General features: G+C 42.9%; 6 protein-coding genes across 7 annotated transcripts; 3 read left to right on the plus strand and 3 right to left on the minus strand.

The window, feature by feature from the left end:
- Positions 1-1,053: 1,053 nt before the first annotated feature.
- Positions 1,054-20,938, minus strand: LOC117432556 (uncharacterized). The gene is made up of 6 exons (XM_059016098.1): positions 20,855-20,938; positions 17,704-18,985; positions 12,813-12,880; positions 10,335-11,125; positions 4,666-4,768; positions 1,054-2,293 (listed from the first exon to the last, which is right to left on the minus strand). The coding sequence occupies exons 2-6, from the start codon at positions 18,972-18,974 to the stop codon at positions 1,368-1,370; spliced, it is 3,159 nt and encodes a 1,052-aa protein (XP_058872081.1). The 5' UTR covers positions 18,975-18,985; positions 20,855-20,938; the 3' UTR covers positions 1,054-1,367.
- A 2,114-nt stretch (positions 20,939-23,052) lies between these two features.
- LOC117965695 (trichohyalin-like) lies at positions 23,053-29,271 on the plus strand. 2 transcript variants are annotated; one of them, XM_059016196.1, is made up of 4 exons: positions 23,053-23,164; positions 23,582-24,414; positions 25,045-25,135; positions 27,781-29,271. In XM_059016196.1, exons 1-4 carry the CDS (start codon positions 23,161-23,163, stop codon positions 28,755-28,757), a joined length of 1,905 nt encoding a protein of 634 aa, XP_058872179.1. In that variant the 5' UTR covers positions 23,053-23,160; the 3' UTR covers positions 28,758-29,271. The 2 variants fall into 2 exon arrangements, with proteins under 2 accessions (XP_058872179.1, XP_058872180.1); XM_059016197.1 differs by having other exon boundaries at positions 27,790-29,271.
- A 901-nt stretch (positions 29,272-30,172) lies between these two features.
- LOC117965676 (UPF0193 protein EVG1 homolog) lies at positions 30,173-41,301 on the plus strand. The gene is made up of 7 exons (XM_059016234.1): positions 30,173-30,216; positions 30,572-30,683; positions 32,442-32,504; positions 32,942-33,121; positions 34,545-34,673; positions 35,128-35,228; positions 40,467-41,301. The coding sequence occupies exons 2-7, from the start codon at positions 30,581-30,583 to the stop codon at positions 40,563-40,565; spliced, it is 675 nt and encodes a 224-aa protein (XP_058872217.1). The 5' UTR covers positions 30,173-30,216; positions 30,572-30,580; the 3' UTR covers positions 40,566-41,301.
- An 833-nt stretch (positions 41,302-42,134) lies between these two features.
- On the minus strand, positions 42,135-64,776 carry LOC117433187 (MICAL-like protein 1). The gene is made up of 16 exons (XM_059016191.1): positions 63,723-64,776; positions 59,268-59,316; positions 54,975-55,116; positions 53,232-53,332; positions 52,706-52,839; positions 51,729-52,537; positions 51,064-51,127; positions 50,348-50,673; positions 48,829-49,247; positions 48,412-48,552; positions 48,065-48,191; positions 47,709-47,799; positions 47,306-47,379; positions 46,813-46,927; positions 46,448-46,494; positions 42,135-45,966 (listed from the first exon to the last, which is right to left on the minus strand). The coding sequence occupies exons 1-16, from the start codon at positions 63,863-63,865 to the stop codon at positions 45,821-45,823; spliced, it is 2,928 nt and encodes a 975-aa protein (XP_058872174.1). The 5' UTR covers positions 63,866-64,776; the 3' UTR covers positions 42,135-45,820.
- A 2,524-nt stretch (positions 64,777-67,300) lies between these two features.
- On the plus strand, positions 67,301-81,271 carry LOC117971417 (ADP-ribosylation factor-binding protein GGA1-like). Its single transcript, XM_059016194.1, is given in 18 exon segments — positions 67,301-67,404; positions 68,246-68,330; positions 69,462-69,537; positions 71,031-71,129; positions 72,361-72,484; positions 74,115-74,215; positions 74,412-74,492; positions 74,778-74,810; positions 74,812-74,916; positions 75,160-75,241; positions 75,830-75,940; positions 76,556-76,705; positions 76,797-76,870; positions 76,988-77,190; positions 77,408-77,622; positions 77,866-78,035; positions 78,491-78,601; positions 80,011-81,271. Coding segments are annotated over 18 exon segments (1,974 nt in total). The 5' UTR covers positions 67,301-67,361; the 3' UTR covers positions 80,122-81,271.
- Positions 81,272-82,127: 856 nt separating this feature from the next.
- LOC117433200 (probable ATP-dependent RNA helicase DDX17) lies at positions 82,128-100,929 on the minus strand. The gene is made up of 13 exons (XM_059016202.1): positions 100,475-100,929; positions 99,222-99,375; positions 98,523-98,619; positions 97,703-97,836; positions 97,264-97,329; positions 95,236-95,377; positions 94,852-95,012; positions 94,168-94,340; positions 93,949-94,059; positions 93,182-93,243; positions 92,214-92,273; positions 86,153-86,389; positions 82,128-85,478 (listed from the first exon to the last, which is right to left on the minus strand). Exons 1-13 carry the CDS (start codon positions 100,522-100,524, stop codon positions 85,138-85,140), a joined length of 1,788 nt encoding a protein of 595 aa, XP_058872185.1. The 5' UTR covers positions 100,525-100,929; the 3' UTR covers positions 82,128-85,137.
- Between the last annotated feature and the right edge of the window lie 1,477 nt (positions 100,930-102,406).

A 102,406-nucleotide genomic window follows, 5' to 3' on the forward strand; every position in this document is an offset into this window, starting at 1 on the left:
TTGAAGAAGGAATCTATGAAAAAGACCTAGGAGTTTATGTTGACTCAGAAATGTCTTCATCTAGAAAATGTGTGGAAGCTATAAAAAAAGGCCAACAAGATGCTCGCATATATTGTGAGAAGTGTTGAATTTAAATCAAGGGAAATAATAGTAAAACTTTACAATGCATTAGTAAGACTTCATCTAGAATATTGTGTTCAGTTCTGGTCACCTCGTTACAAAAAGGATATTGCTGCTCTAGAAAGAGTGCAGAGAAGAGCGACCAGAATTATCCCGGGTTTAAAAGGCATGACGTATGCTGACAGGCTAAAAGAATTGAATGTATTCAGTCTTGAACAAAGAAGACTATGTGGTGATCTGATTCAAACATTCAAAATCCTAAAAGGTATTGACAATGTCGACCCAGGGGACTTTTTCGACCTGAAAAAAGAAAGGGCCAGGGGTCACAAATGGAGTTTAGATAAAGGGGCATTCAGAACAGAAAATAGGAGGCACTTTTTTACAAAGAGAATTGTGAGTGTCTGGAACCAATTCCCCAGTAATGTTGTTGAAGCTGACACCCTGGGATCCTTCAAGAAGCTGCTTGATGAGATTCTGGAATCAATAAACTACTAACAACCAAACAAGCAAAATGGTCCGAATGGCCTCCTCTTGTTTGGAAACTTTCTTATGTTTCTTAAATATAAGGGTGTATTCTTGTTTGCAGTGTTTCCTATCAAATTTGTTGACTGTGATATTTTGAATTTATGGGGAATATGAGAGTGACATTGTCATATTTTGTGCTCATAGTGATTTTTAAATCGAGATATTTTAAGAATGTTCTTAGTTGTATTTCGTCTCTTGCCATAAGGACTACTGGAAAACATGTCCTTCGTGCTACTTCCACACGGCAGCACCATCTAGTAAGAATCTGGTATCCTGTCTGTTTTATCTATTAGATGTTGTTGTTTGAGTTTGTTAGAATTGTCTGCCTTCCTGGAAGGATAACAGCAGGCTTGTGATAACCGTTCCTGAGTTCTCCTTGGTGATTTCTATGTTAGCGGCTGAAGCTCTTATGGAGAAAAGACAGGCTTGCAGTAAATATTTCAGGTTTATTTTGTCAAAGAAAATGTTACTTAAAAAAAAAAATCAAATACATTATAAATTGTTGGTGTTTCCTTCACAAGGCCAAGGAAAGAGACTCATTGAAACAACCTAAGGTGATGCATCATTAGCTAAATGCCTTGTATTGTACAGAAGTAAACTATGGACGTTGTTTTTTTTTTCAGTAATGTATATATTAAAACACTGTTCCTAATCCTCCTGGTCTTCAATTTCAAATTTAACAGTCATTTTTGCTTTTCTTATGTCCGCCCCTCTTTATCTCCTCAGCTTCCCTTTTTCTCTCTCCTCTCTCTCTCCTTTTCTATCTCTCTTGTCAGCTCCTCCTCCAGCTCTCTTATTTTCTCCCTCTCGTTCTTCAGCTCTTGCTCCAGCTCCCTCTCCAGCTCTCTGGATTTCTTCCTCTCTCTCCTCAGCTCCAATTGTAGCTCCAGTGTTCCTGGACTCTCTTTCAGCAGTTTGCTCTTTTCAATCTGCTCATCTCTCTTCCTCCTTAGCTTCATTTCTCTGACCCTTTGTTCTGCCTCTGAGTACATCTCCATGGTGTAGCAGCCTCCACTTCCCTTCACCATGTTGTCTATCTTGTCCAGGAGCTGTGTGACCTGAGTGCGATCGCTCCTGTTCTTATTATTGAGAACATGATACCTGTTACCACATTTCTCAACAAGCTGCTGGCGCTCCTCACCGGCTTCCTCAATGTGCTGCTCAATTGTCTTGCCTTCTAGATAATCCCCAAAGGTGAAAAGGATCATCGTGTTCCTCACAGCTCTCTCACCAAACAGCTCCTGGACTTCATCCAAGTCTTTGCAATCCTGTTTAACTAGAGACTTCCACAGTGCAGTGCGGGTGTCAATCATTTCTTTTGAATGCACCTGTATCACCAGGAGGAAAGCGTGGGGTCCAGGGGCAGACAGAGAAACACGTCTCTCAATCTCGAGCTGGTCTGTGTCTGGAGTGTCGACTACAGTGACCCGTCTCCCAGCCACTTCTCCTGTTCTCTTCTCACACTCCTTTGTTCTGGTATAGGAGCTGCATCCAGATCTAAACTCCTCTCTGCCCAGGATGGTGTTCCCTGATGCACTTTTCCCAGACAAGTGTCTCCCAAGCAGCACGATCCTCAGCTCAGAGGGGCTGTGCAGCTCTTGAGAAACAGTTTCTTCAGCCTCTTGTTCTGCAGCCATGATTCTTTGTCCTGTTAAAGAGAAAGAACAGTTTGTTCCTCTTAGAAATGAAAGCTTTCCATGTGAAGCCCTGGATTAGTTTTCTCCTCTTGTTGTCATGCTGTGCTGAAGAACACTCCCTGTCACACACAGCACTGGCATGTTCCTGTATGTGTGGAGCTGCTGTACAGAGACACAACTAACAAGCTCTTCAAACAAATAGTGCATATTAATCAGGATAATCAGTGAAGTGTCTGAATTGTTTATCAGCAGGTTTGCAGCATTAGCAGTTTGATTTCTTGTTTGTTCTTTCATGTGCTGTGCAGGTGTAACAGTGTCTAATTGGTGTTGAACAAGGTTAGTGTGTAGACGACTCCTCACCCTTAACACAGCCAATTTGAAAGTGAACGCTCTGAGTATCCAGAGTGTGCTCCAAGAGTTTTCGAATGACACCACAGAGCACTCCAGGAGTTTACGAATGGTCGGAGTGCTCTCTGACACTGAGATTGCGTTTACGAAGGCACCCCTTGTTTGTTCTTTCATGTGCTGTGCAGGGGTAACAGTGTCCTAATAATTGGTCCAGAGAAGCTCAGAACACTCAGAACTAGATTTCTTCACACAAATTATTTCTTCAGTTCTAAGCCCCAAAGAAATCTGAGGTTTCGCAACTATTTCCAGTACTATTCAAAGTTTAAGGACCCTGAATAATAGCCGCAAATAGCTGTCTTAGCTTATTTCTTTAATAAATTAAAGTTAACTTAAAATGGAATGACCGATTTGCTGTACTCAACTTAGAAACTTTCCAAACATTTCCATAAACAAACTGTGTGTCCAGAAATGTATCACACGTCTTGTTTTCTACAAGGCTGTTAAGTGAGGAAGGTGTCTTTCAAACAGACGGCATGGGCAGTATTTACTGTAAATTAGCAGTGAATTACAAATAATGGGGGACTTCACCCAAGTTACCGTTACTGCCGCTAATGAGAAATTATAAAAAAAAATTAATTATTTTTCTGTGCTATACCGAAAAAAGCAGATACGTTTTAATAGACATTATGTATATAGTTAAAACATGATGTATAGTTTGTTTTAATTCATATATATCTACTTGAGTTATTGAATTGGTTCTCAAACTGTTTGACTGTCTCCGGAAAGCAATTACTGCTGACACAACAATGTTCTTGGGTCATTAACTCCTTTCACTTTGCAATTACAGAGAGGTTGTGTCGTATTTACACACTAATGGCAAATATAAATTAGCCGTGGACAAGCTGAATACTCCAGCTTGCCCGATTCAGTAAAGTAGCAACGTCGAGATGCATTCTGAAGAAAATAGCGTTTATTATAGCATATAATAAACGTCCCAAATTCTGGGCTGCTTTGGTTTTTAGATAACGTCCCAAATTCTGGGCCGCTTTGCATTTTCGAATTCAGCCCAGTTTTGGGGACTCAGCGGACAGCCGAGTTTACCGTAAACTGGATCGTATGACACCGATGTATGACACAGGACCGGTTTTGGGGATGGAACCGCATAACAGTCTCGCGTTTTGATTGGTCCATGTCTGTCACATGAATATGTCGTCACATGAGTGGAAAAGCTTGCAGGCATTTTTAACATTGTGATCAGATAGAGAGAGTGATCTGCTTTCCATAACCTTACCATTAAAATATAATGTGGTATTACGCTGTACTGATATAACAAACTATGGGCGATTACTTTATATGAATTATCATGTTATGCACGAATGTAAGAATTGGCTTTCTGTGGTGGTGTACTGTTTTCTTTCAAGTAGCATATATCTATAATCGTTTTTGCGATATATTTTAATATAAAATGTATACACTATTGCAGTTTTGTTACAGGATTCATTAGTTTATCTCTAATGTAATCACAGTTTTACATATATACTGACCCTGTTTTCATTTACGTCTCAAATTCTGGGCCGCTTTGCTTTTCAGATAATGTCCCAAATTCTGGGCCGATTTGGTTTGCAGATAACGTCCCAAATTCTGGGCCGCTTTGTTTTTAAGATAACGTCCCAAATTCTGGGCTGCCTTGGTTTTTAGATAACGTCCCAAATTCTGGGCCGCTTTGCATTTTCGAATTCAGCCCAGTTTTGGGGACTCAGCGGACAGCCGAGTTTACCGTAAACTGGATCGTGAATTCATTTGAGAGTAACCCTTAGTACATGAATTAAAGTTAATGTATTTTTTACTCTCCCCAGAAATCGTTTTTTTTTTTTTTTTAATGAAAAAACAAATAACATGTAAATGTTAAAAAAAGTATTTCTTATTACATGAAGAAACTACATTGCACTGAAATAGATACATGAAAATTAATTAAAGCAGTCGTTTACATCACATCGCCATCGATTTTAATAAGACAATAATGTTTTTAAATTACCGGCTTCTGGATCAAAACCTGCACTTTCCATCTCTCTCAGTGGCGCTTTAACGATCCGCTTCTTAAATGAGGGTATGCGAGGCTGGCAAGGAAATAAGGTTTTCTAGCTGGACGTGACGTAAACCAAAGCCAGATTTCTACAATACTGGCAGAGAAGCCGATCAGATCAACCACTAGGCTCTGTTCATATTAAGGTATTGCTACTGCACCTCCATGTAAACGTATTTGCTAAAACGCATTGGCAAGGTATCTTCAAATTTTAATGTGCGTATGAGAATGATATTTAAACAACAGGGACTAGAACCAATGGAAAATGTACTGGCAGCAGCTATTAGGGGCTTCTTATTACCAGTACAGATTCGTTTTAACAGCGTGTTCCCCGGGACGTGTCTGCAGGCTGTTTGTTTGTTAACTAATTCAGTGCCATGTCGTGTCGGGCAGCCTTAAAAATGAATGCCCTTCGTAGCTTCACTCTTTTATATAAACTCAGTCTGACACGAGTGGCACAAGCCACGCAAATATGCCAACAGACCCTAATATCACCGGGGCAGTCCCGATCATAAACCTTATCAACATTTGTCAGGAAAGAGCGCCGTTGCCAGGAAAGAAGATATACAAAAATAACGGTTTCTGAGTAAGAAGCTGGCCTAATAAGAAATCAGCTTAGACACATTTTTACAAAAATACAAAATACAAACCTGAATATAACATTTTTTCAGTCTTATTTAAACTTTTTAAAAAATTACATTTAAACACAACATACAGTCGCTGGCCTAATAAGAAAGTCATCTAAATTTACCAAAATACAAAATTAAAACCTAAATGGTATTTTAAAAAAAATATTCATTCATATTTCAATTTTAATTTAATGGCTTTTCTCTAAGCCATCCGTAACACAATAATAATAATAATAATAATAATAATAATAATAATAATAATAATAATAATAATTTTAAACCTTACCAGATAACTTTCTCCACAGATTCTCCTTAGTAATCTGGACCAGTTTCATTTTCTTCCTCCGAGTTGTTCCCGTCTGCAGCGTCACGGAGGAGTGTATCGGGGTTTGAACAGGTAGCATTACTGTGGGTTTGATCTGGAGCGGTGAAACCTCAAATACAGTGCTAGAGCGGGAGAGCTGCAATGCGCGCACTGCAGCCTAAACACCCCCCAGACTGACCCCCTGCACAGCACAGCATGTCTCTGTGTATCAAGCGCAGCCTCGTCTCTGGAATTGCAGGGGGACTCTCTGGCTGCTCGTCCCGGTTTGAGTTTCAGCTCCCGGGACAGTAAACGCATCAGAGTCGGGCTGGGAATCAACGCTGTGATAAAACTGGCAACACAATCATTTCACATTAACATTAAAACATGATGTCTTCTTTAAATCGGTTTCAATTAATTAATTAAACTACCGCACTGATGCTCAAAGTTAAACTGATCAAATCACTCTGAACCTGTAAATACTCCCACAGGGTAGGCAATGTTTCTATTTGTGTAACTCAGGAAGTAAACGGCTTGAGTATTTATTTACCTTTGTGCACATTACAATAATGTAACAACATGATTATAATATTACACAGTAAATTGTAGAGGTATGATGTAGAGCATATGACAGTTGACTAGAACATATTGAGCCATTAAACGAATTACTTATAGTTGCGTTTATTTCTTAATTATCAAAGCAAAGCTCCTGAGTGGAGTGAACTTTTCAATTACTTGGCTGTAGCTACAATATATTTCAGTATTAAAGTTTGTATATAGTATAGAGAATTTACACGATACAGATAGATAATATACAGCATATTAAAGTTGTCTAGAATCTATGAAGCCATTAAACAAATGATCCAAGTATAAAAGGCTCAGTCTTTTCTAAAGTCCTGTCTGTCTGAAATCTGATTTCTCTTGGAGTTCAGAGGTGATGCATTTACAGGCAGATGAATTGTGAGCAACTCATACTTTTCACTGGCTTATTCATCACAGACACAGACAGTAAAAGCTGTACGAGTTCATCATTAGCGGCATGGTGCAGTTTTCACATCAGTGTGGTCCATGTTATCATCACTGTGTTTTGTACGGCTCTTTTACTGCATCTGTTCCTACCTCACCTCCTGTCACTCTTCCTAATGTTGCTCCTACTGCTGCTCCTAGTATAGCTCCTATAACCACTCCTGCTGCAGCTCCCTTTGGCCCCGATACAGCTCCAGCTACTGCCCCTACTACTGCTGCCCCTACTGATCCTCCAGTAAACACTACTAATGGTCATATGTTTATTTCCAGGTGGCTTTTCCTTGTACTTCTGACAGCTAATCTTTCCCTTCTGCTCAACCCCCCCCCCCCTCTCTCTCTCTCTCTCTCTCTCTCTCTCTCTCTCTCTCTCTCTCTCTCCCCTCCCCCTGTTCCCCTTTTCTTTTGTTTAAAAAAGTCAATTTTTTTCACATTCTGAATGCTTTGCAGATAAATGGTGTCTCAATTTTGCAGGTTTAAGAGCTTCATTCGACAAAACCTCCTGACAAATAAAGCACTGGGGCTTCGGGTCGTCCTCAGATCGAGTACATGTAAATCCCAGCGCTAAATATTCTGGATTGTATTTCTGACACGGAGGCTTTCTTTGGTGGCTGAAATTGATCAATTCCTGTTCTGGTTAATGACGGCATCAAGAACACATTATTTCCAGAGGTAGTGTTAAGAGAATTTCCTTTTGCACCTGACTGTTATCAGTGCATTCCATTGGTGTAATCAAGACACCTCAGACGCACTTGAATAGTCTATGTGGTCCCCCATGAGTCACATGGGGTGATCATCCACACAATGAATGGCGTTCACAGCGAGACAGGCTGCACTCTGTACATTGCACACGCTTCACGTTAACCGCCTCCTCTTTGCTTTACTGTAAAATAACACCCGATATGCACGCCAATGTCAGTGACACACTGTCAGTTATGGTGAACAGCATAGTCAAATCGGGTGCCTTTTCACATATAGTCTTGTGAGATATTATTATTATTATTATTTGTTTATTTAGCAGACACCTTTATCCAAGGTGACTTACAGAGACTAGGGTGTGTGAACTATGCATCAGCTGCAGAGTCACTTACAACTACGTCTCACCCGAAAGACGGAGCACAAGGAGGTTAAGTGACTTGCTCAGGGTCACACAATGAGTCATTGGCTGAGGTGGGATTTGAACCGGTGACCTCCTGGTTACAAGCCATTTTCTTTATCCACTAGACCACACAGCCTCCTTAAACCTGGAAATTAAACCTGAAATCGATCATTCACACTATGGTAGAGTTCACAAGTCAAGCTAAAAATATAGCTTATTTTTTGTTTCACATTAACTTCTGTTAACTATGCAGCTAACTTCTCAAAAAACTTATAAGGAAATAATAGGATTAATCCTATATTGCCATGTAGCACACATAGAATATTGTTGAAAATGATAAGTACAAAAACTGGTTTTAATGTTGTTGGATATATTTATTTATTTATTTATTTTTACTTAATTTAGTTATTCCAACCCAGTTAGGAATATTGAATTCAGTGCTCTACTTTTAAGCAGAGCGAAAAGGCTGGAGACAGATTAGGTTTTTATTTTTTTCCTGAACAGTGAAAACAAGCTGTAGAATGAGAGCACAGATCAGAAAGAAGTGCATTTACGTGAATACTATTACTGGCTAAGACAAATGTGCCATCATAATGTGTAAATTAATTTAGTTAGTATTTGTTTCACACAGAAAGCTGTTTCAGTTAGGCGGCATTGAAGGCAATGTTTGGTATTGCATCAATGGGAGTTAATATAAATTATAAACACAAATATTCAAAGAAAACAGGTAGGGGGTGCAAATACAGTCTACATACACATCTTATTATATATAATGTGGTTGACGCTGTTTGTTGTGTTGTTTAGTAATACAGATTGTAGTTGCACAATGTGTGATTGTGTAGAAATGGGTTTACGCAAGAACTGCTTAAACAAATTTTGGTAGTTGTTTGCAGACCACCTGGAGTTTACTCAGGGAACACAGGTTGGGAAACACTGCTCTAAAGCAACACAGATATTCTATGATTAACCTGTAAGTCAGATTTATACATGACATATCACTGTAGTATTCTACAGTACTGAAAAACAGACTTTATAGAGAGTAACAGGATACAGAATGGTTTATTGTTTCTTTGTTCTAGGGTGCAAGCAAGCGTCAATAACAAAGGCTGACTGCAGTTCAACACAACAGGTAAGCTATCAATGATTTTACCTCAAGAAGTTCCACAGAAAGACTGAACTTCGTATATGCATCAGTCGGGATGGCGTGCTTCAATGCTACTCCTTCTCATGACAGGCAGCTTGGATTCCTCTGGCTCTTTCTCCATCTCCCCTTCCTTAATTTGCTTCCTCAACTTCTCCATCATCTCCTCTTCTCCATACTCTGTTTCTCCTCATATTTCTGTTTCATCTATTTTTCTCTCATACTCTGTTCCTCCTCATATTCCTGTTTCATCTCCTCTTCTCTCCTACACTGTTCCTCCTCATATTTCTGTTTCATCTCCTCTTCTCTCCTACACTGTTCATCCTCATATTTCTGTTTCATCTCCTCTTCCCTCCTACACTGTTCATCCTCATATTTCTGTTTCAGTTCCTCATCTCTCCTCCACTGTTCCTCTTCATATTTCTGTTTAATCTCCTGTTCTTTCCTACTCTGTTCCTCCTCATATTTCTGTTTCATCTCCTCTTCTCTCCTCCACTGTTCCTCTTCATATTTCTGTTTAATCTCCTGTTCTTTCCTACTCTGTTCCTCCTCATATTTTTGTTTCATCTCCTCTTCTCTCCTACACTGTTCCTCCTCATATTTCTGTTTCAGTTCCTTATCTCTCCTCCACTGTTCCTCTTCATATTTCTGTTTCATCTTCTCTTCTCTCCTACATTGTTCCTCCTCATATTTCTGTTTAATCTCCTGTTCTTTCTTACTCTGTTCCTCCTCATATTTCTGTTTCATCTCCTCTTCTCTCCTACACTGTTCCTCCTGATATTTCTGTTTCAGTTCCTCTTCTTTCATACACTGTTCATCCTCATATTTCTGTTTAATCTCCTGTTCTTTCCTACTCTGTTTGTCCTCATATTTCTGTTTCATCTCCTGTTCTCTCCTATTCTGTTCCTCCTCATATTTCTGTTTCATCACCTCTTCTCTCCTACTCTGTTCCTCCTCATACTTCTGTTTCATCTCCTCTTCTCTCCTACATTGTTCCTCATCTTTCATACACTGTTCCTCCTCATATTTCTGTTTCATCTCATGTTCTCTCCTCCTCTTTTCCTCCTCATACTTCTGTTTCATCTGTTCTCTCATCCACTGTTCCTCCTCATATTTCTGTTTCAGCTCCTCTTCTCTCCTACTCTGTTCCTCCTCATACTTCTGTTTCATCTCCTCTTCTCTCCTACATTGTTCCTCATCTCTCATACACTGTTCCTCCTCATATCTCTGTTTCATCTCATGTTCTCTCCTACTCTGTTCCTCCTCATATTTCTGTTTCATCTCGTCTTCTCTCCTACACTGCTCCTCCTCATATTTCTGTTTCATCTCCTCTTCTCTCCTACTCTGTTCCTCCTCATATTTCTGTTTCAGGTCCTCTTCTCTCCTCCTCTGTTCCTTCTCATATTTCTGTTTCAACTCCTCTTCTCTCCTACACTGTTCCTCCTCATATTTGTGTTTCATCTCCTCTTTCCTGCTAAGTTCCTCTTTGTGTTTCTCATTCAGCTCCTGTTCCTTTAGTCTAATCCTTTCTTTTACCTGCTGGTAAATCTCATTTGGGAGGTAGCAGCCTCCACTTCCCTTCACCATGCTGTCTATCTTGTCCAGAAGCTGTGTGACCTGAGTGTGATCGCTCCTCTTCTTATTGTTGAGAACATGATACCTGGTCCTACATTTCTCAACACGCTGATGGAACTCTTCACCAGCTTCCTTGATGTGCTGCTCAATCGTCCTGCCTCTCAGGTCATCCCCGAAGGTGAAAAGGATCATTGTGTTCCTCACAGCTCTCTCACCGAACAGCTGTTGGACTTTATTAAAGGCTTTGCAATATTGTTCTACTATAAGCTTACTGTGAGCATCAATAATTTCTTTTGGACACACCGGCATCACTAGGAGGAAAGCGTGGGGTCCTGGGGCAGACAGAGAAACACATCTCTCAATCTCGACCCGGTGTGTGTATAACAAGTCTGGAGTGTCGACAACAGTGACCCGTCTCCCAGCCATATCTCCTGTTCTCTTCTCACACTCCCTCGTTCTTTCAGAGAAGCTGATACCATATCTAAACGCCTCTCTGCCCAGGATGGTGTTTCCTGATGAACTCTTCCCAGCCTTACCGTAGGTGCTTCCCCCAAGCAGCACGATCCTCAGCTCAGAGGGGCTGTGCAGCTCTTCAGAAACAGTTTGTTCAGCCTCTTGTTCTGCAGCCATGATTCCCCACCCTGTTAAAGGGAAAGAACAGTTTGTTCCTCTTAGAAATTAAAGATTTACATGTGAATCCCTGGATTAGTTTTCTCCTCTTGTTGTCGTGCTGTGCTGAAAGAACACTCCCTGTCACACACAGCACTGGCATGTTCCTGTATGTGTGGAGCTGCTGTACATACAGGGACACAACTAGCAAGCTCTTCAAAAAAAAAGTTTTAGGATAATCAGTGAAATGTCTAAATTATTTGTCAGTAGTTTTATAGCATAACAAGTTTGATTTCTTGTTTGTTTTTTCATGTGCTGTGCAGGTGTAAATGTGTCCTAATAATTTGTCCAGAGATGCTCAGAACACTCAGAACTAGTTTTTTTTTACACAAATGATTTATTCAGTTTTAAACTCACTAGAAATCTGAGGTTTAGCAACTATTTCCAGTAATTTTCAAAGTTTGAGGACACTCAATAATAGCCAAAAATAGCTGGCTTAGCTTATCTCTTTAATAAACGAAAGTTAACTTAAAATAAAACGACAGATTTGTTTCAATCAAATTAGATACTGTCAAAACGTTTCACCATAAATAAACTTTATCCTAAGGTTTATAATAAATACATTTTAACAAATGTCTATCTAGTCTTATAAACCCTGGTTAATCTTTTTCCCTACAAGGGTATCGTACAGGTAAGGCAGGTATTAAATGAAAAACACTGGATCCACAGTGCTGTTAACTGTGGAAGGTTTCTTTCAAACAGTGAGAGCGCTCCCTGTGGCAAGCTCTAGTGAAGAGGTAAGTACAGGTCTGATGCTGTTATCAATATTATTAACTCATCAAGCTCTGTAGTGAAGAGGTAAATACGGGTCTTAACTCATCAGACGCTCAGAGGAGATCCATTGCACTCCCTGTGTCACCCGGTGCTGGTGTGCTCCCGTGTGTGAGGGGCATATTGTTTCTATTGTTTAAGGATGAGATCCTTGGACTCAGTGGGAGAGAAATGATTATATATTGTACTGTTTCCATGACATTGAAAATATGAAGCTGGCATGTGAAATGGTTTATGAGATATTAACAGTAGAAATTGCAGCAGTGGGAGTGATTTTTTCTGTATTGAATTGTTATGGGATGTTTCTTGTTTTCCAATAAACATTTGATTAACGTTCAAATTTACTCTGAATCTTTTGCACAGAATGATAATGTATCTGGACATAACAGCGAGGGGTCAATTTGTCATCTAAACAGAACAAGAAACGGGTCAGAAACCAAAGTGCAGCTGTAACAGATAACCATTTCCTTCTCTCTTCAGTGCCTTTTTTTATTACTGTCCATAGGACTCTGTCCTGTAAATTAAAGATGTCGTGTCTCACATTTAGAAAAGCCCCATGGTGTATCTAGAATATGGGAACATCTAAAGCATTACAATACAAGCTCTGTCATGTTAAAAAGCTGACTTCAGATATTTATCTATCGTTGTATATTGAAAGCCGATTTCATATATAACCAATGAGAATGGTATGTGCCCAGCCTTGCATGAATTGTCTGGTTATATATATATATATATTTTATGTTTAAAAGGTGTTTTTGTTTGTTTGTTTGTTTTAGTACTTTTACTTAATTTTCAATACAACTTAAAAACAAGCTACAGCCTACAGTTGCAACCAGATTGCTTGTTGAAACCACAAGAATTAATTTCCAGTAGTGCACATTTCCATACGAGCCAGGCGATACGCCAGGTGAACAGAACGCCTTTCAGCCAGGATCTGTGCATGTGCACAATCTGTCCTGAAGAGGGCAGCCGAGTCAAGCATTATACAGCAACACCGAACAGCACACATGGCTCTATGTAATAAATGCAATACTAAAACCTGAGTGAGATGTTACATACTGACAGATAATGGGTAAATGTATGAGCCTGATCCTTTAGTTCCACAGCTAACTTAAACAAAATAAGGGTTCAAGAGAAAAGCCCCGAACTATGAATGTGATTTTTATTGCAGCGACTCCAGCGCAGCGAGACAGAATATCTCAATTTAACAGCGTGTTCCCCGGGCCGTGTCTGCTGGCTGTTTGTGAACCAATTCCGCTTCGTGTCTGACAGCCTTAAAAATGAATGCGCTTTGTAGCGTCACTCTTATAGAAACTCAGTTTGACACGAGTGGCCGAAGCTAACGATAATCTGCCAACAGTCCCTAATAATATCGCCAGGGCAGTCCCGATCACAATCCTTACTAATAATCGTCAGGCAACGAAAAAAAACTATTTCTTAATACGACGCCGGGCTAATAAGAAATCAATTTCCACACATTTTACCAAAATCCAAAATCCACACCTGATTATAACATTTTTTTATTCATATTTAAACTTAAAAAAATTACATTTAAACACAACAACGGTCGCTAACCTAATAAGAAATCAACCTAATTTAAATTTACCCAAATACAAAATTCAACACTTGTTTTGGTATTTAAACTTTAAAAAAATCATTTTAAAACATATATGAATCCATCCGTAAGGCGATCATAATAAAAAATATATATTTTTAAACGTACCTGATAACTTGTATTTTCTCACAGATTCACTTTCCTATGCTTACCCCTTTTTACATTCCGGTAACTTTTATCAGAAACTTTTCACACAACCACCAGGTGTAAACAAGATATATTTATCCCAGATAGCATTCTGACGTTGACCCAACGTAGGTAAGGAATTTCCAACGTCAGCAAAAAGTTGACAGCCGACATTTTTACTAATTGTATGGCTGACAGCTGAAACCTGATATGTTGTGTAACATAGGCCTACAGTAATTAAATCAAAATAATGCTAGGAGTTGTCGAGCATACATTTGCTGTGAATATGCAAGTTGCAGATTTTTCACTTAAAAACCTACAGAAAGTATGCTTCGGGGTTTAGTGCAGGCTGTGAGCGGGAAACCCCGTTTGTTTTGATACGCAAAGCTAGCGAGGCAAGCGCAGCGGTCAAGCTTGGCATTGTGATGCAGCGCAAGTGACTGCTGTGATTAATGCTCCATCCGGGTTCAAAACCACATTCACCTTTTTTTATTCGCTTGTAAACAAAATATATATTTTTTCACATTTTCGCTCCTGTGACATGTTCTTACGTCGGATGCACAAGGGCAGTGTTTATGTATATACATGGTCGTTGTATCCCTACGCGTGGGACTGGCTTTCCCGGCTGGGACTACAGTAGGCGTTTTCCCGCTCTTTTGTTCGCAAGCAAGTTTGGATGCGAATGTTGTTTGTGTCATATCCACACTCAGCCAAGGTATCTATACATTTATTAGGTCGTTTCAGGCATTTTCTGTGGTTTCCTTTCAAGGTATTTATGTAATTGGTTTGTATTTGTTATTATGGCTGGTGTTATAAAATATATTCTGAGAAAACACTCAGCTGTCAGGCAAAACAAAGGGCAGATGATTTATTGAGTGCAATTTCGCAAGAACTATGGAGCACGTATATCACCAAAATAGTGGTGGTGATAGTGAAAGCCAAGTGAATTTGCAGTGAATGACGATATTGTCAGTAGTAGTCGCCCAGACAACAAGTTTTATTTGAGCCAAAGTTGGGCTTCCCTTGGCAGTTTGGTTGCCCCTACATTGGTGGGCCAACGTCATTTTGCTCATCAGGGCCAACTTTGGTATTTAGTCATTATCCCCAGAGGGGCGAAAATTGCACCTACCTTATATAAAAGGGCTAGGTCGGACCAATGTTGACGCAAAGTTGTTTTTTGGTGGTTAGGAAACTGGGCCAACTTTGTCATAGATTTGGTTTTTAGTTGTTAACATAACATATTTGTATATGTATTTTTTTTGACATTAATGAATTAAAGTACTATATATGTATTTGTATGTTTTCAATCGATTTTATGTTTGTTAAGTAAAAACAAAGCAATATTAATAGCCTAATAAATACGAGGGCATATTAAAATAACATGATTGTTTGTACAGATTACATTATGTAAAAATATAGATATGTACAATAGGCTTAAACAGTACAGTAGTAAAATCTAATGAATACCTAGCAGGCTTTTTTTTTAGGGTTTGCCTACCAGCATTACTATTTACCATACTTAATAGCTACTTCGGTTTCTGTAATCAGCTGTTAGACCAGCTTACAGAATTATTATCTAATATAATAAATTCAAGGATGTGCTTACAGTTGAAGTTTCTTATCAGAAGAAGCAAAGTTCAGTTTGAAAATAGGGCCTCAGATTCTTATCTGTAGAAGGACAGGAAGAGGGATTTTGAACGTTCAATAAAACAGCTCCTTTATTAGGCTGTGTTGCGTGTCAACACATAAATAATAAGCACAGGTGCTACACAGCAATGTGTATCGCTCCGTGCAAAACAAGGGTTTCAGTCCCGAAACAATAAGGAGGCTGTGTGGTCTAGTGGTTAAAGAAAATGGCCTGTAACTAGAGCTTGTCCCCGGTTCAAATCCCATCTCAGCCACTGACATTGTATGACCCTGAGCAAGTCACTTAACCTCCTTGTGCTCTGTCTTTTGGGTGAGACGTAATTGTACGTGACTCTGCAGCTGATGCATAGTTCACACACCCTAGTCTCTGTAAGTTGCCTTGGATAAAGGAGTCTGCTAAATAAACAAATAATAATATTTGAACTGTTGTACATAAGTTGAAGCCAATGAAATGCATGGAAAATAAATGTGATGCAATTGAATACTTTTTAGCCATTCATGGAAAAAGACACTAAATCATACTATAGCATACATGTCTTCTGTTCCTTAAATAAAAGCACAAGAGGTTATATTTGAAGTAAACAGTACAAGCTATTGTAAAGTATTACACTCTAAAAATAAAAAGGCAGGTACTTGTGGGTTAAAGCGCTGGTGCGCAGTGTTTATTCAAAATAAAAGAATTAAACAAAACAACGCTCAAAGAGGAAATTAAAAATATATAACAAAAGTCTCGCACACAAACAAAATAATATTCCACCAAACAAGCACCGTGCTGCTGCTTCCGGCAGGTGTAGCAATTGTTTTCTTTTTCGTTCTCTCTTCCTTTTCTCGCTCTCTCGCTCCTCCTTGCTGAACACTCACCTTGAACAACAAAAGAGGCGGGTTCCTATAAATGTTAGTAATATATCAATCAATCTGGAGATGACCGCATTTTGCACGAGAGTTTAATCTGTGTGGCCAACAGCCAATTTATCTATAATCGTCAACTGCCGACCACGCATACTGACGAGCGGTCTGGCAGAGACAAGCTGCTCACACCGCCTCTGCCAGACCACATTTAAACCAGACAATAACAGAAATAATCACCCGTGCTACATAACCCAACCAAAACATTTACCAGCATCCCATTATTTCAAATAGACCCTTTCAACAATAACACATTCAACTAACAACACACCAATTAACCATTTAAATCGTAAGACATTGAATCACCAGTTCTTAAAACCCTAAATAATATATTTCTTGTAAAATAATAAACTCGTCTCTGAGCAGTGGCGGCGTTCCAAGTATGGCACCTACTGGCCATATGCACTGAAGTGAGCACTAACCCTCAAGTGTTTGTGAATAGGGACGTTACAGTGCAACTGCGTGAGAGCAGACCATAACCCACTGCAGCCAAGTGTATTTTATTTGGTTGTATACTGACATCTAGTGGTCCAGTCCAATATTAACAATGACATTAGTGTTTAAGCCTTCATTGATATAGAGTCCCTATTGTAACAGCTTGTTAGTGTTACTCACTGTTTATATTGTTACAGGGTGAAACAGAACGAGGTAGGTGTTGATAATGAGTGGGGGGGGGGGTCATATAAGAGAGCCTCAATTGCCTTTTGTTGAGAGAGGAATCTTGTAACCCTGAAAAACCAACAGAAATGCATTATTGTGTCCAGAGTGATTACCTGGTGAGATCAGCAGGGACATTTATATTGATAAATCACATTGCATTCCGGTACATTTCATATTAACCAAACATAATCATTCACTTTTAATTGCTTTTATTTTATACAGTATAGCCAATATTTATATTTGTGTAATTCAGTCAGTAAATGTCGAGCTTTTATTCAGCTTTGTGCACACAATATTACATATTATATACAGTAATGTAAAACGTGATTATAATATTACACAGTAAATTGTAGAGATATGATGTAGAGCATATGACAGTTGACTAGAACATATTGAGCAATAAAACTAATTTCTTTTAGTTGCTTTTATTCCTTAATTATCAAAGCAAAGCTCCTGAGTGGAGTGAACATTTCAATTACTTGGCTGTAGGTACAATATATTTCAGTATTAAAGTTTGTATATAGTATAGATAATTTACGCGATACAGATAGATAATATACAGCATATTAAAGTTGTCTAGAATCTATGAAGCCATTAAACAAATGATCCAAGTATAAAAGACTCATGCTTTTCTAAAGTCTTGTCCGTTTCAAATCCGATTTCTCTTGGAGTTCAGAGGTGATGCATTTACAGTCAGATGAATTGTGAGCAACTCATACTTTTCACTGGCTTATTCATCACAGACACAGACAGTAAAAGCTGTACGAGTTCAGCATTAGCAGCCTGGTGCAGTTTTCACATCAGTGTGGTCCATGTTATCATCACTGTGTTTTGTACGTCTCTTTTACTGCCTCTGTTCCTACCTCACCTTCTGTCACTCTTCCTAATGTTGCTCCTACTGCTGCTCCTAGTATAGCTCCTATAACCACTCCGGCTGCAGCTCCCTTTGGCCCCGATACAGCTCCAGCTACTGCCCCTACTACTGCTGCCCCTATTGATCCTCCAGTAAATACTACTAATGGTCTTAGATATTTATTTACAGGTGGCTTTTCATTTTTCTGACAGCTCAACTTTCTCTTCTGCTCCCCCTTTTCTCTCTCCTCTCTCTCTCTTCTCAGCTGCTCTTCCAGTTCTTTCCTTTTCTCTCTCTCCCTCCCCAGCTCCTCCTCTAGCTCTCTGCTTTTCTCCATCTCTTTCTTAATCTCCTCCTCCAGCTCTCTCCTTTTCTCCCTCTCTTTCTTCAGCTCTTGCTCCCCCTCTTTTGCTCTCTTCAGCTCCCTCTCCAGCACTCTGGATTTCTCCCTCTCTCTCCTCAGCTCCAGTTGGAGCTCCAGCTCTCCTGGCCTCTCCTCTAGCAATTTGCTCTTTTCATAACCCACCCTGTCAATCTGCTCATCTCTCTTTTTCCTTATTATCACTTCTCTGGCCCTTTCTTTTGCCTCTGAGTACATCTGCATGGTGTAGCAGCCTCCACTTCCCATCACTATGTTGTCAATCTTGTCCAGGAGCTGTGTGACCTGAGTGCGATCGCTCCTCTTCCTATTGTTGAGAACATGATACCTGTTCCCACATTTCTCAACAAGCTGCTGAAGCTCCTCACCAGCTTCCTCGATGTATTGCTCAATCGTCCTGCCTTTTAGAAGATCCCCGCAGTTGAAAAGGACCATCATGTTCCTCACAGCTCTCTCACCAAACAGCTCCTGCACTTTGTCAAAGGCTTCGCAATACCTTTCTACTATAAACTCACTGTGAGTGTCAATAACGTCTTTTGGATACACCGGTATCACCAGGAGGAAAGCGTGGGGTCCTGGGGCAGACAGAGAAACACATCTCTCAATTTCGACCAGGTCTGTGTCTAACAAGTCTGGAGTATCGACCACAGTGACCCGTCTCCCAGCCACTTCCCCTGTTCTCTTCTCACACTCCCTCGTTCTTTCAGAGAAGCTGATTCCAGATCTCCCTTCCTCTCTGCTCAAGATGGTGTTTCCAGATGAACTATTCCCAGACTTGCTTCTCCCAAACAGCACAATCCGCAGCTCAGAGGGGCAGTGCAGCTCTTGAGAAACAGTTTCTTCAGCCTCTTGTTTTGCAGCCATGATTCCCTGCCCTGTTAAAGAGAAAGAACAGTTTGCTCCTCTTAGAAATGAAAGCTTTCCATGTGAAGCCCTGGATTAATTTTCTCCTCTTGTTGTCGTGCTGTGCTGAAAGAACACTCCCTGTCACACACAGCACTGGCATGTTCCTGTATGTGTGGAGCTGCTGTACAGAGACACAACTAGCAAGCTCTTCAGACAAATAGTGCACATTAATCAGGAGAATCAGTGAAGTGTCTGAATTGTTTGTCAGCAGGTTTGTAGCATTAGCAGTTTGATTTCTTGTTTGTTCTTTCATGTGCAGGTGTAACAGTGTCCTAATAATTTGTCCAGAGAAGTTCAGAACACTCAGAACTAGATTTCGTCACACAAATGATTTATTCAGTTTTAACCCCCCAAGAAATCTGAGGTTTTGCAAATATTTCAAGTAATTTTCAAAGTTTAAGAACACTAGATAATAGCCACAAATAGCCGGCTTAGCTTATCTCTTTAATAAATGAAATAACAGATTTGTTTCTATCAACTTAGAAACTTTCAAACTATTTCCAAAAATAAATTGTCCAAAAATATATCATGCATTTTCTTTTATGCAAACCTCTTCTGATGAGACGTAAAACAAACAAGGTCCTATTGTAAGTGACTCTGTAGCAGCAGTTGTTGATGATGCATAGTTCAACCCCTGGTCTCTGTAAGTCGCTTTGGATAAAAGTGTCTGCTAAATGACTCATTCATAATAATAATAATAATAATAATAATAATAATAATAAGTGAGGAAGGTGTTTTTGAAACAGCGAGAGCGCTCACAGTGGCACACAGTGCTGGCGCGCTCCTGTGTGTGCCGGGGGGGGGGGGCTGTAAACTGGAAAGGGGGCTTTTGTAGAGTCACATCTGAAAATGGAACGGTCCATCTGGACAAAGATAAGGGAAGCAGTGTCGATAGTACTGAAGAGAAGGGGGCACAAGGATTTTAAAAGGGCTTGTAGGTATGTAGAAATAAAGAGGAGGGAGGTGCAGGTGATGGGATTTGATATCAGCAATACTGTAGGCTATCTGTTTGATTATAATATTTAACATTAAATGGTTACAGTGTAATGATTTTTCTACCACAATTATTAAGCACATTTGCTGGTATTTCTGGGATATTCCCTAATTATTATAATATCATATTACTACAAACTAAACAAAGAAAAACAAAGTTTCTACACAGTGTTTCCTGGTTATTATTAGTGTTCCTGTCTTTATTGGTATATTCTGCAAGTAGTATCGCATTGCACTGTGAGACCCTTTAAAATATTTAGGAGGCGTGTTCCGAGCTAAACTGACAGGTAAAGACACAGGGTGGATGGATGAGGTTTCAGACTCCATTGCAGAAGCAATGGAGTCTTTCTTTTCCTTTCACTTTGTAATGGCTTTTTAAAGACTAGACGGGAACATTGTGTTAAAACCTTGTGTGAATGTAAAGCACACTCAGACTGGCTTATTTAAACCACGACTGATTTATTTTAAAGCAAATAACATACAGTATTATTATTTAATCTCACAGATACCCAAGTCCAGTGTATTGTATCTATTTTCCCCACTCACTGCAGTGTTTTACACAGTAGAAACTCACTCACTCACTCAGGGTCCCGACGCTCTCCGCGCAGACAAAGCCAGGATCAGTGTGTGTAAATACACGCAGCGGTAGCTTGATTGTATAAAAACAAGCAGCACAATAACTGATTCAAAATAGTTTGGGCAAAAATCCGGAATTAAACGTTCACAAACATTTAAACAAATATTCTGCCAAGAATTAATGCTTTCTGTCCATATGTGTTCATATTAATAATTAATAAAGCAGAGAAATGGCTATACAAGTCCAAAATCCTGTAATTATAACTCACCGTGATGTGGATCAACACCGGCCGCGGCTGCGATCTCTGAACAATGTGTTGATTTACTGACGCTGTTTAGGGTGTGACCATGAAGCTACACAGATAACTTTTTTTTTTTAAACTTCCTGAACCAGGTACATTTTATCTAGGTGGCGCCACCAGCCAAGTTAACCTTTTAAGTTCGTCCCAATTGTATCTTGATTAACACTGCTATTATCACGGATATAGAGATATAGATATATAGATGAATACATGTTTTTTATTATTATTATTATTATTTTCGGATGTAAACAAAAAGTTTAGAGTTTATCATTTAAACCATTATGTACATAAAAAATGTCATTCATGTGTGTGTATCCATTATATAGCACCTTTCATAGTGGACCACCATCCACCATAAGCACTTAACAGAGGTAGGCTGTGAACGGCGCATTATATGCAGAGTCACTTCCAATAGGACGTTTATTTAACATCTCATCTGCAGGATGGAGCACAAGGAGGTGAAGTGACTTGCTCAGGGTCACACACAGTGAGTCAGTCAGTGGCAGAGGTGAGATTGAAACCAATTAACTTTTAGCTACAAGCCCTGGACTTTAATCACTGGACCACACTGCCTGCTATACTGTTTTTGTGACTGCTTCAGTCAAACCACTCTCACCCAAAGCACCCGAGTCACGGGCCTCGGTTAAAATCACACTGATGATAATTTATTTAGGCTCTCTTACACGTTGCTTTGCCGCTAAATACAATGCATTTCATCTCTCGTTGTGCGCATACTTTAACACGCGTCTCTGTTCTGTATTACTTTATATAGTGTGTGGTGCCACCAAACAGAACCTCGTTATTTCAGGTTTACACAAATAAGTAGGGTTATATATAAGTTTTTCAGGAGACTCGGTTTCAGGCCACTGCATGGCACACCATTGCCTCAAACTATAGGGCCCGGACCAGACCAAAACTTTGACAACCCGCTAATCGCACTTAACAAAACTGTATTTAATAGCGTTTTGTTTTTATGAGTATGTATGTGTCAAGAATGCCCTGTTCAAATTTATTTTACACTTGTATGTTATTTTTTATAAAAAAAAAATATTTTATTGATTTGATTAGTACACGCTTTGTGTTGTCTGATACTTTTTGATAATTGATTTGTATCACGTTGTGTTGGCTTCTCCACCCGCTTCCCTGTTTGCCCTGTTGAGCACCTAGTAATTGAATTATTGATCTATTTACGCACCTGCATATAAATAGCACATGTTTTCACAAACGGGATGGCCATCCTGGGGTTTGTATGTCTGTGCAGGAGTGGGAACGCAGTGTTTGGAGCGGGGAACGACGAGTGAGAGAGACTGAAACGGACCAGTGATACTGATGTTGAATTATGAGCGCGAACGGCCCGAGTGTTTTAGCCTATTTGGTAGTCGACTGGAGTTTAAGAAGTGCACGGAATTAGGTATATTGTGATGCTGGTTTTTTTCTCGCTCTCTGTGTGTTCCCTCCCCTGCACGGACATTGTGTGTGTGTGATGTGGGTGTTTGTACTTTTGTACCGTGGTATTGTTTTTATTATGACAGTTTTACTGTGTCTTTGAATGTGTATCTCCACTTTACTGCTGGGTAGCAGCGTTGTTACATTTGCACTTTAATCCATGACCTCATTAATGTGAACTTTGTTTACCTGCTTGAAATCTTGCTAACTATTAATAGGTGAATGGAATTGTCTTATACCAGTGCCGTTTAAAACCATGTGTTGCTATTGGAAGTTTACAATAAACAAACGCTTGATAAAATGTATCTGTGTTATTTATTTTTTGGCGACCTTGTTCCTACATTTTTAGATCTGTTACCTGAATAAAAAGAACCTAAAGGATCTTCTGTAATTCGTCCGGTGCCTTATCGCACTGAACTGGCGTAGTCAGGCTACATTAGTACTTTTACATTCAACACTTGCTACCTCTTGTGATGTTTTGGAATTCAAGGCAGGTTTGTGGTGCGTTTGTACGCTTCCGTGACCTTGCAGGCGTTACAAGTAGAATAAATAAAATACATTAAAAAAATAAAAACGCTATTAAATACAGTTTTGTTAAGTGCGTTAGAGGGTTGTCAAAGTTTTGATTTGGTCTCAGCCTAGGTTACAAGCCACTGTTCCTGAAAAAGTGGTTTTGTGTTCCAGTAACCGGGAGGCGGCGTTACTGTCGGGTGGCTGATAAAGGTTAAACGATAAGGAAGAAGGAAACTCTTTATTCCATTCGCCCCGCTGGAAGAAACGCGATCGCCTCCTCTGGATAACAAGCAAACAAACCGTGTTTACTGCCAATGGGTGAGCTTTTTGTGTGTTTGTTTTCGATAGCGATGTGGGGTTAAAAATGATGGATTTGGGGAGAAAAATATATAAATTTTATTTAATGGATTATTATTCAAGTAAACGAATACCTGTAAGGTAAATAACTGCGTCACTCATTGCAATCGGGTTGTAGAACGATAATGTTAACTGGAATATCAGGTAAAACTAGTACTAATAACATCAAGAGAATATGAACTAAAATAGACCCAGCTGGTATATGCGAACTTAGGAAACAATTTGTTTAATGAATAAGATAAGGAATGAACTGTTCCTGTCTCGTCGACCCTCATATGCAATTTTAATAATAATAATAATAATGATAATTTCTGAATCACTTAGGGGTTTTCTGTAACATCAAGCTGATATCAAGTTTAAGATGACACCGTTTTCCAGCAGGGAGTCAGCCAGCCCAGGGCAGCCCATCTGAGCTGAGGATGGTGCTGCTTGGGAAGACCGGGACTGGGAAGAGCGCCTCTGGAAACACTATCCTGGGCAGTAAGGTGTTTGACTCCCAGTCCGCTGCCTGCTCCGTGTCCCAGCAGAGTGTGAAGGGCTCGGTGAAGGTAGCCGGTCGGCGTCTGTCTGTGGTCGACACCCCCGGCTTCGTCGACACAAGGCTGGCTGAAGAGGCTCTCAAGGAGGAGATGGTGAGATGCATCTCCCTGTGCGCCCCGGGACCCCACGCTTTCCTCCTGGTGATGCCTGTGGGTCGATACACGAAGCAGGAGGAGGAGACGGTGCAGGAAATCCAGGAGATGTTCGGAGATGAAGTTTGGAAGTACGCGATCGTTCTTTTCACCCGCGCTGATGAGCTCGGAGGGGAGACGATCGAGGAGTTTGTGCAACAGAACCGACACCTCCGGGAGCTGGTTGAGAAGTGTGGGGGCCGCTGCCATGCCTTCAGCAACGAAAACACGAGCAATCGCACCCAGGTCCGAGCGCTGCTGGGGAAGATAGACAGCATGCTGGAGGCGAGAGGAGGAGGCTGTTACACCAACGAGATGTACCGGGAGGCTGAGGCGATACGCAGGGAGGAGGCAGAGAGGAGAGTGAGAGAGACTCAGGGGGAGATACACAGGGAGGAGGAGATCCAGCAGAGAGAAGCGGAGGTGAGGCAGAGGGAGAGGACGCTACAAGAGCAGCAGGAAAGGATGGAGAGAGAGAGGAGGGCGATGGAGGAGGAGAGAATGAGACTGGAAAGAGCGAGAGAGGAGCTGGTAAAAAAGGTAAAACAGGAAGAAACATCCGTTTTAAAACAGTGACTCGTTCCTCTCTTTGTCTATGAAGACATTTCTGTGATTATTATTTACTCATTTAGCAGACGCTGTTATCGAAAGCGAGTTACAGAGACTAGAGGGTGAACTATAGTCTATGCATCAATAACTGCTGCTGCAGAGTCACTTACAATAGGACCTCGGTTTTACCTCCTCCGTATATTAGTTATCTGTAGAAGAAATCTATAAGAGCAACGATCAATCATTCCTCACATTATAGATCCGGGACTAGAATTGCAGAATAAATTCTGCACCCAATCTAAGAATCTTAAGAGGAGTTGAAATAGCCAATACTTTAAATTCAGCACAGAAACCTGGACCAGAGGACTCAGCTGTTCATGAAGTGGAGACAGACTCAGGAGACACAGAGTGGTGAGGGGTTACTTGGCCACATTGTTGATGGCAGAAGCAGCCTAAACTTAGAGATTCTTACCCTTTCTTTTTTTAAACATAATAAATATTTATTTAGTTTAATCAGACTCATAAAATAAAAAGTACTGAAACTCCAGCACAGTAACTGAGACTGAATGATTAGCCATGAATGAGTGACAGTGATTCTGTTTTCATATTTACTGGGTTTAGGCTGCAGCAGCGATGAGAGGAGAGGAGGAGAGGAAAGCCAAGGAGAGACAGGAGGAGGAGATACACAGGCGGGGCGCAGCATTTCAAAAAAGTAAGGAGATGAGGGAGCGACAGTTCTATGCCATTATTTTATGTTTTTTTTTAAATTTATTTTCTCCTCTTCTGTTTTCCATTCCTGCTTACGTGACTATCAAGCCAATCACACCTGCAAGCTTAAAGAGTAAATAGCGGGGTTATTTTCATTGTTAACATCCTGACAACTTTTTAAACTTTATTATCATTATTTATTTCTTAGCAGACACCCTTATCCAGGGCGACTTACAATTGTTACAAGTTATCACATTATTTTTACATATAATTACCCATTTATACAGTTGGGTTTTTACTGGAGGAATCTAGATAAAGTACCTTGCTCAAGGGTACAGCAGCAGTGTTCCCCCACCTGGAATTGAACCAACGACCCTCCGGGCCAGAGCCCTAACCACTACTCCACACTGCTGCCCTACTTATTACTTTAAAGTCTGTTTCAAAGCTCTTTTCAAAATGTCCGCTCTAGTGCACTGACAGTGTAAAGATTTTTGCCCACATTGTCAAACAGGTAACACAGCAAGAACGATCCATGATGTGGTACGGAACAGAAAAGCCAGCGCACTTGTTGTCATGTTATTTTGTTCTTTTTTAATCGCTCTTCCTGCAGTGATTTAGATCATAGATCTCAAACCATAGCACTAGAGCAGACATTTTGAAAATAATAAAATTATAAGTGTAAAAAGTTGTCAGGATATTAACAACGAAAAGAAAAAAAAATTACAGGTATATCAAACAGTTGTAGCAACATGTGGGGACGTGTAATCCTACATTTTTCGGAACTTCGCTGCTTACTTTGTAATGTCCCATTCATGGATAATTAGCATACAGCCACTCCTCTTAATTTGCATGTTCCAACATGGAAACACATTGAAAAAAAATTTCTAGTTGAAATGTTTGTCATTGAATTGTGTTGTAATTTAACCCTCAGCTACGCTACAGGTGTTCCAAATGTTACATTTCCAAATAGAGATACAGTGCCTTGCGAAAGTATTTGGCCCCCTTGAACTTTGCGACCTTTTGCCACATTTCAGGCTTCAAACATAAAGATATGAAACTGTAATTTTTTGTGAAGAATCAACAACAAGTGGGACACAATCATGAAGTGGAACGAAATTTATTGGATATTTCAAACTTTTTTAACAAATAAAAAACTGAAAAATTGGGCGTGCAAAATTATTCAGCCCCTTTACTTTCAGTGCAGCAAACTCTCTCCAGAAGTTCAGTGAGGATCTCTGAATGATCCAATGTTGACCTAAATGACTAATGATGATAAATAGAATCCACCTGTGTGTAATCAAGTCTCCGTATAAATGCACCTGCACTGTGATAGTCTCAGAGGTCCGTTTAAAGCGCAGAGAGCATCATGAAGAACAAGGAACACACCAGGCAGGTCCGAGATACTGTTGTGGAGAAGTTTAAAGCCGGATTTGGATACAAAAAGATTTCCCAAGCTTTAAACATCCCAAGGAGCACTGTGCAAGCGATAATATTGAAATGGAAGGAGTATCAGACCACTGCAAATCTACCAAGACCTGGCCGTCCCTCTAAACTTTCAGCTCATACAAGGAGAAGACTGATCAGAGATGCAGCCAAGAGGCCCATGATCACTCTGGATGAACTGCAGAGATCTACAGCTGAGGTGGGAGACTCTGTCCATAGGACAACAATCAGTCGTATACTGCACAAATCTGGCCTTTATGGAAGAGTGGCAAGAAGAAAGCCATTTCTTAAAGATATCCATAAAAAGTGTCGTTTACAGTTTGCCACAAGCCACCTGGGAGACACACCAAACATGTGGAAGAAGGTGCTCTGGTCAGATGAAACCAAAATCGAACTTTTTGGCAACAATGCAAAACGTTATGTTTGGCGTAAAAGCAACACAGCTCATCACCCTGAACACACCATCCCCACTGTCAAACATGGTGGTGGCAGCATCATGGTTTGGGCCTGCTTTTCTTCAGCAGGGACAGGGAAGATGGTTAAAATTGATGGGAAGATGGATGGAGCCAAATACAGGACCATTCTGGAAGAAAACCTGATGGAGTCTGCAAAAGACCTGAGACTGGGACAGAGATTTGTCTTCCAACAAGACAATGATCCAAAACATAAAGCAAAATCTACAATGGAATGGTTCACAAATAAACATATCCAGGTGTTAGAATGGCCAAGTCAAAGTCCAGACCTGAATCCAATCGAGAATCTGTGGAAAGAACTGAAAACTGCTGTTCACAAATGCTCTCCATCCAACCTCACTGAGCTTGAACTGTTTTTCAAGGAGGAATGGGCAAAAATTTCAGTCTCTCGATGTGCAAAACTGATAGAGACATACCCCAAGCGACTTACAGCTGTAATCGCAGCAAAAGGTGGCGCTACAAAGTATTAACTTAAGGGGGCTGAATAATTTTGCACGCCCAATTTTTCAGTTTTTTATTTGTTAAAGTTTGAAATATCCAATAAATTTCGTTCCACTTCATGATTGTGTCCCACTTGTTGTTGATTCTTCACAAAAAATTACAGTTTCATATCTTTATGTTTGAAGCCTGAAATGTGGCAAAAGGTCGCAAAGTTCAAGGGGGCCGAATACTTTCGCAAGGCACTGTATCTTTATGTCTAGGATTCGAAAATAAACTTTTCCTTTTCTTCTAGTACGACTAGGGCATGAGGCTGGAGCAAACGAGGTTGTACAAACACAAACTAACAGCCCATCGGCAATCAGGATCGTGCTGCTTGGGAAAAGTGGAGTTGGGAAGAGTGCCTCAGGAAACACCATCCTGGGCAGAAAGGAGTTTGAGTCTAACGCCAGCCGCAACTCAAAAACCAAGAAGTGTGTTAAGAGAACAGGACAAGTTGCTGGGAGACGCGTTGCTGTGATTGACACACCAGGCTTCTATAATATGATGATGTCTTTTGAGGAAGTTAAAAGTGAGATTACAAAATGCATTTCTCTGTCCTCCCCGGGACCCCACGCTATCCTCCTGGTGCTACAGCTCGGCCGATTCACAGAGGAAGAGAAGAGAACCGTGGAGATCATCAAGATGATTTTTGGTGAGAGAGCTGCAAACTACATGATCATCCTTTTTACCCACAGGGATGATCTGGAGGGAGAGGAGACGATTGAGCAATATGTTAAAGAAGCTGAAGATGATCTCGAGCAGCTGCTGTTGGAATGTGGGTACAGGTATCATGCCTTCAACAACAAAGAAAAGAACGATCGCACTCAGGTCACAAAGCTCATAGAGAAAATAGAGGCCATGGTGACAGCAAACAACAACACCTACTACACCAGTGAGATGTACAAGCAAGTAAATGAAAAAATAGAAGAAAGAGTAATAGAGATCATGAAGAAGAAGAAAGAGCAAATAGACCTGGAGATGGAGAAGCTGAAGGAAAAGTACCAGCACAAGCTTCAAGAGAAAATGAGGCAGATAGAAGAGGAAATTCAAGACAAAGAAGAGAGAGAAACGAGAAAGAGAGCATTACTGTTAGAGTACAAGGAAAGGCAACAGAGAAAGTGCACATCTTTATTGACACGTTACAAGCAAAGAGCAAGAGAAGAAGCAGAAATCTTCTATTATTTCATACAAAAATATTCAGCATTAGGGGAACTCTGTTCTATACAGTGAGGTCCAGTAGACCAGTAGACCAGTCAGTACTGAACAACAACACAGAACACAACATACAGAAGACTTTTCAATAGAAATGCACGTGCAGGTCAAACAGGTTTAAGGGTATTTTCTTTTTCTTTAAGCTGGTTGAAGACGCAAGATTCCTGGATCAATTATCAGAACTATAAGCTGACATGTTGGAAAAAACACAAGTAGAGAAAATCAGTTTAGAATCAATAGTGTGTTTCTATAGAGCATGTATTATGAATGCATTGTTACACTGTCTAGTTTTTTATTATTTGTGTCTGTTTTTCTAACACTTATGATTATTAAATGTTTAGTTCTGATAGTCAAAGGTGTGATTACAAATTATGTTGCTGTTAAAAAAAATCTAATAAAAGGCATGTTTTTAAAGGGATAGTGACTCTGTAACCACTTTTCTGGCTTTTATTGTATGAACAAATTATGTTTTATTGTTGTTGTTGTTTTATTGTTCAGTGATTTGAGATGCACATGAAAGGCGCTATATAAAATAAAGATTATTATTATTATTATTATTATTATTATTATTATTATATAAATCCTCCACGGTCTTGCTTGCTGCGTGTGTATCTGTCCCTAGCAGATCAAAGTGACGGGGAAGCTGTCCAGAGGTATCAAGGTGTGTGGGGTGGGGTGGGGTGGGGGGTGGGGGGTGGGTTAGTTGATGATTGTGTGCATGTAAAGTTTTGCGATAGAGACTTTGCTAAGAAGGTGCTTTTGCCCACACTGCCTGGCCTGTGAGTCCCACGGTTTAAATAACTTTACATATAAAGGGAGACTAGGGGGTTATTATCAACACACAGCTCTGGCCAAACGTTTTGCATCACCTAGAATTTTAGGATTGAGACATCATATATATATATATATATATATATATATATATATATATATATATATAATGAACATAATTTCGATATTTTATTTAACATCATGTAATCAAATAATCTCCAAAATGATACTGCAAGTCTACCTGAAGCCATAATAACAGTCTTAGTATGTCATGTCAGATTTTGAAATGTCACATTTTTTTCAATTTGTCAGTTTTTTTTAAGTATATGATAAACTACAAATCGGTATGTAATTCAATATAAATTAAGTACGTCTCAACCCCCCCAAAACACCACGTATATTTAAACCGTAATGCATTTGTCCAGAAAATTACATTTTTTACTGTTTTCCACAACACAAGGTTTTCATTTCTCTAAAACAATGCCTTAAAGAACCCGGTGGTGGACGTTACCAATACGCACTTTTAAAAAACTAAATCTCATTTACTATGCTGTAATAAAAAAAAAAAAAAAATACACGTGTGTATTAATAACGCTGTGAGGGGCGTGGTTTATGACATCACCTATCCGCCCCTTCGCCAGTTACCATGGCAGCGGCATTCGCGTCCTTTCGAGACGGAAGTCAGACGGCGTTCGAGGACACCAAGGTAAGTTTAACGTTGTGTTTACTAATTTTGCGATTGAATTTACCTGTATCCTGACGTTGTTTCGCATTTTATGTACGCAGTTTTGTTGACCCTTTCATTATTTATCAAGTCAAGTGTAAAAGTGTTTTGTTGCGCCAGTAATTATTAAAAAAACATGTTGATGCCATTGTGGTTAAACGTTTTTCATGTATAATTTCGCTGCTCGGGCTACCACGCTGTTCCTATGATTACACAATGCATTCACAATACGTTTTGACCATTATTTCACAGTACTGTTGCTACACGCCGCTGTGCTCTGCACGCAGTGAGATGTTATAAGGTGTACAATGTGTTTGCCTCCCCTCTCCCGGCACAGAGACGCGTCATGTCGGTCAGTAACAGGACTGGGAAGACAGCGGCTGGTTCTGGGCTATGGAACTACGCCAGACAGCCCCAGTACAGCAAAGAGACACAGGAGCTGATGAAACGTGAGAAACCACCATTCACAATTCATCATATATCATATAAAATAATTAAAAAAAAAAAAAACTTGCATTACAAATGCATGACGTCACTGTTGATTATTACAAATGTGTTATTCATGATCTTTTTTAAAATCCATTACTTTATATATTTTATATGATAATAAATACCTGGCACGAGGCCATAAGACTCCTACTGCACAGCAGTGTCACTTATTCCAGTCCAGGTTTTAATGCTACCAGCTTGATCAGCCCCAGTGTGTCTAGCTAACAAGCTCAGATGTGTCTTATTATTAAACTCCCAGTGAAACCAGGACTGGATCACACTGCTGTGCAGCGGGAGTCTGATTCCCAGCCCTGTGGTAATCAGTATTGCTCTTTCTAACCTGTAAGCTTGCATAGCTCTGCTTTACATTATAGAGTAAGTGCTGCACTGTGGTGGATGTGACAAAGCAAACTTTACAGCTCTGACCAAAAGTTTAGCATCACCTTGAATTTTAGGATTAAGACGTAATATTATTAGTATTTATTTCTTAGCAGACGCCCTTATCCAGGGCGACTTACAGTCATAAACAAAAAATACATTTCAAGAATCACAGTACAAGTATTAATACAATTCAGAGCAAGATAAAATACAATGACTTCGGTTCTAGCAAGTACAAGTATATATATAAAAATAATAATAATACATGAACATAATTTCGATCTTTTGTCTAACATCGTGATATAATCAAAGAAACTACAAAATGATATCGCTAAAAAAAGAGTCTATACCGGAAGCCATAATAGTAGTCCAGTAGTATTTCATATCAGATTTCTGAAATGTCACATTTTTCATTTTGTCAGTTTTTCGTTCTATGGGAAACTACAAAGCGGTGTGTAATTGACTATGTTAACAAGGGAACATTATTCAGCAGCTTTCATTGGACTCTATGAAGCTGAGTGAGTTCATTCTATATAGAGGGGGTGGAATTCAATATGTTAACAAGGGAACATTATTCAGCAGCTTTCATTGGACTCTATGAAGCTGAGTGAGTTCATTCTATATAGAGGGGGTGGAATTCAATATGTTAACAAGGGAACATTATTCAGCAGCTTTCATTGGACTCTATGAAGCTGAGGGAGTTCATTCTATATAGAGGGGGTGGAATTCAATATGTTAACAAGGGAACATTATTCAGCAGCTTTCATTGGACTCTATGAAGCTGAGTGAGTTCATTCTATATAGAGGGGGTGGAATTCAATATGTTAACAAGGGAACATTATTCAGCAGCTTTCATTGGACTCTATGAAGCTGAGGGAGTTCATTCTATATAGAGGGGGTGGAATTCAATATGTTAACAAGGGAACATTATTCAGCAGCTTTCAATGGACTCTATGAAGCTGAGGGAGTTCATTCTATATAGAGGGGGTGGAATTCAATATGTTAACAAGGGAACATTATTCAGCAGCTTTCATTGGACTCTATGAAGCTGAGTGAGTTCATTCTATAAGGTGATAATGCAAAACTTTTGGCCCTAGCTGTAAACACACTGGGGTTAGATAAAAAATATATAAGTATCTGTTATATGTAGCACATACTTTCATGCACCGTGTTTGGCACACAAATGAGGCTAGTCTAGGCACAGATAGAGACGGCACATGTTTTCACATGCATTGCTTATAAAACATGATCTCTCTTCTAATATGCCTCCCCTCACATGTTGTGCAAGCACAGTATTGTTCAACTCAGCATTTCAGCTCTCTGTTTTATTTGGGTTTCAGTGATGATGCAGGAATCCAGACTGACCAGCTTTCAGCAGAGACAGCTTAACATCAGGATGAAAAGTGAGTCGCTGCAAGAACATGCTTTTAATATATCAGAGAGTAGGGACTGTAATCTGGAGCTGCACAAACCCAGTATTGCATTGTCTGGATGGAGCTCTGCACAGGTGAGGGTGTCGATCGGGCTGATTTATCATTCAGAATGCACGAGTGAAGAGAAAGCAGCTGGGGATCGCTGTTCTCTTCTGCAGAGTTAGTGATCATCACAAACTCAAGCAGCTATTTCTTCACTTGTTTTACTCTGAATGGTAAATCAGCCGGATGGACACCAGCGACCCTCGTCTGATTCAGCACCTGATTTCTGTGGAATGCTTGATCCCAATAATAGAATGCAGCGCTATTGAATCTACAAGCTGCAGAGCGAATGCAGCCAGAGTCGCAGACAGAGGGCGCTGTTTCCTATCCTCTCTCTCTCTCTCGATCTCTCGATCTCCACTCAGAGGGGGACAGTCTCCCATTGAAGTGTAACCCCACCTCCAGCGATGATCAGAAAGCCCCGCCCCCTGCCCCTGCACCAATCAAAACCCTTGGAGTGTCTGGCAAACCCCAGCTGCGCAGCGCCGAGCTGTGCCGTTCCGGAAACGCCTACGAGAGAGAAAAGTTCTGCCCCAGACCCATTCGTGAGTATTGTGCCACATGCACTGACCTACAATGCTGAACCCTGATAGCTCAATAATGCACCCATCCACCCTACCAGAATGATAGAGACTTCTTCCATACTGCACTACTGTTATAATAATGCACCCCCATCCACCCTACCAGAATGATAGAGACTTCTTCCATACTGTTATAATAATGCACCCCCATCCACCCTACCAGAATGATAGAGACTTCTTCCATACTGTTATAATAATGCACCCCCATCCACCCTACCAGAATGATAGAGACTTCTTCCATACTGTACTACTGTTATAATAATGCACCCCCATCCACCCTACCAGAATGATCGAGACTTCTTCCGTACTGTTCTACTGTTATAATAATGCACCCCCAACCACCCTACCAGAATGATAGACTTCTTCCATACTGTTATAATAATGCACCCCCATCCACCCTACCAGAATGATAGAGACTTCTTCCGTACTGTACTGTTATAATAATGCACCCCCATCCACCCTACCAGAATGATAGAGACTTCTTCCGTACTGTATTGTTATAATAATGCACCCCCATCCACCCTTCCAGAATGATAGAGACTTCTTCCATACTGTACTGTTATAATAATGCACCCCCATCCACCCTACCAGAATGATAGAGACTTCTTCCATACTGTACTACTGTTATAATAATGCACCCCCATCCACCCTACCAGAATGATAGAGACTTCTTCCATACTGCACTACTGTTATGGCTTCGGGTAGACTTTTGCAATATCATTTTGTAGTTTCTTTGATTACATGATGTTAAATAAAAGATCTAAATTATGTTCATATCTATAAATTCTAGGTGATGCAAAACGTTTGGCCTGAGCTGTATGTTGATAATAACCCCCTAGTCTCCCTTTATATGTAAAGTTATTTAAACCGAGGGACTCGCAGGCCAGGCAGTGTGGGCAAGAGCACCTTCTTAGCAAAGTCTCTATCGCAAAACTTTACATGCACACAATCATCAATTAACCCACCCCACTCCACTCCACCCGCCACCAACCTTGATACCTCTGGGCAGCTTCCCCGTCACTTTGATCTGCTAGGGACAGATACACACGCAGCAAGCAAGACCGTGGAGGATTTCAAAACATACCTTTTATTAGAATAGATCTTTTAACACCAACATAATTTGTAATCACACCTTTGACTATCATAATTAAACATTTTATAATCATAAGTGTTAGAAAAGCATGCACAAATAAAATCAAAATTATGTTCATATGTATTTTTTTTTGTAATGATGTCTCAATCCTACAATTCTAGGCGGTGATGCAAAACCTTTGACCTTGACATTGTTAGCTACAAACACTTAAACAGTATCTCAGCATGCTATTGAATACATGTGATTGGATTAGAATAGCATGGTGTGTTGATTGGCAATGCTATCCCCCCACAGGAGACCAGGAGAAAGAGAAGAGGCGCTTACAGAACCTGCTGGCCACGGGACAGGACGCCCCTGAAAACAAACCCCGAAAACGCAGCGCCCCGACAGATCCGGAGCCGGAGAGAGACCGCTTCCAGGAGGGTGAGTGAGAGGATTGTCAAGCAGCCTGCCAGTAACATCCGCTCTGGAAAGTCAGAGCTGTCCATGTGAGGAGAAAATGAATGACCATGACGTACATCAGCAGCTTGTGCAGAATAGGACAGGTATACCGATGTACAGACAGACAGACAGACAGACAGACACCCCCCTATATCCTCGGAACATGCGTGTCTAATGGTCTGTGTTTGAGTTGCAGGTCACTCTGTCTGTCTGTCTGTCTGTCTGTCTGTCTGTCGGTCTGTCAGTGTGGCTCTGTCTATCTTGCAGTGCTGTCAGTGTGACTCTGTGTCTCTGTCTCTTGCAGTGCTGTGTGTGTGTCAGTGTGACTCTGTGGCTCTGTCTATCTTGCAGTGCTGTGTGTGTGTCAGTGTGACTCTGTGACTCTCTCTATCTTGCAGTGCTGTCAGTGTGTCTCTGTGTCTTTGTTCTCGTACAGTGCTGGATGAGATCAGCGAGAGGCAGCAGTTTCTGGAGGACATGGCAGCTCTGGGGAGAGGGAGACAGTACGAGGCTCTCATCAGCACTGAGATCTCACAGGTGAATCACCAGCACTACCCTGCATTATCACAAGAGGAGCTTTAAACACATAGCAAACAACAGCAGCGATCGTCACCACTGAGATCTCACAGGTGAATCACCAGCACTACACTGCATTATCACAAGAGGGGCTTTAAACACATAGCAAACAACAGCAGCGATCATCAGCACTGAGATCTCACAGGTGAATCACCAGCACTACCCTGCATTATCACAAGAGGAGCTTTAAACACATAGCAAACAACAGCAGTGATCATCAGCACTGAGATCTCACAGGTGAATCACCAGCACTACCCTGCATTATCACTAGAGGAGCTTTAAACACATAGCAAACAACAGCAGCGATCATCAGCACTGAGATCTCACAGGTGAATCACCAGCACTACACTGCATTATCACAAGAGGGGCTTTAAACACATAGCAAACAACAGCAGCGATCATCAGCACTGAGATCTCACAGGTGAATCACCAGCACTACACTGCATTATCACAAGAGGGGCTTTAAACACATAGCAAACAACAGCAGCGATCATCAGCACTGAGATCTCACAGGTGAATCACCAGCACTACACTGCATTATCACTAGAGGGGCTTTAAACACATAGCAAACAACAGCAGCGATCGTCAGCACTGAGATCTCACAGGTGAATCACCAGCACTACCCTGCATTATCACTAGAGGGGCTTTAAACACATAGCAAACAACAGCAGCGATCATCAGCACTGAGATCTCACAGGTGAATCACCAGCACTACACTGCATTATCACTAGAGAGGCTTTAAACACATAGCAAACAACAGCAGCGATCATCAGCACTGAGATCTCACAGGTGAATCACCAGCACTACACTGCATTATCACTAGAGAGGCTTTAAACACATAGCAAACAACAGCAGCGATCATCAGCACTGAGATCTCACAGGTGAATCACCAGCACTACACTGCATTATCACAAGAGGGGCTTTAAACACATAGCAAACAACAGCAGCGATCATCAGCACTGAGATCTCACAGGTGAATCACCAGCACTACACTGCATTATCACAAGAGGGGCTTTAAACACATAGCAAACAACAGCAGCGATCATCAGCACTGAGATCTCACAGGTGAATCACCAGCACTACACTGCATTATCACAAGAGGGGCTTTAAACATATAGCAAACAACAGCAGCGATCATCAGCACTGAGATCTCACAGGTGAATCACCAGCACTACCCTGCATTATCACAAGAGGGGCTTTAAACACATAGCAAACAACAGCAGCGATCATCAGCACTGAGATCTCACAGGTGAATCACTAGCACTACCCTGCATTATCACAAGAGGGGCTTTAAACAGATAGCAAACAACAGCAGCGATCGTCACCACTGAGATCTCACAGGTGAATCACCAGCACTACACTGCATTATCACAAGAGGAGCTTTAAACACATAGCAAACAACAGCAGCGATCGTCACCACTGAGATCTCACAGGTGAATCACCAGCACTACCCTGCATTATCACAAGAGGAGCTTTAAACACATAGCAAACAACAGCAGCGATCATCAGCACTGAGATCTCACAGGTGAATCACCAGCACTACACTGCATTATCACAAGAGGGGCTTTAAACACATAGCAAACAACAGCAGCGATCGTCAGCTCTGAGATCTCACAGGTGAATCACCAGCACTACACTGCATTATCACAAGAGGGGCTTTAAACACATAGCAAACAACAGCAGCGATCATCAGCACTGAGATCTCACAGGTGAATCACCAGCACTACCCTGCATTATCACTAGAGAGGCTTTAAACACATAGCAAACAACAGCAGCGATCATCAGCACTGAGATCTCACAGGTGAATCACCAGCACTACACTGCATTATCACAAGAGGGGCTTTAAACACATAGCAAACAACAGCAGCGATCATCAGCACTGAGATCTCACAGGTGAATCACCAGCACTACACTGCATTATCACAAGAGGGGCTTTAAACACATAGCAAACAACAGCAGCGATCATCAGCACTGAGATCTCACAGGTGAATCACCAGCACTACACTGCATTATCACTAGAGGGGCTTTAAACACATAGCAAACAACAGCAGCGATCATCAGCACTGAGATCTCACAGGTGAATCACCAGCACTACCCTGCATTATCACAAGAGGAGCTTTAAACACATAGCAAACAACAGCAGTGATCATCAGCACTGAGATCTCACAGGTGAATCACCAGCACTACACTGCATTATCACAAGAGGAGCTTTAAACACATAGCAAACAACAGCAGTGATCATCAGCACTGAGATCTCACAGGTGAATCACCAGCACTACACTGCATTATCACAAGAGGGGCTTTAAACACATAGCAAACAACAGCAGTGATCATCAGCACTGAGATCTCACAGGTGAATCACCAGCACTACACTGCATTATCACAAGAGGGGCTTTAAACACATAGCAAACAACAGCAGCGATCGTCACCACTGAGATCTCACAGGTGAATCACCAGCACTACACTGCATTATCACTAGAGGAGCTTTAAACACATAGCAAACAAAAGCAGCGATCATCAGCGATCATCAGCACTGAGATCTCACAGGTGAATCACCAGCACTACCCTGCATTATCACAAGAGGGGCTTTAAACACATAGCAAACAACAGCAGCGATCGTCACCACTGAGATCTCACAGGTGAATCACCAGCACTACACTGCATTATCACTAGAGGAGCTTTAAACACATAGCAAACAACAGCAGCGATCATCAGCACTGAGATCTCACAGGTGAATCACCAGCACTACCCTGCATTATCACAAGAGGGGCTTTAAACACATAGCAAACAACAGCAGCGATCGTCAGCACTGAGATCTCACAGGTGAATCACCAGCACTACACTGCATTATCACTAGAGGAGCTTTAAACACATAGCAAACAACAGCAGCGATCGTCAGCTCTGAGATCTCACAGGTGAATCACCAGCACTACACTGCATTATCACTAGAGAGGCTTTAAACACATAGCAAACAACAGCAGCGATCATCAGCACTGAGATCTCACAGGTGAATCACCAGCACTACACTGCATTATCACAAGAGGAGCTTTAAACACATAGCAAACAACAGCAGCGATCATCAGCACTGAGATCTCACAGGTGAATCACCAGCACTACCCTGCATTATCACAAGAGGGGCTTTAAACACATAGCAAACAACAGCAGCGATCGTCAGCTCTGAGATCTCACAGGTGAATCACCAGCACTACACTGCATTATCACAAGAGGGGCTTTAAACACATAGCAAACAACAGCAGCGATCATCAGCACTGAGATCTCACAGGTGAATCACCAGCACTACACTGCATTATCACAAGAGGGGCTTTAAACACATAGCAAACAACAGCAGCGATCATCAGCACTGAGATCTCACAGGTGAATCACCAGCACTACACTGCATTATCACAAGAGGAGCTTTAAACACATAGCAAACAACAGCAGCGATCATCAGCACTGAGATCTCACAGGTGAATCACCAGCACTACACTGCATTATCACTAGAGAGGCTTTAAACACATAGCAAACAACAGCAGCGATCATCAGCACTGAGATCTCACAGGTGAATCACCAGCACTACACTGCATTATCACAAGAGGAGCTTTAAACACATAGCAAACAACAGCAGCGATCATCAGCACTGAGATCTCACAGGTGAATCACCAGCACTACACTGCATTATCACTAGAGAGGCTTTAAACACATAGCAAACAACAGCAGCGATCATCAGCACTGAGATCTCACAGGTGAATCACCAGCACTACCCTGCATTATCACAAGAGGGGCTTTAAACACATAGCAAACAACAGCAGCGATCATCAGCACTGAGATCTCACAGGTGAATCACTAGCACTACCCTGCATTATCACAAGAGGGGCTTTAAACAGATAGCAAACAACAGCAGCGATCGTCACCACTGAGATCTCACAGGTGAATCACCAGCACTACACTGCATTATCACAAGAGGAGCTTTAAACACATAGCAAACAACAGCAGCGATCGTCACCACTGAGATCTCACAGGTGAATCACCAGCACTACCCTGCATTATCACAAGAGGAGCTTTAAACACATAGCAAACAACAGCAGCGATCATCAGCACTGAGATCTCACAGGTGAATCACCAGCACTACACTGCATTATCACAAGAGGGGCTTTAAACACATAGCAAACAACAGCAGCGATCGTCAGCTCTGAGATCTCACAGGTGAATCACCAGCACTACACTGCATTATCACAAGAGGGGCTTTAAACACATAGCAAACAACAGCAGCGATCATCAGCACTGAGATCTCACAGGTGAATCACCAGCACTACCCTGCATTATCACTAGAGAGGCTTTAAACACATAGCAAACAACAGCAGCGATCATCAGCACTGAGATCTCACAGGTGAATCACCAGCACTACACTGCATTATCACAAGAGGAGCTTTAAACACATAGCAAACAACAGCAGCGATCATCAGCACTGAGATCTCACAGGTGAATCACCAGCACTACACTGCATTATCACAAGAGGGGCTTTAAACACATAGCAAACAACAGCAGCGATCATCAGCACTGAGATCTCACAGGTGAATCACCAGCACTACACTGCATTATCACAAGAGGGGCTTTAAACACATAGCAAACAACAGCAGCGATCATCAGCACTGAGATCTCACAGGTGAATCACCAGCACTACACTGCATTATCACAAGAGGGGCTTTAAACACATAGCAAACAACAGCAGCGATCATCAGCACTGAGATCTCACAGGTGAATCACCAGCACTACACTGCATTATCACAAGAGGAGCTTTAAACACATAGCAAACAACAGCAGCGATCATCAGCACTGAGATCTCACAGGTGAATCACCAGCACTACACTGCATTATCACAAGAGGGGCTTTAAACACATAGCAAACAACAGCAGCGATCATCAGCACTGAGATCTCACAGGTGAATCACCAGCACTACACTGCATTATCACTAGAGGGGCTTTAAACAGATAGCAAACAACAGCAGCGATCATCAGCACTGAGATCTCACAGGTGAATCACTAGCACTTTATTATGTTTTTTTTAGTTCTTTTTTTTTTAAAGCATGGAACTGAAGACCGGACTTAGGAATTGCTATAAATTACATAGACACACACACACACGTGTGTAAGAGGGACTGGTATTTTGAAAAATCTGACTATTTTTTTTATCAAATCACAGAAAATCCGAGAGCTGGAGATCATCGATAAAGAAAGGAGCTTGGAGCTGAGGAAGATGATGGAGAGAAAACAGGAAGAAGAAGAAGCAGAAAAGAAGTGATCTGAATGTGTAGATTTCCCTGTGAACTGTCCTGCACTCCACTGAATACTCAAAGAGCACAATCCAGTGCACTGGTGGTGTAGTGACTGTGCAGGGTGTGGTCTGGCTCCACTGTGAAGTGCTGAACGCTCTCCACTCCAGTTACACTCTTCACTTTTTAAAAATACAGCCTTTGCAGCTCAAGGGGGTTTCGTTCAACCTCTTTAAGTTGACGAGTAACATCGATTATTTTTCTGTTGTTGTTGTAAACCTGTTTTAACACTTTACTGCCTTGGCTATGTTCCCCTGCCTATTTAATGCCTACAGCTGAACACATTTTGCTTCATAAAGTCAAATGAAACCTGCTGAATAATGTTACGTTAACATATTGAATTACACACCAGCGCTTTGTAATTTTCCAGATACTTAAAGAACACATTGAAAAATGTGACCTTTCGAAATCTAACATGAAATACTACTGGACTACTATTATGGCTTCCGGTAGACTTTTTTGTTTGCAATATAATTTTGTAGTTTCTTTGATTACATCATGATGTTAAATAAAATATCAACAAGATTCCAGTTCCATTAGAGAGAGAGATAGATCACCTAGGAGCTGGTTTATGAAGGGAAGTCCTGCGTGTTCGAAAGTTTTGGGTGTCTGGTGAACAGTTTAGCCGCCTAGTCTGATAGTTAGGCTCTACGTTTGAGCTTGGTTTTTGTTTTGTTTTGAGAAAATAAAAAGTGCACAAAAGTCCTCCACCGTGCAATTCTTGTGTCTGGGTCTATGTTTTAAAGGGCAAACAAGCAGACTACAGAGAGGCTACGTTACAATATATATAATATATATTTAATAAATTAATGGTGACTTTTGGCCACAGTTGTATTTTCAAATATATTGGACACTGGGCAGTAAAGGGTTAAAATTCAGATACGTTCTCGCATGTACAGCTCTGACCAAAGGTTTTGCATCACCTACATTAGGAATGAGACATAATTAAAAAAAAGAAAAAAAAAAAAAACTATATGAACATGTTAGATATTATAATCAAAAAAATTACAAAATGATATTGCTAAAAAAAAGTTTTTTTGTTAAGTATATGGAAAACTACAAAGTGGTATGTGATTCAATAAGTTAACGTAACATTATGCAGCAGGTTTCATTCCACTTTATGAAGCAGTTAGTTAATTCTACAGAGGGTGAGGCAAAGCCTTCAGCACAGCTGTAATTAGGAGGCAGACAGCTTGTCTTTTGCCCTGAGTCGCATTCTTCACGTGATTTTTTTTGTATTGTCACCACAAATGGAGGAAGCACCGCCTCCACACAATTGAGCCAAAATGGCCCTATCAATCTACCAGTAGCCCTGTGTGTTCTGCTGTTTATTGGATGTACTGGGGATAGAGAAATAAACTGAACACAGCATTTGAGCTTCTCTCACACTGCCTTGATCATCCATACAGAACCATGTCCATGCAAAATGCACCGTGGAGATACAGCAGTGATCTAAACCAGTGTGCTCATCACAGTGCAGAGGGGGTCATAGTTATTATATTAAAATAACACTCATAATAAAACAGAAATCCACAATGTGCTTTAGTATTTTTTTTATTTAAAAAAAAACAAACCCTATACCTTTTTAATTGTTTTCAATTAATTTTGTTACTAACAAACCCCCAATGTGTTAAAAAGACAGAAAGTTTGAGAGAGACTGATAAACTGGAACACACTTTTACAGTGTCGCATTCAGCATAGCCACACCCTGGATTTAGATCAGTGGTCCTCATCGTCCAAGACGTGGTCATCGTTCTCTCTGGAAAGGGCTTGTATCTTACAAAATGCTTTCAGAAATCTTACCTGTCATCCACTTCCATTCACTGTACACGTTCAAAAGATAATATGATATCGCAAACATGCATTTTCATTTTAAAACATATCTGGTACTGCGCTGGGCTAAAGAAAGTTCTTAGTTTGCTTGCGTTGTCTTCCAGGAAGTCTATTACGCTTGCACTTCCTGGGTCATCAGTATCGTCTGCGTGTCAGTCAATAAGAGAAGCAGCTGCTGGTTGGTTATTGACAGGAATTAAGACTTAAAGGGGTACAGTTTCACCCTCCAGATGACCAAGGAGGTGTGAGCTCTGAAAGCAGGGCTTGTGCAAACAGATTTCTTTAATCTAATGTAGCACCAGAGACCACGATTTAAAATGAAAAAACATGTTTGCTAAAAGATTGTTTTCAGAATTACACATTTGATATTTATTTAGCGAATGGATGTGCAAAACTAATTACTGAAGCTAGTCACAACAACTTCTTATTCCAAAATGGGACATTCCAACAGATTGATCTGGTTTCAGTCCAACTGAGCTCTCAATTACTTCACTAAACCCTTAATTGAACTAATTTGCTTAGACATTTTCAATTGTTTTCAGCTTCTAAAAAAGTTGCAGATTTCAAGTTACTTCTAATATGTTATAGTTCACTTGAAATCCACCAGAAAAGGTCTAATTAAGCTAATTAGCAGTTCAATTAAGGGTTTCAGTTAAGTAATTGAGAGCTCAGTTAAAACGAAAAGCAGAAGACACAGGGGTCCCCCCCCAAGGACCAGGGCTGGGAATCGTATGGAATGAAAGCAGAGATTGATCAAAGTTGGAGATTGTAATTGGAGGTGATTGCAGTAATTACATTAAGGTTATTCCACATGATGTCCATTGACAAATCGGACATGATGCCTCTGGCACAACACTGATTTTGGCCAGGTGTCCAGCTATGAGGGCCACTGATTCAGTTGTTTAAATAAATACACAGCATTCAACGACCACACCGACTGACACCAGTTCCTACAGAAGATTTTTTTTTTTGTGCGTTACAATTTCAAACATAATCGATATGACAGTTAAATTCTTAAAAGATGACTTCAAAGAAACACAGTTATTAAACAATGAAAAAAAAAAGTTTATAAAGAAAGGCATTTTTAACTCATGCATAGATTGTGGATATTTTAAACATACTCTGGTTACAAGAACCCTAGCATTGAGTCTGTCTGTGTGTCTCTGTGTCTAGCATTGAGTCTGTCTGTGTGTCTCTGTGTCTAGCATTGAGTCTGTCTGTGTGTCTCTGTGTCTAGCATTGAGTCTGTCTGTGTGTCTCTGTGTCTAGCATTGAGTCTGTCTGTGTGTCTCTGTGTCTAGCATTGAGTCTGTCTGTGTGTCTCTGTGTCTAGCATTGAGTCTGTCTGTGTGTCTCTGTGTATGTTTCTACCTTCTGTTATGTGAACCTATCGCTCAGCACAGGGAAGGGTTAATTAATTAGTGAGAATGTGTTTAAGCACATCGGAGATCTAACTTGGTTTGCAAGAAAACATTAAACGCAGGGGTATTTTCTCTCTTAAAAACGTAATAAATGCAATGGCAAACATTTTCACAAGAAGTCTTTCTCTGCGTCTTCAGTGTAAATTCAATGGCATACGTTTCCACTAGAAGTTTCTCAGTGCCTTCAATGACGATATTGACAGAGACATTGAATTTCATATTTGATCACATTATATCAGTCTGAGAATACAGGAGTTAAAGGCAAAGCGATCCCCATGTTTTAATAATATAACCTTGTTTGAACCTTCTGTTATTGCCAATTATTTGAACATCTGCTTAAAATAAAAATAAATACAAAATAAAATAAATTGCACTGACAGTATAAATAAAACTATTTCTCTATTTTCTACAAAACGCATTTAAAATCTGTACATTAACAAAACTCTTTTTTTAAGCAAAAAAAAAAAAAAAAAATCATTAAAATACACACAGAATCAGATGTCCCAGGGGTTACAGTTAAAGTCAGTATTTAAAGAAATAAACCAAAAATAAAAAGTGGTTTTCATCAGAAAGACAGGCGTTACCACCAAAGACAAACTCTGTACGAGTCTGACATCACAGTAATCTTAACCAACGTATTTTCTCAGATTTGTCTCCGATTTGGTTTCAATGGAGCTCCCAGAATCTGCATCAGCTGCACCTGTGGAGCCATTATTACCACGCTGCTGCCCCCTAGCGGGTGCAAGAGGTACAGCAGCCATCTTTATTTGCATCTACAGCTGTGGCCAGAAGTTTTGCATCACCCTATAGAATTAACTAATCTCCCTTCATAAAGTCGAATGAAACCTGCTGAATAATGCTAAGCTAAAATATTGAATTACATATACTTAAAAAAACTGTGGAAACACGTGACATTTCAAAATCTAACATGAAATAATACTATAATGACTTCCGGCAGACTTTTCTTTTTTTTCAAAATGATGCCTCAATCCTAAACTTCTACGGGATGCAAAACTCCTGGCCGTAGCTGTAACATGCAGTACTTTTTACATCCAGTAGGGGGCAGAGTGTAGGTGGAGGACAGGGAGGGTCACACCAGCATTTAGATCACACATGGGAGCTCCAGTGAGACCATAGGAAACAGAAAAATGCCACACAAAGTGTACCTGAAGTGGTAGAATACATTAGTTAAAGACAGCTGTGGGTTTGTATTGCCGTATAATACAGTGTGCTTCTTGTCAAGCAAATTAGTGAAGAAAGAAAAGTGCAATAGTGGGTGAGATGCATTAGCTGTATCTAACAGGGAGCGACATTATAACCATGGTAACAAAAAAATATATATTCTAGTTTTCTAATTTGCATATCTCCCATTGGGTACAGTATAGGGTCATGTACAGTTCAGTGGTGGCGGTATTGAAGAGCACCTAAATATTGGGAACCCTGAATACTGGGGTCAGATATTGAGAGCAGTGTCAGCCATTCCAGGTTTTACAGCTATCAGCTTGATCAGCCCCCAGTGTGTCTAGCTAACAAGCTCAGGTGTGTCTTATTATTAAACACCTAGTGAAACCAGGATCACACTGCTGTGCAGCGGGAATCTGATTCCCATCCCTGTAGATACTTTGGTTGAAGGAGGTTTGTAGCTGATTTTACAGTGACGAGAGCTACAGTATATTGCTGATAACTGGTATTTAGACAGATAGATTAGGGATGGAAATAAGACTCCTATTGCATAGCGGTGTCCCCCTTTGCAGGTTTTACTGCTATAAGCTTGATTAGCCCCAGTGTGGTAACAAACCCAGGTGTGTCTTATTATTAAACTCATAGAAACCAGGAATGGATCACACTGCTATGCAATGGGGGTATCCATCCTTGGGTCCAACCAGCCCATTAGCCTGATACTTGGGGCCTCCCCCAAACAGTAAGGGCCCCCCCTGTTGTGGATGTGTTCAGACCCCCTCTCCCTCTCTCTACTGCGGCGGAGAGCTCTTGACCTTGTCTTTGGGAGACCGGCTCTTCCCCTCAGCCTTGCCTCCGCTCCCCAGCAGTTTGAACACCTTCATGGGCTTGAACTTGCCTTTCTTCTTGGGCTCGCTGTCCCCCTCCTTGTGGAAATCTGAAGGAAGGGGAGGGGAGATTATTACACACTGGTTTACAGCTAGACCCTGCAGCGGATTCTGTGATCGAGAACTGTCGTTAGGGTATTCTAGTCTTTAAAAGCAAGTAAAATGCCAGACCTGTGTTTAATATTTAAATAGGGAGGGGTTTTGATCAATTGAATTGCTTCTGGGAAGCACAGAGACATCTGCTTGTTAAGTATTGAAGTTGAAAAACACAATGACTGATTGAAGAAAAGGCGAGCCAGTGATAATGTAAGAAACAGGATTTAGATCTTGTTGAGCTTTCTAGAATTCCACTAAACCTCCGCTCCACCATTCATTGTCTAGTAGTTCACACAATTTTAGTCAATCTAACAAATTAAAATTCCCAGATCCCAGACATTACAAATCTATTTTGGTCATACAAATTGTGGAAATGGATGCCAGTTAAGCTTTTGCACACAAGGAAAGGAATGTGAAAGCGGTCTGGGTTCGAACCTTTGTTTTTGATCATGGTTTCCAGCATCTTATCCTCCTCCTCTTCCCTAGAAAGAGAAACAGACACAGTTTAAAACAGGACTGAAGACACTGAGAAAGACTTCTAGTGGAAACGTTTGCCATTGAATTGACACTGAAGACACCGAGAAAGACTTCTAATGGAAACGTTAGTTTGCCACTGAATTTATTTCATGATTTGATCACAAAGGGGGGCTCTTCTGTTTATGTGAATGGTGAAACCACTGTTTAGCCTACAGGACTCCACTGTACAAGTGAACAGGAGAGGATTCCTGTCTTTAACAGATGCTTAGATGTGGGGGAGGCTGAATCTGAGTGCAGCAGCATCTGCCTGCCTGTCTCCTCACCTCTGCCGGTCCTCGTCCAGGCAGTTGACAATAGCATTCCGCTGCTCAACGATAGTCGTCAACTCCTGCATCAGCTCCTGCTCCCTCATTCGGTCATCGTCTGTCCAGTCTTTCTCTGGACAGAGAGAGAGAGAGCTCCATTAAAACATTATGGTCAGTGTGCATCCTCCAATCTCCACGCTAATCCTTTCCATGCTCCACTGGAGGACAGAGGCAGGTGTCGGTTTTAATCCCTCCTGGCCAGTAGGGGTCACTGTAGCACTGCGAGCCAATGTTCGCTGTGGAATCCCAGCAAAGACCGACATCTCAGCCCAGACCTCCAGAAATATGAAATGCTAATAAAATTACCCAAGCTCCACTCTTGTAAAATAACATATTCTAGCAGTCCCAAGACACCTGGTGTGACTGAAGCTCTGTGCAGACTGATTGGCGCCCCCTGGCCATGAGTGCATCACTGTGTGTGTGTGTGTGAATGAGTGTGTGTGTCTCTCACCTGGTTTGTTGAGCAGGCACCTCAGTTCATATTCCACGTCAGCTTGTCTCTCCTCTAGATTCTGCTGTTTCCTCCTGCAGAGAGAGGGAGGGGGAAGGAGAGAGGGGGGGATGGGGTTCAGTTAGCCAGGGATCTGGGCTATGATCTGGGCTATGAGCTAGGTTAGCCCCAGTGTGTACCGGTAACAAGCACAGGTGTGTCCTTTTTAAACTCATAGTGAAACCAGGAATGGACCACACTGCTGTGCAACAGGAATCTTATTTCCATCCCCGAGTTTAGTTTGTAAGTTTATCTATCAGAGTGTTTGCAAGTGAACAGACAGCACTCTGTAGGCTGGCAGTCCGGTGAGGCAGTCGCTCGCTGTGACCCACATCGACAGGAAGTTGCTGTGTGTTCGACTCACGTGTACATGAGCTCCGACTCCCGCCTCACCAGCAGGTGCTTCTCATGGATCAGCTTGAACCAATCAACAAGCATGCCCTCCTCCGCATCATCTGTCAATCAAAAACACAACACACACAGTCGCTATTAATCCATCCCAGAGAGAGAACAACTAGCCAGGCTCTACCAATCCATCCCAGAGAGAGAACACCTAGCCAGGCTCTACAAATCCACCCCAGACACTCTGAACAGCCTCCTTCTTTGCTGGTGGAGGAGAGAGAGAAAGAAAGGGAGGCTCTTCTGTTCCCTGAACAGCCTCCCTCTTGTCAGTAACTCATTGAAAGCGATGTACCCGTGCTGTGTTGACTGAATACTCACCGTCCTCACACTGTCTCAGTCTCTGCTCCATCTCAACCCCTCGGTGTTCCAATTCATCCAGCTGCACCTCAATGCTCTCCATTTCCACCTGGATATCTTCAACTGGAATATACTGGTCAGACTGCACCTGAAACCCAGAGACACACAAACATCACGCTGCTTCCCTCCCTCCTTCCCAGTCCCTCCTCAGCTCCACCAGAGCCACACTGCTTCCTTCCCAGTCCCTCCTCAGCTCTGCTAGAGCCACACTGCTTCCCTCCCTCCCTCCCAGTCCCTCCTCAGCTCTCCCTCTTCTCAGTGCTATCCCTGGACAGCCCTGTGGGTGGCGTTGTGTGTCCCCTGCCTACCTTTCTCTTGATGAGTGGAAAGCCGTGACCAGGGGCCGGGGGTCGCGCTGGTTTGGGGCCCCGGGAGCTCTTGTGTTGTGGGGAGGGGATTGGGGAAGGGGAGGCAGATTTCCTGTTGAAAGGGTTCTCCTTACAGGAGCTCTGCGGGGACGAGAAACAAACAAACTCAGATTTAATTATAGAGTTCAATGCAATATAATGCAAACCAATCACAGCATCAACTAAACTATTACTGACCAGTCCTCTCACTAACAGTAGTGTCCAGTCAAACCCCTTTCTCTTATGGTACAAGACTGCTGTCTCTTCACTACTAGAAGTGTCCAGTCGATCTAACCAAGCTGGTCGTAAAACCTGGAATGGGTGAAACTGCTGTGCAATAGGAGTCTTATTCCCATCCCTGGATTAATATAAGCATACCTTAGCCAGCTGCTTGGGGGTCTGTGTAGAAGGAGCAGGGGGCTTGGGTGGGGTCCTGGACTCCGCTGGGAACAGCACAGCCATGGGGCTGGAGGTGGAGGGTGGTCTGGGGGGAGGAGGGGGGCGGGACTTCCTCAGACTGACACTGCGGTTGGGCTGTGGGGTGGCGGGAGCCGAGCTGGTATTGGCTGGAGGGCCGGCAGGGACGGGTCGAGAGGAGGGGAGAGGCATCTGATTAGCTGAGGCGGCGTTGGAGTGGGCGGGGCTGCTGATGGAGGGCTCGGAGACACTCTTGGTGACGGGAGACTCTGGGCAGGCGCTGCCCTCTGGTGGAGACTTGGAGGAAGTGTCGGAGGACATGCTCTCCACACTGACGGCTGGGGAGGGGCTGGTGGAGGAGGGGGAGGAGTGAGTCTGAGCTGTGGGAGACAGGGAGAGAATTACACTGTCAGTGACACACACACACACACAGAGACACTCATGGAAATAAGACTCCCATTGCACAGCAGTTTGATCCATTCCTGGTTTTGCTAAGAGTTTAATTATAAGACACACCTGGAATGGGTGAAACAGCTGTGCAATAGGAGTCTTATTTCCATCCCTGTCACAGCACTCATGTCATGTGATTATACCCGAACCTGGAAACGCAGTTCCTCCAAAATATATTAAAAAAAAAAACCTAACTCAATAGCAAGCATCTTCAAATTTTGTCTAGAATTGTTATTTACTGTCCTCTCACGATGTTTCCAATAATTCAAACTGGTTCCTATTGCGTTTATTCCAATACTGTGTTGCCTTTTTTTGTTGCTTTTACTGCTAGTTCTGGAGCTGCTCTTTAGTTCTGCTCTTCAAGCGCCATCTAGTGCATGGCTAGTGTACTGCCATCAAAACAAACTTGATCCAAAGTGGCACTAGATGGCGCTGGCTCTTAGTTCTATAAAGACACTGGCAGATCTGCTAGCCTGTGTTTCATGCATCTATGGCAGGCAACTACAGCTCTGGCCAAAAGTTTTGCATCACCTAGAATTTTAGGGTTGAGACAATTAAAAGAAAATAAACTATATGAACATAATTGAGATCTTTCATTTAATATCAAAAATCAAAGAAACTACAAAATGATAATTGCAAAAAAGTCTACCGACGCCATAATAGTAGTACAGTAGTATTTCATGTTAGACTTAGAAATGTTACATTTTTCAATGTGTCAGTTTTTCCTTCCAGTGAGTATACGGGAAAGCTACAAAGCAGTATGTAATTCAATATGCTAATGTAACATTATTCAGCAGGTTTCATTCCACTTTATAAAGCAAGATGGGGGATGCCAGAGCTGTATAACTGAAAAGCAGCTCTTGAACTCGCACTGTGAAAACACTTTGAAATTAAAATACAGTACTTGAGCCAATCAGAATAATTGAAACCTCACAGAGAGGTAAGGGGACAGCACAGAGGGCTACTCGCTCTTTCAAATTCTCTTTCATTATGACTGCAAATGCCGGTCTGTCTTGGATCAGTTTCTGACCTGCAGTGGGAGGTGCTCTGGGAGCGAGAGGTTTCTTGGGTTTGGGGCTGCTGTCGGGGGTGATCCCATACCAGGGGTGTCCCGGCCTCAGAGCTCCTCCCCCTGTCGAGGGGGGCGTGGTCTTGCTGCATCCTGGCCCCACCTCCTCCCCCTCATCATCATCGAAGGGGTTCTTGGAAGTGGGCGGGGTTTCAGGAACTGATACCTCACCCTTGAGGGCGGGCTTAGAACACGAGCGAGGGGGCGTGGCTGTGCCAGGGGGAGGGGGAGGCGCCGGCTTCTTTCTGGGTTCTGATTGGACCAGAGCCATCCAGGGCGGAACTTTCCTGGTTTGGAGACAGAGAACACAGTCTGTAGCCAAAACACAATTTCCATTTATTTATTTTTATAAACCCAATTAAATTTAACGCATAGTCTGTTATTAAACCGCTTTTTTTTCTTTTATCACAAAACAGGAAATGGTGCAAGCCACATTAAGATTTTTATACAGACCTTATAAAACTCTCATTTAAATCCTGTGTTTACGAATACAATATACAGTTTGATCTTATTTCTGCATGGTCCTTTAATGTACAATTTGGAATATAAAGAGACCCCATGGGTATCCATCTGTTTAGGGTAAATACAATGAATAGTGCTCATTTTAATTGCGATTGTTAACCCTGTCACGACACTGTTGAAGCGAGTCCTCTATTCATGAAGTCTCTGTGGCTCACCTAGCTGGGGACTGGGATCGGTCGCTGGGTCTGAGACTGGTTCTACTGGACTGTACTGGGTCACCTAAACAGGGGCAAAACACATGAGATTAGACTCAAACACAGTACAGTACAATTTAGGAGGAAGGCAGTGTGATCCAGTGGTTAAAGTCCAGGGGCTTGTAACCAGAAGGTCACCGGTTCAAATCCCACCTCTGCCACTGACTGACTCACTGTGTGTGACCCTGAGCAAGTCACTTCACCTCCTTGTGCTCCATCCTGGCAGATGAGATGTTAAATCAATATCCTATTGGAAGTGACTCTGCATATAATGCGCACAGCCTACCTCAGTAAAGCATTTTGCGATGGTGGTCGACTATGAAAGGCGCTATATAAAAATAAAGATATGATTATTACACTACTTGTATTGGTACACTAGGTAGTTTCTTTAATTACACAATGTTAAATTAAAATTGTTATAATGTTTAAATCCTAAAATTCAAGATGCAGCAAAACTTTTGGCCACAGCTGTACTATAATTCTGCAGGTAAACAGCTCAGCTAGACTAAAATCATTAAAAATATATTTCTTCCCTTTAATAGAAATGCACTGAATTCAGCTGACTGACTGACCACCCCGATTCAACACATTCAAATCACTGACAGTCTCCCCCCTCCCTGACTCACCGTTCATCTCTCTCGATGTCACTTCCTGTGCCGTCAGTCCCCTCGGTTTGGGGACTGGGTGTGGCCTCGGGGAGGGGGTGTCGGGTTCTGGAATCCTGCGAGGGGTGGGGACAGGCCTGCTAGTAGACCCGACCCCAGCCCCCGATTGGCTGGAGTGAGGGACCCCGTTGGACACTCCCGCTCTGGGCTCCTCCTCCTCATCACTGTCGTCGAAGGGGTTGGGCGGGACGGAAGGCACTTCCTGTTGAGGTTCAACCATTTCCTGTCGTGGCACAGTTTTGTGTGTCTCTTTTGTAACAGTCGTGACTTCCTGTTCCGGTCCAGTTTGGTTTTCCTGTGGCGGCTCAGTTCTCTCTTCCTGTTCCGCCACACTCTTGTCTTCCTGTCCAGACGCATTCTCGATTTCCATTCCTGACACACTTTTGTCTTCCTGTTGTGGCTCACTTCTCACTTCCTGTCCCGATACGGCTGCGTCTCCACCTACCGGCACACTTTCCCGTCCCTGTTCCGGCACGCTTGTGTCTTCCTGTGCCAGCGCTCTGCTCTCCTCCTGTTTCAGTGCGTGGGGAGTGTAGGTCCCTCGTGCTCCGGAGAAGCGCTCAGAAAGCCTCCGCACAGAGAACGCTTGAGCCTGGTCCCTCCCAGAGGGCGGGGTCTCAGCCGTGGCTCCTCCCCCCAGCTGGCTGAGGTCTGGCCGGCCGTTCTGATTGGCTGAGGGATTCCCGTAGTGATGCGTGCAGACAAAGGAGCCCGATTCAGAGCCGGCTCTGTAAGAGCCTGGTAAGAGAGTGCTGGAGCATTCCTTACACCTGGAGAGAGGGAGAGAAAGAAAGAAAGAAAGAAAGAAAGAAAGAAAGAAAGAAAGAAAGAAAGAAGCACAAACTACGCATGAGCAGGGTTGGAAACTCACATTAGCCCTGCTGCTGCTGCACCCAGTCCTGGGGTTCGAACCCCATTCTGTAAAGTATGCTGCTCACCTGAAACAGTTGCGGTGGTACAGCCTCCCCTCGGCCAGGTATCTCTGCACCAAATGGACGTGTTTCTGGCAGGCGGTGCAGGTGCTGCTCAGGGTCCCTCGATGGGGCAGGACACCCCCTGGGACAGGGGAGCTCTGGGGGAACAGACAGACAGAAAGACAGACACACACATCATCAGAGCTGTGGCTACAGCTATGGACAAAAGTTTTGCATCACCTAGAATTTTAGGCTTGAGACATTGAATGTAAAATATATGAGAACATTATTTCGATCTTTTATTTAACATTGTGTAGTCAAAGAAACTACAAAATGAGCCGCCTTTTTTTTTTTTTTACCGTGATCGAAATACAGCCCTACTTACAGTTTTACCTGTGCAAAGTCCTGGATGAAATACTTATAGAGCTTCGCAAGATCCACTCAACAAACACGAGAAGAAACAGATTCTTTACACTGATGTTAGAAGCTCGCCTTTTCCATTGAACATTTTTACAAATCACTTTCCGTTCAGGCGCTGAAACACCCCTACCTTGGGCTCAACCACTCTCTCCACCGCTGTCACTGGCTTCTTCACTGCAGGCTCGCTGTGGGCCATACCACTCGGCCTCTTCATAGAGGGGGGAGCCGACGCTGGGAATAAGAAGCAAAGTCAAAAGGCAATCATTTTTACAGCCTGAAAATTAAATGTGACCAACAGCTTCCCTATTGATTACGGAAACGTGTGCGTTTGCTATGGGTCGGAATTTTATCAAAAGCATTGTACTCCTTTTGTTGCGTAGACTTCAGCTGTTTCACATTCGGATTACTGTTAAAACTCTTGTCTTACCAAGTACAGGGATGGCAATAAGACTCCTATTGCACAGCACTGTGATCCATTCCAGGTTTTACTGCTACCAGCTTGATCAGCCCCCAGTGCGTCTAGGTAACCAGCTCAAGTGTGTCTTATTAAACTCCTAGTAAAACCAGGAATGGATCAAACCGTTATGTAACCGGAGTCTCACTTCCATCCCCTGTAAACAACTGCATTCGTTCTTTCTATAAAAGGAAATACAGATTGTACAAATTTCACATACCTTCCAAACAAGGTTTCAGGAACTGAAATATCTGCTAAAAAGGACGACACCCGTTTCTCATCCCTATTGAATGTGTCTTGGCCCACAGAACCACACAGCTCTCTCCCTCGCTCTCCTTCCCTGACCAGTACTGCTCTCTCTGTGTGTGTGTGTCTTATTCATCAGCCACTAATAGCACTTTTAAGGAAGTACATCCTCTCGTGATCCACACCAACTTCCCTATTGCTTCAGTACTTGAACAGAACATTAGCTGACACAGAATAAACCGAACCAAGTTTGTCTCAGAAACCGGATCAGCGGTTTCCAGCTCGACACACAGACCAGGTTGTGAATACAGGGCGGGTTACACCGTGTGAAGTCGCTGGTGCTTGCAGAGAAGCAGCTGTGGATTGCATTGGATTGCGAGCGGTTTGCTTAGCTGAGTTTCAGCAGTGCTATTAAGATACACTTTAGATTGTGTTGCAGTGTGGCCAGCTTGGTTTTAGCAGTTCTGCTATTGAGATACAGAAACTGGATGGGCTCAATAATTTAGTTCCACTACGACGATACGGACGCTTCTCATTGTGTTGCTGTGTTGTGAGCAGCTTTTCTATTGAGATGCAGACACGATAGAGATTGTGGTGAGTTTTACGCAGCTGTACAGCTATGGCTAAAAGTTTTGCCTCACCCTATGGAATAAACTAATTTTGCTTCATAAAGTCGAATGAAACCTGCTGGATAATGTTATGTTAATATATTGAATTACATACCGCTTTGTAGTTTTCCAGACACTTAACGAAACACTGACATTTCTAAATGTGACATTTTGTAATCTAACATGAAATACTGCTATTATGGCTTCCGGTAAGCTTTTGCACAATATAATTTTGTAGTTTCTTTGATTAGCACTGAGATTCAGACACAGACTGTGCTAAAATGTGTTGAGATTGTCTTGCTCTGTGTTTAGCTGCTATACATTGTGATCTACGCAATAATATTACTATTAAAATACAATATGAGCTAGGTTGCATCGAGTTAGGATTACAGTGCGTTATATCTACAATGACATATTTGTAGTGCAATCATTAGCGGAGGATCCAGCAATGGTGCTGAGCTCAGGCAAGTCCAGTGCATAGCAGACGGGGTAGAGCAAGAGATCTAGCAGCGAGGTCTTACCCTGCCCCTTGCTGCTGAAGCAGTTGTAGTATTGAAAGTCTTACCTTGCCCCTTGCTGCTGAAGCAGTTGTAGTATTGAGAGACGTAGGTTATGATGCTCAGACGGTCAGGCACCTTCATGGCAACCATGTCATCGGGGTCCAGCAGAGCTGGGATTCCGAGCTCCGACTCCGCCACCTCAAACGCCTGCGACAGAACAGAGAGGATTACACAGAGACAGAACAGAGACAGAACAGAGAGGATCACACAGAGACACTGCCAGAGACAGAACAGAGAGGATCAGACAGAGACAGAACAGACAGGCTCACACAGAGACACCGCTGGAGAAAGAACAGATAGGATCACACAGAGAGGATCACACAGAGACAGAACAGAGAGGATCACACAGAGACACTGCCGGAGAAAGAACAGATAGGATCACACAGAGAGGATCACACAGAGACAGAACAGAGAGGATCACACAGAGACAATCACACAGAGACAGAACAGAGAGGATCACACAGAGACAGAATTACAGAGAGACAGAACAGAGAGGATCACACAGAGACAATCACACAGAGACAGAACAGAGAGGATCACACAGAGACAATCACACAGAGACAGAACAGAGAGGATCACACAGAGACAATCACACAGAGACAGAACAGAGAGGATCACACAGAGACAGAATTACAGAGAGACAGAACAGAGAGGATCACACAGAGACAGAATTACAGAGAGACAGAACAGAGAGGATCACACAGAGACAGAATTACAGAGAGACAGAACAGAGAGGATCACACAGAGACAGAATTACAGAGAGACAGAACAGAGAGGATCACACAAAGACACTGCCGGAGAAAGAACAGAGAGGATCACATAGAGACAGAACAGAGAGGATCACACAGAGACACTGCCGGAGAAAGAACAGAGACACACACACTGCGGGACACTTTATTAGGACCTGATTGGGTTTGGTGTCATATCATGTGCTCTGCTGTGTACAGCTATGGTTAAAAGTTTTGCATCACCTAAAATTTTAAAATTATAGCCTAGCCCCTCTCTGACCCCTAACCCCCTGGCCCCCCCTAGTGGCAGGCTGCTCAGTGTGAGGAGTGATCTGGCTCATGTGATGATACAGTGCCTCTCTGCACAGCAGCCTGACTCAGCCATTGTCCTCAGCTTCTCAGTCTCTCTGAACTCAAGCAGCTGATTCTGGGAAGCAGCTCTCTGGGGGCAGGGAGCTCTATTCATAGAGAGAGAGAGAGTTGGATTTCCAAGAGACAGAGAGGCTGAGGACAAGGGAATCAAACAAGAAGATGAAACATGAGACTCGGTAAAGTTAACTTCCTCTTCCTTGTGATCAGACTGTATATACAAAGCCAGCTCAGCATAGAGACCACACTGTATGTCTGTCTGTCTGTCTGTTGGTGCTTTTAATCTGTCAATTGGGTGTACACCATGGGACTGATTCACCTGCTATAGCACTGTCAATAGCACACCATGGGACTGATTCACCTGCTATAGCACTGTCAATAGCACAGCATGGGACTGATTCACCTGCTATAGCACTGTCAATAGCACAGCATGAGACTGATTCACCTGCTATAGCACTGTCAATAGCACAGCATGGGACTGATTCACCTGCTATAGCACTGTCAATAGCACACCATGGGACTGATTCGCCTCCCCCAGCCTCTAATGCAGGAGTTATTAAAGGATGTTTTGATGTGTTTGACGCAGCTCTCCAGACTCCAGGAGATGCTCCCATTGTTCTGCCTGGGTGTGTCTGTGTAGCAACGGGGCCCTGCTGCAGGAAACCAAGCAAGGAAACCAACCGCGCTTCCTATACAGAGCTGCTATGGGTCCAGAGAGAGAGAGAGATACACACACACTGAGACACATACCAGACACAGAACGAGAGTGACACACACACACATTGAGACACAGAACGAGAGAGAGCGAGAGAGAGAGAGAGAGACACACACATTGAGACACATACCAGACAGAGAGAGAGAGAGAGAGAGAGAGAGAGAGAGAGAGAGAGAGAGAGAGAGAGAGAGAGAGAGAGAGAGAGAGAGAGACACATCCCCTCTCTATCCCCCTTAGCTTCACACACACACACACACACACTCAAACACAGACTCTCTCTCTCTGGCGCGCACACACGCACACACACACACACACACACACTCTCTGCTCTAGTCAGTGCCTGGCACAACTAGGAGCCAGTAAACAAACCGCCTCACAGCGCAGCTCAGAGACTTGGCAGAACAGAACATTTCAAACAGGATTAACCTGAAAGAGAGGGAGTCTCCTCTACAGCACAGTGACAGACCTCCGCAACACCACGGCTCCAGCACTCCTGCACTGGCTGAGTTTATTAGAAGCTGGATGCTGATAAAGGAGCCACGCATCTGTCTGTATCAAATATCAAACAAGCCGGAAACATCCATCATCACGGCTGTGGAGTCAAAATCAGAGCTATCAGTGTGATGACGTGACGTACAGCTCTGGCCAAAAGTTTTTCATCACCTAGAATTTTAGGATTGAGAAGGAATAAAAATTGAATATAAACTATGTGAACATAATTCAGATCTTTTATTTAACCTCATGTAATCAAAGTGATATCGCTAAAAAAAAAAAAGTTGACAGGAAGCCATAATAGTAGTACAGTAGTATTTCATGATAGATTTTAAAAATGTCACATTTTTCAATTTGTCAGTTTTTCATTAAGTATACGGAAAACTACAAAGCGCTGTGTAATTCAATATGTTAGCTTAACATTATTCAGCAGGTTTCAATCGGCTTTGTGAAGCAAAATTAGTTCATTCTATATAGAGAGTGATGCTGCAAAACATTTGGCCATAGCTGTACTCCTTAGTTTATTCCAGGGGCTTATTTTCTGAAGTGCGGTGGGGAAGCATATCATCGTCGCGCTGTGCACTGAAGCCCGTGGCATTGTTGGTCAAGCCTTGTGCAACACACAAATGCTTCCCCACCTCACTTCCTTTCCCTTTCCAAAATTTGTTTTGTTTTTTTGTTGGAACAGTTGCCAGTTGAGCTGAAACTGCAAAAGACAAGGCGTTTGTCGAAAAAAAACGCAGCCTGTGTCTTTTGTGCTGAAAGCCGCGGCTGCAGCCTGATTACACAGAGAGAATTCGGAGAATCTCCCGGCGCTTTGTCACCCCAGCAAATCCCCGTGAGACACACAGGTGTGTCTCAATCTCATGCATGAGCTCATTGTGAAGCATCCAACAGGTGACTAACCCTGCTCGGGGCTTCGGAACGAGATGAACAGCGTCGAATCAGAGAACAGGCAATTATAACGAGAACCAGAAAAACAGGCAATAAAAATGTGCGTTATAAATATCATATGGGCGATACTGAAATTGAAGAAGGGAACTATGAAAAAGACCTAGGAGTTTATGTTTACTCAGAAATGTCTTCGTCTAGACAATGTGGGGAAGCTATAAAAAAGGCCAACAAGATGCTCGGATATATTGTGAGAAGTGTTGAATTTAAATCAAGGGAAGTAATGTTAAAACTTTACAATGCATTAGTAAGACCTCACCTAGAATATTGTGTTCAGTTCTGGTCACCTCGTTACAAAAAGGATATTGCTGCTCTAGAAAGAGTGCAAAGAAGAGCAACCAGAATTATCCTGGGTTTAAAAGGCATGTCGTATGCAGACAGGCTAAAAGAATTGAATCTATTCAGTCTTGAACAAAGAAGACTACGCGGCGATCTGATTCAAACATTCAAAATCCTCAAAGGTATAGACAATGTCGACCCAGGGGACTTTTTTGACCTGAAAAAAGAAACAAGGACCAGGGATCACAAATGGAGATTAGATAAAGGGGCATTCAGAACAGAAAATAGGAGGCACTTTTTTACACAGAGAATTGTGACGGTCTGGAACCAACTCCCCAGTAATGTTGTTGAAGCTGACACCCTGGGATCCTTCAAGGAGCTGCTTGATGAGATTCTGGGATCAATAAGCTACTAACAACCAAACGAGCAAGATGGGCTGAATGGCCTCCCCTCGTTTGTAAACTTTCTTATGTTCTTATGTTCTAACCCTGTCAAGCTGATTTTAAAAAGGAATTGAAAAGTGCCTTCACGTACGCCTAGATGCCGATACACATTTTTCTAACGTTGTACAAACAGACTCTCATTAAAATCGAATAAGCATTTGTAAAAAGCAGACAGACCCCCCCGCCTCCCCTCCCCAAGCTTGTGTACTATGGAAGTGTGACACAGCTAGCCAGCCTGCTCTCAAATCAGGAAAGCTGCTGTAGACAGCAGCTGTACCCGATAACACTCCACTAAACCTCCTTCATCACACACATACTCACCAGTCTGTTGTTTTCATATACATTGTCTTTAGAAAGGGAATCGAAGTCTCTGCAAAAAAAGGGAGAGAGACACACAAAGTGACTTTGATGTCAACCACAGTACAGGAATGGGAATCAGACTCCTCTTGCACAGCAGTGTCGCCCATTCCAGGTTTTACTGCTACCAGCTTGATTAACCCCCAGTGTGTCTAGGCAACAAGCTCAGACGAGTCTTATTATTAAACTCATTGTGAAGCCAGGAATGGATCACACTGCTGTGCAATAGAAGTCTTTTTGGACATTTGGACACAATTTTAGGTACTATGTAGAATAACTTTTTTTTTTTTTTTTGTTTTTACTTTTTAAGTGTAATATTGAAATGATCAGGAACAGAAGTTTGAGGAGGGTTAGAAACTCACACTAGCCTGCTCCAACTCCTGGCTCCTGATCATTTCAAATAATAATAATAATAATAATAATAATAGACTTCATTGAGTTCTGAACCCCAGGACTGGGTGCAGCAGCAGCAGGGCTAGTGTGAGTTTTATTCAAAATCCCCACCCCTAGCAAATATGTCCTAGTGTATAGCAACACAACTATTACATAAGAACATAAGAAAGTTTACAAACAAGAGGAGGCTATTCGGCCCATCTTGCTCGTTTGGTTGCTAGTAGCTTATTGATCCCAGAATCTCATCAAGCAGCTTCTTGAAGGATCCCAGGGTGTCAGCTTCAACAACATTACTGGGGAGTTGATTCCAGACCCTCACAATTCTGTTGCCCCTTTATCTAATCTCCATTTGTAACTTACAAGACCTCATGCAGATCTAAACGGAGTCAGAGGTAGGGGGGAGTGACAACAGGGAGAAGTGTGTGAGCGAGTGTGTTTGCGCTGTGAGATACTGTCAGACACAATCTGGGTAACTTGCTGTGATGATCTGGCAGCCTAATCTACTGTGAAGGGCTGCATCAATGCCAGGAGATCAGAATGACTGGCTGTCTCACAGAATAGGGCATCAGGGAGACAGCTCAGCGAGGCTCTGCCCAGCACACAGCAGGCAATACCAGAGCACTATACTTTATATAGACACCATGTTGGGTAGCTGCTGTAGTTCTGTACAGGGTTTTATATTAGTGTTATACAGTGTGGTCCCGCCAGCATTGCCCTGTGTACAGCACAGCGAGGCTCTGCCCAGCACACAGCAGGCAATGCCAGCGCACTACACATTATATAGACACCATGGTGGTCTCATACATGAATTCAGATATTGTTTTTAATTATTTTTCTGAACTAGCCGTGTGTGTTTTGGGACTCGTGGTTTTGTGTCTCCTTCTAGACAAGCTTCAGTCCTGCATCGGTGAATAGAGACAGGACGTGCTTTCTGAATGGCTAGTCATGACATCATTTATAATCACTGACGTCTGAATCAGCCGCCTTTTGCAGACAAGTGCGTTTGTGAAACATGTGTTTATGAAAGACAGACTCTGTCATTACTGCACAGGGATCACAACACCACCACCACCACCACCACCACCACAGAAAAACTATTCAGGGATGTGATGTAGTCTACCGTGACGCTACACTGATACCATGGAAACGAGATGCAAACAAGCACTGACCTTTCACCCGGTACTCCCGTCTCTCTCAAATTCAAAAGGTGCTTTACTGGCCTGACAACATTAGCAGTATTGTAGTAGTTACGAAGCGCAGACAGAAAATCATGTCACCGAACTCGCTGGCGTTGGTTTGTTTTTACAATGGGGATTACACAAATGTGTGTCTTTCTCTCTCTCTCCTGTCTGCCTCTCTCTCTCTCTCTAAGCCAGGCTATCTGTCCCTCTCTGTTTAACTCTTTGGTGCCTGCCTGTCTCTCTCTCTCGGTCTGTATCTCTCTGCTGTTTGTCTGTCTATCTCTGCAGTCTGTCTTTCTCTGCCAGTCTATCTGTCCCTCTCTCTCTCCATCTGTCACTCTCTTTGTCTCTCTCTCTCAGTTTTGACCAAACTAATTTAATTTGTGACCTAAACGACTGGGCTCAGGCATCTAGAAATGTAACCGAGCCACAAAATAAATACACCATCCAATTATACAGAGCGCTGTGGTTATTCCAGGATTCAGGATGAGGTCGTTCATCCTCCTGAGTGAAACAACCACGGGACTCAAAGATAAGCCTACAGCTCTGGCCAAAGGTTTTGCATCACCTATAATTTTAGGATTGAGACATCATTTAAAAAAAACAAACATAATTAAAATCTTTAATTTAACATCATGATGTAATCAAAGAACCTACACAATGATATTGCAAAAAAAAAGTCTACTGAAAGCCATAATAGTAGTACAGTAGTATTTCATGTTAGATTTCAAAATGTCCACTTTATTTCAGTGTCAGTTTTTTGTTAAGTATATGGAAAACTACAAAGCGGCATGTAATTCAATTTATGAAGCAGAATTATTTCATTCTAAGAGGGTGATGCAAAACTTTTGGCCAGAGCTGTAGGTTTAACAGCTGATTTAGATCAAGCTCTGTGACTCTGCTGAGCAATTTGAAATGATCCGCCCGGTCATTCTGTCATTGGATTTGATTGAACGCAAGATGATACCAAAACGAGACAAAGTTATTCAACGCTGGATAGCTAAGCGCTTTAAATTTAAAACCATTTTAAAAATCAAAAAATGTGCTTGTTTGTTTTTTTGAGCATGAAAATAAACTTGCTGTTTATGGCTCAGGGTTGAAGTCTGACTCACTAGTACTTTTGACTTACTGTTGCAGACAGCTGACCCAAGGATATGTTGGCATCTAAATATAGAACACAGATATGAGAATACATAAGAGTCAGACTGGAGCACCTGCTTGAAACCAGGGAAAAGAGAGGGGAGACTGGGAGGGAAGCAGTGCGGCTCTAGCGGAGCTGAGGAGGGACTGGGAGGGAAGCAGTGTGGCTCTAGTGGAGCTGAGGAGGGACTGGGAGGGAAGCAGTGTGGCTCTAGCAGAGCTGAGGAGGGACTGGGAGGGAAGCAGTGTGGCTCTAGTGGAGCTGAGGAGGGACTGGGAGGGAAGCAGTGTGGCTCTAGTGGAGCTGAGGAGGGACTGGGAGGGAAGCAGTGTGGCCCTAGTGGAGCTGAGGAGGTACTGGGAGGGAAGCAGTGTGGCCCTAGTGGAGCTGAGGAGGTACTGGGAGGGAAGCAGTGTGGCTCTAGCGGAGCTGAGGAGGGACTGGGAGGGAAGCAGTGTGGCTCTAGCGGAGCTGAGGAGGGACTGGGAGGGAAGCAGTGTGGCTCTAGTGGAGCTGAGGAGGTACTGGGAGGGAAGCAGTGTGGCTCTAGCGGAGCTGAGGAGGTACTGGGAGGGAAGCAGTGTGGCCCTAGTGGAGCTGAGGAGGTACTGGGAGGGAAGCAGTGTGGCTCTAGCGGAGCTGAGGAGGTACTGGGAGGGAAGCAGTGTGGCTCTAGCGGAGCTGAGGAGGGACTGGGAGGGAAGCAGTGTGGCCCTAGTGGAGCTGAGGAGGGACTGGGAGGGAGGGAAGCAGTGTGGCTCTAGTGAGAGACTGAAATGCACTTATAACAGAGATGTGTTGCTTTCTTTCATATATTGCACAACCCAGGGATTCTGTTTGTATGAAACATTAACCAGTCACCACAACACACCACAGGGACAGCCTGTAAGCCAAAAGTGTGTGTTTCACATGGCAGGTGTTGCCAACCCTTTAGCCTCAGGTCACAGTCATGTAGTGTAATGTATGGGACTGTCAACAACACAGGTGTAGCACATACATATATTTCAAAAGTTAACACAGTTTACCAAACAAATCATATTTTTTTCAATTATGTTTGACTACCGTTGCTATGTTTTTTTTTTGTTTGTTTGTTTTGGGGGTTTTTTCGGAAATTGCTAAAGTATACAATATTTTTAAAAAATAACATAATAAAATTAGAACAATATATAAAACAAAATGAAGCGTTATATTTGAAGGTCGTTTTGATTGTTTTTCTTAATTTTTTTAAATCTTAATTTGAAATAGTTTACACCCTTTTTTAAAACAAAAGGGAAGACGCTAATAAGATTACTAGTATAACTAGTTTCATGGAAACCGTATGAATGGGCTACGGGGGCTTTTAATAGAAAAACACAAAACAGGTCAAACGTTTCAACCAAAAAATGGGTGACTTGGGATCAAATACTATAATTAAATGTATTTCATAAGTTATATGTGTAAGTTTACTGTTTATATAAATTATTATTATTATTATCAGCAAACACTAAATATTGGAGTATAGTATTTTAAAAACAAATTATTATCGTCGCTACGGGTCGGCTCAACGTGCCTCTCCATCTCTCGCTCTCTGTCCCCGCCTCCCCTCCCTTTTCCTGCCGGCGGAATTCGACTCCAACGCCCTGGCTGGACGGCCTGCCTGCCTGCAAAATACTGACTGGACGATTTCAATAAGCAAATAATTAAAAAACATTTTCAAATACTTACATCAAGTCGGGTCTGTGCTTGTGAATGATCGCGCAGAAGGCCATCCCGTCCCGAAACGAGGAGGTCATGTTTTTAATCTCCACATCGGGGTAGTTTTCACATTGGATGCGACACCATTCTTGAAGGGCCCTCAGTGAACCCATTTTTAAAAAAATAAATAAGTGTTGTTGTTTTTTTTTTTCAAGAGAAACAAAGTATTTAAAAAAAGTTATTCCGTTCTTCTTGCCAAAATTAAATAAATATATAAAAGCCCACCGGTTTCACATCATAAATAGAGAGCGATCTCTAAGGTTTTCTTGCACACATACTGACAAGAAACAAAACTATAATAATCTCAAAACAGAAGAAAATTCAAGACTTGCCCGGCACAGTTCAGTTTTCTTCTGAATTTAACGTCACAACAAACTGAATGAAGAAATATGTGTCACAAAATCTCCACGTTTGCTCAGTGCAGTCTTGTGGAATGACAAAACTCCGACGTTTCCAAAGTCCACCGATTGATGCAATCTTTGAATTAATTTAAACAAATCCTTTCTGCTTTTGCGTTCGTCTTTCTGGATGTTGTCATTGCAAACCGACTTTTCTTTTTCAACAGTTACCATGTCACAACTGTGAGCGAGTCCGTACAGGTTTCAACTTCCTACAGTTTCACTCGAAACTGAAAATGCAACATTTACATGTTTGCAAAACACAGAAGTTGTCACGCAAAACAAAACTCTTTTTTTTTGTTTGGCTTGCTTCGTGATGCGGAGATGAAAAGGCCGTTTTGTATTGGTTATTACCAATAAATATACTATATATTTCGTCGCCAAAATTTCCCCGGCGAGATTTTCACATGCTGCCAGACAAACCCGTGTCCGCTCGGCTCGGCTCGGCTCGGCTCTGTGTAAAATTGCTGCTTGCTGTGCTGCGTTCGTCTGCAAGACTCAAAACGACCGCTAGTCAAACTTCTCCTGCTACCTTATTTTCGTTTAGACGTGAGTGACTGAAAAAGTGAACCGAGAAAATTCAAAGCCGTTTATCACCAGGTCCACCTCGCTTGCTGAAATGTGTTTCCATATATGGGGTGTATTTAAGGATGCGAGAAACGAGGGGGAGGCAGGGCCGTTTTTTTAAAAAAAGATTTAAAACACTGAACTGAACAACAGTGTGTTGCTAGACACCTCTGAGTCATAAAACTCAAACTTTTACTTTTTTCCAGACCGAAAATGGACCACAAACATAACTGATCTAAGCAATAAAATATACAAACACCATCTTAAGTTTATATCTTAAGATATCTAGCATTTTTGATGGGATGATCACTCACAGTTAACCCTCCTATTTATGTTCAGAATTTCAGTACATCTGGCATGTTTTGGGTCATATTGACCCGATGCAATTTCAAACTAATTTAAACATCCTTAAATTGATTAAATGTTTTTATTTGCAAAGGTTTCACTCTTTTATGCTCTTTTAGTCCAGAAGCTGTGATAAAACTTCTCTGACTGCCAACCTGGGAGCTCCTCATTTAGGCCCTGCCTTATATATATATATATATATATATATATATATATATATATATATATATATATATATATATATATATATATATATATCTGTGTATAAGTTCATGACACCAACTTAGGAAAAGTCATAAAATATTATACAGAAAATGAAAAGAAAAATAGCATTTAAGCTAATTGGAAGCTCGTCTCGGGTCAAAAAGACCTGAAACCTAATCGGAGGATTAAACTGCACTACTAAATTTAAGACAGGATAATGCGACACAAAGTGGTAGAGAATAAGTTAACCCATACTGTCTTCATGCCAGGACAAAACGTCCCTGGGTGAAGCAATGACCTAATAATAATAATAATAATAATAATAATAATAATAATAATAATAATAAAGCACTTGTTCATTCAAAATGTGAATTATAGTTTTCACGATAAACAGTCATTTACATAAAAGGTTTATGTGTTTAATCTATTAAAATAAGACTCAATTTGCATAGCAGTATTAAAATCAGTAATGGGTGAAACTGCTATGCAATAGGAGTCTTATTCCCATCCCTGATAGATGCACAGCATTTCTACTCGGTTCTAATGGTGGCATACCTGTAGTGACTAGCAGGTTTCATGCGACTTTTGTTCCCGCAACAGCTAAAAGTAGCCTTTTGGGATATAAACAAACTGGACAGTCAACAAGCGCTTCACTGTGATGAATATGTATTTGTTTATATGTTTATTTGGCAGACACCTTTATCCCAGACGGCTTACACAGGTGTTACAGGGCAGTACAGGGTTACAATGCAAGATTCATATTTAAATACAGCGTAGTTTACAGTAAATGCAAATCATAGTAACACGTTAGGGTTACAACACGTTATAACTACAATGACATAGTACTAGTGCAATAGTGCAAGGATAGTGATCCAGTAACATGGAGGGCACAAGATGAATCAAAACAGCTCCAGAGCAGCAGAAACTCGCTGACATCATCATCGATACCGTACCGTGCGCTATCTGAAACAGCTGCGTGTCATACTCGAGTCATTCTGGCTGAATGGGTTGCAACAGCAATTAGTGTGATTATAGCTTCAATCCACCACGTGTTGCTTAACACGATTTCGCTGACAGCAACACCAATTTTCGCAGCAGAACAAAACTTAAATAGACGCGGCGCTTGCTGGCGGTTTTTGGCGCAGCGGTTAAGTTCAGTAATAATAATAGCGCTCAGGTTTGTGAAAGCGAGATTTTTAAATAAACACACGGGTTTTAAGAACTTTGTCCTGATTTTATTAATAGCCACCCAGCGTCTCTATCTCGTTCCTTGCCTCCTAATTCACACAAGCGTGGTACATTCTCAGCAAGCACTCATTTCTGCAAGCATTTTCAGACCCTGTGGAATTGGCGATAAAGTTTTCTGTCCGATGTTGGGCAATGAGAATTTGAAACCGTTTTAATATGACTCTGACTATACAGAAGCATACATAATTTACTCTGACTGACTTTTTAACACATGTACATGCAAGATACTAAAAACAGCAGTCCTTAATTAAAATAATCTATTTACTCAATAAATAATCTAGTTTCATGAAGTTAAACAGATAACAATAAACCTTTTATATACACATTATTATTATTATTATTATTATTATTATTATTATTATTATTATTATTATTATTATTATTATTATTATTATTGTTATTATTATTATTATTATTATTATTACTTTGTGATATGTAGAGTATTTAATATGTTTATTAACTGTAAAAACATATTTATTTTTGAATAATCAATATATTTCATTCCTTTAAACACACAAATATATATATATATATATATATATATATATATATATATATATATATATATATATATATATATACACACACACACACACATATATATATATATATATATATATATATATATATATATATATACACACACACACATATATATATATTTTTAATACAAAAACTATATTAAATTATCAATAATATTTGATAAAATGTTTTTCTAGATTTGGGTATTAGCGACCCCTAGTGGTGGTCGGTGGTGCTATCCCTTGATTCACAGGGGAAGGTGTATCTCGCGAGAGCTGAGCATCCTGTCACCGCGACAGCTGACGAGTTGAGGAATTCCCGCAAGATGGCGGCGCCCCCAGAAGAGGAGAGTCTGGAGTCGCATATTAGTGAGTGTGGCCGAGCATCGGGGCTCCTGACAGCGGGCTGAGGGTACCGGGGAGACTGGGGAAGGGCTTGTGCACCGGTCCGGGGCTTACTGGGGAACCGGGGACCAGCCGGAGCGGGGTCGCGGGCTGCCAAAACATGGGAGACAGCGACGAATATGCATTGCGGTGGCAGGGCGTAAGACAGTAACACGACTAAACTAACCGAAGGGACGTAGAAACAGCTCTCCGATACTAATATTTATATATTAATATATTAGAAACGTGACGGGTTCTTCTAATATGATGTTATTTTAAAATAGTGTTAGGTGTTTTTTCGTCGGCAGGACTTTGCTAGGAAGTGAAACTACCGACTCAGAGCGAGTCTCTTGTGTCATCGTTTGATTCTGTTCCGTTTATATATGTTGTCTTCATCTAGCTCGGTGTTTTTGGTTTGATTTTATTGAATTAATGTGTGCGCGTTATTTTCTCAAATAGATTGGCCTTATTTGGTTTTAAGGGTACGTGACGGTCGCAGGACCCCAGGCTAGTGTCAAAACACGGTTGAGCCGGGAGAGATTCAAATCTATGAATTAAAAAACGACCGCTTCCTTGTGTCAATGTAGTCTATGTAGAGACTTTGATTAATAATAATAATAATAATAATAATAATAATAATAATAATAATAGACTTCATAGAGGGGAGTTCTGAACCCAGGGCTGGGTGCAGCAGCAGCAGGGCTAGTAGAGTTACAAGTCCTGTTGCTGCGGTGAATTTAGCTGTGTTTGGATCAGGTTTAGAGTCGGGGTGTCAAGCTCAGTCCTGGGTCGCTGCTCACTCAGTTTCATTTTCCCTTCCTTGCAGACAGAGCCACAAACCCACTGAACAGAGAGCTGGAATGGGAGAGCATCCAAACCTTCTGTGTGAAGCTCAACAAAGACCTGGAGGGGTGAGCACACTGCAGCACGAACACCAGCCACCACGGCACAAAACTAATACAACTACAGCTCTGGACACACGTTTTGCATCATTTACAATTTTAGGATAGAGACGCAATACGATGCAAATATTATTTTGGTATTTTATTTAACATCATGTAATCAGAAAATCAAATGACATCGCAGAAGTCTTACCGGAAGCCATACTAGTAGTACAGTAGTATTTCATGTTAGATTTTAAAATGACACAGTTTTTCAATATTTGACAGCTTTTCGTTGTCTGGAAAACTACAAAGCGGTGTGTAATTCAATATGTTAACGTGACATTTTTTCAGCAGGTTTCATTCCACTTTATGAATCAAAATTAGTTCATTCTACAGGGTGATGCAAAACTTTTGGCCAGATCTGTATACCTTTGAGTATCTTTCACACCCCAGTTGACACCAGGGCCACACTGGAGCGACCTGAAATAAATAGATAACATTACATTTACAATGCTATTTTGTTAAATTACAATTAGTACAATTATAATTACACAAATAGCTACCCACATTAACACATTTACTCTGTTTATTCAACCCAGCAGTGATCACAGGTACACATACAGACAGAATAGCGATCTCTCAATGTAAAACACAACATGGAACTGAGTAGTTGAGCTTGGAAAGGGCAGCAGTGTGGAGTAGTGGTTAGGGCTCTGCACTCTTGACCGGAGGGTCGTGGGTTCAATCCCAGGTGGGGGACACTGCTGCTGTACCCTTGAGCAAGGTACTTTACCTAGATTGCTCCAGTAAAAACCCAACTGTATAAATGGGTAATTGTATATAAAAATAATGTGTAAAAATAATGAAATTGTATGTAAAAATAATGTGATATCTTGTAACAACTGTAAGTTGCCCTGAATAAGGACGTCTGCTAAGAATTAAATAATAATGACATGTAATTGAACTGTAATTGATCACTGATCTGATAATTACAATTACACAGGTGGGCCAAGGTTCAACTACCATTACATTGTAATTACAGTTCATTACAAATTACACAATTACAATTGTTCTTGACCCCAGCTCTGCATAGCTGTTCCCTGTATGCCAGCAGTGCTGCCCAGCGTTCTTTACAGCATTCCTGTGTGTGTCTTTCAGTCCTCAACTCGCCACCAGACTTCTCGCTCATAAGATCCAGTCGCCACAGGAATGGGAAGCTCTACAGGCCCTAACGGTGAGTGTGTAACTGCGGGGCAGTGTTGGGATGTATTTACAGGGTAGGTCAGTGTTCCTCACTTATGGGGCTTTAAATCCATGCCATTAATGATTGAATTGAGCAGCCCAGAGCCTTCAACCAGCAATTCAGTACTGCAGTAATTTTGTTTCGTAATGTGGAATGAAAGCTGCTGAATAATGTTCCCTTGTTAACATATTGAATTCCACCCCCTCTATATAGAATGAACTCACTCAGCTTCATAGAGTCCAATGAAAGCTGCTGAATAATGTTGCCTTGTTAACATATTGAATTCCACTCCCTCTATATAGAATGAACTCCCTCAGCTTCATAGAGTCCAATGAAAGCTGCTGAATAATGTTCCCTTGTTAACACATTGAATTCCACCCCCTCTATATAGAATGAACCCCCTCAGCTTCATAGAGTCCAATGAAAGCTGCTGAATAATGTTCCCTTGTTAACATATTGAATTACACACCCTCTATATAGAATGAATTCACTCAGCTTCATAGAGTCCAATGAAAACTGCTGAATAATGTCCCCTTGTTAACATATTGAATTCCACCCCCTCTATATAGAATGAACTCACTCAGCTTCATAGAGTCCAATGAAAGCTGCTGAATAATGTTGCCTTGTTAACATATTGAATTACTGATACTGAACGAAAAACTGACATTAGAAAAATGTGACGTTTCGAAAAGTCTAACATGAAATACTGCTGGAGTACTATTGAGGCTTCCAGTAGACTTTTTTAAAAAAAATTTTTTATGCGGTATCATTTAGTAGTTTCTTTCATTACACGATGTTAAATAAAATATCTAAATTATGTTCAGCCTAAAATGATGACTCAATCCTAAAATGCTAGGTGGTGATGCAAAACCTTTGGCCAGAGCTGTACATTTCCAATTAGTTGATTAAGGTTGGAACAAAATCCTGGATTGGAATGGATTGAACGAGCCACTGGGGTAGAGCAGGGGAGGCCAAAGCTGGTCCTTCCACTGCTGGTCTTTGTTCCAACCCTGTTCTGACTTGTTCAATTGAACCAGTTAAACCTCCATCCAAACCCTGAACTATTTCATGTTTAAGAGGTAAAATGAGAATTTTTAATGAGAAATTAATAAAAACACTGTATTCCTGCTACTATGTTCATGCTAAGGTTAGTGTTGCATGGATCGATTTATTGGGACTGAGCTCTGCACAGAAATCAGGCGTTGACAATTGGGTGAGGATCAATCGGGCTGAGTGAAGAAACAGCTGCTTGCGTTTGTGATGATCGCTGCTTTTCTTAACTGCGGAGAACAGCGATCCACACAAACCCCAGCAGCTTTCTTGGCTTCACTCTGAACGGTAAATCAGCCCGATCGACAGCAGCAACCCTCGCCTGCGGAGATCAATCCGGACAGTGGAGTAATAGATTCGTGCAGCGTTAACGAAGGCTGTGTTTCTGTTTAATTGTATAACGTGACATCTCGTCCTTTTCTGTCTCTGCCCAGGTGCTGGAAACGTGTATGAAGAACTGTGGCAAGAGGTTTCACAGCGAGGTCGGGAAGTTCCGCTTTCTCAACGAGCTGATCAAAGTGGTGTCTCCCAAGGTAAACAGCTTTCTTTAACCAGGGAATTATTATTATTTTTTTTACATCATGTTGATGATGCTGAATCACTGGGATCCTTTAAGACCCGACTTGACAAAGATCAATCAGCTGCTGGGAACCGGACAAGCGCTGATGGGCTGAACGGCTGCTTCTTGTTTGTAAAAAATCTGAATTAAGGTGTGTTGAAGAAACGGCAATGACATTGAACACACCTGGGGTCAAATCCAATCACAGCGGCGTTGTTTGCTAAAATTGCAATTCCAACGCTATTTTGTTCAATTAAAATTACAATTCCACTAAAAATTAACAAACATCTCCACACATTTTTTTTTTTTTTTTTAAATTTAGTCGTCGCCAATAATTTTTACCCCGGTTTTTCACCCCAATTTAGCATGCCCAATTATTATCTGTATCCCCGGCTCACCGCTCGCAACCCCCCCGCCGACTCAGGAAACGGAGGCTGGAACACGCGTCCTCCGAAACGTGCTCCTTCCAAGCCGTCATTTTTCGCACTGCAGATCCACAGCAATGCTACCAGACCTATAGTGCCGGAGGACAACACAGATCTGGCGGCTCCGCTGCAGAGCCACAGGCGCCCTATCGGCCACAGGGGTCGCTGATGCGCGGTGAGCCGTGGATTCCCCTGCCGACCTAAGCCCTCCCTACCCGGGCAGCGCTCAGCCAATTGTGCACCGCCCCCTAGGAACTCTCGGTCACGGTCAGCTGTGACATAGCCTGGATTCGAACCAGCGATCTCCAGGCTATAGGGCACATCCTGCGAGGAGCGCCTTTACTGGATGCGCCACTCGGGAGCCCCCGGTTACTCTGTTTATTCTACCCAGCAGTGATCACAGGCACCAACACAGAAACATACTGTAGAACGTTTTTTCAAACAAATGGAAAGTGGCTGAAAATACGAATGTTCGCTCGGTGTAAAACACAAGATGGAACTGAGAATGGCTAAGTGTGGAAAGGTGTGTAATTGAACTGTAATTGATTAATTCTATAATTACAATTACACAGGTGTGCCACGTTTCCACTACAATTACATTGTAATTGCTATTAATTACAAACAACACAAATTGTCTCTGACAGTGAAAATCAAGTCTAGAAAACTGGACTGATGTACAGCAAAAGGACAAGAGGACTTTGAAAAGGGTTAGCGGTGATCTTATTCCTGATTGGCCTGTTTTAAGTGACCCTGCCACCTCTCCTCCCGTGTCGTTCTCAGTATCTGGGTACCCGCGCCCCTGAGAAGGTCAAGTTGAAGATCGTGGAGGTGATGTACAGCTGGACCATCGGACTCCCGGACGAAACCAAGATCGCAGACGCCTACCAGATGCTGAAGAAGCAGGGTAGGGTTCCAGCACCACCGATACTCACATTGGGGCTGAATTAGGAGGCTTGGTGGGCCAGTGGTTAGAGAACAAGACTTGATACCAAATGAATGACTCCTGGAAAGCCACAGTGTCTTCTGTCTTTCGCTCCACCGGAGATCACTTATGGGCTAATTATTTCATTAATTGGACACATTTAACACTTCTCTCCCAGGCCTCAAAATGTTCCATAGGTCATGTAGCTTGAATCAAGTGCATTCTTAAAATCACCAGCTGTGAAATACCTTAGATATGTCAACTTGAAGAAATAATTAGATCAGTTAAGTTAATTGAGAGCTTACGTTTTCAGTGTTATCAGGAATATGCTTTTGGAATGTAGTTGGCCAGTAGTAACAGTGTAAGGTAGTTTAACCCTTTGTGGTCCTATGTCGGACCTGGTCTGACATCGCAAGCTTCCCTTTCCGGTCCAATGTCGGACCCTGTCCGACATCATCAAAAAGACGCAAAAAACAGGTCTCTAGTCGTTTTTTCTCCGGAAAAAGCCGAGAAAACCATTCAATGGCCGAGTGAGACCGATAGGAGCTGAGAGAAGCCAAAAAAAAAAAAAAGGGCGTATCTCATGTATACTGATAGACCCGACACCACATAGATAACACTGACATACACAAACAAGATAGCTGCTTCTGCATCCAGCGCTGAAAGAATATCACAGACATCTGCAGAGCTTTTTGAGATGTTATAGTAATAAAATGACGACTTGGATCGCATTATTGAGGAGTTTGGCGATAAAACGAGTGATCAAGAGATGATTTATCGGTATGTACTATTACGAGTTATTTGAAAAATATAGCGAACATGTCCTGTTGATATGCAGAGCCTTTTAAACCTGTTTTACTGTGAAAAAAAATACTTTTAAACAGCGCGTCTAATATAAACTGCACGTGTGAAAATTAATTGGACCTGACGCGTCTGACACGCACTTAATAAATGAACCGCAAAGGGTTAATTTTCAAACTCTGTTGGGATCATTTTGTGCTTTGGGCAGGGTTTGGGGTATATATTTCAATTCCAGTTCCTTTTTAAAATCAATTTCCAATTCCTTCGAAGGAATTGATATTTTAGAGACATCATCACAAGTGTTGCGATGGTTCAGCTGCTTTCATTTGAAGCCATTTTTTAATTGACTAACAAACAGTGACTTCAATTGAACTGTGAGAAGCTCATTTTAACAGAATACTGCTGATTTGCAGTTTTGATCAGTGATGTGTTGGGATTGATTTGAAAGAGAATTGGAATTGAAAAACAAGAATCGACCCCAACCCTGCTCGGACTTAACCCTTGCATCGCCAGAATGCACTGTCTCCCTCAGCTCTCAATATCTCACCCCAGTATTTAAGTTACTGTGCAGAAGCCAAATTAAAGTCTAATAGGGCTTTATAAAGGGGGTCCCGGAATGTATCAAACTGCTATGCAATGGGAGTCTTATTCAGAGATGGCAATAAGACTCCTATTGCACAGCAGTGTGATCCATTCCAGGTTTTGCTGCTACCAGCTTGATCAGCCCTCAGTGTGTCTAGCTAACAAGCTCAGGTGTGTCTGATTAAACTCCTAGTGAAACCAGGACTGGTCGCTGCTTGTTTGTTCACAGGGGTTGTGAAGATGGACCCGGTTCTACCTGACGACAAGCCCCTCCCCCTGCCTCCCCCTCGCCCCAAAAACACCATTTTCGAGGACGAGGAGAAGTCCAAGGTGAGGGGATACGTGGGGGGAGCTGGACTGTACCATTTACTGCTTGTGAGCCTCGCTGTGCTGTACTGTACTGTACACAGGGCAATGCTGGTGGGACCACACTATAAAGCACAGTGTAAATCGCTGTACTCTGAGTGAGTAAATCCTGAAGGAGCCACAGTAGCTGTATAATTCTTGTCTCTATTCTGTGATTCAGATGCTGTCTCGACTTCTCAACAGCACTCACCCTGAAGACTTGAAGGCTGCAAACAAGCTCATCAAAGAGATGGTGCAGGAGGTGAGAGCAGGGAGCTCTGCTGGGGTCCAGCCTAATCCTTGATAATGATTTTACTTATAAAATAGATAGATAGATAAAGAAATTCACCCATTCCAGGTTTTACAACCAGTTTGATTAGCCCCGGCGTGTACAGGTAACAAGCTCAGGTGTGTCTGATTATTAAACTCCTAGTGAAACCAGGAGCGGATCACACTGCTGTGCAGCGGGAGTGATTGCAGCGTGTGATTGGTGGCTCCTCTAGCAGCCTGTCTGGTGCTACCCCTGTGCTGTGTGTCTGTGTTGCAGGATCAGAAGCGAATGGAGAAAGTGTCCAAGCGTGGTGAACACCATCGAGGAGGTGAAGAGCAGCGTCAATCTACTGACTGAGCTGCTGAGCTCCTACACCGCAGAGACAACCTCGCAGAGCACTGAAGAGACCATCCAGGTAATCTGCTGTGCGCCGGGCAGAGCCTCGCTGTGCTCTACACAGGGCAATGCTGGCGGGACCACACTGTATAACACTGATATAAAACCCTGTACAGAACTACAGCAGCTACCCAACATGGTGTCTGTATAAAGTATACTGTGCTGGCATTGCCTGCTGTGTGCTGGGCAGAGCCTCGCTGTGCTGTGCTGCACACAAGGCAAAGCTGGCTAGCCTGTGCTGTATTGTGGTGTGTGCTTGCAGGAGCTGTACCAGCGCTGTGAGAAATTGAGACCCACCTTGTTTCGACTGGCCAGCGACACGGAGGACAATGATGAAGCATTGGGTAGGGATCAGCTGTGATGAGAGAGAGAGAGAGAGAGAGAGAGAGAGAGAGAGAGAGAGAGAGAGAGAGAGAGAGAGAGAGAGAGAGAGAGGAGAGAGAGAGAGAGAGAGAGAGAGAGAGAGAGAGAGAGAGAGAGAGAGAGAGAGAGAGAGAGAGAGAGAGAGAGAGAGAGAGAGAGAGAGATGAGAGAGAGAGAGAGAGAGAGAGAGATATCTGGGGACTGCAGTGAGGAGTGGGCTGTCTTTGAATGTGATATGGGTCTACAGCTACAACTACAGCTCTGGCCAAAAGTTTTGCATCACCATCTAGAATTTTAGGATTGAGACCTAATAAAAAGAATAAATCTATATGAACATAATTGATATTTTATTTAACATCATGTAATCCAAGAATACACAATGATATCACTAAAATAAGTACCGGAAGCCTTAATTAGTAGAACAGTGGTATTTCATGTTAGATTTCTGAAATGTCACATTTTTCCATTTTTTTTTAAATTCTAAGTGTAGCGCAGTTAAACATTTAGGAAATTACCATCCCTGGACTTGATTATTTCGGGGTGTATTTATTTATTCATGTCTCTTGTAGCCGAGATCCTGCAGGCCAACGACAGCCTGACACAGGTGATCAACGCGTACAAGCAGGTGGTGCGAGGAGAGGAGGTGAACGGGGAGAGTGTGGGAGCAGCCAGGATAGCAGGTAGGGGGGCACTGGGGTGAACTGTCCTGTGACATGAGCAGTTGGTGCTGCACAAACCGATTATCCGATCACTGGGATGGAGCGCTGCACTGAAATCAGGAGAGGGTCGCTGGTGTCAGTCGGGCTGATTTACATTCAGAGTGAAGAAACAGCTGCTTGGGTTTGTGGTGATCGCTGCTTTTCTTGGACTGTGGAGAACAGCGATCCACACAAACCCCAGCAGCTGTTTTCTCTGTTTCACTCGGGACGGTAAATCAGCCCGATCGACACCAACGACCCTCGCCTGTGGAGATCAATCCGGACAGTGGAGTAATAGATTCGTGCAGCTCTAGTTTGGGTTTCACAGTTCTACACTTATCTAGAGAACTGCTTGTCTGATTGTGATGAAACTCGCTCAGGACCTTCTTTCGCTATGGAGGGTATCAGAATCTGGGGATGTGGAGGCTGTCTGTCACCATTTTCAAAAAGCGCCTAACCAATTGTGATAGAACTTGGCATGCAGTTCAGATTCTGTATTTAGTTGATGGGACAGTGAGAATATGTTTCACTGCATGCTTCCTTTTATATATATATATATATATATATAGGGATTTATTTTGTGTGTCTGATTGACAGGCAGCAGCTCCGCCCTCCTCGACCTGACGGGATTGGACACGTCTCTGACCACGCCCTCTTACCCAGCATTCCCCAGCCTCTCTGCCGGGCACTGGGCCCCACCCCCAGATGCCGGCCATTCCCTGCTTGACGACGAGCTCATGTCGCTAGGTAACAGACTCCTCCCTCCCCACCAGATCCTCTGCATTCTAAGATAACATCCTGAGGTTGATTTTCTTTCGACCTTGTTTTCTCGTTCCAGGTTTAAATGACCCCAATCCTAGTTCAAACGCAGCCTCCCAGTCTCTAGAATCCACTGGGTGGAATTCATTCCAGGTATATGTGACTCTGATAAACATCCTCACTATACATACTGTTGTGTGGATTTCTTCAATAAGAGTTGTTATTTAGAAATATGTATTTTAAAAGTCAGATTGCTGTCTGTGTTTGCAGTCCTCCGACACCGTGGAGCCAGCTATCCCAGCAAACCCTGCAGCAGTGTTGAAGCCGACAGCTCCCAGCCAGGCCCCGCCCCCTGCAGGCCCCGCCCCCACGCAGGCCCCGCCCCCTGGCAGCACTGGGCTGGATGATCTGGACTTGCTGGGGAAGACTCTGTTACAGCAGTCCCTCCCACCAGAGAACATGCAGGTTAAATGGTAGCTATCCACTCACCACAGAACCGGCACACACACTACACTGAAACACTGGTCTGCACTAGAGCCCAACCTGAAACACCGAAGGCACTAGAGCCCAAACTAGAGCTGGTCTGCTTGACTCTTCTAGTTTTTCCTCAAGAAGCACACTGCTTAATTCTGATTGACTGTTTAAAAGTTTTACATGAGAACTAACCATAATCTTGCCTAAACCTCTCAGGGACAAGCATCTGAACCAGCACAAGCCCTCCCTCCGGGACCTGCAGCACAGGACCCAGACCGTCGGCGCTCTCCCCAGCACCCCCTCCCCCGGCCCGGCCTCCTCCCAGCAGACTGGGGCTCTCCCGAACTCTCAGCCCAGTGGAGGGGCACCACAGCCAGCCGGGGAGATCTCTCTGGCGAACGTGACTGTTCCTTTGGAGTCCATCAAACCCAGTGAGTGCGCCTGTGTGAAGCAATCGGGCAGGACTGTAGGAACAGCAGGGGGTCCATCAGACCAGCTGTGGCTCCAGTCTGATTCTCTTCTGCTGTTTTGGTCTTTTTGTTGGACTTCTTTGACTTGAGTGAATCTCTGTATGTGTGTGTTTCTTTCTTTCTTTCTTTCTTTCTTTCTTTCTTTCTTTCTCTCTGTGTGTGTGTGTAGCTCTGTATATGACTCTGTTTCTCCTCTCTCTCCAGGCAGTATCCCCCCGGTCACAGTGTTTGACAGGCACAGTTTTCGGGTGCTGTTCCACTTCGCGCTGGACCCCCCTCCCGCTCGGCCGGACGTCCTGGTGGTGGTGATCTCGATGATCAGCACGGCGCCCGTCCCGGTGCAGAACATCGTGTTCCAGTCCGCTGTGCCCAAGGTAACCAGCATCGCGGTGCGCTCTGCACAGACTGGGGGCAACTAGAGTCTTACTGATGCAGTGCAATCACAAACCACAGCGAAGAAATCAGGTTATATGTACATATGAGAAATTAGCCATTAAGGGACTGCAGTACATCTTACATTGTTTAGTCATACAGTCAGGGGAGCGGAGGGGTCTCCCGATGTCTCCCCTGGTAAAGGCACGGCCGTGCGGTGTGCAGGGGGAGTCACACAGTCGGGTATGCCGGTTCCTAGCTGTGCCGAGTTGCCGATCTTCACTGGGATTCCGCAGTGAGCATTGGGTCTGGCGCCGGATCAGGGAGGTAAAAACCTACTGAGTCACTTCACCGTGCTACAGTGGCCCCAGTAGGGATTAAAACAGACACCTGCAGGGCTGGCCTTTGTGCTGCACTGGGAACAAAAAATAAATACAAATTCTGTCTTTGTCTGCAGGTGATGAAGGTGAAACTGCAGCCCCCGTCGGGCACAGAGCTGCCCGCCTTCAACCCGGTGGTGCCGCCCGCAGCGATCACACAGGTGCTGCTGCTCGCCAACCCACACAAGGTCAGTGAGCCGCAGGGAGAGCGGAGAACTGCAGGGGGGTGGAGGACACCAGGAGATGAATTATGAATGAGGCACTTAGCAGATCTAAGGGGGATGCATTACAACTGCTGCTGCTGCTGCAGTGTCACTTAAAATAGGATCTCGTTTTGTTTTACGACTCATCCGAAGGACAGAGCACAAGGAGGTTAATGACTTGCTCAGGGTCACACAGTGAGTCAGTGGCTGAGCCAAGATTTGGTGTCAAGCCCTTTTTGTCCTGACCTTGAGTCAACACTGCACACTTCCACAGGGCTCTTGTAAAAATAGCTGCAGTCAACCCAGCATAGGATAAATAAGTCCACACAGACAACCGTGTTATCTGCTCCCAGTCTCAGAGATGAAGCCCCAGGGTTATTTGTGTAAGTCTGTAACACAAAAGCTGGAGCTGTTTAACCCTTTGTGGTCCTATGTGGGACCAGGTCCGACATTACAATTTTCCCTTTCCTGTCTGACATCAAAAAGACGTAAAACACAGGTCTCTAGTCCGTTTGTTTTTCTCTGCTTTTTCCGGAGAAAAATTCAATGGCCGAGTGAGACCGATAGGAGCCAAAACAAAAAAAAAAGGGGCGGATCTGAATAATACACATAGTCCCGCACCACAGAGATAACACGGGCATAAACAAACAAGATAGCTGCTTCTGCATCCAGCGCTAAAAGAATACCATAGACGTTCTGAGATGTTATAGTAATAAAATAATGGCTTGGATCGCATGATCGAGGAGTTTGGTGATGAAACGAGTGATCAGGAGATGATTTATCAGTATGCACGACTATGAAGAGGTGTGTGAAAAATACAGCGAACAAGGATGGGGGCTGGAGATGCAATACTGAGAGTCCTGTTGATATGCAGAGACTTTTAAACCTGTTTTTACTGTGAAAAAAAAAACAACTTTTAAACAGCGTATCTAAAATAAACTGCGCGTGTGAAAATAAATTGGACCTGACGCGCTGAATAAATAGACCGCTAAGGGTTAATACCTTCTCGCAGGGCAGTCTTCATTCTGTAAAGTCACAGCAGTTGATTTGATCAGCCACATCTTGATTTTAGTAGCGACTTGCCCTGGGATTGCATTAAGCATTTATCAGTGGTTATCCCGGGACAAAAAATTGGGGGAGTGGGGATCCTCTGTGCTGTAAAATGCTCATTGGGGTATGGGTGGATCACACTGACCCCTAAGTAAGGCTGCCCCAGTAGCTTTGGTGTCTTGCATATAGACGATACAGGAAAGCATTGCCAAGACACGTGAGTGCAGTTGCTTTGTCCTCTGTGCTTTCCCCAGTTCAAGGTGGGATCGCGGGCGTCGTACATGAAGGGTTTTACTGGTCCTGCATTGTGAGAGTGATGGTTCTGGTTTTGTCCTCTTCTCCAGGAGAAGGTGCGGTTGCGGTTCAAGCTGACCTTCACAATGGAGGAGGAGACCTTCAGTGAGATGGGAGTCGTGGAGCAGTTCCCAGCGGCAGAGTCCTGGGGCAGCCTTTGAGAAGATTACAGACCCTCCATCCTCCCCGTCTCTCAACACAGCTCCTTCATTCACCCCCCCCTGAATCAGCGCTGCCCCCTGCTGGTCTCCTGTCCACAGCACCATCATTCACCCAACCACAGCGCTGCCTCCTGCTGGATTTATCGTAGCACAGCCTCAGACGAGCTTGTTTCTTTGTTTTGTCAACTCTGTCATGTGGATGGAGAAAAAAAACACAACTCTCTTCTAGTCTTGATATCTACAGCTCTGGCGAAGTTTTGCATCACTTAGAACTTTAGGACTGAGACATCAACTATATGAGCAGAATTTAGATCTTTTATTTCACATCGTGTAATCAAAGAAACTACAAAATGATATCGCAAAAAAAAAAAAAAGTACTAGAAGCCAAAACAGTAGTGTTTCATGTTAGATTTCGAAATGTCACATTTATTCAATTGTTTAAGTATATGGGAAAGCGGTGTGTAATTCAGTATGTTAACATAACATTATTCAGCAAGTTTCATTCAACTTTATGAAGCAAAATTAGTTTGTTCTATAGCGTGATGCAAAACTTTTGGCCATAGCTGTAAGTGGCTCTCTTGCGCTCCCTGGTGGCTCACTTTGTGTTTAACAGCCTGTACCTTATGTCGGTCGGGATAGAAAATGCTATCCGTGAACACTTGCTATGAAAATGATAAAGGGGTTGCGAGGCAGCGGAGGGTTATTTCTGTTCTGGGGGGTGACTAACACTGGTACATTCTGCATTAAAATGGGGTGCAAGGCTTTTCAGAAGTTTTCGCTGGCATGTTCAGCTCGTTTTTGCACACCCCTCTCCGGTCCTCACTGCTAGTATCAACTTTACTATCAGTGAACACTAACAGTGTGCCTACCTGCTTGTGTGTGTGTGGCTGAGGTCTCTTGCTCGTTTCAAACTAACACTACCGTACAATAATAAAATGATAGAACTGGTTATCAACACCTGATTCAAATAAAAACACCCACAACATTGTTGACCTGTTGTCTTTTACCTTGGCTTATGGAATGGGGGAAACAAAATAAAAAACACAAAAAAAATTGTATGTAAATATTTTGTTGCACAATCATGTATATTTACAAAAAACAATGTAGTGCAAATATGTATTTATAGGAAATAAAGTTTTCTTTGGGTTTATATCTTGTCTGTTGCTAAATTATTTATCATCTGTAACTTTTAACAACCAGTTGTGCTCGCTGAATTATTTTATTTCTTCATTCTTTTAACCAGGAAAAAAAAAAAAACACTGAGACCGAGGCCCCTTTTACTAGAGTGTCCTGGCAAGATGACCAGAAAGAGACAGTGGTAATCTCACATCCATAAAAATAACATCACTCTAAAACACAATCACATCATACACTCACTCTGGGATCAGAAACATTTACAATAACTCTTGGAACCGACTCATTAAAATAAATGCAATCTTAGTCGTTGTTCTTCATTTGGGTTATTTATCTGATGCTCGATCATATCCTGGATACTCTTGTCCAGACTATTCCGTGCCATAGGGGGCGCTGTAGCTAAATGCTGACCGGCCAACCCAGGACCTGCTCCAAGGCACTTGATAAATAAGTGCAAGACTAGATCGGAAACTGTACTTGGGTATATTTACCTGTCGCAACAAGCCCATTACAGTTTTAAACACAAAAAGTACACAGTGAAATTGCCTTCTACAATTAAATGACATCCAATTTAAACCAGTAACAGGCAGTGATGGGTTTTGAGGTGCGGGGAGGCACGTTATAGGAATACTAGAAGAAACGTTTTCTAAAAAGTAAATTCACACTGGAAACCGTTTAGTATTTCTACGTGGTTGTATTAGATTACATTGATGTGTGAACGTGGGGTTTTATTGAAGTTCACTAACCCACAAGAGTGATCAATTCTAAACTATCATTAGCAATACATAGACACTGTTCTGGCTGTATATTACTACCCAAATCTATTGAAATGAATGAACGCTACTGCAAAAAACACCACTCCAAATCTGAACAAATTTGCCCACACCTTTATTTTGTAATTAAACCTGAAAAAAGAACTGCTAACATTATCAAAAACAGACAACTTTTATGATACATTTCGAAGCACCCTACCCATGACATCTGAACAGCAGGGAAAGAAAAATCAAAAAGGGTTATTTCACAGCATCAACAGCGGCGAGACAAATATCTGCGTATTCAGACGCTGCTCGTGAAAAATAACACACATTCACATTTACCAGATGTATAAAACATATACACAAGTTTACCCCAAGCATATCCCACTAGCTACCCTTGAGCAGTAACACTCCCTCCCTTCCTCCCACATGTTTCTGTCTATTCTGTGCCAACAGATTTCACACTGTGCAGCATTTCTCGTTTCGTTAGGAAATTTGAGAGGTACACTCAAAGCACTGAGACACTTCTGCACAGGAACACAGGCAGTTAAGTCAAGCAAATACAAAAAATACATATTTATAAAAGCATTTAAGACGGTTTGAAAAAAAATAAAATAAACATGTTTGATCCAGAGAAAGACAGACAGAAAGAGGGTTAATAGTCTTCAACTCCTGAGTCACGCTGCAACTGAATCTATCGCGTCCCCTGCTTTAGTAGAATAGACGGGTCAATATTTTTTTTTTTAAATAAAACCAATCGTCAAACATCCAAGGACTCAAAAATGAATTTCAACTTGGTGGATTCTCAGTCCAATTCTTTATTAGATCTCAAAATTGTTGAATGACTTCCAGCCAGATTCTAAAGCAAATCATTTCGTCGGCCTGTTGAACAAACTGTGTTCCCACAAATTTCAAATTTAAGGATTTAATCAAAAAGAAAGAGGATGATGTTTTCTTCCAATGATTAAATATACAATTAAAAATGCACACAGCCTATTTTTAATGATTCCACAGGCTTACAAACTTCACATGGGGAAAGACTATCTTGCGATCTCCGATTCAAAAACAGGATGAAGCCATGCACACTTGCTGGAGTTAGGGTGGTTTCGAGCTACACAAAGACTCTCAACTCTCCATCTCTCTCTCTACTGCTGCAAACCCTTACACCTTATTCATACATAAAAACAAGAAAAATATAAATCGGTTACCATAGAAATCAGCAATCCCACAGGAACAAAGCTGCTTCCCTCGCATTTACCTGGAGGGAAGCATTAACAAACAAGCACCTACCTTCACAAAAACTACCAACAGCTTTGAATAAAGGTTTTGATTAGAGCTACATACGTTGTGTGTGTCTGTGTTAGTTGTGACTCCTACCTTACCTTTATAAAAAACACACAACAAAACACAGACACCTCATATAAAAAGCCCTGAAAACTCAAAACTGAATCAGTAAGATGGTCCCCACTGAATTGAATCTTTGAATTAATTTGATCGTTTAACTTGTGTTATTTTAATTTGACAGAGTAATCTGTATTACAACATAGCCTGACACATTCTTTTAATTTGTTGACATTTTCGGGGGTCATTTCTTTGGCTGCCAAACTTACCTTTAGTTTGACAAAAACCTAAATCTGAACCCCTCCAAAACACGTACCCAACAAAAAAAATAAAAATCAGGGCAAGGGAGGGGTAAAGATATTTCAAATATCGGTTTGATTCACATTTTTTTGGCTGCTGCACAGAAGCAAAGAAAGCCAGAAGCCTATAAAAGTTTTGACACGAGAGGTCGTACATTTCTGTGAAGTTTACTTCTGCGGTTTGCCGTATCTCCACAGAAGAATTACTCTGAAGAAGTGGGCAAACATTAGAACGCAGAGAATGACACAGGATCAGTCGGACCTTGACTTCTCAATGGCCTGGTTGCTTAACAGCGCACTTTACAGCAACCAAACTCAAACCTGGGTCTAGCATTATAAACTTTAATAATAATAATAATAATAATAATAATAATAATAATAATAATATGACAACATCCTTTCATGAAAGACTCAGAGAGCTTCTATACAAACGGAGTTGCAATCTAATAGACATACATCTCAAACTTTGGGGTAAGACCATTATTTTAGTTGAAGAGCTGTATAGATGTAGGTACTTCAGGTACAGTACAACACATGCTCCCTCATCCTATAGCAGTCTTTAACCCCTTTATAAAATACCTAGCTTCTGCTAATAACCACACTAAGCTATTAGCCCTTCTAACAAAACCATCATTATATTGTATACTTTATATCATTCTAGATCAGTTTTACTTCTCACCCAAGTCCAACTTCGAGGTAAAGCTATAAGGATGAAGTTTGATTATCTTTTAAGTCAGCGTGTTTATTGGTTTGGTCAAGCGAGCTGTACGGACAGCTCTGGCCAAAGGTTTTGCATCACCCTGTAGAATGAACTCATTTTCCTTCATAAAGTGGAATGAAACCTTCTGAATAATGTTTTGTTAACATAGTGAACTACACTATGCTTGGTAGTTTTCCACAGAAACTGGCAAACTTCAAAATGTAACATTTCAAAATCTAACGTGAAATACTACTGTACTACTATTATGGCTTCTGGTAGACTTTTTTGTGATATTATTTTGTAGTTTCTTTAATTACAGGATGTTAAATAAAAGATCTAAATTATGTTCCTATAGTTTCTTTTTTTAAAGTCTCAAATTCTAGGTGACGCTAAACTTTTGCCCCCAGCTGTATTCTGCACGCATCTCTGTGTGGGTGAGAAAGTCTTCAAAGTATGTTTCAGTATTGTAATGAAAAGTCATCTCTCATGTAATGGATGCTTCCTGGTGCGCTGCACATTTGTGTATGAGAGATGCATTGCAAAATCTCTGTGTGTTTTGAGCCTGTCTACTAAACAATAAAACTGCTTTTTTAGGTTATTGCAAGCATCTGATTATTTTAGTGCGTAGCCAAAATCTTGCAATACCTACACTTATCAAAGACACCAGATTCCCTGCCCTTTTCCAGAATAGAAAGAAAACAAATGACAATTATATTTTCAACCCCAAACTACTCGCTGATCAAAAAAAAAAAAAAAAAAAACTTCTCTTTATAGTTTCCCCTGGAGTCTATTTCCTGGGGGCAGGCGGGGGAGGGAACATGAAGCTCATGATGGGAGGGGGCTGAGGGGGGTTGAACTGCTGAGCCATGAGAGGGAGGGGCGGGGCCCCGGTGTACTGAGGCTGCTCCTGAGGGGCCCCGCGGCTGTAGCTGGGGCCCTGCTCCCTGTGCTCCCGGGAGGAGGAGGTGGAGGAAGAGGAGGAGTGCTTATTGCTGTTGCTGCGCTCGCTCCCGCTGCCCCCCCGGCTGGAGGAGCCCCCCCCCCTCATGCGCCGCTCGCACTGATCCATGTACATCAGGTTCGGGTTGTTGGCGTCAGAGCCGCCGCCGCGATACCGCAGGCGACCACCTGGGGGAGACAAACACAAGGGTGGTGTGGTCAATTTAAAAGACGTACATTTAAAAACGCTTCTACATTAAAAACTACAAGGGATGGAAAAAAGACTTCCGTTGCATTGCGGTTTGATCCCTTCTAGTTTTTACTACCAGCTTGATTAGCCCCAGTGTGTCTAGGTAACAAGCTCAGGTGTGTCTTATTATTAAACTCCTAGTGAAACCAGGAATGGATCAAAATGGGAGTCTTTATTTCCATCCCTGTAGACAGACTTTGGTTGAAGGAGGTTTTTAGCTGATTTTATAGTGATGAGAGCTACAGTATATCCCAACTGCGATGAACAAAGAAAAAGATGACCCCATGACCACCTGCCCTCTCCCCGAGTTTGGGGTTCACTCACCACTGCCCCCGCCCCCTCTCCCCGAGTCAGCGAGCTGCAGTAGTTTGGGGTTCACTCACCACTGCCCGCCCCTCTCCCCGAGTCAGCGAGCTGCAGTAGTTTGGGGTTCACTCACCACTGCCCGCCCCCCTCTCCCCGAGTCAGCGAGCTGCAGTAGTTTGGGGTTCACTCACCACTGCCCGCCCCCCTCTCCCCGAGTCAGCGAGCTGCAGTAGTTTGGGGTTCACTCACCACTGCCCGCCCCCCTCTCCCCGAGTCAGCGAGCTGCAGTAGTTTGGGGTTCACTCACCACTGCCCCCGCACCCTCTCCCCGAGTCAGCGAGCTGCAGCAGTTTGGGGTTGACGGCCTGCCTGGCCTCCTGCAGCACTCGGACCAGGTCCCGGGCCTGGCGCAGGTTCCCGGGGGTGAAGAAGGTGTAAGCCGTGCCCTTCTTGGTGCTGCGCGCCGTGCGGCCGATGCGATGCACGTAGTCCTCCGAGGAGTTGGGGTAGTCGTAGTTAATCACGAACTTCACATCCTCCACATCTGAGGGGGGAGCAGAGACCAGCGGAGAGAAGCGAGAGGCACAGTGAGTGGAGAGGCAGAGCACTGGAACGATACTTTGCTATTCACTCAATCTGTGCATGCTGTGCCAAGCCTGTACTTTACATAGAAATCTGACTGCATGCAGGAGTACCAACCTGTAAGGGCTACTGATTAGCCCAGCTCTGCCTCTTCTGCACACTGATATGAACGCACTTACCTTCAGGAACCGACGAGAGACCACCAGTATTATTTTCTTTTGTATTTGGCCAACTAAATTCAATACATCACAGATGGAAATGACTCCTATTGCACAGCAGTTTCACTTATTATTATTAGTTTATTTAGCAGACGCCTTTATCCAAGGCGACTTACAGAGACAAGGGTGTGTGAACTATGCATCAGCTGCAGAGTCACTTACAACTACGTCTCACCCGAAAGACGGAGCACAAGGAGGTTAAGTGACTTGCTCAGGGTCACACAATGAGTCAGTGGCTGAGGTGGGATTTGAACCGGGGACCTCCTGGTTACAAGCCCTTTTCTTTAACCACTGGACCACACAGCCTCCTCATCCCAGGTTTTACTGCTACCAAGTTGATTAGCCCCAGTGTGTATAGGTAACAAGCTCAGGTGTGTCTTATTATTAAACTCCTTGTGAAATCAGGAATGGATCAAACTGCTGTGCAGCGGGAGTCTTATTTCCATCTCTGATACACTTCTTGCATCAGTTACTGTGTACGATTCTACCACAAGGACATATAAAGTACAGCTGCACTTTGTAGCTTATTTTCTGCAGGACACACTTACCCTTATTTAGAATCCAGTTAATGTTTTTATAAGCTAAATCCAAACATTTCTCTCTAGAGCTTTTTTGTAGTTCTGATAAATGATTTGTCATCTGCAGCACTGAATACTTACCAGGGCAATGGGAAGATAAGTGTTTTGTTAACTTGCAATAACAGCTAATGTAAAAATCAAATCACTAGTAACAATTCGAATATATATATATGACTATAAACTGCTTTTTCTGATTATAAAAAGTAATCAGTTTAAGAGCCTAAGCAACCCACAGACTATTCAGAAATGGGTATCGATATGTATTGTGTAATCCTGCACTGAACGGCTGATTCCCAATTAAATAATTAGGAATCCTAAGCAAGCGGTCAAAAATATATACTGTATAAAACCTTGAAAAACAAGAAAAATAAAATATATGGAAGATATATTCAAGAATATTTCTTAATGTTGAGGCTTTACCAGATCGATGCACGCTCCCTCCTTTGAAAAGACTCGCATATTTACAGAAACAAAACACACTCCAATAAGTATTGGGACAGATACCAGCAGTAGATCTGCATTTATTCATTCATTCGTCCCATTACTTCTTGGAGCGGAAGTGTGTGAATTTATCTAGTTTCTGTAGTCATGAGAGACACGGGCTAGCATGTGTGTGTGTCTGCGTCTGTATCTGGCTGTGTGTGTGTGTGTGTGTGTCTGTATCTGGCTATGTGTGTGTCTGTATCTGGCTCCGTGTGTGTGTGTGTGTCTGCGTCTGTCTGTGTGTGTGTGTGTGTGTGTCTGCGTCTGTCTGTGTGTGTGTGTCTGTATCTGGCTATGTGTGTGTGTGTCTGTATCTGGCTCCGTGTGTGTGTGTGTGTGTCTGCGTCTGTCTGTGTGTGTGTGTGTCTGCGTCTGTCTGTGTGTGTGTGTGTCTGCGTCTGTCTGTGTGTGTGTGTGTGTGTCTGCGTCTGTCTGTGTGTGTGTCTGCGTCTGTCTGTGTGTGTGTGTGTCTGCGTCTGTCTGTGTGTGTGTGTGTGTGTCTGCGTCTGTCTGTCTGTGTGTGTGTGTGTCTGCGTCTGTCTGTCTGTGTGTGTGTGTGTCTGCGTCTGTCTGTCTGTGTGTGTGTGTGTCTGCGTCTGTCTGTCTGTGTGTGTGTGTCTGCGTCTGTCTGTGTGTGTGTGTGTCTGCGTCTGTCTGTGTGTGTGTGTGTGTGTGTCTGTATCTGGCTGTGTGTGTGTCTGTCTGTCTGTGTGTGTGTGTCTGTGTCTGTGTGTCTGTATCTGGCTGTGTGTGTTGTATGTATGTATGTGTCTGTCTGTGTGTGTGTGTGTGTGTGTATGTATGTGTGTGGGGAGTATGCATCGCTAGCCCCAGGCAGCATTAAGTCCCCACATGCTTGATTTGTGATTGAATATAAACGCGTCTTGTTCACACTCGCTGCGCCGGACAGCGGTCCTTAGGAAGGCCTCATGCTTCTCTGCGGTCCCATCCAGTGACATTTCATTTGGGGGGGGGGGGGGGAGGGGGGGTAGATCTGAATTGTAAAGTGGCGAATCTGATCGTTTTGTTTGGCTGGGAGTTTTTTTTTTTCTTTTTCTTGAACGGTAGGGGAACATAATTCACGCTACAGTTCATGAAAAATTGCTCTTAATTGTATTATCACTTGTACTGTGATACTTGAAATGTATTTGCTTACGATTGTAAGTCGCCCTGGATAAGGGCGTCTGCTAAGAAATAAATAATAATAATAATGAACAAGCTGGTTGGGTTTTGTGAAAGTGGGGGTGGGTTTGGTGGGACGCTCTGCATCAACTGCCCCTAGCTGTATTGTTGAATTCTCATTGAATTCTTGGCAGTTTCTTTTGTTTTTTTTTGGGGGGGGGGGGGGGAGAAGTGAAGTGAAGTGAAGCTGCTGCAGTCTGTTTCTCATTACAGTGAAGGGCTGGGAAAAGGACACTGCCGCTTACGGAGAGTGAAATCCTCTTTTAAAGACAAACAGCCTCCTTCCTTTGAAACAGCATCAAGAGAAAGGAAGAGGGAGAGGGAGATTGAGAGAGATCCCATTGCAGTACCACGAACACCAGCTGTAAAGGTGGAATGACACACTGATCTCCCCATCTAGATCTCAGGACATGCAGGTCGCGATGCGATACATGCGGTGGGCTGCTTGCAAGATGCATAAATAATAACCAAGTGTTCATTTAATGATGGACCACTTTGGTAGACTAATTAAATGATATAGGGAGAGTATGTACACATATCAACTGTGAACCACTCTGAACTACAATGAGCTGTGCTGTGGTCTTGATACACAGTGAATCAGTGCGACTACAGTTCCCAGAATGCCTCCTCCTGCGGCAGTGGTGCGGGATGCTGGGAGCTGTAGTTCTTTAACTACAATGATATGCTGTGGTCTTGTATCCCAATACAAACGATACAGACCTTGATGCATCGTGTATAGAAAGCATTGCGATTCATCGATACACAGCGAAATCGCTACACCCCTATAAGACTTAAGAAATAAGACTTTCAAAACTTGAGAGAAAAACCCTGCATAGCTGATTGCACACAAGGAAATCATTTCTTTCACTTCTCTCTCTCCCACACACAGACAGACAGACAAACAGCATCTGAAAGGCTCTTGGTATAAACAAACAGGGCTACGATTTTCCGGTTTAAAAACACTATGCAATCCACTTAAGAGTTAAAATTAAAACAAAAAAAATCTATAAAAATGTGGATAAATGCATTTGATTGACAATCTAAATAGAACCCTACCTCCTGTTACCTGTTCTATTTTCTAGAATTTCACTTTAATTTGTACAAGAAAGAACACACAAACACATCGTTAGACAGTCAATTGATAGCAGTAAGAATTGGACAGACAGAGACAGACAGACAGAGTGCAAACTATCTAGTATCCATACTCACCCTAGCAGAGGTGCAGGTAACAGGGTATCCCGAACAGCCCTCCCAAAATTGTTCGGCAGCCCATGGGGACAGGATGGGGGGGGGGGGGGGGGTGGATAGTGGGGTGTACCCCACTTTGGGATGGTGCGATCCTCCCGTTCATCCCCCCCACTCCCAAGAGGATTTGTCGAAGTGTACGAGACTAAGTGCTTAACTGTCTTGCTCCGTGGAATTTGCAATAACACTTTATTTTCTTTATTCGCTCACTCCTCCTAACTAGAAATCCGCTCTCTAGAAATCACAGCCCTAAGCGTTTGAAGCGTTTAAAATACAACAGCTTCTACATAAACAGATTGTGTGTTAATACCAGGTTTTCATCTGCTTTTTTTAACCTGGCTACCTGTAATCAAGTTGAAGGCGTATTTCATTCTCTTGCTCTCTTCGTATGACGCAGCAAAGAGTGCAAGAGAATGAAACACACTCTCAACTTGATTAGAGGCAGCCAGCGGACACTTGAAGACAAGCATTTTGTGCATCACACGTACGGAACAAGAGTTTGCCATTATCTGTTGCGTACTGTGTTTGAAATCCATCCGGAAGTGTAGCCTGCAGTCACACGCACACACAGGAGACACACACACACGCTGGAGGCAGTGTGAGAGGCAGCGGGTCAACACCAGAGCTCAGAGAGTCAAGCCAGCCGGCAGCAGTAACAAGAAACAGACAACTGGGGCTGTGGTGGGGGGGTGGGGGGTGACTGTGGAGTTTAAAATGTCTGGGTCCCTTTTGCAGTTTTTTTTTTTTTTAGGCGAGATGTACAAAGAAGCATTCGGCTACACTCTCAGCGAACACGCAGAGGGAGAGTGTATCACACACGCACACACCAGCGAGAGAGACACAGAGAGAGAGGGAGCGAGAGTGTGTGTGTGTTCCAGCACAGTCCTCCCCTCTGCAGCACCAGCATTGGACAGACCTGGATTGTGATCCGCCAGGACCAGACATGACAGGAGGAGGAGAGGAGGGGAAAGGGGAGCCGGGAGAGGGGGCGGTAAGGGAGCCCGGCACTGCGTATTGCACAGCCCTTTACTCCCAGGCCTGCCTGCCTTCTTCTTCTTCAGGGGAATCGCAGGCAAAGTGAATCAGATTCTCTGGCTGGGGCTAAATCTTCACAGGGGCGGGAGGGATATAAACCAATGCAGTTTGAAAAGGGGAAATTGTGATAAAAAAGGGGTAACTGAAAACGCAATACAAAAAAGGGTTCGGTCTGGTTCGTCTAAACTGATTTTAATATCTCAATCCTAACATTGTATGCGATGCAAAGCGTCTGGCCATAGCTGTGCCAGTCAAACAGCTCTCTGGTACGGAGACAGCGTTTCTGGTTTGTGTATTGAATGGTAAGGGGAGAAACGGCCTGTTTCTTTAACTATAAAAAAAAACTAGAAAAACAGAAAAAAATGTGGGATAGAGCGAGGTCTAGATACAGCAAACCTCTCAGCTGATGCTGCAAATCAACTGTCAGATGGCTAAAGCTGCAATCAAAACTAAAAGTGTCGAACCTGAAGAGGCGTGGCGGGCTTGCAAGAGGCAGAGAGCAGGCTGGGACGAGAGAGCTGCACAGTGGCCCCTCCCCCTCCTGGAACATACTGCTCCAACCCGCCCCCAATGGCAGGCAGAGCTGGGATTGATTAATCGGGCCTGCTTTCTCCACTCCTCATCTGGGGCGCTCGATTAGTCATGCCTAGGTCCTGGTGCAAAGCCAGGGCCTGTACGCTTCAAGTGCAGGGAGGAACTTGGAAAACAAAATCAAATAATAATAATACAAAAACGAGAATAATAAAAATGACATTTAATTTAAAAATAAATAAATAATAATTTAAAAAAGACACACACACACAAAAAAAAGATTCGGTTAAAATGTTTTTGTCATCATGTGGGGAAGATCATGCTATATATATATATTTTTTTTATCAATATTTACTCTACTTCCAAATACTATCCAACAGTTATTTTTTGTTTTAAACTATTATTACATGTTTTCTTTCTTTTTTTAGCCTACTGTTTTGTTTTAAAAATCCTATTTTATTTCCTGTTTAAGTTTTTTCTCCAGACGCACGCGACCCCCGAAATCAACACGTACCTAATCCACGAGACGCCACGTCCGTCGCGATGAGGATCGGAGCCTTCCCGCTGCGGAATTCTGAAAAAAATTAAAAACATCTTATACCTAATTCAGCAGGCCTGAAACTCACTCACTAGCCCTGCACCCAGTCCTGTGTGTCTCAGTCTCATCTCAGTGTGTATCTCACTGTGTCTCAGTGTGTCTGGCAGCTTGTCTCACTGTATCTGTTATACCTAGTTCACAAGGTCTGAAACTCACTCACTAGCCCTGCACCCAGTCCTGGGTTTCAGAACCATCCTTGCTTAGGTACATTAGACTGCATACAGACCTCTGGTCAATTCCAATTGTAACCGTGTCATTTGTAATGAACTGCAATGATGTAATTACACTTGACCCTTGACACCGTGTTTGTATTTGTAGCAGTGTTTGTAGTTGTTATTTAGGCACACTGCTGCTGCATCTGTAATGATAATTATAGCTGTCTGGCTCCGCCCCCTTGTTAATGATCTCTGTGGTAATGGTACCTGCCCCCAGGCCTGGCTCCGCCCCCTTGCTAATGATCTCTGTGGTAATGGTACCCCGCCCCCAGGCCTGGCTCTGCCCCCTTGTTAATGATCTCTGTGGTACCTGCCCCCAGGACTGGCTCCGCCACCTTGCTAATGATCTCTGTGGTAATGATACCCGCCCCCAGGCTTGGCTCTGCCCCCTTGTTAATGATCTCTGTGGTACCTGCCCTCAGGCCTGGCTCCGCCCCCTTATTAATGATCTCTGTGGTACCTGCCCTCAGGCCTGGCTCCGCCCCCTTGTTAATGATCTCTGTGGTAATGGTACCTGGCCTCAGGCCTGGCTCCGCCCCCTTGTTAATGATCTCTGTGGTAATGGTACCTGCCCTCAGGCCTGGCTACGCCCCCTTGTTAATGATCTCTGTGGTAATGGTACCTGCCCTCAGGCCTGGCTACGCCCCCTTGTTAATGATCTCTGCTCACCTGTTAGCACCCAGTCCCTCTCAGGCTGGCTCTTGTCTCCGTGGATACACATGGCGGGCCACCTGTACGGAAATAAAAAGATCACATAAATAAGTGAGCCAGACATGCTCTGAGGCACGCACTCCAAAAACACAGCCCAGGGAGGAAGCAGGCAGTCTCCACTCTCCGGGGTTCAGAGAGGCAGTCTCCACTCTCCGGGGTTCAGAGAGGCAGTCTCCACTCTCCGGGGTTCAGAGAGGCAGTCTCCACTCTCCGGGGTTCAGAGAGGCAGTCTCCACTCTCCGGGGTTCAGAGAGGCAGTCTCCACTCTCCGGGGTTCAGAGAGGCAGTCTCCACTCTCCGGGGTTCAGAGAGGCAGTCTCCACTCTCCGGGGTTCAGAGAGGCAGTCTCCACTCTCCGGGGTTCAGAGAGGCAGTCTCCACTCTCCGGGGTTCAGAGAGGCAGTCTCCACTCTCCGGGGTTCAGAGAGGCAGTCTCCACTCTCCGGGGTTCAGAGAGGCAGTCTCCACTCTCCGGGGTTCAGAGAGGCAGTCTCCACTCTCCGGGGTTCAGAGAGGCAGTCTCCACTCTCCGGGGTTCAGAGAGGCAGTCTCCACTCTCCGGGGTTCAGAGAGGCAGTCTCCACTCTCCGGGGTTCAGAGAGGCAGTCTCCACTCTCCGGGGTTCAGAGAGGCAGTCTCCACTCTCCGGGGTTCAGAGAGGCAGTCTCCACTCTCCTGGGTTCAGAGTGGCAGTTTAGGGAGGAAGCAGGCTGTTTCTCACTCACCCGTCTCTCCTCATTCTGCGGGTCAGCTCATCACAGCGCTTCTTCGTCTCCACGAAGATGATGGTCTTGTTCTCCTTCTCGGCCATGATCTCCTCCATCAGCTGGAGCAGTCTGGGAGAGAGAGAGGGAGAGAGGGGAGTGTGAGAGAGGGAACAAGAGAAAAGAGTGTGGGAGGAAAGAGACTATAGCAGTGTCTCAGTGTATATCTCTCTCTCTCACTTGCTGTCCTTGTCGCTCTCCTGGCACACATCCACTATCTGCAGGATGTTGTGGTTGGCGCTCAGCTCCAGCGCCCCCACGTTGATCTGCACCGCGTCCCGCAGGAAATCCTCCGCCAGCTGCCTCACCTCCTTGGGCCAGGTAGCGCTCCACATGAGGGTTTGGCGATCCGGCTGGAGAAGGGAGAGGAATAAAACAGTGAGGGAAAGGGTGAGAAGGAGGCAAAAGAAAAAAGGGGGAGAGGAGAAAGATGGCAAGAGAAGTAGGGAGAGGGTGGGGAATAACGAGGAGATGGGACAGGGGGATGGATAGTGCAGTAAGAGAGAAGCGGTCAGTGAGAGGAGAAAGATAAAGAGGGAAGGGTTACAGAGGAAGGGAAAGGGAGAGACGATGAATACAAGTGGGGGGAGGGGGAATGGTGAGGGAGAGTGGGGGAGAGAGAGAGAGAGAGACTAGATTTATGACAGAAATACCACTAGGCACTCAATTAGTCATCACACTGCAGTGTATTATTTAATTCACAGGGGCTCAGGGGGAGGGTGTGTGTGTGTGTGCGCGTGCATGTGTATGTCTCTGTGTGTATGTCTCAGTGCAGGCCGCCCCAGCTCTCTCACCCTGGTTTGTGTCTCTGTATGTACGTATGTATGCAGTCTGTAGAGTTGCAGGCAGCCCCAGCTCTCTCACCCTGATCTGCTCGATGATCTTGCGGATCTGGGGCTCGAAGCCCATGTCCAGCATCCTGTCAGCCTCGTCCAGAACCAGGTAGGTGCAGCGGTTCATGGTCGTCTTCCCAGCCTCCAGGAAATCAATGAGCCGGCCGGGGGTAGCAATGCAGACCTCTACACCTGAGAGAGAAGGAGAAGGAGAGAGACAGGTTAGTCACCCAGCATCCACAGGGCTAGAAATAAGACTCCCGCTGCACAGCAGTTTGATCCATTCCTGGTTTCTCTAGGAGTTTAATAAGAGTAGGAGAGAGAGAGATATTGTGGTTAAGCTGATTTTTTTTTTTTTCAAAAGAAAAAAAACTAAAAACTAAAACAAAATATGCATCAGTCAGTGGCCCCCCACCTCTCTCCAGGTCCCTGATCTGCGGGCCCCTGGGGGCCCCCCCGTAGATGCAGGTGCTCTTGATGCGGGACGTCTTCCCGTACTCGTATGCCACCTGCTGAACCTGCTGCGCAAGCTCACGCGTCGGAGCAAGGACCAGACACTGCAAAGATAGGAGAGAGAGATTAACACTGATATGCATCTATGGCCAAATGTTTTCCATCACCCTCGATGCATTTTATTTTATTTTTAATTTGGTGGTCGCCAATTATTTTTATTGTTTTCTCCCCAATTTAGTAACGTCCAATTATTTTTAGGCTCAGCCCACCGCTACCACCCCTGCGCTGACTCAGGAGGGGCGAAGACGAACACACACTGTCCTCCGAAGCGTATGCCGTCAGCCGACCGCTTCTTTTACACACTGCAGACTCACCATGCAGCCACTCAGAGTTACAGCATCGGAGGACAACGCAGCCCTGGGCAGCTTACAGGCAAGCCTGCAGGCGCCCGGCCAGACCACAGGGGTCGCTGGTGCGCGGTGAGCCGAGGACACCCTGGCCGACCTAACCCTCCCTCCCCCCGGACGACGCTCGGCCAATTGAGCGCCGCCCCCTGGGAGCTCCCGTCCTCGGTCGGCAAAGGAATAGCCTGAACTCGAACTCGCGATGTCCAGACTATAGAGCGCATCCTGCACTCGACACGGAGCGCCTTTACTGGATGCGACACTTGGAAGCCCCGTCACCCTCTATGTAGAATTAACTAAAAAGTGGAATGAAACCTGCTGAATAACGTTACGTTAACATATTGAATTACACACCAGCGCTTTGTAGTTGCCAGATACTGAATGAAAACAAACCGACAAAAGTTTCACATTTTGAAATACTACTGGACTGCTATTGCGGTATCATTTTGCAGTTTCTTTTGATTACATCACAATGTTAAATAAAATATCTAAAACGTATGGGTTATTTATTTACTTTTTAAATGACGTCCCAATCCTAAAATTCTAGGCGGTGATGCAACCAGGAATTCTCTTTTTGGAGTCTGTACTTGGCAATGGGCAGACATAGGAGCAACTTTACACTGCGGTAAGGTCTCAGTGTTCAGACGTCTCACGTTGTTTTTACTGGTAACTCACCATTCTGTTAAACAAGATTGCCTCCGTGGTATCTCAAGTATGTCTGGGGGTGGAGAAGGTGCTGTGTGTGTGTGTGGTGGGGGAGGGGTCTGATAAGCTTGGTTAGATAGGAAGAAACTGGTTTTGACCAGTTTAGAGAAGCTGCCTAAGTTACTCCTCTGAAACGTGGTGCTGTGGGTGTGATGCTCGTTGGAGGGGTGATAGTATGTAATTGTCTGTATGATAATGAATGGTTGCTTTCCTTCCAGTATAAATAGAAACTGTAAAAGCAAAATCCTTTGTAACTTTCATTGCTGTTGAGTTTCACCCAGTACTTTTGGATGCATTTTACTGTAATACTTCTTTTTGGAATAAAACTATCGGATAATGGGATAAAGACTTCACTGAACTTTACTGAACCTACAGAGTCGTTTGATTATTTTTTGTGTGCTCTTTTGTATTAGTTTTTAGGGTTTTTTAACTGTGCTGTTTGAATGATCCGTCTCTTTTTTGCCGTTGATTTTAGAATCAACGCTGCCTTCTCTTGCCGAGACCCCCTTGCAAACGAGATGCCTCTCTCATGGGTTAAATCCTGGCTGAACACAATGAATCAGACGAATGTGAAAATCAACCATGTTACACGTGGTTTCAGCTAATTAAACACACGTGTATTTCACCTTGTCGTGCATTTCAATTAGCTATGCGGTGTTTGCAAAAAGCCTTGACAAACACGAATCACAGAATTATAAAATCCCGATTTGAAATGGCACGCTTTGCATCCGGTCGCGCGTTTTCACTTAGGAAACGAAACAGTGACAGGACTACCCGAAATTAACTTTATTTAAACCTAATTGCGATTCAATTCAGCTTGCAGTAACATGCGCTTGTTTACAATGAGAGCCCGCCCCCTCACCCCAGCTCAGCACACTTACAATGGGCCCGTCCCCTCTCTCCAGGTACGGCTGGTGGTTGATGTGAACTATAGCTGGCAGGAGGTACTGTGGAGAAAACAAGACAGACTCACATTACACAGCTTCAATATCCTATTATTATGTGCAATCTTTATTTCACCAGGCTCACTAGAACTAATCAGGTTTAGAAACTCACACTAGCCCTGCTGCTGCTGCACCCAGTCCTGATGTTCAGAACTCCCCTCAATGAAGGGGAGTTCTGAACCCCAGGACTGGGTGCAGCAGCAGCAACAGGGCTAGTGTGAGTTTTTAACCCTGCTAAAACTCTGGGCTCCTGATCATTTCAATATTAATAATACTAGACTTCATTGAGGGGAGCTCTGAACCCTGGGACTGGGTGCAGCAGCAGGGCTAGTGCCAATTTCCAAGTCTGCTTCTGAAAAGACTCCCTATAGCTCACCGCCAGTGTCTTCCCCGAGCCAGTCTGCGCGATGCCCACCATGTCCCTGCCACTTAGCGCCAGTGGGAAGCCCTGAGCCTGGATAGCGGTGGGCTCTGAGAAACTCTGCTCCACCAGCACATCTATAACATACTCTGAGAGAGAGAGGGAGAGAGGGGGCTGTGAGACAGAGAGGAGATACACACCCCAGCACATCCAGAACATACTCTGAGAGAGTACACACACACACACCCCCCAAAGCACATCCAGAACATACTCTGAGAGAGGGAGAGAGGGGGGCTGTGAGACAGAGAGGAGATACACACACACACACACCCCCAGCACATCCAGAACATACTCTGAGAGTCAGAGAGAGAGAGAAAGAGAGAGGAGAGAGGCTGAGAGAGAGAGAGGCTGTGAGAAGACACATACACACACACACACACCAGCACATCCAGAATATACTCAGAGAGAGAGAGAGAGAGAGAGAGAGAGAGAGACTGTGAGAGAGAGGAGACACACACACACACCAGCACATCCATAACGTACTCTCAGAGAGAGAGAGATCGAGAGGGGCTGTGAGAGAGAGGAGACACACACACACACCCCAGCACATCCAGAACATACTCTCAGAGAGAGAGAGAGAGAGAGAGAGAGGGGGGCTGTGAGAGAGAGAGGAGACACACACACACTGTCTACTGTCTGGATCGAGGTAGGTTCACTGAAACATCAAGAACTTACTCTGAGAGACAGGGGAGAGCGAGACAGAGGAGAGAGGACACACACACACACACACACACACACACACACACACACACACACACACAGGGTCTGTACTCACGAGGGAAGTGTGCCTGATGGAATTTAGACACTGGTTTGGGACAGCCGTTTCCTCGGACAGTGATCTCTTTCTTCTTGCGAAACTCCTCCACCTCATACTGACCAAGGGGAACAAAGGAAAAAAAAATACTCACATACTTTTCATATTTAAAATTATATGTAACAGCAAACTGTTTAACTTGTTCTGTGTGAAGCACAGTAAAAAATACACTCTCTCTGCACAGTCCGTCCCCCCCTCCCCCCCCCCCCCACCCCCCACCCCCCACATTGCTTTACATGGGGGAAGAAATGGCGTTCGGCTCATATGAGGCTATCATGCATTTGCTTGCTAGTCTTCCACATGTACCCATAGACAAAAAGATAGATATAAAGACTAGAATAGTTTTTTTTTTTTTTTTAATCTGTCCCCATATAACGTTTCCATGCATGAAAGGGCTAATGACTAATATTCAGGGGCTAACCAAGCTGGTAGTAAAACCTGGAATGGGTGAAGCTGCTGTGCAATAGGAGTCATACTTCCATCCTTGAATAAGACTCCCGTTGCACAGCAGTTTGATCCGGTCCTGGTTTCACTGTGAGTTTAATAATAAGACACACCTGAGCTTGTTACATAGACACACTGGGGCTAATCAAGATGGTAGCAGTAAAACCTGGAATGAATCACACTGCTGTGCAATAGGAGTCTTAATTTCCCTCTCACCTGGGTCATGCGCTCCACCTCGGGATGCTCTTTGTAGAAGTTCTTCTCGAATTTGGGCAGCTCGTCCAGGTTCCACTTCTTCTTACGCAGTCGCTCCCCCGGGTTCCCAAATTTCTGGGGAGGGGGCCCGCCACGGCTCGACCCGAAACGAGGGCTGGAGGGGGAGGGGGGCTGCTATTATCATTGGATTATTATTTATTTGGCAGACACCTTTCTCCAAGGCGACTTACACAGGTGCTACAGGTAAGTACAGGGTTACAATGGGGCAGCAGTGTGGAGTCGTGGTTAGGACTCTTGACCAGAGGGTCGTGGGTTCAATCCCAGGTGGGGGACACTGCTGCTGTACCTCTGAGCAAGGTACTTTACCTAGATTGCTCCAGTAAAAACCCAACTGTATAAATGGGTAATTGTATGTAAAAATAATGTGTAAAGATTAATGTAATTGTATGTAAAAATAATGTGATATCTTGCAACAATTGTAAGTCTCCCTGGATAAGGGTGTCTGCTAAGGAAATAAATAAATACATAAATAATAATAATAATAATAATAATAATAATACAATGCAAGATTCATATTTAAATAGTGTAGTTTACATTACGTGCAAATACCACTACTGAAATACAATATCAGCTAGGATGCAACAAGTTAGGATACAATGAGCTTTGTTCATGTTGTATTGCTTTTTCAAAATCAAACGTTCTGGCTTTTAATATTTTGGTTTTCAGGACAAGTGGACCAGTGAGGTTCACTTTAGCTTTTCCCTCAATTATTGACAGAGCTGTAAAGCTACCCTAATCTCACCAGATGCATTGCGATATATCGTATCGTGCTGATTGCATCACCTACAATTTTAGGATTGAGACATAATTAAAAATAAACTATATGAACATAATTTTGATCTTTTATTTAACATCATGTAATCAAAGAAACTACAAAATGATATCGCAAAAAAAAAAAAAAAAAAATCTACTTGAATCCATAATAGTAGTAGATTAGTATTTCATGTTGGATTTCAAAATGTCACATCTTTTCAATTTGTCAGTTTTCCATTAAGTATATATGGTAAAACTACAAAGCGGTTTGCAATTCAAGCTTTTACGTTACCATGTATAAATATTATTCTTATATCACAGAAATGCATTGTCTGTACAGTACAATCTAGGCCTATTTCTCTGTGAGAGGAATGTATATCTCTGAAGCATTAAAAATAAAAACCACTTTTTTTAAATCTGTTCCTAATTGTTTTGCTTACCCTCCTCGGTCTCGTCCACGGTCTCTAGAATCGAAAGATCCGCCTCTCATTTTTAAAGTAAACACAAAAAAATTCTAAATTGAACTAAATTAATAATAATAATAAACAATAATCCCACCACCTTAAATCTAACTTTATAATTAAAATAAAAAGTTATGGATTCTGGTCTTTTTTTTTTTCTTCCTCCGTTTGAAATAATTATAAAAAGTACTCTGTTTATCTGCTAGCCATAGTGCCCATGTTTGACATAACTCAATAAATATCGTTACTCCGAAATAAAAAACAGCACGACGCTGGTTTCGTTAGCGAGCGAACGCAACTAACAAAAACGGATTTTCAGGAGTTGAAAAAAAACGTGTTTTTTTCGGTATTTATTTTGTATTTTGATTCAAAGTCGCTCCCAAACTACACCACCACAACAACAACAACAAGATCTCTCACAATAAAATGGCGGCTCGCTTGCTCAATATCCAAACAGCGCCAGTGGAAAAAAACAGTAAAAAGGCGTATCTCTACTCAAGGACACTGGGTCTGCGTCTAGTTGAGGGCGTAACAAGGTCCCGGAATACCGCCCGCCGGCGCAGCCTGTTTCTCTCCTACACGTAGCTCACGTTGGTCACTTTAAACTACGTAGTAAATTGTACTTAATTTAATCTTGAATAGCAATCTTTTTGCCTCACGGTGCCACAAGCCGCTGCAATGTACGTGCAGGCATCAGGGTTTTAAAGCAGTCTCCAATGAGATATTGGCTTGCTTCCACATTTTAGACTTTCTTTTGTTGGTGGTGCAGTTTGTTTACATTCTCCAGTGGTCGCTTCAGCTGTGGGTGCACAAATATACTGCTCCGTGCTGCATGATTTTATTTGTTTATTTAGCAGACGCCTTTATCCAAGGCTATTTACAGAGACTAGGGTGTGTGAACTATGCATCAGCTGCAGAGTCACTTACAACTACGTCTCACGTGAGAGACAGAGCACAAGGAGGTTAAGTGACTTGCTCAGGGTCACACAATGTCAGTGGCTGAGGTGGGATTTGAACCGGGGACCTCCTAGTTACAAGCCCTTTTCTTTAACTACTGGACCACACAGCCTCCATATATCACTGTGGTATTTTTAACAGGAGAAAACTAACTAAACAAAATATGTAAAAAACTTTTTTTATTTAAATGTTACCATATTTGTAAACACACAATTTAGGGTCCCTATTTATGTATGTACCCAATGAAAACATTTTTAGTAAAATTTATCAGAACACAGTAGTTTTCATAAAATGGGCTACTTAAAAAAAAAAAAAAAAATTACAAATATAAAACGTTCTTTTAAGCATGACAGAGAGCTACTGACTCAGTAGTCATTGGGAAAAGTCTTATTTACAGTAATCATAACAGTAAAATAAGGTTCGTGATTTATAAAGTGTGACTCTTGATCGGAGGGTCGTGGGTTCAATCCCAGGTGGGGGACACTGCTGCTGTACCCTTGAGCAAGGTACTTTACCTAGATTGCTCCAGTAAAAACCCAACTGTATAAATGGGTAATTGTGTGTAAAAATAATGTGATATCTTGTAACAAATGTTATCTTGTAAATATGAAATAAAAGGTTACATGTAATCATACCACATCTCTCAACTTTCTGAGATATTAAAATCCTTTAACATTAGGAACTCAGTAAATCAGCTGCATTGGTTGTATCAGTATTTTTATTAAATAAATATTAAAGCGTGGATAAAACACAACATACTTTTTTTTTCTTTTTTTTTTTACACAATTAAATTCAACACAAATAAATAAAAATCTCCCTCTCCCATCACTCCTCTCCCCTCCTCTCTACCTGCTCCCCTCTCCCATCACTCCTCCTCTCTCTCTTCTTCTCTCTACCTGCTCCCCTCTCCCATCACTCCTCTCCCCTCCTCTCCTCTCTACCTGCTCCCCTCTC

This window comes from Acipenser ruthenus, chromosome 52 (genome assembly GCF_902713425.1).
Source record: "Acipenser ruthenus chromosome 52, fAciRut3.2 maternal haplotype, whole genome shotgun sequence".
In the NCBI taxonomy this organism is placed as follows: Eukaryota; Metazoa; Chordata; class Actinopteri; order Acipenseriformes; family Acipenseridae; genus Acipenser; species Acipenser ruthenus.

What these genes read in the sequence shown, in the direction of transcription:
- LOC117432556 (XM_059016098.1), bottom strand. Translation starts at nt 18,974, where the DNA reads ATGGCTGCAAAACAAGAGGCTGAAGAAACTGTTTCTCAAGAGCTGCAC. An exon ending in CCTGGCGTATCGCCTGGCTC is followed by an intron (nt 11,126 to 12,812) that starts GTATGGAAATGT and finishes TCCCTTTAACAG; the next exon opens with GGTGGGGAATCATGGCTGCA. An exon ending in AGGTTTTGATCCAGAAGCCG is followed by an intron (nt 2,294 to 4,665) that starts GTAATTTAAAAA and finishes TCTCTTTAACAG; the next exon opens with GACAAAGAATCATGGCTGCA.
- LOC117965695 (XM_059016196.1), top strand. An exon ending in GAGAGGAGCTGGTAAAAAAG is followed by an intron (nt 24,415 to 25,044) that starts GTAAAACAGGAA and finishes TACTGGGTTTAG; the next exon opens with GCTGCAGCAGCGATGAGAGG. An exon ending in GGGCGCAGCATTTCAAAAAA is followed by an intron (nt 25,136 to 27,780) that starts GTAAGGAGATGA and finishes CTTTTCTTCTAG; the next exon opens with TACGACTAGGGCATGAGGCT.
- LOC117965676 (XM_059016234.1), top strand. Translation starts at nt 30,581, where the DNA reads ATGTCGGTCAGTAACAGGACTGGGAAGACAGCGGCTGGTTCTGGGCTA. An exon ending in GACACAGGAGCTGATGAAAC is followed by an intron (nt 30,684 to 32,441) that starts GTGAGAAACCAC and finishes TTTGGGTTTCAG; the next exon opens with TGATGATGCAGGAATCCAGA. An exon ending in GAGAGACCGCTTCCAGGAGG is followed by an intron (nt 34,674 to 35,127) that starts GTGAGTGAGAGG and finishes GTTCTCGTACAG; the next exon opens with TGCTGGATGAGATCAGCGAG.
- LOC117433187 (XM_059016191.1), bottom strand. Translation starts at nt 63,865, where the DNA reads ATGGGTTCACTGAGGGCCCTTCAAGAATGGTGTCGCATCCAATGTGAA. An exon ending in GTGCCTGCTCAACAAACCAG is followed by an intron (nt 46,928 to 47,305) that starts GTGAGAGACACA and finishes CTCTCTGTCCAG; the next exon opens with AGAAAGACTGGACAGACGAT. An exon ending in AACCATGATCAAAAACAAAG is followed by an intron (nt 45,967 to 46,447) that starts GTTCGAACCCAG and finishes CCCTTCCTTCAG; the next exon opens with ATTTCCACAAGGAGGGGGAC.
- LOC117433200 (XM_059016202.1), bottom strand. Translation starts at nt 100,524, where the DNA reads ATGAGAGGCGGATCTTTCGATTCTAGAGACCGTGGACGAGACCGAGGA. An exon ending in CCATCAGGCACACTTCCCTC is followed by an intron (nt 97,837 to 98,522) that starts GTGAGTACAGAC and finishes TCTCTCTCTCAG; the next exon opens with AGTATGTTATAGATGTGCTG. An exon ending in GCTCGGGGAAGACACTGGCG is followed by an intron (nt 97,330 to 97,702) that starts GTGAGCTATAGG and finishes TTTTCTCCACAG; the next exon opens with TACCTCCTGCCAGCTATAGT.